Genomic DNA, 106,645 nt, shown 5'->3' with positions numbered 1-106,645 from the left:
GTGTGAGTCACATGACTGAAAACTATGAACTATGAATTGTCACTGTCTGAGAAATTACTCTTACTATGTTCAACAACTCCAAATTTCCTGTGTCACTGTGAGGAACGTTCAGAGTTTATTTGCCTGCATTTATCTAGCAAGCTGTCATTTGCACAAGGCAGACTTTGAGCATGGAAGCTCATTTACTTCCCCCGTATACTGAGCTGAAATGGTGGAAACCTCTCCTGATGTGACAAGGGGAAGAACAGATAACATAATGACATAATGGAAGGCGTGAACAACAGAAGCTGCTTCCTTGGAGAGTTTAAAACAGACCTCTTTAATGAAAGGAGGGGGTGCTGTAATGGTAAATTTATGCATCAGTGTAATCACAATAAGAGGAAGGAGATGCGGAGCAGAGCTGATGGCCTTCAGTGGAATATTTGTGGATGCTGATTAGAAACGCCATGTTAATGAGATTCATTGACAGTCTAATATGGAGAACAGCATGCCCCCTGCTGTGGCTGCCTGTGCCATCATGTCCTCTTACTCAACATTCTTGTCTTATACTTTGGTGTGTTCTCACCTTCTCCCTCTTTCCGTCTCATCCTCACAGAGGGAACTATGTTTACACTGGACTGAGACAGCAGGGTATCTGCCCTTTTCCACCAAACTCTGTGATGATTACAGTCGAGAAGTCATACCTTTAACATCTCTAACTCCTCAAAGCCCTCCTGTCTCCCCTTCCTGTGGGAAGTTAGGCAGGAGGATCAGCCAACCAAGACTGACTTGCAAATGTGCACACACAAACACACATAAAGCACCTTGGGATTTGGGTGGGGGGTGGCGCCACATGACAGGCAGGCAGCTGTGCTACATCAACAGGAGTAACGACAAACGGGCCGTTGCTGTTGGTTTTTTCACCTTTAAGTACTACAGCACAGGCTCTCAGGTACTGTCAGTCAAGAAATGCTTCTGTGTGTGTGTGTGTGTGTGTGTGTGTGTGTTGCCCACTTGCCAAATCCTGAAGGATCTATCTCTGTGCTCAGTAGAAAGCTGTGCAGAGAAAGTCAGGGGCCCAGATGTTTTAGCTCAATAAGCTTAGGGATGAGTTCATGGGAAGAACATCTGAGGCTTTCAGCACCGTTGACCCCAGAAAGAAAGCTTTAATCCAGCCAGTTTGAGGACGTACGTGTGCATATCCTCTTCATAAGGCAGAAAGCTGGGGATGTATTTTTTGCTCAAGTACTTTTATTCAGATAAACAGTGACCTAATTACTTTTTTGGCAACAAGACCACTTAAAGACAAAGACAGAAGAGTTTAAACATTGTCCAGATCCAGGAACAGAGAAGTGTGTTGGAGTGCCTGTGGGTGTGTTTGCAAAAGGTTGTACGTTGGTGAGTGGGAGGTGGAGGGGCGGGGGACTTGGGGGAAGGTTCATGAGGAAGTGGCTCAGACTGTGACTGTGGAGGCTGGAGGTGTTTGCAGGCCCAGTAAAGTTTCTCTTAATAAGCAAAGTGGTGGGTCTGTGTGTCAAGGCGATCCTGTTTCAGAACAAAACAAAGTCAGCTCGGTGCTAATGGCCTCCCCAAAGTAACACACTTCCTTATCCGGGATAGTTGAGTGACTTCAACCTCGGCGTCGTGACTGGGAGTGAAAGGTCATCAGGGGTCAACTGGATGGGGGAATCCCGCGGTGTTGTGTTTTCAATTTAGTCAAAACATCAAACCTCCCTCAGCTTAGGAAAAACAAAATGTCCAAACCACAAACTAACACTGGGGCAAAAGTCCAGCACGACACTGTGGAGCTTCTGTCCGGACTGTGCTGCTGATCTCTGACCACAAACAGACTGTTTCAAAAAAGCTGTCATGTACCATCGTTTGGGAAGACCACGAAAACACTATGATTTTATTATATTAACTTGTGTTCATTTCAGTCTATTTTAATTTTAGATATCAGCTCTCACTTTTCCTGCCCACTATCATTTGTGTCTGTTTGTATCATACTGCTTCACTTCATGTTGAGTTTGTCAAAGTTTTTTCTCACATGAAAGTTACTTCAGTGCCGTTTTCTTTCTTTTAAAATTTGAAGAGTTTCTAGTTTAAATGTGATCATCTTCATTTATCTCATGGTAGCAATTACACATCACCAAAAAAAGCAAACAAACAAAACAACATATCAGGCAGCTCATTTATTAATAACCGATTGTTTTCACCATAGTTTTATTTGTGTAGTAGCTTCAGGATATTGACAATATATCACACGCACAACGTTTTTGTGCGTGTGATATATTGTCAATATCCTTTGAAAAACGCTTTTCAAGCATCATTACCAGCAGAAGAGTCCTACCACGGAGGAAAGCTCCCCCTGCCATCAAATTGATCAGATAAAACTGGACGGGATGAGCTCATGTCTGAAGCAGTAAACCACTTTGTCCTTTTGTAGTCTGAAGCCATCTAGTCACGCCTGTTACTTTCTCGGGTTCAGCCAGTCACTGCTCTGGTGGACAGGGGCGGTCATGTGAGACTAGCTGGGTTTTTATGGGGCCAGACTGAGTGGAATGGGACAGATGAACACTGTCTTTTATGGACTATTGGGGATAGGGCACTTCCATCTCACAGCTATTAAAGGTCTCCCCAGTATGGTGGGACATGTTGCACCTGGGCACTGGTGAGAGAAACAGGCTCATCCCTTCTGTCCTCTCTCCTGCCCTTCCTGTTGTTTGTGTTTCCAGCTCACACATCATTATTCCCAGTTACTTATCACCCTGCGCAGAGGCACTTGTATTTTTTGTATTCATGAGTGAGTCTTCTACATGTCATCCTGCATCCTGCCACTAAAGGACATAATTTTCTTTGATTTCTATTGTGAAAAACTGTTCACTAATCAGAAACTACAAAAAAAAAAAAAGACGGGTTTGCTACTCTGTCTTGATGCAAATAAGTACTGCTAAGTAAATTAATGTAGACAAAAAAAAACGAAAAACAAATATGAAATAGGTAACCCACTGAAGGGCTGCATAAGACTTCCCATTTACATCCATTCTCTGGTTAGTTTTACTCTCAGCCGGAAGCTGCAAGGATTAATGAGCTCACTTTAACTTAGCTTTCTGGTCTCTGCTGATGCACATGTGCACCAACAAAAACTGAAAGGCTGTATCACAAGGAAGAATACTAGTCCCGTAAACCAGAGTGTGATTAACTCCACCGCGGGGAAGAAGAGGCAGGCTTGTAGAGGCTTTTCACCTAAATGAATTTTACTTTTTGAATCTAACTCACGATTTCCCCAGCCTGTGCTCCCATATCCAACCACCCAGAGAGCTGAGCAGTTTACAGCCAGCAAGAGAGAATTTGTCACTAGATTGGCTTTGTCATTTTGATTCATGTGGTGCTAAGAACCAAGTGTGTTATTTTGCAATCTGTAGCCTGTTCTCCTGCTGCACTATTCTCTCCTCCTGGTGTTATTACCTCGCTATCAAAGATTTGCCCTATAAGAGATGAGTAGTCGCAGGGGGATCGTGGAAAATGATGAATTGTTGGAGGAAAGTTTCTTCTCCCTCACTTCTAAACCTTGCTGCTGATTGAAATCTCACTATCTTCACTTATTGTACCCTCTGCTCTGAGCCAAAGATGGGAGGATGGAGGGGATAACACGAGGAGGGAGGTGAGGGAAAGAGTCTGAGTTTGAAACCACAAAGGGCAGCTGGATTTGGTGGAAGATTTCACCTCTCATAGCTCAGCTCTGCCTTCAGCCTCCTGCACCACTGTGATATTTTTTGTCACAAATCACGAAAGAGGACCCTGATGCAGAAACAGATCAGGTAAAACAAGTCTTTATTTACAACTAACAAAGTCCAACATAAATAGTCTATGAGGATACACAAAGTACAGCCAAAAGAGGAAACGGAGACTGAGCTTGACGTTCTAAAAAAACTAACAAAGTAACATCAGAAGGAGAGAACAAAAGTGAGGCTGAACAAACAAGTCTGAATCAAAAATCGACGACGAGGAAGAGGCGAGGCTGACTGAGGCACACCACATAACCTAAACAAAAACAGAGAAAAAAAACACGATCAAAACCCAAAAAAACTGTCACGAGAAACTTGGAAATAATAGGAATGTACGCAAGAGCTCGCCGAACAGGCAGAATACTGAATACACTGAAGAGAGGTCCAATGAGGGTATATATAGTGGGCTGATTCCCGTTAATTGCAGGGCAGGTGTGCCTCGTGCCACAGGGGGAGGAGAGCAGAAACACCCACTGGGAAGAAAACGCAGGGAGGAGGAGCAGGGGAAGCAGGAACGCAGAGAACAGCAGGACAGGCAAACAAAACAGCAAGCAAAAATATGAACCATGACAGTTTTTCTCCCCAAAATACTCGCTAAAGATTATCAGGTCTGTAAAGATCTAGTTCATGCTGAACGTGGGAGAAAAGGCAACGATAAGGAGCCCATGATTGTGGATGTAAGTCTCCTTTTTCCTTTTTCTTTTCCTGACGTTAGATGAATAACTGTCAGAAGATTTGTCTAGTGAGAGTGAGTGATGGATCAGGTTTTTGGAGGAGTTTTGTTGAGGAGTTGTTGGCAACTTTACTATCGGAGCAACCAGCAAGTTTAGCCTCAAAGTTCAAGGTGAGGTTATTAAATTTATGGAGGAAAGCCTGATAAAGTGTCCGGTAAAGTCGTTCAATGTGTCATTGAAGCAGATAGAGGACTATTTTAAGAAGATCAGCAGGTCAGCACTGCCTAGCAAATTCAAAATGTGGCTGCACCAGCGCCGCCTTCTGCCCAGGCTTACCTGGCTCCTCGCAGTCTACGGATTCCCCATGTCAGCTGTGGAAAGCATCGAGAGGGAGCCCAACAAACACCTGCGAATATGGTTGGGGATTCCCCCAAGCTTCTCTTCAGCAGGCCTCCACATCCGTTCCGGACAGCTGCGGCTCCCTTTGCCACTGATCGTGGAGGAATTCAAGATTGCAAAGTTCAAAGCCCGAGAGACTCCAAAGATGACTGGGTAAACCTGAGAGCCGCGCCGCATCTCTTTCCTCCTGCGTTCTGTGTACGACGCCCACCCTACGTCATCACGTCAACACACATGGGGACTGAGGGAGGACGGTGGCAAAAAGGGAACACTGCCGTTGTCACTGTGGCAGTTGCTGTCAACTCTGGCCATCAAATTGTTGGATTTGGAGCAAGAAAGAGGAGAAAAGCTGGAAGCCAGGAGCAAATGGGCAATGATCTGGCCACCGCTGCCGAACCACCAACCGGAGGGTGGTATGAATGGGGTCAAAACACTCCCACACTCCCACTTGTTGACATCCGCTCCTGGCAGAGAGCTACAGTTACCTATGATGATTAGTGTTGAAAGCGCCTGTGAGATGTATGGGGTACGTGTGTGTCTGTGTGTGTGTGTGTGTGTGTCTGTGTGTGTGTATAAAGAGAGAGAGAGAGATTTTTATTTATTTGTTTGTTTTGTTTTGTTTTTTTTTTCATTTAATTGCAAATGCAAATATCCCCCAAAATCCCAGAGAAATGTGGAGTAGAAATGCTGGCATTGCATCACATATTTGAACGATTGTTTGTCTTTATGTGTCAGCCCTGCGGTAGACTGGTACCTGTGTAGGATGTACACAGCTGGGATTGCTCCCCCACCACCACCATGCATCGATGGATGGCTGGAAATCTCCTTTAATCTACTGCCCATATGGCTCAGGACATCTTTTCCTCCTTTTCTCTCTCTCTGCTTCACTGCAGTCATGTGCTTCATGGCCTGTGGACACCGGAGTGAAAGTGACAGTGGAGGACTGCAACTGTTCCCAGAGGGACATGATGTCCTTCTGCCTCAGCGGCGAGCCACAGTCACGCTGTCCTACATGAGAGCCTCAGTCCAAACTCAACCCTGATGGCAATCCCGGACACTGAGTCTGGTCTGAGAAGGAGCCACAATCACATCCTCCTATATTCTGATAGAAGTAACTTCAGGATCCCAAACATGCTGGAATTTCAAATCCATCCACAAAAAAAGAACATTATGTCAAAAAGGTTGGACGTTGCAATTTTCTCAACAGGTGCCATGAATCTGGTATAGAGCCGCTGCCCAACAGTCTGTGGTGAGGAGCTGGAAAGCAGCATCAGCAGTATAGTCATCATAAATCACTCATAGAAAAGTTTTACTGGCTTGTCTGCTTTAGTGCATATGCAACCGTTCTAGTAAACCTCAGAAGTCTGCCCTGTGATCGCAGCGAGAAATGATGGGCCTCATGGTTAATGGGGAAAGCAAGCGGCAGAGGAAGCCTGTGTTTTTCTACCTCATCTGGCTTAGATTAGAGCGCGGCTGCACTCGACTGTCACAGTGAGAGTGAAGAGGAGATAGAGGCATTAAGAGCTGAAGAGAGCAGAGAGTGGGGAGGGAGGGGGGCCATGGGAAGGGAGGGGACCGGGTGGGGGGGGGGGGGGGGACTGAAAAACAATAATATAGACAGAGAGCGGCATGGAAGGAGAAAAAGCATTTGCAGAGGGTTTGGGGATTTGTGATGAGCTCTGGCTCTGTCAGTCCAAGTGCTTAGCACAAGTCAGCGGCATAAACCCTTTAGATAGGCTGGTGTAACAATGGAGGAGGAAAAAGCTCTCAAGACAAAACCATGAATGAAAGCACAGCGTTGCCATGCAGGGAGGAGAGCCAAATGTGAGCGCTCGCCCCTGGCACGTCCTTGCCCACAAACAGAGAGTACATGTCTGGCACAGGAGGAAAACTTTCACCCTCTTCACCTTCAGAACACCCCCCCCCCCCCTCTGCTATGGTGCTCACTGTTCCTCCATAACACAGTGACTGCTGCATCATGCACTGCACAGAGACAAAAAGCCGAGGATGTCCGTATCTCCCGCTGCAGGTTAGAGTTGTTTACATGGTTTGCCAGCTCTCTGAGAAACATGATGTACCTGCACACTGACAGAAACAAGTTACAGACTTGCTGGAACTAATTGTCTCATCTGTTGACAGCTCCACAGACAGCCATTTCTAAAGCTCTAAATTAGTTTCCTAATTTCAGTATTGGCACGCGCCACACATCTGTTTTTTTTTTTTTTTTGTGTGTTTTTTCTTTTATCCAGGCAATCTTCACGTACCTTTCTGGATATTATTGGATCTGTAAATCCTGCAGTACCTGACTTGTTTAGTCTTTCCTTGTATTTTTCTGTCTTAAACTTTCTGTTTAGCACTAGAACATCAAAGTAAATTTCTGATATAAAAACCTACTTGGTAATAAACCTGAGCCTGATTGTGATTCTGATTCTTGCGGTTGAAAAGATGTTGACGTTTTCGTGTGTTTTTCGTTTTAAGTGGCATTTTCTGAATGCATGTATTTTGTCTAATAAACGTTTGTGTGTGAGTTAATCCAGGCTTTCAGACATGGATCCTTCTGAGGGGATTTGGAGTGTTTTGAGCTTGTCTGTTTCAGTTTGTTGTGTGGCTTCCGTGCAGACAGGCTTTCTAGGTCAGGCCTAATTGATGACCTGTGCTAATAGCAGTGTGTGTGTGTGTCCATGTCCTGGATTTTGCTGTCTCACTGTCCTCACTGTCCCCTAACTCCCTGGGGTTTGATATCAGTGGGGGGTGTGTGTGTGTGTGCGTTGGTGAGGGAGCGAGAGAGATTTTGTGCGTGTGTGTGTGTGTGTGTGTGTGAGAACATGGGGCCTCTCTGTCTTACTCCTGCCCACACAAGACTGGGCAACGCTGGGGGTTACAGTCTGAACAAGTAATCACAACAAGACAGAGCAGTGTTACACACCAGGCAAATCCTCCAATAGATACACATTATAAATAAATCATGAAATAGAAATGATGCTCCATTTAAGAATTACAGGTCTAACGGAAGAATCACAGACTCTCATTCATCTCCATCAGGACATAACACAGTTATAAGCTGAACCAGAACTGAGGCCATTCTTCTTATTTTTTCCTATTGGATAATGTAGCCTGGTGTTAAGGTTGGAAGTGGGCTGTTGGTGGTTGACAGGATAACTCTAGGTGTGCAAAATTACCACTGCCCCACCCTGCCCTTGAGCAAGGCTCCACAAAGTTGGCAAGTCGATCAGACTGGTAGGAATGCGCTAGGTGTGAATAAGATCAACGTGCAGGATGTGTTTCTAAAATAGAGAAGGCAGAGTTGAAACCCTGTGCAGACTGCAAAAATAAAACTCAGGGGTTATAATAAACTGGAATCGTGCTCTCAATCCTTACACTGTCTTCCATGCAGCTGATAGAAAAGGTTTAAAGAACTGCTGCTAGCTTGTAAATCCCTTTACTGGTCTGAGGCCAAAATACATTTCTTGTTAATTGTGCGGTGTGTAAAATAAGGAGATCACACTCAGCTGAATGAGTCATCTCTGAACTGCTGTTTTGAAACGATAAAGCTGCAGCACCTACACATTTTAGAATGATATTCAATATACGCTAACTTCAGTTCATATCCACAAGTTTTTCTCTGCCTGGAACAGATTGCATTTCTCTCCAACGGATATATTTGCTCTATTGAATTTGTCAACAAATTAAGCACAAAGTAGAATGGTTTTTCCTTTATTTTAAGGGGGATCTGCTTTTATGTAATTCAATTTGGTTTTATTTTGATTGGTTTTCTTTTTCTGTACATGTTTTTAAACCTTATCTTCTTTGTGCCATGTAAGGCATGCTGACTCATCTCTGGACGCTGCATCTTTCACGGGGTCATCTTCTGGTTGGAAGGTGAACGTTTTTGAAAGACTCTGGTCATTTCAGAGGAACTGTGTTATCATGGGGAAAGTGACTAACTGCATGATGTAATCGCTCAACTCAACACGACTTTTCCAGCTCCATCCTCTGGTGGAAGATTTTATGCCTTTTCTTCACACAAAGAGGAAACTTCCTAGTTAATCTTGCAGGAGGTACTTTGAGCCTGGGCATGCACACATGCTGAGTCTGGAAGTGAAAGCTGTGTTACCTTGAAAGCACAAAGTCAGTAAGCTGTTCCCTCTTGAGCAAGTCACTCCTGCTTCTCAGCCTTCTAATCCCCCATGAGCTGCTGTGTTCAACGCACACTCTAATAACACTTCATTTCTGTTTTCTGACACGTGTCTCAGCATTATCTGTGCTTCCTGTCTTTCATTTGTTTCTCATCCACCAGATGTAGCAGGAGAACCTCGCCTTCGTTCTACATCTATCTTGTATCCCAGACGTGTCAGTGCCAAATCATGGCCATGTTCACAAAGCGTCGAGTTTTCTGACAGAATCCAGCCCAGCATACCAGCAATATCACGAGAGATGGCGGAAACCGGAGTAAGCGTGAAACTATTTGTTTGTTTATGGTGATGGAAAGTCTTCAATAATTCTTTTAAAATTCTCACATCAACTAACATCTGAAAGCAGGAGGACAATAACTCTCTGGCTCCCTTTTAATACAATGTTTTGGACTGAGGCACACATTGGTCTGTGGAATGTGAATGTGATAGCTTGTAATTCCTCACATCTGCTTTTCCCATAAGCAGCCACATCTTTATATGGTCAAAGTATTCTGTGTGGCTCCTGCTATTTGGTAACAATGTCTAGAAATGGCCTGAGATCATCTAATTGCGTCCATATCCACGTTTTGACATCTGCGGTGTTGCTTATTCTCAGAGGTAACGATGAAGTGTGATGTGCGCGCCGTCTCCTTCACTGACGTGTGTCCTTGTGATGTTTAAGTAGCTACAAGTTAACATTAACATGCATGCAGCTGCTGGAGCACGCTTACCGCGCACACCCTTTCCCCTCTCTTATCAGGTCCATGCCACTTTTGTCTGTGCAGACTGACGATGCCAAGTGTTGCTTGGCTCGCTCAGCCAACTCTGTTGTCATGGCGACAGAGACGTTGTGGCAGTTGGAGTGCATCTCCTTCGAAAATAAGACCAGCACAGAGCATTCTGCTTCCACTCGTGCTGCCTCTTTACTATTAATGGGCATAAATATTTATACGTTTTGTGGGGCATTTTCACGGTGGAGAGCCAGTGGCCTGTGGTGAGCCAAGACTTGACCTGATGAAGTGGATGGTGTCAGAGATTTGTGACTGTGCACTCGTGTGAACGCGCAAACGCATTTTCTCAGCAGCCTTTAATCTCACACCAAGCAATAATGACGTTAAATTTGAAGGTAACATATAAATGGGGCTTTCATTATGTTTCACAAGCATAAATCTCCCTCTGATCTCCAGTGGAGCCTCAAATTTGAGTCATTAATCTCTGTTGCTTAGCCCTGATAAAACAATTTGTTCATGATATTCTTTTACCCCAGTGATGTGTAAGGTAGTTGATTAAAAATATTACTCAGCAACCAAAAAGACATGATATCATAAGTAAATATGTAATGATTAGTGGATGTGAAAAAAAAAATAGCAAACGCCTTATAATACCTTATGACATGTGAAGATTTTCTGGTTTTCTTTGTTTTCTGTCACTGTGAATGGACTTTATTTGGTTTTAGGGTTGAGAGCCAAACAAATCCAGAGGGTGATGACATCTGTGATGGAAGTTTTCTTTTGTGTTTAAGGGGAAATTGATTAATATGAAGATAACATAATGATAATGGATTCACAATTACATAATAATTTGGAAAATGAATGAAGTCAGTTGATGCATGAAATATAAATGAAATTGGGATGAGGAGCTTGATACCGAAAAAAAGCTGTGTAGTAAAACTATGCATGAAATGAAGGATTATTACCATGAAGGCAGGAGGAAGGGGGCCTCACTAATCTCAGGAAAATATACTGGAAATCTGGCACGTTTCACCGCACGCCAAAACATCCCTTATCCAACATGCTACAGACTGAGGGTGTGCCAAAAAATTGATTCATATAAGCATTGCGATTTTCATTTACTGTGATTCAGAATCAATTCAAAAAAATATTTTTTAAATCGATTCAAAAATGGCTGTCTGTCTGCACTTTGTATGCGGGATGTCCTGACGTCACCACGGAGCCGGTTCTGGAACATACACCCCAAAACACGGAGGAAAGACAGATTCAACCGGCCCCGTCCTCATTTAAGCAAAAAAGGTCTCTGTGGAGGTCCCACCTCTGGTTTAGTCTGGTTTGGTCTGGTCTGGTCACTGGAGGGGAGGTCCGGTGTCTCGTCTAGTCCATTACTTGTCACCAATTAACCAATTAACCTAGACATGTTCAGGTGCCCCTACCGGGAATTGGACCACGCTCACTATGCTCAACTCACCACATTCATTCATTCATTCATTTATTCATTCATGGGTAGGGGGCTTGCATTATCAGTGACTCCCTCTGAACATGTTTTATGTAAAATGTCAGCCAGTTCCGTGTTATTCTGTTTTTAATGTCTAATTCTGTGATTCTGTGATCGCAGATTTTATAGAGTCCTATTTACTGCATGCCAAATACTACTGCTAAATGAGGAACCCATGTTTAACTGCACTATGTTTTTTTTTTTTTGTTTTTTTTTTTTTTTTATAAAGAGGCACTTTTATTTTTGTTACTTAAGCAATATGTGATATTGCTTTGATGCAACAATTCCATTGAAGCATGGATAAATGTTTGAAACTAAATGTGAAAAAGACACTTAAATGTCTCCATTAGTCATTCTGTCTTGCAAAGCAAACTGGAGTAGATCATGAGGATCCTTTGCACAGCCATAGATTGAAGCAGAAATCATTAGGAATCAAATCGTTTTGAATTGAAAATCGATTTTGAATGGAATTGTAGCCACATAAAATTGGAAACAAATCAAATCATGAGATAGTCAAAGATTTCCACCCCTCTTACAGACCCATGTTGCACAAGTCTGAATTAGAAGATGGCACAAACTGCAACTAATTTATAAACCTGGCAGGACAGTGGCAGTGCTTTCATTGTGACAAGGATTTCACTGGCTGGCTACTGTCCAGCCAACTTGCAAATGCTTTGACCAAACAATGTTGAGAAGGAAAGGAAAATCAGGCTTACAGCCCAGCCTGACTGCTTTTCATTTCTTAGCTTTAACGAACAGTACTCAATTGTTACAAGGTCACCCTGCTTCTTCATTGTGATGTTTGAGATCTATATTTCATTGTCTTTTTGTGTTTCCAGCACGTTCACGTTTCACGCTCGTCACCTCACGTCTCCATTTCTCTCTCCAGCTTTGTTTTCCAACGCACACATCCTCTTTTGTCTTTCTTTTTTTCTCCTATCATTCTTTTAAATCTGTAACATTATTTCTGGTGAAAGTGCCCGATAGAGGCTCCTCCCTAAGGGCTTCCACAGTGGGCTCAGCGTTATAGCAGATTAAATAATAAGTAGAGCCCGTGGAATCTACAGGGAAAGAAGAAAAATCATCCTTTTTATATTTCATTTGCATGCTTTCCTCATCTCTCCTCCAGGCCTTGTGGTGAACGTGACCCACCTCCCATGGCTGTCTCACAATCTATCCTCTCCATAATGACTAATTTAAATGGCTTTGATAATCCGTTAGTACTATGAATTAAATAGCTATTAGAAGAAGGTTCACAGGGAGCTGGCCTGAATCTCCTCTCCATCTCGCCTCATACTCTGCAGAAAAGTCTTTTTCATTTATTTAAAACAGTTACAAACAAAGAGAGAGGGCTGCTGTACTGTTGTAATTTAGTCTCCTCAGTCTTTTTCAAATGGAGTTAGTGTCCAGTTACTCCCCCAGTATTAATAACTACATGTATAATATTTGTTGATTTAATTAATTTTGTGATTATATTTTGTTTTTCGAACAGGAATGGACACAAACCTTTGAGGGCTGGGCCTTTTCTGGACAGGTACCTGGAAGACCAAACTTAAGAGTGTAAGAGATCACGTCTCATCATTTGAACATTATAACCTTCATGGAGGATTTATTGATGCATATACAGTATGTTGAAGACAACTCATTTAGACAGTGTCGCTCTACTTTATGAAATTAGAGAATGCAGGTAGTTTCTAATCTAACACGTTTTTGATTATCATTGGGGTTTCGTGTTTGATTGGACGGCCCAGGTACGGTGTTTAGAGTGGATGACCAGTTCCTTGAAAATGTCTTGCAGCGGATGACCTTATATCATTGTGGTGGCAGAGAGGTTTGTTTAGCCAATATATTGGATTTCACTTGTTTGTGTGAGCGAGTGATGCAGACAGATGTGCAGCTGCTACGCTGTCTGAATTGGTTTTGCCTGAAGAGAGCAGTGTGCTTGTTTTGCCGCAATTCCCACTCGTCATAAAGAACAGAGAGAAGTCAGTCAATGTAAATTATAGACAAAAACACACACTGCAGTCAAAATATCTCTCATCGCCGCTCTGTTGGACCTGTGGGTTATATATTTTTTGACTGAAAGAAAAAGAGGTGATTTGCTCCAGAGTATCAGTCGTGTTTTTCACATTGCCTCCAGGAGAAAGGAAAGTGCTTTAATTATTAAACAAAGCCCTTCGGCACTGAACATCTGTATTGTTAGCAGTAATTAATGCACCTTTTCTTCAGGATAAACAGTCTAGTCTCAGGATAAACAGAGGAACGGAAGCAGATGAGTTGGAAGTACCTTGACATGAGGTGAGTGGTTGGAGCAGATTTACAACAAGTCTTCCTGTAACACTTGAACAAGGGAAAATGATGGGTGAGCAGAAATCCCCGAATTCACATCTCACATTAAAATTTCATGTACCTGTCAGTTTCTGAGAGGTATTGTGGAGTTGAAGCAAATTGAACATTCATCCCAATAGAATATAAATATCACATCAAAGAATCAGATCCTTTTTATTAAGAGTATGTACGATGCCAGCTGACAAAGGCATCTTTCTCCCCGACGGACTCACAGATATTATGATTTACGAATGAGCTTTTATATGAAATTCACAGATTTGCGTTTACCCTTGAGTCACGCGTTCAGTTTTGACATGGAGAGACAAATGAGAGACATATTGTGTGTATTTGCTTTTTCCCCTCTTTGCTTTCTGCTTTTCATTAAGTCCATTTCATAGCCATTTACTCTTTGCCAGATGGACGCTACATATGACATTCATAAGACAGCATTCTCACAGTTGACAGTTTAAACTCATTGGCTGACCTCTGAATCTCCACTGCTGACGGTGCATCAAGGATAAATGTTCAATCTCACTCTCCACCTTAACCTTGTCTTGTCCTTGTCTGGAAATAATTACACTATGGTGCCCCGGTTCCATGATAGACCGCTCCAATCAATCACCTGGATTATCTTTGAACACCCATCACATCTTCAAATAATGAGGCCGAGCTCTTTCGGTAAATGAATGTGTCACATTGCGCAGATGTGATAGAGATTATCTTTACCGAGGTGGATCATTTTATTTTTCACTATCTTGGACAGATTTGTTGGTGTCATGACTTTTGCAGCCAAAGCAGGTGACCGAGCTCTAATTACAGTTAACAATCTTGAAGTGGTTGTTCATTTGACACTGTTATTATATTAGTAGTATGATATTGACATGGCTGCAGAGACAGGGTGGTGTTGTGAGTCCAAAAATAGGTTTTAATAGTGAGGATGAGCTAAAATGTTTTAAATATACTGCTTCTTGCTGATAGACCGAATTCTTTAACAAACTGTTGTCTGTTCAGCAGATATCAGGAAACACACACACACATTGGGAGTTTGAGTGTCAACATGACGAATGTCAGTCCAACAATCACCATCCTTTTATTTCTGCATTGGTCTCCACCACCTCCTCTGGGAAATACTGCATTGGTTTAGCTCTCTAGCAGCTAAATGCTTGTCAAGGAGTGTCAGTAACTGTGCGTGTTCACAGTTTGGCGATGGACAGTTGGTACAGAGTGTGTTTTTAGAGCTTTTACTGGAGGAAAAAAATCGCACGAGAACAGTGAGAGCGGAGATGTCGATGCTGAAAGCTGCTAAAACTCGGCTGATGGGAGGGTTCTTTTCCATTTCCATTTTCACTGGATCCACTTTTAATGTAAAAATAATGATTATTGTAGTTTAAAAAAGCATTTATAATACATAAAAAACCCCCAGCATCATTCTGTACAGCCTTTAAATCAGCCGGCACATGTTTCTAGTTTATATTTGAAAGCCTGTTATGGCACCATAGTATTCAGGGCTACTTAGCAATCCGTATGGCAGCAGGGGTTTTTAAGGAAATGAAAGCTTTGCTACTGGCCTTGTATGACCATTAGGGGCTGATGGTGGAGCCCACTTAGGCAGAAAGGTCTGTGTAGGGATGGTAAGGATCAATAAAAAATTCCTGTTTATATTCTTTTTTTCTGCTCCAACATTACCGCTCTGACGTTTTTAAACTGATATACATTCAAATCAAACATGACCTCACCTTTTGTCCATTCGTTTAGCCATAGAAACAGGGCCAAATGAAACTTCATTCCAGTGCAGCATGTTTTGTTTTGGCCAGTGGTTTTTGGATATTCACCATCTTTTGTGTCAAAGGAAGCATGCAGCTCGTGTTCATGTAGAAACAGGTTTGGCAGCACTGCACTCGTGGAAGGGGCACCAGACTCCTGTTATGATTTTCAAATGCAATTATGCTTGTGAGTTGCAGCACTTTGAATGTTTGAGCAATTTTTCTCTGGGAATTGTGTTTACATCCATATCTGATGACATCTGGAGCGTGATGAGACAGAAATCCTTTGTTTGTATGCGGAGATTACGGTTGAGACGATTGGACAGGTGTTTCCCAGGAGCAGGTCTCTTCTCCTTATTGGCCACACGGCGCACACACATGCGCGTATGTCCCTGATGGTTTCCCTCTGGCCTGCTGAATCTCACAGAGCGGACAGTAATGAGAAAAAGAATAACTGTGATCAACAGCTGAGCCCTGCAGCTCCTGTCAGCATTAGATACACATATATAGCCACTGGCCATGCAGTTGCTAAGGAAGTGTTGGTATCCAAGCAGGAGTTGGCAGGGAAACATCCCTGAAGTTGATTCAAGCGATTGGATGTTGCTGTAGTTGATTTCAGACTGCATCTATATTTCATTTATGTGTACAGGTTCTCTGAAGGCAAGGAAGAAAATTACCTGGGCATCTGTAAAAGGGCAGAAGTGTAACAGGTCCAAAATGAAATCTGGGAACATCATTATCTGCTCATAGGACATTAAAAAACAAGCATAGCAGTAGAATCAGAGAGCAGCACAAACTGTGGTCCTGATGTCCCCCAGCTGAGCTGGGCAGACCAGGGCAGAAGAAAATGATGACCACCATAACAGGGTTGCTTCCACGCCTGGTGACTGACCAGACAGCCAAGCCTCAACAGACATGCCACAGAACCACGCTGTAAAAGGCCATTCATGAGATTGGGGTACTTCCCAAATCTTTGATTAACAAGTTGATGTGAGGGCCAAATTTGATGTTAGAATGTTTCTTTTCTGGAGCACTGGCACTGGAGACTTCAGCAAGAAGAAGCGTTAGACTCGCTGATAAAGTTGTCCCCGTTACCTGAAGCAGGAGAAGTGTGCCACCAAGACAACAACAGTAAAACGAGGCTTATAGTTTGACCTGCAGTCATCTCAAATTCTCCCGCACTGTTTGTCATTGTAACAGCGCTCATCAGTCAGCCTGTGAAGCCACTGGCCGTGATGATCCCTCCTCACTCACATGTCTTTCTCAGGATGATTTCCTCTGACAGGTGAAATCTTTCAGACTTTGGGCCTGACAGCTGTAATACTTGGCAGCTTGACACATTTCCCCCCTGTTTTTCTGCCCTAGTAAAAACATTTGGAGATGCTCTAAACTTGTTTTCACTCCTCATGAATTTATTTCCTCTGCAGCAGAACATGTCAGACAAGCCTTCAGAATTTCTTGTGGGTTTAACAGGGTTAACTAAACACATTTAGAGCCGATTAGCTCTGAAAGACAGTCCAACACCATTTAGGCTACAACCACCCCATAATGCAACAGTCTGTAAAAGACTGTTGCATGACCTCAGTATTTGCTAAGATGTAATGATTTTCTAAAAACCCTTCAATGTATTCAAGGGCCATTTATCCTTAAATGTAGATGCCTATCTTTAAATGTAGATGACTACTCATTTTTGGTGTTGCACAAACACGTTGGTATTCACCCAAAGTCATGAAGTGCAAAACTGATCAGCAGATTAGCAAATTCCTAGCATGTGGTGTTTGGTATTAAAGCTTTGGATACAAACAAGCAGAGTGTTATTGAACCAAGGTGTAAATCAGATTTTTTTTTAACTCAGCTTAAGAGTGCACCTAAAGGTTCTTCCACAAGACCAACCATTTCTATTTCAATTCTTTCATTGTTTTCTCTTTGATTGCAAAACAAATTACATGTGCTTACACTTCAGCCTTCACTGATCATTTCTCTGTGTGGTTGGTCATTTGTATTTTGACGATACCTATCCTGGGATTTCTATTTCTGTGTCATATTGTGTATTGCCTTGTTTTCCATTTATTCTTGTGTGTGTTTAGGAATACCTTTGAAAATGAAATAATCCAAATCACTGAGTTCTTTCAACTTAAGGGAACGTGCACTACAAATATTTACAACATCAGTAGGTTGAGCTCTGAGGGCCATGATGTGTTGTGTCTCACGAGTGATAACGAGCGTGTGTGTTCTTGAATACAAAACAATATATAAACTATGTCTTTTCTTTTATAAAAGGAGCAGCTTATGGTAGCTCTGGTTCAACAGGAATAGCCAAAACTGTCAGACCTTGTGGTGAATGAAGAACTAAGCCTTCTACAATACTGTAATTTGTATGACAAAACAAATGTTGCTCTCATCTGATGACTTTAATCCTGAAATTAGTTGTTCTTGTGTAAAATGTAAAGGTAAAATAACTTTGCCTTGTCTATAACCTAAGATGTTGCACAGAATGACCTAAACTATCATCAGTAGAGGAGCCCCAGTTTATATCACTGTGGCTGCCAGCACAATGTCGAGCAGTGTCTATAATATGATTACGTCAGGCTTTACTGTTATTTTCCCGCTTATTCTCTGTGATCAGAACCGTTATGGCTTGGAAAAGAAACTTTTTCTTTGTCCCCCAAAACCTCCCCTGAAGAGCCAGGAGCGCAAAGAGATGGTGGGAGAGGGCAGTGGGTGTGTTCAAGCCCTTTTGGACACGCTCTCAAGTTACACACCCAAGATCCTTTCTCTAGTGTTCACTGCTCTGTGCAGAGACCTGCACTTTGAGACTTTGCAGGTCCCGTACCAAGCAGCGATATCGGTGTTATCACACACTGATCGCTTCTTTGGCTTTTCTTGCTTTTTGATTGGTTTTTATCCTAATGATCATGTGCTCTGCATCACTTAGCCAACAATTTTATTTTACCAGAGAAGGGAGCGCCTCTCCAAAAGTTGCTGTAAAAGTGATTTGGTATTGTCGTATATATAGTTTGAATTGAATTGATTATACGTTTCAGTTTAATCGGCTTGCAATGTTTTACAGTGTAATGCACCACACTGCCTCACTCCATAAATTATAATTCATTTAAAAAATCTTTTATATCCCACAGTTCCACCCTCCAAGTCTCCCAGACCAGAAAATGTGTCTGGACTTGACCAGTAACCACAGACCTTCATACTTGTGCTGCATGTGCAACCACAGCCATCTGACAGCAGAAGGGGTTCCGTTTTAGGCCTGTTTGAATTGAAATACAGACTCGCATCTTCTTAAAACACATAAAGAATGTAAAGCAACTTGGTGAATATGGTATATAAATCTACTCAGTTAAAAATGGAAGTTCAATCTGAGATAAACATAAATCCTGGCGTGTAGTGGAAGACAAACTCTCTCCCTCCCAAAGAATCTGAATTCTGCAGGAGGAGTGGATGCGCTGCCATGGCCTACTTTTCTCCATTCACCCACTGGTTTGTCCCCCTGGGACCACTGGAGGTACAGTACACTGAGGGAGTTCGTCCACGCTTGGTCTGTCACCACCAGACAGCAGAGAAATGGCTGCACTCAGGGTGGGGGTGGGGGGGTGGTTCTTAGGAGAGTTGGCACACTGACTACAGTAAAAGGGAGCAAGCACAAAAATAGTCCAATCATTCCATGTCTCCATCTTTACCCTCTCTCGTCCACAGCCTCAGTGCCTGCATGAGTGAGTGATTTTTTTATTTTTTATATTTTTTTGTGCTGTGTTAGGCTGAGGCCCGGCAGATGTTTCTGCGTGTGTGAATTCCTGAGGGAAGAGATGTATAAAATATCTGGGCAGACTGACATATATCTTCACACTCACCCCCAAATAACACACACACTCACACCCTGCCCCCGCATGTCTCTCTGTCCTCAGGCTTCTGACACTGACTGAGATACAGCAGGTAGACATTCGTAATTATGAAGGCAGAGGGAAAGCCTCACACACATTGCCCACAGGTGTCTTCGAAAGCTGAGGAATGCACACAGAGATGCATGCAGAGACAGTTAATATAAGACAGAGTGAAAGAATGCACGCGGCCACTTCTAAAAGCTTTCTTAATTCCACATTCCACATTAATTCTGTGTGGCTACCTATGGATTCATGCAATTATTCCAGTAAACAGCATCATGGGCTTGTTGCTAGGTTACAGCCAGGTACCACACACAAACACACGCTCATGTAAACGCACAGTTACCACAGGAGCTTTTAAGATGAAGGTGTTTCCAAATAAAGATGATTCATTACCTCCCAGTTTAAGAGTGAAATCATCATTTTTTTGTCACCTTTCCCCACTGCTTCTCCATCAGCTTGGCAGAGTGACAGATGCAGACAGGCTCAGTAAGCCAGATGGAGATGCATGATCTCACTGAAGACTTCCTGTGAGAGCACACTGATACTGAATGGTGTCTCGGGCAAATTCTTGCTCCCTCCTGGTTTCTGCTTAAATATCTATGATAAGAAGAATTATTTTCCACCTCAGGGCACCAACACGTTGAAGAACCAAATTATGACTCACACAACAAAGTAGAAAAAATTGAACACAGCACGCTTGTTCAGAAACTGTTTGTGCACATGTTTGTGTGTGGTTCGCCTACAGGGCATCTAGGATATGAGTTTAGCCCATCTACAGCCTTCTCACTTTTTGATCCTGGTCCTGGAGTCATATAAGGGGGCAGGAAGCTAAGCTCCATGGCACGTTTCCCCTGGGTGCTGGCTGATGCCCCCTGACAGATTGAGGCTGAAAGGATGTGCTCAACGTCTCTGCGAATGCATCTACGTCTATGTAGGCTATGTCTGTCTGTATCTACAGGATGTTACATTCATCAGAATAATGGGACGCACAGAGCACAGTTGGGGGACAAGGCCACTGAAGCATTGTTTGTTTGTTTAAGCAAATAAAATCAAAACTCAAAAGTAAATTAGTCCTTAAAGCAATCATCGGTGCTCTGCAGCTGATCTTCCTACTGCGATTTGGGTTCTCTTTGTTTTTCTAATTGACTTCCTTTGTTAAAGCAGGTTCGCGTACCAGAGCAATTTTTTGTTGAATAGCAACTTGACAAAGTGGCTTCCCAAAGTCTTGTTGTCTATCCAACAAGGAGCTTTCAGCGGCAGGTCTCTATTTACATGTCACCTCATTGGTTGCTGCCTTACTTCATGCATAGATGTGAGCATTGGTACCAATTTTTTCATCTAAATTTCAACAAGGGAGCAATAAATGTTCCCCTCAAAATGCCAAATGTCTCTGACACAACAAACACTTGTCAGTGGCAGCAGGAAAGAAGCTGCGCAGGTGCAACAAAAGCTTTGATGTCATATTAAGCCTGCGCAACCACAACCACATTTCAACAAGGCAAAGAGATGCTCATATATCTGTGCGACATCCACGGAGCAATGAAATTACGCTGTGTTTACAGGAGCTCAATATCTACATAAAAAAAGCACGGAAGATGAAACAAAGCAGCTCCACGTTACCACAAAATGAAATATTAAATTACTCATCTAGTGTTCCCAGTGAAATTCCTCAAGATTATGTCCCCTGTGTATGCATATTTTTGTACAACAATAAGACCTACTTTGTGTGAGCTGGTGAAGCATGGCCATGGCCTGTTTAATGAGATAGCATGTGGTGTGATGTTATGTGTGTGAAATTGAAGCGCAGGCTGTGTAAATTGAATTAAATGCGTTTGCGAGTGATAAGAATGTGCATGTGAGGAACGGCTTTTAAGCGAGCATCGTCCATTTCAGTGCGTGTGTGTGTGCGTGCGTGTGTTATGTGATTAACACGAGTAAATTTCATTGCCAGCAGCCTGGATGGAGGAGGAACAAGTAGACTCTTCACCAAATCATTGCTGGAAAAAAAAAGGGGTGGTGATATCAAATGATCTTGGTACATGTAATGAACACAGTGTGCAGTTCAGACTCCATGATTTAACCTCCACATGGTTTAGCTGGAAGCTTTCACTGAATTGGTCCCTGCAGCAGCATAACGCTCCACCGTCTCTAAATGACCTCAAATGTCATTAATTAAAACTTGGAGAGCAGATCACATTACTTGTTATCTCTTGAGCCAGTCTCATGTTTTGTAATAAAACATTTTCTTGTCTGAATCCTGAAGCAGACATACATAGCAACGTATATATGAGACATATATCAGTATCAGCGTATGTGCATCAGAAACTGAATTCATTTTGGGGTTGTACATTGAGTGTTGTACTACATCCCAGCGGCCACAGGTCAGTGGCCATTTCTTGGTCAATCACTGATTAAGTTAGAAAAGAAAATAGTGGCTGATCTGAGCTGTGTCAGGGTCTGAAAAAACGACCAGTGATTCATTTCAGTGCCCTGAGAGTGTGGGGGAGGCGGCTGTTTAGTCAGTTATTCACCTCAGCCTTACTTTACTCACTGAGCCCCCCGAAAATACCCAAGGAGCCAAAAAGAAAATACCTCACAGCTGTTCATTCTGCAGCCAAGCCATTCCTGTGATGCTTCTCTTACACGGACACAGGCCCTGCGTCTGAGCCAAACTCCCAACGAGCCTTTCAATCTAACCTTTTTATAAAGTGATCTCTGCCTTGTTATGAACGTCGCTTTAAACCCATGTTGTTTATTTTTGACTTCAGAAATGCACTGAGTACTGCAGAGCGGTGCCATGGGGCGTTAAGAAAAGGATGAGGGCAGAGCTCAAGAAGACTGGGGGCTGGAAGTATCACGTATGCCACTGGGAATGTCAGTGTCACGACCTTAGAGAAGGCAAAAAGATCAGCCTCTGCAGTGCTTATCTTGCTCTCCATCTGTAGTAGATTTTGTGACACGAGGAGCACAGGGGGATAGAAAACACTCCAGACCCCCCCTTCACCGTCTCTAAAGCCCAAACAAAAGCACTCCTCTTGTTTTCTGCCTGTGAGAGAGGCACACAGCATGAATAACTAGAAAATTCCAAGAAATTTTGAAGTGCCACGGGTCGGCGTCCCCTCGCCCGTCGTCCCCTCGCCCGTCGTCCCCTCGCCCGTCGTCCCCTCGCCCGTCAAAGCAATCCTGCTGAAATTTCCGTTCGGAGAACCGATTGACCTTGATTCAGTCAGTGTGTCTGTATATCTGTCTCTTTGTGTGTCTGTGTATATGTGTGAGTGCATCTGTATATCTGTCTCTGTGTATGTCTGTGTAAATGTGTGAGTACGTCTGTATATACGACTCTATTTGTGTCTGTGTATATGTGTGAGCGCGTGTCTGTATCTGTCTCTGTGTGTATGTCTGTGTATATGTGTGAGCGTGTGTCTATATCTCTCTATTTCTGTCTGTGTATATGTGCGATTGTGTCTCTGTATATGTGCGAGTGCGTGTCTCTGTGTGTGTCTGTGTATACGTGTGAGCGCGTGTCTATACCTGTCTCTGTGTGTATGTCTCTGTATATGTGTGAGTGCGTGTCTCTGTGTGTGTCTGTGTGTGTCTGTGTAAATGTGTGAGTGCGTCTGTATATCTGTGTCTGTGTATGTCTGTGTACATGTGTGAGCGTGTGTCTATATCTCTCTATTTCTGTCTGTGTATATGTGTGATTGTGTGTCTGTATATGTGCGAGTGCGTGTCTCTGTGTGTGTCTGTGTATATGTGTGAGCGCGTGTCTATATCTGTCTCTGTGTGTATGTCTGTGTATATGTGTGAGCGTGTGTCTATATCTCTCTATTTCTGTCTGTGTATATGTGCGATTGTGTCTCTGTGTGTGTCTGTTTATATGTGTCTCTGTGTGTGTCTGTTTATATGTGTGAGTGCTCAAGGTCAGAGGTCAAGGTCTTCTGAGCCGTTTAAACTTTGAACAGCGTTTCTGTGACAAAGTATGACGAAGCAGCGAGGCTCCAAAGTGAGGTGGGTTTAATCCACAGCAACAGCTGCACACAGACCCGTGCTGAGGGACCTGCGGTTGCCACGGTGATTTGAGAATTCAGTCTGGTCAGAGCTGAGACTCCCTCCAAAACTCTCCCAAAATTGGCTTTTGACCACCTCCCGAACTGCTTCGAATTGCGAGCAAACCGTAGCTCCGTTCCCAAAAGCGAAAACACCGTGAGAGGCAGAAGAGTCTGGGGATTCCAGCAGTCTTTGTTTGATTTGAAAAGTCCTTAAAATGAGCGTGTAGGGACAGTGCGAAGTCAGAGTGAAATTGTTTTTAGTGAAACCTTGATTTGCATTGCAGTCAATTGGGGCAAAAGCAGGTGTTGCTGGCGCTCTGAGCGCAACTGTGTAAATTTGGTGAGGAGCAGAGCTGTCAAACTTAGATTTTCTGAATCCCAAGACCAGTGTCTACGTTTTCCCAAAAAATCATTTGCCTCCCTTTCACGGTTTGGCCGTGAGCTCGAGTTAAAAATGAAAATGTGGGTGAAATTTTCACAGTGCTCTCACTCTAGTTAACGACCCTCTCCACTCTAACTTGGAGGAAAAAGTGAATCGGACTGCTCCTTTGAGAGGTCATATTTCGAAAACCGTACAACTTAGAAGAAAAAGGTTTGGTGTTCTGGAAAGAGCACAAGATTTCCTCCGTTTTGACGTTTGAATGACATTTCTAGGCGCACGTATGACTGAGCTACGCGACTGAGAAAATAGGTGAAATTCGGAGGCGATTTTTCTCCAAACCCCATTCATTCCTATGGAGAATTTTTGCTGGTTTTTTGGGAATAACTTTGGGAAAAATGGGAATATCGACTACCCAGAACTTAGCACACTTGTCCCGATCGAGCCGCACGTTTTGATATATATATTGTAGGGCTACGTCAAGCGGTACGGCCCGCATTAGCTGCCGAAAATGTGACGGAATAATAAAAATAAGAATATTAATAAGTATGGAGAAGATTAAGTAGTGCCTCGTGCTATGCACAGAGGCCACTACGAAGTAGTGTCCTCTGTGCTTATAGCCCGTGGCACTAAATTAACAAGAGACGCACAATAACTATCGGCTGCCTATAGTTGTCACTTATCTGTTGCTGGAATCATAAAACTGGGGTTAGTCTTTTTATTTTGTGTAAACAGCAACAAAAAAAAGTGTTTTCATTACTAAACAGTCTTTATTTAGGAAGCAGCCATTTGGCATGTTGCAGAACTTCTTCATTATTTCCCTCACAGTAACGACAACTCTAAGTTTCATCCTAATAAATAGGATGTTGACTTTCACAATGTCTTTCTGTGCAAACGATTACTCTTTTGTGACAGAAATCCTTCGCTTCCAAACAAAACTTTGAAGGCATCTCCCTGCTGAGACAAACAAACTCTAGAGAAAAAGTTGGATGCATCTAGTCGTGTTTGTTATGGATTTATCTGCCACTTTGATGAATTGTTATGCTGTATTGTATTTCTTCTGTATGAACACCAACGCAGTCAGAAACAGCCTTTATAATTTCCCACACTCAGAAGGGACAAGTTCAAATATCTTGCCTTATTCAAACAAGAGTTGAAAACCCCAAAATATTTGGTTTGCTGTCATTTCAGATTGCAAAAATCAGGAAACTTGATTTAATCATGGACATCAGCAGTCAATCTCTTGTCAGCTCTGCAGTTGCTGATCAGGTCCAATCGTTGCAGCTCTGAGATTAGTGTCAGAAATGAATCAAAGCACAGTCTGAGTGCAACAAGAATGACAGCTAAAACTGCTTTTCTTCTGCAACTGAAGTAAGATTTTGATTATTAATATTAACAATTTTTCCAAGGACTTTACAATTTCAAAATATTTCCCTCTTGCTCAAAGTGAGATGACAAATATCAGTAAAATCTGAAGCTACAGGCAGCAGCTCTGAGCTTTGAGACTGGAGGCTCTAATGAAAGGAGCTGGCAGGCCAATTTAGCTGTACTCACGCAGAGATAGACTAGCGGCTTCCCTAATTTCTGTTCATGTTGGTTTAGTTTTATGATAAGGTAATGTTCATGTTGTGGTAACAAGACATAGCTGATGCTTAAAAATTAAGATTGCACAGAAGCTCTTGAAAAAAAAAACAAACTGCTGAAATAAATAAACATGTTTACAGCCTTGTAAAAACGGGTTTGATTTCTACAGTTAATTTCCTCCTTCATGACATCTCTATGTTGCCTAAATCTTTATGAGTCATTTGTTTGAATCTCATCGGGGCTTACAGTTCTGGCTAATTAGATACATACTGATTGAGCCTGCCTGCTCTTTGCACATTTTCTACTGCACTGGTGACCACGATGGTGCTTCAGTACTATTCATCAGTAAATTTTGGGTGACGTCACTAAAGCAACAGTGTATGATTTACTTACATGAATGTGGCATCCGTAAAGTGCCACCAAGAAAGCAAAGACGTTTTTCCCGCTTTATGTGATAGTCCATGAAAATAGTAGAAATTCAGCGGCACCTAGTATACAGTATATCCATATCCACCTTTACATCCAAGCCAGCAGGAGAACCCACAGTGGTGTAAAGCTTTTACACTAATTAAAACCTAATTATGAACATTACACTAATCTGAAACCCCACTTAACATGGTGTTATGAAGAAATGACTAATCATTCTTTTTCTGCAAAAAACAACTTCAGACTTAAATTAGGGGATTACGCCTTTTGGTTTAACTGTTTTAAGGCATAATTTGCGTTTGTGCAGGTTGATTGTTTTGTTATGTGTGTGTAACTTTATCTAACACTGTCACATGCTGACATTGATTTGAGGAATATTATTCAGCCTATGGAAAAGGTTGTTTTTTTTTAAATACTTAAAGGCACAAACAGACGGTGCAGACTTATAGAAAGGTGAGAGTGTAAATAAACAGCTGTGAAGTTTGTTAAATTGATGAGTGCCCTGGGGTGTGTGTGTGTGTGTGTGTGTGTGTGTCGGGGGGGGGGGGTTACTGTCGTGGAGGTGAAGGGGGCGGGGCCTTCCCGCCGACAGCCCCGCCCCTTGGAGCAGACGGACTGCGGGATGAGCAGCTCAGCTCCAACGAGTTCAGCAAAGTGTTTACGCTCCGGTCAGCCTTCAGCCTTCAGTCCTGGGACCGCACATCTCCGGCCGGTGGATTTTATTAGGCACACGCTGCGGAGCATAAATCACCAGCTCCGGCTGCATTTGTTTTAGTTTGATTTGAACACTTCCATCCAGCAGTCCCAGGTCTGTCTCCAACAGGCTGAGCAGGGAGGCAGCCAAAGGTTCCGACTCTGAGCTGCGTTCGGAGGTAAGAAAATGTCACTGCATGTTTCCAACTTCAAATGTCAATAGAAGTGGAAGAAGGAGCGGCCGCAGTTTCAATGAAAGTGTCGCTTGTTTTGGAAGAGAGATCTCGTGATTTGCAGTGTCGCGTCTAATGCGCTGTTTCATTCTCGGCTCACTTTGTTGCTGCAAGTTAGATTTGCTGCTCAGCTGAGATGCGGAGACACTGACATTATGATGGAGGAATGAAATGTTGGAAAAGAAGTTAAAGCACGGCCAAGTTGGTGAAGTCGGACTGTTGTGTTAACCTCGGGTCAGGTCAGCATTTGTCCCTGAGGGAACACAGAAGACTCCCACAGCTAAATATCCAATGATGCTTTTAATACAGAGGCTTTAGTGTAAGACTAGATCACACCATGAGAAACCTGACAGCAGGAGGATGTGTGTCAGTCTCCAGGCTGGCATCCTTCCCACGGGGTCCAGCCTCGGAGGAGGAGGAGGAGGAGGAGGAGGAGGCAGCAGAGATGTATGGGGGTCACCAGATGGGTGTCTCTGGGCACTGCATTCGATGTAGGGCAGGAGTTCACTGTCAGTTTGCATTAATCAGAGGGATGCATCATCCAAAAACGCACTCCTCCTCTGTCTGCTCTCCCAATGTGAACCCTCCAGAAGCTCCTAAAAGGAAAGCTAGATACTGGTTTGATACAGTGAGCGTGTGACTCTGCAAGTATCCCGGCAAATTTAGGCCGATTTTTATCTGTGAGAAATGATGCCGATGCCAGACCAGGAGCATCCAGGAGCTGGAGGAGTGTAGGTTCACTCTAAAAAGCCAAAACTGAGACGTTTGCCTGGTCACAGTAACACCTGGAGATCAGGTTGTAATCAGATTTAGCCAGAGGGGATTGGCTCCCTGGGACCCATTAACTCACACCAGAGTCCAGGTGAAAGTCATAACCAGTCACTGCGGCTTTCCATCTCCCCGAGGTTGGTGCGGCGTATCAGGAAAGAGGAGAGGAGAATCATATCATGCCCCAGCACCTGGGAGAGACTGAAAAATCAGCTTATTTCATGATTAACGACTTCAGCCCCTATAATGCTGTATCATGCAAAGACATCTCTCTCTCTCTCTCTCTCTCTCTTTCTTTGTCTTCCTCTTTGTTTTATCCTATTCAATTTTCCCCTTAACCAAGATGAGTGGAAAATTTGTAAAGAGTGCAAAAAAAAAAACAAAAAAAAAACCACCAACCAACCAAACAAACAAACAAACAAACAAAAAAAAAAACCACCCAGTTGCATTGATGCTTTTGGAAAAGCTGCCAATAAGAATGACTAAACTTTGCCCAAAGCTTTTTTTCTCCTCAGCTTGATTCACATGTGAGCGTTGGGAAATAGTTTAGTTGCTCAGACACCGAAGTGATGTCTGCAGGATATGAGTACAAATGCAAACAACAGGGTTCGGAAACCTACAGTGTAATTTATACGGGGAATAAAGGTCAGCAACGATGCATTTGGTTTCCTCAGTGGGGTTTGGAGGATAGCAATTAGGAGGGAACATGTTTGAGTGGATTCAAATCTCCATCGAGCCAAGCTGGTATTTATTCCACCTACAGACACAGAACACCTGGTGTGAGACTTGCCACTGGTGATCATTGCGTTCATTTTAATAGGGCCTCTGATAATGTGTTGCTCTTAATCACACATTCACTGTGCCAGTGAAGATGCGAACGGCAAAAACAAATGAATAGGCAAGGAAGTGTGAGACGGAGAGAAAGTGGTTTTGTGTATCTGTGTGGATCCGAATGTGTGTGTACGGCGAGCGCTCTGCTCCTCCTTGGCAGGAATGGAAAAGTGTGAATTGTAGTGTATGGCAGCTCCTGCTGAGAGGGACGGGGTGACTGACTTGATGCCGCCTGGCCTGGCAAAGCGCAGCTCATTAAAGGCCTGAGACTAATCAATCTGCAGTTCCACATGGGTGCCTCCGATTTCTGCCTTCTCCTCTCTGCTCTCATTTTTTCCCTTCCTCTTTATTTTTTGGCCTTTCAGACGCTGATTTTTTTCATCTCTGATTCATCCTGCCTCACCACAATCTCCCTCCCTCCCCCCTCCCCCTCCTCTAACCATCTCCTTCTCTGTTTAATTGTATCTGTTATTCTTTCTTCCTCTTGTCCCCACGTTTCCTCTTCCTCATTTTCTTCCTTCTGCCTGCAGAGTATGTAGGCACCTATATCGATGAGTTCAGAGCGGCAAGGCAGAGGCAAAACGAGGCTGGGTCATTGCCCTACACTCTCTTTCCCCTGTATCAGCCCCTGTGTGGCAGCAATGGTCCACAGAGAGCTCGGAACTAAATGGAGTATCTATTGGCTCAATGAGAAAATTGCTTTTTTCAATTGCTAGAGGACCCTTCATTTAATGTGTGTGGTACAGAGGCCTCAACCAGTAATGGGTTCAGCATCTTTGTTGTCAGGAGACACGAGAAAATGAAATTTACCTTTCAGCAGGCAGAAATAATTTACTCTGGTAAAGGTACATTTTTCCTCAGCTGTTTAAAAGACACAAAGGTGCATGTTGTTATATTTGTCCTCTCTAGGTTTTTATAAAAGCACCGCATGTCCATACAGTGCGGCTAGATTGTCAGCTCAAGACACTTTCCTAGCTGGGGGCCATAAAATATCGAAACTCTCTTAATGTACAAACCAACCTGGTCAGGAGTGAATGCAGAAAACTGGATTTTTAGTTGTTTGGAAAGCTGATGTGGAAAAGTTGGTTGATAAAAGGAAAAAGCATCTGATGGAAAGAGAATCAACAAATTAAACATGACGCACATGATTAATGCCAACTGATGCTTCTGCTCCATTGAAGAGATGAAAAAAATTGCAGCAGAGAAAAAGCATCAGATCTGTGTGGAATATTGAGGAGTGTGCAGCATTTCTCACATTAATACATGAAACAAATATAATATGTATTTCCTTCTCGTTTTCCTCATTTGTTTGGGATTTGACTGGTGCTCTTTTAATCACGTCTTTTTGTGCGCTCTTTTTCTGCAGCGGTGTCATGGCACCTAAATAAGGAATGTTATGGACACTTTGTTATTTATAATTACAAGGAAACATGCATTTAATGAAAAAGCAGATGTTCTGGAAAAGCTCTGCTAAATTTTGAAACTTGATGTGTTTGGCAGGATTCGGCTAATTACATCCTCTACTGCTAAAATCCGATCAAAACAGTATAACATCTGTGGGCTATCCTGATTGTCAGGCAGCTCATAGTTTTCTGAGGCAGACTGTCAATCACACGATAGCCACGTCCTCATGCATCCCCTGCTAAATGGCATCATAATTTGAGTAATGAAAATCATGTTGTATTGAAGAAAACATGCACTAAAGACTGAGACAATGCAGTTCTTAGAAAAACGTACAGAATGCGTAAATCAAGTCAGAAATATCTTCAATACTTCAATACAGTCTGATTTTGTTTGGCAAAGAGTAGCTAGTGGTTTGATGCATTGGCTTTATATTTCATACCCAGAGTTTAAAATCGCTTTTATAAAGGGTTTATGTCTTTATCCCATATCGCCTCATTTTTTTTAACACACAACTAGCGAGGCGACAGCAAACCTCCAGCTCTGCATCGCTTTCTGTTGCTCCCTGTCAGCGACTAAAAGAACAAAACAGGGATACAGCATGGCATTGTCTCATGTTCAGTAATGAGGCAAGCAGGACCTTCCCATCCCTGCTCCTGCTCTGTGATCCAACTGAAATTACTGTCAGGGCTGGAACTAAAGCACAACACAGCCAGAACATCAATTCATATAGAGACGCTATGAAGGAGTGAAATTCAGTAATGCGGTGGTAACATTTTACTTTCATGCCCCAATTGATCATTTATAGGTATATACATTTCTTCTTACAAATTATAATGGCCTGATTACGATGCATTATCAGTTTATGTAGCCTCCCAGTGTGAATTCTTCACAAGAAGTAAGGAGCTTAAATGTCCACACGTACATTGTTGTGCTCTAACCAGTATATTTAATGTTGATATATACTCTGTATGAGTGCTAAATGGTGGCATGAAAGTGCCATTTCAGAAACGTATAGTCGTATTTAATTATCGTGGAACCAAGTGTTAACCCGAAACAGAGGAAAAAATGCTGCATTATCACGTTATTTTCACACTTCATGCCTGCCTTTGTCCCTTGCGTGCCTTTAAATGGGCAGGAAGCAGTGAGTGACCTAAGCACAGAGCAGCTGGTGGCCTCAGAGTTCACCAAGAGCAGGAAGCCGAGGGGCCTCAGTATGCTGATGCTTCCTTTTTATCAGGAGGAAGCAGGCTGCTTGTTTGTGCTCAGCCCAAGAATACTTTGTGGTTATCTTGCATTCACTCCATTTCCCTCAATAAAAGCAGCGCTGGGCAGGTAATTGGGTAAAAAGTATGTATTTGACAAGCTGAACGCAGCCGATAGCAGACTCTCAGGCGGCCTCACAGCTAGGTTGGCGTTAAGCCGAAGGCACACTGTGACCCATCTAAGGATGTTTAAATCACATCTATCTTGAAATCCCTCCGCCCCCCCCGGCCATCTTTTGCTCCACATAATGTTTTTCAGAAGTAATAAACTGTGCCATACAGGTGTCCATTAGAGGCTGCTGGTGAGGACCCTCCAGTCATTACACAGAGGGAGCACACTCAGTAAATCCCTCTGCTTTTGCTGGGAGGTTTCTTCATCACCTTGTGCTCTTTTTATCCCCCAGATTTAGTCAGAGCTCAGAGAGGGGTTTAGGCTGGACAGGAATCTGGGCCTGATAGGTGTGTGATGTGGGGCTAATGTGTGGGGAGATTACCTGCCCGGCTTCAGAGAGGCTGGAGCGCGACGATGATCCGCTGAATGATGTTAAAGTTTAAGCACGTTGCTGCCTCAGAGAACATTGGACCAAAGACACGGAAGACAGCCACATAGCTTTACCCTTTTTTTCCCATAAAATGGAAACATTTGTTTGCTGAACAAACAACCCGTTCTTTGGGTAAATTCTTACAATAGCCCTGAGTTAACTCACATCAGGTTGCATATTGTTGGCACACCGGCCAGGAAAAGGCTGGGTGCTAATCGAATAGCTCCTGGGTGATTGTTTGCCCACCACTGTAGCTTCTCACTGTAGATAATATTTGGGGAAAATGTGAACATTTTTATAAATAAATACGTCTTGTGAGATTCGCCTGCTGCCCTGTTTTCCTTGCTTAAATGACTTGGTTCCTGTCATGGATTTCGATAAAGACTCAGTGTTCAGATTGTTAATCGACACAAGAGCAGGATTGTACTCTCAGTATGAGGAGAGGACTTGTGGCGGATAAAGAGTATCACAGTTAGACTCCACATTAGGGATGGTACACGCTTCTCCATCTGCACAGAAGCCAACATGCTCGGGTGTCAGATTTAGGATATTTTCTGGTCTAGCTCTGAACGTACTTTATCTGATTAATCGAGATTTGTTGGGTTTTTTTTTTTTTTTTTTTTCTTTAATTACTTCGTCAGATATTACCAAGTTTCAACTTCCCAGCTTTAAAGTTTTGGTGCTTTTAACCGTGAGTCAAATGACTTCTAGGCTGTTTTGGCACACAGAGTAAGTAATCTTGGGCTGGAAATAGTTATTCATTGAGGAAATAAATGGTGGAATAATAAGAAGAATAATAGTGTAATAATAACTTTTAGTCACATCCCTTGCATGCATCAGCTTGTCCGAAACCTGTTGTTACACAAAACTATTTTTGAACGTAAACACAACAGACACACAGTCTTGATGTGGATCTATAACATTTTGCACATGCATACATCAGTCTTAACTGAGGAGGAGACACACTTGGCCATAAAACCATTTCACCTCATTGTGTGCTGCCGTTCTGCTGATCCAATGGCCATTTTTCAAGCTTGGTACTGTGAGCCAAGCTCAGGCCAGATCTGTTTTTACAGCCTCTCCGTTTGACTCATTGGGACTAATGGTTCTTCCGTCTCCTGACTCAGGCATTTTTCTGATGAAATGAGACTCTCTGCCTGCTTCTGGTCTTTCTTTTTTCTTTTGCCCCAGCCAGGTCTGTGTCAGAGCGCTCCTCTACTCCACCCCTCTCTCCTCTCTCTCCTTCTTGCAAGTCCCAGGTTCTCCTCCATGGGTGCTCCTGCTCTTTGCATCCGAGTTTCTGGAATAACAGCATATAGCCTTGCTAGAATACCCTAATTAGTCATCTGAGCTTTTTATAGTGTGCCCTATTTTATTACATACTCAGCTCTGCATTTTTTTTATTGTCCTTGCCTGAAGGGGATCTGAGCCCCTGTAAATATTCTGTTTATTTTTAATCACTAGTGATGGACTGAACATTGTAATGGGACTGGATAATTGTTACAAAACAAACACTTGCTCCTATACCGCAAATTGATTTCGTCATTTAGAGGGCACAAATTACTGTAGAGATGGACAGGAGGTTGTTAATGGTGACCTACATAATTGGGCCATTATGATTTTTTACAAATGAAATGGGTGTTGAGTGTGGAAGCTCGCTCATTAAAATTGCTTTTTTGCGTGTAGATGATGCTTGGAAAACTAAAATGAAGCTGAGATGGTGCAGTTACATCAGATTTGTAGACGCGAGCAGGACTGGTGGTTGGTAAAGATGACGTACTTCTGTTTGCTGTCTCTGCTTTTCCAGCGTGGCTGAATTATAGAGTACCTCAAAGAGATTTATTTTGAGCATGTTTTGGGTTTGCATCTGAATTTGCTGTCTGCAGTCAGTGATAACTGTACAAACCTCAAATACACAAACACAAAATATACATGATGCTCTGCCACACACACACACACGCGCAGCCCTGCGGCCCGAGCACTGGTAGGAAAACTCAACAAGAGCGGTGGTTGTTTTATATCTACTGTATATCGACCTAAATCCAGACAAAATGTTTTGCATTCGTCTAGTAAACATGGTACAGAAAGTCCTGAGCGAAGCAGAGATTTCTTTAGTTTAACTTGGATGTGACTGTTGGATCATAGACGTAACTGGGCTAATGTGATTCTCCTTCTCCCTGTTTTCAATCTGATAATGTACACATTTATTCAAAGATAATGCCGGTATGAGGGGTAAGTACTTTTAAAGAGCCCCGGTATTTCTGCTCGTCTTTCTGCTCGGCTGGTTGCTGTCTGCCTCCTTTGAAGCCCACACACCTTGTCCACAGGGCTGTTCCCCAGAGCTCCTGCAGGATATCGGCAGTGTTACATTCCCTCCCACAGGATGAGAGTCTCCACACGTCTATTAGGCATACAGGTTCCTTGTCAGCCTCTGCAGTATCAGGGGAACGGATCAGTGTTTGATTAAAAAAAATCCACAGGGGGGTCCACCCTCTACCTGGGAAAACTTGGGGGAAGGGCTGGCTAATGATCACTCTCCTGCCAGGGCCACAAGTCCTGAGACAGAAGCCTGTTTCGCTCCAGCTTGGTATAAAGCAGAAACTGAACATGTTTGGGACCTCTAATCTAGAAGCAGAGTAGGTGAGGCTCATCTGTGTGTTTGTGTTTCCGATAGGGTCGTCACGCTGTCTTACCTGAGATTGAGCCACAGGAAGTTTAATTCAGGCGTCCTTCTGAAGGAACTGCTGGCGTTCATTCTCTGTCGTTGCATTTATTGTCCTCAACCACACCAATGCATCACACATGGTTGAGGACTGCAGGCGCTGAACTGGAGCTTACAGCAGAGCAATAAAGCCAACTGCGGTCATTCAAGCGACCCAGACCTGTTTATGTGTCTTCAGCGAAGGCTGTAGGACTGCATGTTGCTTGAAATGATGAATTCACTTGTCTGAACAGCCTCTGCATGACTGAATGAATAATTGGCTTTTAACGGCAGGTTGGTGTACATGTTGTAGACAGTTATTTTTATTCCTCAATGGGGAAAACAATTAGACAGCAAAGACTGAGAGCCTCACTGCCTCATGTTTTTTTGATGGTGCTTTATGAAAATTTTAGCCCACCACCACTTTAAAAGCACGCTACCCGAGACAGAATTCATGGGTCACTGCACTAAAACACGGCCGCTGTCCTTTGGGCAAACAGTCGGTCAATGCCAGCCTGTTGTTGCAGCCGCAAGCGAACCACGCTGCTCTTACTGTGAAGGGGATGCGCTGCATTTAATGAACTCAGAGGATCAACCTCCACATGAGACTCTTGAGTCTCCTTCTAGAATATGGTTTCTAGGAGGGGAGGAATAAAAATAGACATAATTTCAATTTAAATAGCTACTTTATTCCCTGTAAAATTGTTCTGCAAAAAGTTATGATGATAAACAAATACACACCATGAAACATAATTCCCCTTTTTCTTAATCTGCACCTTGCTGCAGCTTCTGTTCTTTGAAGCTTAGTGGCGAAAGCAAAATCTGCTGCACAGGAGAACCAGCCACTGTATAACCATTTGAAATATATTAAAGGAATTTGATATTTCCGTAAAAAAATGATTTCTGTCCCTACATTTCTGACTTAAGAATCCAGGGATCACCTTCACATGTGTTTGTCAGAGATAGCACAGGCCGGGCAGGGATTCCAGTTTATGGAAATAAATTGGCTGCAGTGTTCTTTGATTTAAGTGTTAAAAAAAGAAAAGAACTGAGGCTGTGAGGTGGGTTTTTTCTTTTTTTCAATGCTGATTTTGGATGGGTTTTCACTGATTTGTCACCTGTCCCACATCTGGATGATCCGACAGCAGCAAAGTCATCCAACCTTATATTGACCACCTGGGTGTGATGCTCAAAACTGTAAAGTGTTTGTGGACAAAGCAGACAGCTCAGGCATTTCTCTAGGAGTTTTCTCCCCAGAGACACAGGCCCAGATCGTCTTTCCAGATAATACTTGGCAGGAGCTCAATCCCATGTGAAAAGCCTCAGTGCCAATTCTGAAGCCAAAATCATTTTGTGGGTGTCTCTGAAATCCCCTGGATGTGTAGACGTTCTTTTGACTTGAACTGTCAACAATGTCCACCTCTTTAACTGGTGGCTTCAAACAGCTGCCTTAACTAGACTCATGAAAACGAAGAAATGAATGCTCTTTGATGCTCAAATAAAATTTGTCTCAGTCAATAACGAGACATGATCTCATTTGATCTCAGGACATTAAAGTAATGCATGAAACAAAAAAACAATGAAAGAGAGGAAAGCCAATGTTGTGAGCAATTACCAAAACCACTTTTGCTTATCTCTGCAGGCAGCTTGGAATTGGACAAGCTGCTTTCTTTCTTTCTTTTTTCATTTAATAGGCAACAGATGTCCAAACTTTTCTTACTCAAAGCATCTCTGAGTAAGCTTTCCATACATATGCCACATCTAGAGAAACAGCAAATCCCCCCACGCCTCACTTCACCCGCTAACCCACCCCTGATAACCCAGTCTATACTGTGAGCTTTCAAAACACCCTCTTTAAATATTTGGCCAGTGCTTCATGTGTGTATATTTGTTCTGTTGCTTTTGGCCTGAACTTACGGTCTGTTGTGTTTCCAGGAGGCTTGAGAATTCGCAGACAGCTGGAGGTTTTGAAAAGTTAAACAAGACCAGGTCAAAACCAAGTCCTACATGCCTGGACTGTGTATGATCAATGAGCCAAAATTGAGGGTTAGGTTGAAAACTTCTATTTGCTAGTTATAGATGGTCTGTGAACACCTTCTGGTGAACCCTCTTGAAGGAGTAATGTCCAATGGGAAACATCCAACACTCAATGCGTGGGACTGATCACTTTCTGTAAGTCCACTGCTCTGGTGGCTGCTATCAACACAACTCTCGTGCTGTGAAAAATAATGAGTTACATTTTTCCTTTCTTGCTTAGGCTCACATTCTGTTGGTGGTTTAGTCTGTATTCTTTACAGACTAGCACGGAATAGAGTCTGGCTTTTCAATAAACCCTTTAACAATCAGATATGTTCTTCCACTGCAATTTTATGAAAGCTTATTTCCCCTCTCACAATTAGCTTTTCAGTCACATCAGTCACACAGTCATTCTGCTTCAGCTCACAGGAAGGCTGTATGTGCATCTCCAAGTCAAGTGGAAGTTTTTTTTTTTTATTTTTTTTTAGGGTATTATATTTTAAGCTAAATATTCCAGCTGTGGTCCCTCCAGGGGTCCTCTTACAGAAGTGGAGCTCACTGAATGGGCTGTTTATTTGCCCTGCTGTGGTGGATTGACCAAGATATGCTACCCCACTATCGCTGCAGTGCACGCTTGGGTGCCTTTCTCTCAATGTCATCACTATAACCCAATTAATACTCCAGACAGCATCAGCAGCATTTGCTCAGGCAAGACGGTTGTCATTGCTTCCCCGAAGTTCAGGGAACTGAAAGCAATCTCAGCAATTGTGTCATTGCGCTTCTGAACTGCTTATCTGAATTTGATCTGTGAGCAGGTTCATTGATTCCAATTATGGCGTCTTTTATTATTTACCTTTTGAGTCATAAATGAAAACCAATAATTTTAGATCCGCTAGACCTCACCATGTCACCTGACCACATTCATCCCCCACACAATTGTCTCAGATCCATCATGTTTTGTGGTATAAACCTATTGACTTGACTCTTTGGGGACCTAATTTTGGACCTCCTCCAAACAGCTCAGTTTCCATCCTCTCCCAATTTCTCCTCTGTCTGCCATAAATCAATGTGATGTAATTGCATAAACTCCCTTTCCCACAGCTCGGGGCTGAAGGCAGAGTACTCTCAGAGAGAAAGTGTTTCAGTGTGGCCAGTTAACCTTAACTGCCTGATTCCCACAGCTGCAGTGTCCCTGGCTTGTGAAAGTATCATTTTGGCCTTTAAATGTCTGTGTTTCTGTCATTTGTGATGTTTTATTTATGCATTGTTTTTCCAAGCATGCAAGCTGTGGAAGTTAACTTTCTCACAGCTGGTATACTGAGTGTTTACATTTAGGTAATACTCTAAGCTCAGCAGATTAAATCTCATTTCTCTGAGTGCTTTTAGTGTTGAGCCAAGCATGATTTCTCCTGACATCTCCTCGCTTGTGGCTCCGCCAGTCGATCGCAGGAATGTTTCTTCAAGCAATACTGCATTTTCACGAGACTGGAAAATGTCCAACCCCCTTTTTCCACATTTCAGTTCCTCCTGGCTTCCTCCTGGGACTCGCTCAGAGGCAGGATATCTCCTCAAAGGATATCTTTCAACTCCTTGTCCAGGTAGAATTGAGTTTTGAGTGAATCAGTGTGGAAAAAGAATGCACCCAAAGATTTTTCGAGTGGACAGCATTCTTGCAAAGAGCAGAGAATTCTTCTTTATCCTGGTTTCATTCTCCACTGCTCCAGTAATCCTGCAGCCATCAGTCAGTCATAGCCAGCCCTGCCGAAGAATACGAGTGATAAAACCATTTCTTTGCGCCTCATGAACAAACACATTTTCAGGCTATGTGGCCATTAGTGTGAGCACATTTGACAGTGTGAGAGACGAAAAGCAGAGCCATTTTCACCACCTCTACTCTCTGTGATGTTGTGAGTCTGTCACAGCTTGTTACCTGCTATCACCACATTCACCACATGCAGGCTGATATACATTTAGATAAAGGATTCAGAGGGATGTTGGGTTCTCTGGCACATACGCAGCTTTATGAGGACGTCTCAGTGAGGAGGCCCTGTGGGCTGAGGAAATGATCCAGATGCAATGCTTCTGGCTCTCGTAACCCAGTGGGACACCTGCCCTGCTGCTCCTGGGCAGACTTCTGCCAAATCCACAAACACAGAGATTAGCATGTCCGTTTGGAGGAACTCACCAGAACATGCTGTTGCATTCTCAATTTATTTATTTTTTTGCCTTGGGATTTGTGTCTTGGCTTTTTTTCTTTAATGGAGTTACATGTTGTGTCTCCATGGAGCACAATTATTGTAGTTAAAGTTAAGTCAACAATATGTGCTCTCCGATAGTCTGCAGACACAGTCCAACGTTTGGCATCGCTATAGTTTGTTGATGGGTGGCTATCAAGGTGGAGGGCTTTATGAAACTTACTATAAACTGCTCTTGTTCTTTGTCTGTTTATCCTCCGATAGTTTCTTGCAGATAGCAGTACACATTGATTTATTCCTGTGTTTGTAGGTAGCACCAAGGTAGATTTTAATACCAACAGCTTATTTCATTTAAGTTAGATAACATGCCTTTTACGTTTACATCTTGGGTTAAATAATCGTACTCATACAAGTAATTGACTTTAGAATGCACAGTGCAATCTGCATAACATCAAAACATTATTGACTATTTCATTTAAAAGTCTCACACTTTAAAAGTAAAATGTGAAATTGGGTTTCTGCTATTCGTCGAACACCACTCTGAAACACTGTTGGAAACTCTAAAGTGTTTTAGAGTCTTGTCCAGATAAAACTTGTTCTTCCACACCAAGTTTTAGTGGATCGTTATTTTGGCGATGTAATGGCAACAGTTGATATACCCATGACAGAGTTGTGAAATATAATAGTTTCAGAGTTCGGAAATAAACTGCGCAGCAACTCTACCATCTTTGTCCATGTTTGTTTATACGTTTGTTGAGTAATGTAACCCACATGTTTATGCTCATAAACAAAGGAAGTAAATGTGTCATTTCAAACTAGCCTTTCCACTGCTGCTGCGTTACCATGTTTGAACATCGTTGAGAACAACAATTCTTTGTTTTAAAAATGAAAAATGATAATATTTTGTTCTGGAATCGATCAATCACCATCATCGTCTGATTTCATTGCTCTGTGAGGATATAGTCATTTTCTTTTTAGGGTGTAGTCACTGAGGTATGCATTGAAAACCATCAGCGATTGGAACCAGACAGCCTGGGCCTCAGAGTTCTGGCTGAACCGATGTCGTAACTTCCAGGCGCAGATCCAACTGTCACTCAACCCAATTTAGGATTATGTTTCTTTGTTTGGGTTCATATTTTGCACTCACACAAACTATGTCAGAGTTCTTGATTTTCAGCTGCATTACAATGTAAAGTGAAGACAATTGATCAGTCGCCACGAAGTAAGGATGAAGTTAACAAAAAACCAATAATCTGTGATTTAGCAAATGTGCTTATGATCAAAAACGCTGTTTTTCGAGGAGGTGTTTAACTTGTGGAGGAGTCCAAACTGAAATGCCTTCCACTGGTTTTAATTTTGAAAATAAGCTGCATCTGCTCTCATTCAACAAAGAATCTGTTTCCACTTCTGGTGCATCTACTGCATTGGGGTGCTCACCGCATTGTTTATCTGCAGAGCGAGCAGCTTCGTGAGTCCTAAACAGGCATGAGGGCCAAGGTGTGGCCGTATTAAGGACAGATCGCCCCAGTTGCAGCTAATGTTCTCGGTAAAGCCCTTGTGGAGGTGATCATTTCTACAGAATTTGATTTCCACAAATATATAGAACAAAACTACTGCTCTGTGGTATTTTAAGCAAATTTGAAATGAGGCCTAGAAATTGTTAGCAGATGTTCTCAACACATGTTTAAGTGGTTGGTTTGACTTATAGTCACTTACAGTGGCTACATATTTCTGGTTTCAGTGTATTGTGTAGAATATAATGGAATATAATGCAGGGCACCATATGTTCAAGTACACAACTGATCCCCAAAGTGTTTCAGGTGTAATGAAATAAAAACATCAGCTGCACAGATCATTTGTTACGATGTAACCGCAAAGTTTTGCTTAACATGCCATGAGATCTTTTGTTTGTTTTTTGAGAGAACAGGTCTATGTCCACCTTTCCATGTGCAAAGGAACGATTTTCAAACATATAATAAATAAGTAACCTTTTGACCAGCAGATTAGTGTTGCTTAATGCCAGTAATTGAAGCAATCATTTGTTGCAGCTTCGGTACGACTTTTTCACGAAACATTTCACTGCTCTGTCACCAGCAAATCTGGTGTGTTGTCTTTTGAGCGCTCACGATGTTCAAACGGAGGGCAGCATCTTTGGGAAAGACTATGCAAACTTCCTCTTTGTGCAGGCAGCTGGGATCTTCATCTCAATGCCTCTCTTAGTTCGATTGTCTGTGAGCCGTAAGCTGCACGATTCTCAAGCTTTACTGGGCTTTAGGATTTAGCTGGGATGGAGATGCTTATCATGTGGCTGTTCGTCAGTTCCAAGGGCCCGTGGGTGGGGGAGTTGGTGAACAAACTGGTGAGAGTTTAACAGCCCCAGCCTCATGTGAGCGTGTAGTAATGAACTCTTACCTTGGCTTGGGAGGCTGCAGTGCTGGTATCCTCAGTGTGTTTTTGTAACCCTATCTCAAACAGCCTTGCTCCTAATTGTGTCCCACAGGGCTGTGAGCTCTCAGTATTCACAGCCTAGCCTGTCCCTCACGCTGATCCTCCCCCTCTCCCAACCTTAGCCCCATCATCCCAATTTGACAGGTCTTTCCTCTTTCTCCGCTCAACTTCAAAGCAGTATTGTGTGCCCACCCCCCCAGGCCTCTGGCTCCTCAGAGAGATGGGGCTAGTCTTCAGGGCTTGGGAAGTAGGGTGAAAGTGTGGCGTTGCATGAGGTAATTAAATTAGACAGGCACGGGTTAAAGAAAAGAACAACAAGTCATTTAGGTGCTGTGCTTCATCTGGGTGTCACCAGAGGGTCATTTGTGTGGTGTAATTAGCAAAAAGAAAGTTGCAGATGTTTGCAAAGGTCTGGATGAGACACTAATCACTGTACTTTGAAGAGAGCATCTTTGCAGAGGTGAGTGAGACGCCTGAGGAGCCTGCGACAAAGAAAAGAGGCCTGGATAATATTTGCCTCTCATTTACTAAGTAGGTGGACAGTGTCTCTTTTCATCAGCATCAAAATAGCATCCTCGACCATATTTCCAAGGGCTGAATTCCTATCAGGTTTCCATTTATCCCAAAACGATTAACACTGAGAAGACAGAGGCCTGTGTAATGAGTTCAATCTTCATCTTTCAGCTGGAATAATTTTCTTCCAGATGAGTAAATACACTCTTGCTTGGTGCCTAACCCCAGAGATCGCCGACTGCACTGCAGAGAACAAAGAAGACGGGGTGAGCTTTGGCCAGAGAGATAAGAGTGAGTGATTGGTTGTGCGTTGCCCTCTGTTCAGAGTAGGGATTGTTTCTCAACAGTGGTAGTTTATCTCTCGTGGTTAGCTCACACTGTTCGATCGATAAATCCAGATGAGCTAAGGCAATAGTTCTGCGTCAGCATTGCCCTCATTAAAACAGACGTTCAGGAGATATATGGTGGCTGACAATTGCCCTGTTCTTTATGCCGATAATATTAGAGCACAATGTATATGGACTCCGTCATCTGGCTGAATATCTCCAGGGAGAGTGGACTTCCAGAGCTGTAAATTTTCCTTTTATTAAGTGTATTTTTTTTAAATTTTGACTCCGGATATACAAGGCCCCAAAGGCTATTTTCCACTAAATTTGATGTTGACGCTGAAACTCAGAGGTTTGCTCTTGTTTCAGGTCAAACCCAGCTGCTTATTACAGGATTGTTAGTTCCTCCCTCAGTTTCCTGTCCACTTCCTTTCCTTAAAGGAAGTGTTGCTGTGTGCCTGCTGTTGTCTAACCTCTGACCTTACAGCCAAGGTTGTCCATACAATGATGAGAGGCAGGATGAGAAGACTTCTGGAAGCAAAGAAAAAACCCAAATGACAAGTCCCTAGCCAGTATTGCATATTTACCATATAAAGACTTGGCTATGCTCCAAACTAGCATGTTCTTTAAACAAAAAGCAAAAAAGTTTATTACACTCTTATCAAGGAAAACAAAGACAGCTTTGATTTTGATTTTGATTTTGGATGCACAAGGTCATCAGATGCTTGAAATGTTACAGCAATAGTTTGTGTAGAACAACACTTTTGCATCCATGGCTAATTGTAAATGATGTTGGAGGGCTTCAGTGAATGTCTGTTACAAGAAGTTACAATCCTTGAATACATCCCCATCAATATCAAGGTGGCCAGATGCAGACTGATAAATTGACAAACACATCATTTTGGCGATGGTAGTAAAGAACTGGTTTGTACTGCTGCGACGTCTGAACATTTTGTACCTCTTGTTTCCTGGTTAGGGTTAGTTTTCCTCTGCTCTTTCTGCTGTGAATTGAACTGCAAGGGATAACTACAGTCTAATGTAAGTAGAATGTGCTACTGAATTCCACACAGGATAGATGCTGGTGATGCAACAATCATGTCAGAGCCTGAAATATCTGCAGAGGCTAATCAATTAGTGGCTGCCTTGATGTTTGAATTGCTCACAGAACTCGTGAGCTTAAATGTCAATGACAAGTTGGCAAGAGATTTATTTAAAAGGAAGGCCGTTGAGAAGATGTAGATGAAACCTTTTCTCTAGTGCTGAGTCGTTTCCCGATTTGTTGGACCCTCGGTAGCCTGGCCTTTCGAGTCTCCCTCGAGGGTTTGTTCTATTGTTGTGCCTTCCCAGCCGTCTGTGCTGATCTCTCTTCTCACCCCCATAACAGATTCAATGAGGCTCTGCAATCCTATTGGTGCTCCACTTTCCCGTGAATAGGGTACCATGGAAACCAAAATTAAAAAAAAAAAAAAAAAAAAACAGACCCTCAACACTGTTGATCATCACCAGCTAATAGCTCTTTAAACAGAAGTTCAGATGAGACTATCTCTGCAGGCTTCAGGATAAAATTTGACCACTCTGCTGCTCAGGACTGGATTACAGAAATCATGCTGATCATTACGTACTTATCTGCTGCTGCTGCTGTTGTAGTAGGCTGACACAAAATGAAAAGGGATTACATTGTTGTATTGCTTGGGGATATGCTTGCCAAGCCATATGGTGAATATTTTGTAAATGACTCTTTCAACGAGCTGCACATCCTTTGGCTCCCCACGAATGTGTGGCCACAGTGGAGATGTTATTAATTCCCTGAGCTTGTGCTTTGTAGCATCTGAATTCAAGACTCTGATAAGGAAGAATATCGTTCCAGTGCATCTCTTCACTTCTCAATATTTCCCGTTTTCATTCGCAACTTTTGATTGCCTTTTTTGCAGTCAGGGCTGTGTGTTCTGCCTGGGGGAGGAGCTTGTGGCTGCCACTGTCAGTTGGTTTTTGCGTCCTGGTGAATCTGATGTCTGCTGGCAATATGGTGTGTTGGCGGGATGATGTGGCTGGCTCTATCATCCAGAATACTCCTGGGAAATTCTCCATCCACAGCTCCTGTCACAAGGAGAATACCCTGCCTGTATTCCACCATCTAATGCAGCAGGAGCTGCATGCTGCTCATGCCTCCGTAGGCAGCTCTCGCCATTTTTGATGCTGTAGTTGTCAGTGCCAGTCCTTTGAAACCAGCTCCAAAGTATTGTCAGTCAAAACTGTGCTGCAGACTATTTTTGCACATGGAGGCTGGAATATCAGCAGTTTAATAGGCTCTCATTGCTATATCGTTATTTTCAGCTCGGCGACACTGCAGAACAGTTTAAAAACGAGAAAAAGTTTAAGGGCATTTATGCTCATCAGACAAACTTGGTTAGAGACGTACAATGCAAGCCAGCAATGTGGATGGAAAGGTGTTTTACTTCCAGTGAATAATACTTAAGCTCATACACTGCACAAGGTCACGTCAGCAGTGTATGATGAATGCGAATGTGTTGGGTCTTCTAATGAAACATAATTAACTGCGTGCGAATATGCATACACTACCAGTCAAAAGTTTTCTATTCATTTGAATGAGAAAGTGTGTCCAAACTTCTGACTGGTAGTGTACATTCTCAGGCCTTGTTACAATTAAAGTCGTAACCAACCCAGAACACAAGCCTTAACTTCTACTATTAAAGGCAGTAATTTTTTTTCTGTCCTTGTTAATTTTGCCTTCCAGCTGAGAAGTGAAATGTTCAGGCAGATAAAGCAATGTTGCAGTCTTAGATTAGCTCACTGCTCGGAGCGGGGTGCTTCATACATAATGGATGCAAACTATGTAATTTTACGTGTCCTACAATTTTATTTTCTGTGCTTTTCAAGCTCGTAGTCTTATTCTGCTTAAACGAATTATACATGCCAAGACAAATGTGCCAATTTTCTTTTCTCCTTGCCAGTGCCTCGATGTTTTTTCATCTCATTAGCTCAGCCCTGACCTCTTGCTTCTTTCCCTGTGCTTCTGTCCAACAGCCCATGAAAACAGGAGAGGGGAGAAAACAAAGAGAAGTTGCCAGCTTCATCGAATAAAGACGGGGCACAAGCAGATACACATGGTACGTTATGTGCGTGTGAAACATACTCCTATGTAGTTTTCTTCCCACAGCATCGATGCATTGAAGAGCTGAAATCCAGCAGTGATTCCACTCCGGCAGACACATGTTAAATCAGCGAGAGAAATAACCACAGTGCTAGTTGACAGACTCTTTTCAGGAAGGTGCTGACAGCACAGGCGCTAAGCCATTGTCACTGTCAACAGGAGGCACGGTGCTGGCGAGAGCCGGTGCATAAAGCTGGTCTTGCGAACGCAGAAAAGTTCTTTTGTTCCTTAACCATCAAAGCAGCCCAGCACTGGGCTTTGTTAGCCTCTGATTTGCATTGGCATTTGTAACATTAGTATTCTAGGCACGGCTGAGCAGCAGACACATATAGATTGAGAGGTTAAAGGGGAATTTAGACCCAGACACATCAGCTGTGATCACTCATAAGCACATAACGGTAAATGTACCCAGCCAGACAAAAAAATTAGCGCGTCGCATGTGACGTGTAAGTTGAAGTGAAATGAAGGTTTGAAAATTGCTCAAATTCACATGTATAGTCACCCAAAGCAAATTGACGGCAAACTTTGTGGAACACTTGCTGCTCTCTTGAGAATGAAGTGGTTAGTCTGCATGTGTTTGTTTCTCAATCAAACCTGAAAATGAAGTTCATTCTTTACTGAAGAAACATTAGGCGAGCTGAACACAATCTCATCAGAAGGAAATGGCAGTCTTACACCATTCACAAATGTGTCTGGGTAAATCCCATTTGATGATGAAGGTTTGAAAATTGCTCAGATTTACATGTGTAGTCATCCAAAGCCAATTGACAGCAAACTTTGTGGAACACTTGCTGCTCTCTTGAGAATGAAGTGGTTAGTCTGCATGTGTTTGTTTCTCAATCAAACCTGAAAATGAAGTTCATTCTTTATTGCAGAAACAGCAGGCAGGTGGAACACAATCTCATCAGAAGGAAGTGGCAATCTTACCATTCACAAATGTGTCTGGGTAAATCCCATTTGATGAACAAGAAGTGTGATTCAATTGAAAGCTCCGAAAAGCGTCAAAACAAATTTTGTGGTCAGATTGTTGCGATAAATATAAATGATAGTGCAACGCAAGTTGTAGGGAACAAAAACTGGCCTTGATCAAGTGCTCCAGTATTGTGCTGGCTGCTAATCACAGAGTGTGTTAATAACCACATGCAGTACGAGGTGCTTCCGCTGCAGCAAATTACAAGGTACCATAAAAGAATCATGAATTTTGTGCTGCACTGCTCATGCAAAGGCATTAACACACTTTTGGTTTATTTCCATGATGTTTTTGTTTGCAGTGAGGCCTATATATGTGGGTATCTCTTTCATCTGAAGCTCCCACAACAACACAAACATTCACAAGCTTTACCCCCAAGGCTTTGTTTTGATCTCTGAATTGCGTTTGAATCCTCGGCCTGTAACACAAAGTAGGTTACACAGTCGCTTTTCTTTTTCCTTTCGTTGAACTTTGGCTGGGAGTAAGAAGGTTCAAATCAGTGTGTGTGTGTGTGTGTGTGTGTGTGTTTGAGTGCTGCACTGAGTGATAAAGCAGCTTTTTGGTCCTCTACGTGGGGAGCTTGCTGTATTCAAACTAACATATGGCCTTGCAACAGGGTGTGAGTGATCATTCATTAGACAAATGGCTGGCCAAGCCCCCCCCGCCCCTCCCCGTCGCAAAGTGTTGGCTCCTCTTCCCCTTTGTTTTCCAAAAGGAACTGGTGCTAAGTGGACACACCAAACATGGCTCTTCAGACAAAGGGCACTCTCACCTCACATCTGGGTTGCTGTGGAGACCCACCTCCTTATTTGAGTGCTGGAAAGAGTCCAACATGTACTAAGGAGAACAGTTTGTGTTTGAGCGATAAAAAAGTCACAACTTCATCATTTGTTTTGTTCAAATACACACTCAAGTGTGTAAGAGCAGTCATGTGTGCGAGTCTGCGTGTACTTTATCTTTCCTTTGTGTTTCGTCCCCTGAGGCTAAAAGTGTTGTCTTTCCTTGAATCTCTGTTTACTTTTTGCCGAGGCCATCTGTGATGTTAACTTTCTTTGTATGGAGATTTGCCAAAGATAGAAACCTCGATTTGAACAGTATTTAAAACAAGGTCCAGGGAGAACTTCAGCATTTTAATTGTGTCTTGCCTGAGGGTCATCACTGGTGAAATGCATGGTTGGTGGGATTATTGATCAGGTTTTATAAACCTTTTTATCAAGAAAAGATCAGATATTGCTTCCACTCCTCAAGAATCTGACATAGCAAGAGGATTTTGGCAAAGATTATCACAATTTTGTGGAAATATAAATATTAAGAGGGCAGAATCGGGAGTAGAGGTGTAGTGAATAATTCCTTCCTGTTGTTGTCACAGTAATTGTTGAGCATGTGGTTTTGAATTGAGTTGTAACTCATTTTTGTGGAAAGCCCCAAAGGCAATGGTTCATCCTCCAAAGCGTCCAGTGGGAAAAGCCCAGGCGGAGTCGGACCAGGCAGCAGCAGCAGTGAAGAAGTGTTTATGTGTTCATTGTGTGCTGCTACCACATTCACTCACTACCAGACATACAGCGCACTAAGAGCTGGAGCTCCAGGGGATCAATGCATCATTGACCATGTGCCTGGGCCTGGTATTGATCCAGCAACGCGCAGGCAGTTTGTACCGTCACTCAGCCAGATAGAGGTGCCGACACAATTAAGTGAGAATCTCTTCTTTGAGTGAGCGAGGATCACACACACAGTGGTGCTTAATAGAAGCCAAAAAAAAACAAAAACAAAACAAAACAGAAGAAGAAGAAGCTTGAATTAACCAAGAAGCTATCAATGCCCTTTCCCCTTTCAGTGTTTCTTATCTAAGGAGGTAGAGAATTGATTTCACTGTGTGGGAGTATGAGCAACTGTTAGTCCTGAACCAACAGCTGGCTGTGTGCCCAGCTGGGATGTCAAGAATGTGGCCCGCAGTGCTGTTGACAACAAATGGTCAGTGTGTTTCTGACTGTGCATGTGTTCATTCTTGGAGTCTTCTCCAGTTAATCAGCCTGTTGTTCAAGAGTGTGTCAGCTGCCTGGTCAGAGGACTTCTGCCCTCAGGGAGTCACACAATCTCATTTCGTTTCCAAGCTGAATAGGTCAGGAGAGCGCCACTCGCAGGCTTAGTTGTGCAGATTTGCAGCACATACCAAAACAATGGAATTAATAATAAATCGCTTTGCAGGCCAGAGCTAATTCATCTGCTTTTTTGGCTCTAATATGCGAATGTTGATAATGCTCACCAATCTTGTATGTTTACTGTGGAAACTCATTAAGGTAGCCTTGCCTGAGGGCTGGAGATTTACCATTGTATGTAATCCTCCTGAACACTGAACCAGCGCTGGGACCTTTCCAACGAACGGTGCAGCTTCCTGAACTTCCTAACCCAGCTGAGTTCAGATGCTCTGCTCTCTGTGTGAGTCACACCCACACAATGTGAGCTGCGTTGCCTTTGACTTAGTTTGGTACATTTTCTCTCTGTGGTTGTTCCTTATTGTCTGTGAGCTGTATACCCTCAAAAGCAGCATACAGTGCTTCTGAATGTGCAACAGCTATAACTGTTTAGCATTCAGCGCACTTCAAAGCTCCTCAGTGTGACAGCACAGCCCAGGGCTCATTCTCTTCTAATTGGAGGTTCATTAAGGGACATGGTGTGCCTCAGGGGAGCCCTGCTCACTGCCAGAGGAGCCTCTCTTTATTCGGATTTTTGGGCTGTTTACTTGGTGTGGCTGGTTTAGGAAGTCATGGAGAAATATGAAAATGGGTTTTTAATTGAGATAAAGGGTGATGCAGCATGCGTGTGGCCCCTTAGTGTCATTGTCAGATGGCATTAACACACTGTTGAGAGAGCTTTGAGTAGTATACAGTAAATGGAAAAACACACCTGCTCCATCTGCATCAGTGAGTCAGAGGATGATTTGCGGTGTCCCCGGGGTTCAATTACAGGTGATCATTTAGAGGGTAAATGACATTTAAAAGGGTCAAGCTCCAACCCTTAAAATCTGAGCAGGGTTTCCGAATTAATGATTATTTGATATGCAGGCTCATGCTCAAGTTGAAGTGGAGTGGCTGTTTATTAGGCTGGCGACAGTTTGGTGAGGAGCAGACTAAATGTCCTTGTCGTGCTGTTCGATTTGTCTTGGTGGGGGCTAGTGGAGCAGGCAATATGGACTCACTTCATTAATCGCGCCGAAAGCATCAACCTCAAGGAGAACCACCTAAAATAGTGCTGTTTCTATGTGGAGAATCTTCAATTGGTAGTTCTGTGTCTTGTCTTTTAATTACAGTGAGATGACATGACCGACATAGTTGATCGTCCAGATGCCGTCCAGACAGACCTCTGGTTTTCCAAGTAAGGCATGAAAAAAAGGCCAATAGCAGCATTTCAGAAATCCTTAGCCTTGCACTGAGAATGTAGGTCAGATGTGTTTGCCCTCATTACAGGACTCTGGCTTCTGTCAGCACTATGAAGTTGATTTAGGATCAGTTTTCATTAATTCCCTATCAAACTCCACCATGTTGGGTTCACAGCCAAAGCTGGCTGTTGATTAGTCCTCACCAGGAGTAAACAGAAGGATCACATGACGCTGCATGTTAGTAATGGGCAATGCAGCAGATGTAAATGAAACTGGCATTTACTGGATACCTCAGGGCAAAGCCTGCCACTTAGATTGTCAGATTTAGGACACGCACGGTATTTCCTGCTAACAAACACATTGTCCGCAGTGATAGTGGTGCGGTATTCCTTGGGCTTGTTTGTAATGAGTGCTTGCTGTTCCGAACAAAAAAAGCATTGCCACACAACTCTTTGTGCTGGCGCATTCTAGTTTAGCAGAGCAGTAAACCTGATGATGCACTGTCTTGAGTCTTGTGGTAATTTGTTGATGTTGTAAGGCTGCAGCTCCTCAGGTGTGAGCCCTGTTTCCCTTGTCTGCATAATGTATTCTGCTGAATATTTAGAGAGACTTATTGGTTTGATCTTTGCAATCGGGGTGTGATCAATGAGGACCTGCAATCCCATGGGAGTTATGGGAAAAAATGTTTGTTTACTCTGCATTTTCTCTGGGGTCTCTGTGGCAGGTTGATTTATATGATGCCGGTTTGCACTATAGGCTTGTTATTTGGGGGTTGGTTGGTCCACCTCATTCGTAAGCATCCAATGCATATTAATGCATGAAAGAAAATTGGCTCCAGATCTGGTTGTTGGTTTGACCCTGAGATGCGAGCAAAGAGCAAAAGAGCAAAGCTGGAAGAGAAATCAGACGTTTTGTTTGGAGAATGAGATGTGAGCTGAGCCCTGAGAGTTTTTCCAGCCGACCCCTTCCCTCCCCCTCCCGGTTCCACCTTTTCATCCCCTGGTCCAATAAATACAGTTTGCGCTCTTCACAGGGGCCCAGAACTAACAATGGAAAGCAGGAGTGATGAGAAAGGGCCCTTTCTGATGCTTTTTTTCTGAGGCTGTAATGTATGCAAATCTCAATTAAGACCTCCTGTGCCCTCATTAGGCCTTTCAGTGGGCTTAGGAAAGGGAGGGGTTAATTAAAACCCATCTTAGGCAATGAGGCTTTTGGTTGCTCTCAGAGTACCACTAGGACTGTGATCAATACCTAAGCATATCATTATGATTTAGAGGAGGCGTTTAACCGTAGCTCTAAATCAATTGTCCTGGGTCTGGGGAGGAAAGGAGGAGATGAAAAAAAAAAAAAAAGCCTTCAGGCTTGTGAGGGAAGGAAATGTTCTCATTCTATGTTAACTCGCTCCCACAGCAGAGAAAGACTGCCTTCACATCTTTAGCATTGTTCAGTTTTATTGTCTCTGCAACTTACAAATGCCTACAGTGAGCCAAAAAAAAAAAGGAAAAGGAAAATAAAAACACTGAAATTAAAAGCAGAACAAAAAAACCAACCACTGCAAAAAAAAAAAAAAAAAAAAAAAACCACAAACAAAAATAGAACTGACTAGTAAAAGATAAGGGCTATGCCTTTCTTACTGGCACAGTTACCATATTTCTCAATAAAATATGCAATGGCCCAGTGGACGGTGCTTGTTTAAGCCAGTGGTTTGGCAAGGTTAAGGTTTATTTCTCCTGAAAGTGTGAATTGCTCAGTCAGCTGTGTGCGCTTTGGGTGGAAGGGTCAAGGCCGAATCCAATTTGAGTGACAGCAGAGCTCCTTCAAAGACAGACAGGAATCAAAGCTGGCGTCGATCATAACCTGGGTTTCACCCCTGCCTCGGAGAAGCAGAGCTCACCCAGAGGAGTCCTCTGACAGCACATCAGTCCTGGGAAAGAGTCCTGGGAAAAGCTTATGAGATAAAATCTGATGGACATGCTGCAAAGTACAGACAAAAGAAGTGAAAAGCCGTCATTTAAAATGTTTTCCCTTTAATTTGTGCCCAGCTGTGTAAACCTATTCATGATTAATCAGAGAAATCACTTTTAAATCAGCTTGTTACCAATCCTCAATCCTGACTATCACTTTAGGTGATCAAATTAATAATCATAACTACAAAGCAAAGAGTGCTTTTTTTTTTTCAAAAAATTATTTTCTTCTTTCACAGAGACTACAATTATAGCTGTGCCACAGATTGTTTCCACTTCAGTTTTTGCAGAATGTGTAGAGATGGGTCCTTAGACTATCCCTGTTGTTCCTGAGGGGGAAATTTGGTTCAGTTTGAGCTCGGTAGGTTAAACAAATGCTTCAATGAAGGCTTTGTGGTGCTCCTCAGATATATATCGCTGTCCAGGGGTCGGGATACTGAGATACTCATGTTGTCTTCTATGAGGCATTCCTCATTAACCAGGAGTGCTTCCAGGGTAGGCCTTCATCAAGGAAAGTGTGTTTATATCAGGTAGAGGGCTGCCTGATGGGAGCACAGGACTCCTGCTTCTCATTACATTAAGAAAAAGGTCTATTGTAAAGGCCATGCGTTGCCAGTTAATGCTCATGGAGCTCTAGACAGCACTCATATCCTTAGAATGCTCCCAGATAGACACCCACCTCAGCACCTCTGAACTCAGGGACCCCATCTGCTCAGAAACAGGAAATGCTAACAAGGAATCTGACTATCTCACTGTGAAAGTGCATTTTAAAATGATATAAGTTGTCACCACGTGTGACCAGATAACTTGTGTCAGGTTTGTAGCCTAGGCTTGTAGTTACTTGGACGTGAAGGTGTGGGTCGTACAGTGCGCCTGAGGAGATAAGACAGGAATCTTTTTTTGCTGGAATAAGACCAATCGAGATGAAACCACAGTAAGTCTGTGTGTATGTTGAGTGGCAGAACTCATTAACAATGTGAGCAGGTTTTTAGAGTTTTATGTTCTTGGCTGTTTCATCTAAGTGCCTATCCAGAGTGCAGGAGAATGGGAATGCTGTGAGCATTTTGCAGGAGTCATTAAGTGGCACGCTTTATGCTGTTTTCTCCCAGGGGCAGGGAGAGGCTTCAGCACGGGGGACAACCATGGAGGGGGACTGTCTCAGCTGCATCAAGTACCTCATGTTTGTCTTCAATTTCCTCATCTTTGTAAGTATTTTTCATCTCTCTCTCAAATACACTTAATTTATCTCTCTCGGAAGTTAGTGTCAATCTAACGATTTCAGATGGTCTTCTGGCTGCCCTCTCTGTGCGACTGACTAATGGAGCCACATTTGCATTTCATTAGACGGAGGCAATCTTGATTCTATCAAATTCTCTGTTGATTAGATTTTAGTCTGCTGACACACATCTGAGGCGCACTGTGCCATGTGGAGTTTGTGACTGGCACCTGACTTTATCAGTCTTGATCAGACAATCAAGGGTAATCCTGTTAGTCTGAGCCTTTAAAGTGGGGGAGGGTCAGAGCAAGAAGGTTTGTCTCTTTTCCTGCTTTATTAAGCACAACCAAACCATTTAGACTCTACTCACACGGGGTGTTCAGGGCTGAGGTAATAATGCAACCAGCAAAGCAAAGCGCAAACTTGGCTGTTAGCTTTCCTTGATTACAACCAATGCTTTTCTCCTCCGTTCTCATTTTGCCTTTCTAAGGCAATTTCTTGTTCGTGTAGCACAACAGTACGCTTTCAAAATGGCTACCCCCCTCTCCTCTTCCCACAACCTCTGTCTGAGCTTGTGTGGTGCTCATTTGCAAAAGCTCAGGTCTCTCACTATGAATGGAAGTAGGGGATTGTGTGTGCCCCCCCCCCCATACCTCACTACCTTCTTTTCTTAATCACATGAGTCACCTCAAAGTGGCTGCAGATAGGGGTTTTAGTGGAAGGGAGGATGGGGACTGCAGTGCTGTGCATTTTTTAAGCAGGTGGAGGGTTAGTTGAGACAGAGTAGATATCTCCACCCACCCACCCCCACCAAGGCATTGTGGCTCTGTAGATAACCTAGCCTTTTATCTCTCACTCAGCTCTCACCCAAACCACTCAGAGATTCACATTACCGGCATACTGTCCTTAAAAAAAGCACAAATTTATTTTCCATTATATGACTTTGGCGTTGAATGTTTCATGTGCCAATAGGGACGCTCAGCTCGCCTCTGAGTTCTAATTAATTTTTAAAAATTCTGCCCATTTCTGTTTTTGTCTAACTAGTGTCTTTTTCTCCCTTTTCTTCATCAGCTAGGGGGCTCTTTCCTCTTGGGAGTTGGGGTGTGGGTACTGGTGGACCCCACAGGGTTCAGGGAAATCGTAGCAGCCAACCCCTTGTTGTTCACTGGTGTCTATATCATCCTGGGCATGGGAGGGATGCTCTTTCTTCTGGGCTTCCTTGGCTGCTGTGGAGCTATCCGTGAAAACAAGTGTCTGCTCCTCTTTGTGAGTTAGATGACATTTAAAATCTAGTACTGTTACTGTTCTTGTTTGTGTGTAAACATGTTAATTATTCTGTCTTTGGGTTTGTTTGGACTGTCAGACTTGAAACAGAAAACCTAAAGAGCAAAATGTCCCTGTATTTGACTCTGTGCCTTGAGCCTCATGCATAGTTAATGCTGAGTAAAGCGGGGACTTGCAAAATGTGATTTTCAGTGACTAGCATGCAGTTTTTCTACCTACTTTCCTCCCTCTCTCACTCTGAACTTTTTTCCCCCTCTCTTTCATTTCATTGCAGTTCTTCATGCTCATCCTCCTCATCTTCTTGGCAGAGTTGGCTGCTGCCATCCTGGCCTTCATATTCCGGGAACATGTAAGTGGCCTCAGTGTTTTCTGCACCTTTGATCTCCAGCGGTCAGCAGGGACGAAAGTCGAAAACTGAATGTTAAAATGTGTGAAAATACTGAAATCCATTTACTGCCTGCTTTGATTCATCCAACTTATTCTTTCACCAGACACTTTGTGGTAACAATCATTATCTCGTCCAATCAGGCATCAATATTGTGTGTCTATTTCCTGCTCTGCAGATTGATCATTTTATACTGATAACATAGTCAGATTCATGATGAGCAGGAATCAAAATTCTTGCAGCAGAAGCAGAAATTTCGTTTTTTTAATTCCCTTCCCAAAATTTAATTCCCCAAAACTGGCATTGACATAATCCATCAATTTAACACATCCTCCATATATGCTGTAATACTTTCCAAGACCTTGCAAATACGCATTGCTGTGGAAACGATCCTTGTGTCCAAAGAGGAAACAGATACAATCACTGTGGCGACTCTAACCTGTGCTCTTTCTGATCGCTGCTTCAGCTGACCAGAGAGTACTTCACGAAGGAGCTGAAGAGACACTACCAAGGCTACAACAACACGGACGTCTTCACCTCAACATGGAATGCTGTCATGACTACAGTAAGGCCACGGCACACATGCCAAAAGGCTTGCATAGCTTTTACCAACTCATCAACTCAGTTCGCAGCCTGGCATCAGGGGAATATATTTTATAGATAAAATCCCAGACATTTAGGTCAATTTTCATGCTGGATTATTGTGCCCAAGCAGTTAAACACAGACCAGTGCACAAATAGGCACTCAGCAATAATGGTTTCTTCTGCTATTCTCTCCTCCCTTGAGTTTGACTGCTGTGGGGTGAACAGCCCAGAGGATTTTAAGGACAGCCTGTTCAGGCTGATCAACCAAAATCATATGGTGCCAGAAGCTTGCTGCCAGCGTGCCAGTCAGACTGGGGAGCTGGCCCATATCAGCCAGGAGCAGTGTCTATCAGGCAGCATGATGTTCCGCAATAACAAGGTAACTTCTGACATCTACTCACTCTCTCGCTCTGCCTCTCTCTCTCTCCATCCATTTTTTCCTCCCTCTTTCCAAACCACTTCCAGGCTTAATTAGAGCAGGAGACAGTTGAGCAATGGCATCCAGGGACTTGCTGACTCCTCCATGGCTGATTAGTACTTTTCCATGTTTTGTGTGTCATCGGAGACCATCCTACAATGTGATATAGTGCAGAGAAACCAGTGTGTGAATGTATCTGAGGATGCCTTGCATATAGATGGATAAACTTCCATTTTTGTGGATGATACATCAGTGGAAAAATAGGGGAAAATAAGTATTTGGATATGTGGAAATTAGGAGTACTTCCCACTCACCCACATGCACAGCCACATCCCTGCTTCCATGATTGTAAAGAAAGCCTTGGAATGAAATGTAATTACAGTGAAAGCTGATTGGACAATGCACTCTCCACCTGTTGTTTTCCAAGCCACTAGAACAATATGAGATATCCACAATGTGAGTCTCTGTCTGTTCATTCACACAAAGAACCCTCATTAAAAGGCTGTGCGGTTGGAGGCCCTGTTTCCCACTCATTCAGCCAGGCCTTTGTTCAAAGCCTCACTCAATTAAAGCTATGATGTTACTTTAATTGTCCCTGTAATTCTGCAAGTTTATAGCCTACTGATTCTCTGCTGAGCACCATGTTTTTGTGTGTCCACAGGGCTGTTACTCCGCTGTAGTTGACTACTTTGAGCTGTATATCTATGTGGCTGGAGCACTCGCCATTGTGGTGTTAACCATCGAGGTATGTAGGCTTGTCATCTTAGTGACATCACCATGCATGCTGATCTATATTTGCCTCTCCAGGGATGGTAATTTTCATTTAAGAAGTTCTTAATCAAGCGGAAGTATGTGGAAGATAGTGTGCAATTGAAATTTTCTTTGTATGGCAAGATCTCCATCTAGTGGAGAGACGTGGTTTTACAGGACGGGATATTTTTCAGCTTCATAAATTATTTACATGAACTGAATGTCTCTATACTGTGGCTTTTCTCAACTTTTCGCACAGTTCTCCTTATCAAAACCCAGCAAAGCTGTTGATGTCACATTAAAGATGCAGTAATGCAAACCCTATAATGTCCTAAAATGCTGTACCATGTATCATTATTTTGAGGTAGTTTTTATATGCTTTTTTAATATATATATATATATATATATATATTGTACATAAACAAATATAATGTTAAAGAAACTCTATGGATCATTACAGCATGCATCTATGCCATATACCATAATCTTATATTTGCAGTCTGTCTCTTTTTCTCAGTGCTAATTGTTATTTGTTTCCTCTTTTTCAATCAGCTCTTTGCCATGGTCTTCGCAATGTGTCTCTTCAGGGGAATCCAGTAGAGCTGCTCCATCTGTGAACTTCTTTTTTTAAAAAAGGGATTTCAGGAGATATGACTAAAATGGACACTTGTAAAATTGTTGATCTTTTTTTTCTATTGGCTAATAGCTAGTAAAAATAAACTCTTGTACTTCTCAGCTGGACTTTTGAGGTACTGGGTTGCAAAAACAGGAAAAAAAAAAACAAAAAAACACATACACACTTATACAAACCATACAAAATGTGGAGATCAGAGACCAAACTGATGTAAAAAAAGAGCTGTATAGAAAGCGGGAACAGCCATTTGTGGACCAGGTCTAGTAAAGACTGGGTGTAAAGTGGACCGGGCATGAGGACCAGGTGAAGCCTGAGCAGAAGGCACTGCACTGACTTTTGGATGAAGAATATTTATATTGAGTAAAGTGGGCTTAACTGTAAAAATGTGTTTTATGTACACTTTGGCTGTTACCCTTTTTCCTGTTACTTACTGTATACTGTAACACACTCCCTCCTTTCACATGCCTTTTTTACAGCCACCCTTCTTTAATGCTGTATTATAAAAGCTGTGTGTATGTGTGTGTGTGTGTGTGTGTGTGTGTGTGTGTGTGTGTGTGTGTGTGTGTGTTTGTGTGTGGGTGGGTGGGTGCGTGCGTGGGAACTGAAGGCTCTTTTTGAATGTGTTTAACTAGTTTGTGAGCATGTGAGCTTGGTTCCTCATGACCCCTCCTAAGCTTGAAAACCAACTTCTGATACTTTTTCTAATTGTACGGTGGTGTTTATTGCAGTAGTGGTTACATGTGGTCATAGGTGGTGAAATGTATGTGTATGCATTTGTATTAGATTCTTGAAAAGTCAGTGACATAAATGGCATTCTGAATGACTGCCCTTGTGTTTTTCTTCAGTTGCTTTCACATTTACAGAACATTTCAACAATCAATTTTTTCATTTGAGATTTACAATTTGATATGAGCCAATACCCTTGTTATGCTCTGACGATGTTTGTTTTTTCCCTCCGGCTTGGTGATAAATATCAATTTTCTGGTTAAAAAATAACACTAAGACATTTGTCAGTCATAATACATCCGAGGAATGGGTTCTTGGTTTCTTTCACTATCAAATTATTCCTTTAGACCTTCTTTTTTTGACGGGTATTGAAAAATGAAGATCGGTTTCATTCAATGATGAGCCAAATAAGAATAAAATGCTTTACATTTCATACTTAGAGGCTTTGTGGTGGTGAGATTGATTTCACCATGAATGCATGAGATGGTTGATTCATTTGCTGCAAGAAGTAAATAAATAAATAATACTAATAATAAATAAACAATTGGTTGTGGAAAAAATAGAATATAGAAAAGTTAAGGTTATAGATAAACACATTGTTTCTAAATTGCATGTAGAAATCTAGTAATTGGGACTTCTGCAACAAAAGGTGATTGGACAATGAATGGAAGTGGGTCGATAAGAAACATTAAATATAACAGGTACCGTTTGCAATACACAAAACTCTTTATTAGGTCTTGTTGATAACAGATATTTATTAAAACATGTGCTTATATCTATCGTGCCTGATTATAATTTGATCATTTATCCTGAGAGGATCATGCTCCTCTACAATTACATTTATTAAAATGGACAAGTAGATCTTCTCACATTAATCTGATATTTGGACAAAAACGTCTATCCAAACAGTTCCTGCCTGAGTAGGCCTCAGAGATCTCATGATCATTTATAAGGAAATGATTGAATGAAAATAATGAACGCACCACAAAAATAACCTCTAGGGAAACGCAAACAGGAGTTTCTGGAGGTGAATCTCTATGACATAAAGTGAAACATCGTGTCGCAAATACCTCCAATATGCGCTTGTTGATCCTTTTACATCAACCGTTTTGTCCGTCGTGGATTACAACTGGGTATATTTATTTTTGTATCAACCTATAGTCTGCAGACTGACACAGATATATCTTTATTATATATATAGATATTGATGTGTCCGCCTGCAGACACGCATCAGGCCTGTTTTCGTCAAAATGACGAATCTGCGGCTCGTTAGCACAGGAAGTGGAGCACGTAAATAAATATCCCAATCAGCATCAAACTACCGGACAATCATCCAAAAACAGAAAAAGAAAAAGTTTAAGGTAAAACCCTCCGGATTCCGTTAATCTGTGGACGTCAGCGGATTAAAGAAGTGGCAATAATCCAGGTCAACGTTAATCTGATTTGAAGGTAAACTGTAATTTTTCCATCCTAAAACTGGACTGATTCTGCTTTTACACATGGCTCGTGTAAAATGAAGTGGACAGTTGTATTGCAGAGAACAAATGATGCGAAGCATGTGAACACAACAAAATCTCCGGCTGAAACACAACAGGCCAAGGCCATCAACATCATAATCATCCCCAGTGACTTCCACATTTGTTCACACGAGTCTGTGTTTTACAGCACAAGTTACCAAAATACGGTAACTGCTTAAAATGCATTTTCCTCCTCAAAGGTTCATCTAGTAGAAATGCAGTATAAAAGTATCTCAATGATTGAGCCCTGAATCACAAATTTTTCTAATAGACAATTTCATTTGAGAAACATATGCGTTAACAAGAAATTGCATAGAAATTGTAAGAAGTATAATTTTCAGTTCACCAACTGACATCTAGTTTTACTGAATTTAATGGATAGTATTTGTGCGTTATAGTAAAAATATCCCCACTCCCTACATGAAGTATCTAATTCCATATCATATTTAACTTTCCCTTTTATTTACATAACTCTGCAATGTTAAACAAACCGGATTATTGCACTTAATACACTATATCATTGACAGGTTAGTGCATCACTTCTGCTCTCATGTTGAGCTCATCAGGGTGTCTGTGCTTTGGCAAAGAGCTCCCTCATGAGGGCAACGAACAAGTTTAAGATGTGATGGGCAGGATGTGGATGATATTTAACACTGAAATGGTGGCAGTGTGCAGTGTAGTGGACATGTGGATGTCAGGACTCAGGTTGCACAGTCAAGATAACAGGTGTTACTCATTGCCTCTCTCCTGGTTGCCCTCCATCATTTGCCCTGTCTCCTAATAGGCTGGCATTTTTGCCATCTTTCCCCACATCTCCCTCCCTCTCACTGTTCTGTTGAGGTTTGTTTCCATTGTTCTCTTTGTAATTGTTCTTTCCATCTCTAATTTTACTCCGCTCCCACTGGGGCTAGGTTTCTCAAAGGCACATGTTGGGTCTGTCTTCGATCTGACAAATGGTATATCTTTAGTTAGACAACTTAAGTTCACCAGTTGCACAAAGCGATGTAGTTTTTGGCTCATTTACTCTGCACTCTGCTAAACTGGGACTCATGTCAAACAAAAAGCAAAGCAGACAGAGCCGAAGCTTGCTTCTGCTCAGAGTGAAGAAACAGTTACAATTACTCTGTCTCTTGTCATTGGTCTACCCGCAACATTGACAGCAAACCACATATTGAGCTATATGTTTTTATGCATTAAGTACCAGCTGATTAACTGCTTGCCACTGTGGTGACAAATATTTTAGACCTATCTTTATATTTAAACTGACATAAAAAGGATAAAGGCTCTAAAATAATTTTCACACAACACAAGACTAGGTTTTCCTATCGAGCTCATGAAACACATTTTGGACATCAGAGATGTATGTACTCTTTAATCTCACGGTGACCTCTCATTGTTTCCTTGCCTTGTTACCATGTACTGAAGCTCATTACAGTCATCTCAAATAAAAAGAGCAATATGCAGTTCTGTTTTTTGTGCCATATATGCCACGAACAATCAAGACTAGTCACAAAACAGTTCCAGGAGATTTTAAGTGGACTATAATTGAACTGAAACATGAACATAAAAACAGGAATCCAACAGCATCTAGAATATTTTCTCCCTCAGAAAGAAACATCAAGTTTTTTATGGGCTTTCTCTCCAATTCTTACTTATTACCTCGATGTAGAAAATGACCTGCGTTATTTTTCCATTGAGGATTAAACATCTTTATGTCTGACAACAAGCTGCTTGAAATCTTCTCATTCACTTGCCAATACTGACTCAACAGCTTGTATTTATGTCTTTCAGCACATGAGGGCAGTAGCATTCCTACACCCTGCTCTGGCTCCCCCTGCTTATAAATGTACGTTTTCTTCTCAAGCTTCACAAGAAGGGACCTGTGCATATGAGGCTGTTTGTGGCCTAAACATGAGGAGTTCAACAAATGTTTATACATAATTATTTTAAATGAAGGCAGTCATTTATGAAGGAATTTAAAATGACATACATTCCCGCTTTGATAGAAAAATGAGAAATTAATTTAGTTTCTTCTCACACTAATAAAACACAACACCATATGTACACTTATCTTACACAGTGCCCTTTCTATGACTCTGTCAACAGTAGCTCTGATGCAATAACTCTCGAGGGGCCTGGCATTTTTATCCTGCAAACGCTGAGTGTTGACTAAAGCAAATTTGACATGACTCTGAGGCCGAGCCTTCAAATTAAAACAGTGTGTCTTTGGTATTTAAAGTGCGTTTTGTGTTTGACCTACTGATCAGAAAGTAAGCACCAGTAGCAGTCGGCCTGTCATTGCCCCCACCTCTCCTTCCCATTTGAAGTGTCTGTGTTGGTGCAGGTCAGGATCACACTGAGTATTTAACAGCTGCTAAATGTTACTGATGGCCACCACGAGCAGCTCCTCATCCCAGTGGTTTACTCTCTCCAGCATGCTCATGTCACATCTCAGGAAGTTTGAAGAGCAACTCTCCTGGTGCCGTTATAGCAGACAGGCATTTTTCTAACCCTAACCCTAACCCTACCTGTGGGACGATGACACTTCAATAATATTAGGAGTGATGAAATCAAACTGAAAGCAGCTGAGCTTCAACGTCTGGAGATCTAATGCAAAGATTGTGTCTTGACATACAGTAGGGTTTTTTTTTTTTCTCTCTTTTTTCCATTTGTTCTATCACACACATCGACGATGATCCTTATTTTATGAACAGAACCAAAAAATAGAAGATATATTTTTGCTCTTTTGGAGTTGAATAAATAGTTTTTATGGTGAGACTTCTTTCACAGCATCTCTGATCATGTCAGTATTTTCCATCTTATAGTGGCCACCAGAAAAATACCCGGAGAAGCTTTTGGACCCTCTTTGTACTAACAGATCTTAACGGAAGCTCAAACACAGAACAACTTACTTTTGAGAGCACTCCTCGGTTCTCTATAAGTCACCAGTTACAATGATGCTCATTCAGCTGCTGTTGGGGGAACTTTTGTAAAAGCCCTTAAAATAATGTTTGTTTGGTTTTTGTAGTTTGGGGTCACTGTGAAGGATTGATGTAGTATTTACCTCTTTACTCTAGAGTAGCCTTACACTGCTACATCTCTTCTTTCCTCATAAAAATTCCTCCCAGTAAAAAAGGGAGAAGAGAGTGAAGGATTGGGGCGGGGAGGAGGTGGGGCAGCTGGGCTCCGTGCTCAGTTTGTTTTAGCCCCCCTGTTTGGAAAAGAAACTTTCATTGCTTGATGATTTATGAGTGCATAGCTGCCCAGGGGAATTAGAGAGTCCCCTTTTCCTGTGTGTAATAACCCACACTCTAACACAAATCCTGCGTTTCTCCCTTGCGTTGTGTTTATCCAGTGTGAAAGGTGTTAGGTCCGGCGGGGAGTTAAAAGGCCTGGAGAAACCCCTCAGGACCATTCAACAGAAACCATACCATGGATAGATGATTCACATCTGGTGAGATGAGACTGCAAAATCTGTTGTGAAAATGTGAGACTCTAAAGTACACTCAACAACAGTTTGAGATGTAGGACGTGGAGCGGGCCGAATGCTGCAGTGCACTGTAACAGCCGAACAACTCAATCGGCCAACTGCTTCCAAGCCCCACATCATGAGTGGCTTTGGACTTGACCAGTCAGCTGTTATGATGCAGTGTGGTGCTCACGACCCAGTGTGAAGCAGGAAGAAAGCTGGAAAGGCAAAGAAATGAATCTGCAGGGATGGATCGTTTCTCAGGCCGAGCATCGCCACTGTCTTGAGAGATCTCTTGCGCTCTGTGACTCACTTGTAGAGCATGTGTTTTCAGTCTGCAGGACTTGGATTTAACTGATGACTACAAATAGATGGCCTGAGCTGTCCCGTGTGAGAAACAAAGTGCTCTATGCTTACAGAAGGGAAAAAAGAAGGAAAAAAAAAATATATATATATATGTGTGTGTGTATGTATGAAAAAAAAAACAAAACAAGGCAGAACGATGTTCAGCCAAATGATAGTTGCTGTGTGAGGCCACTGCATTGTTCGTCATCCGTTATCTCTTTGTTTTTTTTCCCCGCGTGTTCTTTGTTCCTCATGTTTCTGGGTTGCAGAGTGTCCTCACAGCTGGAGACTAATGCAGTTTTTAGTTCCTCGTTGCACACCAGATTTTCTCACCCTGTGGCCTTCCCTTCGTGCTGTCATCTCTGCCTGTCAGTCAGGTCTGGGGTGATCCAGTGCACATGAGTCCATGAGAGGTCAACTGTTGTGTGTGTCTGACCTTTGAGCTCTGCAGCAGGAGGGCTTCTTGAGCAAATGCACAGAACAAGGCCGGACTTGAGTGTTCAATAAATCAGGAGGATGCTTCGCCGCCCCCATATTGACTAGATTCATAATAAGAAGCATATTGTGGAGAAGAGAGACAAAATGCTGTTCTGGAGCGAAGAGGTTGATGGGGTTAGAAGCACAGGCTGATAACAAACTTGAAGAGGGTTAGGGGTGAATCAGCGGAAAGGCTGCTGGTTTCAGTATGTTCACTCTTAAACTTTAAAAGGCTGCACATGGACACAGCATTAACTAGAGGCATTAACATGGTGAGTGTTTCCATTGCCACAGCATACCCATTCGCAGCTGATGCCTGTTTTATCCGTAATATTTTTATGCTCCACCATATGCGTCTAGTAAATACAAAAAGAAAAGCTGCTTTTATAAACTGAACCAATCTAGTTGTATGTAATGCTTCTGGGAATATGCACTTTTATATTGCCTGTTACTTTAACAACTGTGCTGTTCTGTGGCAGCGTGTGGATGCTGATTTAACCCAGTAACCCAGTAGTTACATCCACACCGTTCACCTCTCGCTGCCCAAATCTACTCTGCTGTGTCACTACCACTTTAAATCCTTTCCCTCTCTGTTTATGTTAGCATGTCAAAAAGCCACACTAGACATTTCCACACGCCAATAAACTGAAGTTTTATTAGTGGGAGTCAGCGAATGATGTGCGCCGTCGTGAGGCTGTTTCCATGGTGATAGACCGCAGAGATGCCTGTCAGGCAGCTGGCAGGCCATCAGCTGTTTGGTGGCTGCTGTCAGCCGATGGGAAAATGGAGGGAGACTGTAGACTGACCACAGATTCGGCATGGGAAGATGCTCGCTCTGACGGATTCACTGGGGGCTTGATCTAAGTTTCGATCGCAGCCTTGCACAAAGCCTGCTGCCGCTTGGGGTTGCTAACCTGATTTAAACTGCCCGCTTTTTACACTGGCAACTTCATGTTTTTTGCTCTGGATTTCATTGTGGTCACTTACTTAATCAAAAAATATAGAAAAGACAAATAAGAGAGTGGACTCGGGAACAATTTCATGCACTGCTGAAAGGTGATGACAGGCTGGTTACTTAAGAATTCCTTCTGCTGTATAAATCTGTTCAGGAGATGCTGGCAGAAAAAATACAGGCCGTGCCAAGTTCAAGGTAATATTCAATAATGGTTCATCTAATAATTTATTCGGCTAAATCATATTGTTTCCTTATGGTCTGGTATAGTAGGGAATGATTTGGAGTTCTAGGGCTGGTCTGTCACAATAATGTGGAGAAGGAGAGGACCACTTATCCTGCAAAGTTTAATAAATGTCCCACATATTCTTACTTGCAATGAAGCCATCTTATAACTCCCAAACAGGTTTTGGCCGAGGCCCAGATGGAGGCTCCATTAGAGGGCACTTAGAGAAGTGAGGTACCCATGTTCCTCTCTCAGTAAACCTCCTCTCTGATCTTAACCTCATGTCAAGTCCTCCACTTTCTGTAACTCACACAATGGCCTGTTGGATCCTGAGCACGGGCAAACTAACATACCCATCCAGTCCAACAAGTACTACTTGAATAACATCTTTATCCCAGACAGCCCCATCTTGTGTCTTATTCATGCTTTTATCTGTTTTCTGGCCTGACTTTGTTGGCAAAACTTGCTAAAAACAGATGTCACTACTTTTAGATCAGTGGTGCATTCATGCTGTTTAGGATTGGTTTCTTATGTGTGTCAAAAGCTGCACTGTTTACTGGCATAGAGAACTTGTAATGAGGGACGTTTTACTGGATAAAGTGATGTATGTTGTGTTCTTTCCTCCTCAGCCGCCTGCTCCTCTCCACAAAGCTGTGCTGAGGAGATGTGGTGCTGACTTATGGCGCGCTGCAGGAGGCTGCTCTGCCTTTAATGCCCCTTAGGACAGCATCAATATATCAAGCTTCTGCTGGCCCTTTTGATTTACAACAGCATGTTGCTTGTAGGTTTCTGAATGAGGTAGACTTTGGTTTCACAGCAGCAAACATGGCCTCTGTGAATTTACATATCTGAGTAAAAACTCACTCCTTTTTTTTTTTTTTTTTTTACTGGTCAGTGTGCGCCTCATTTTCCTTTGGCTACAGTCTTATGTAGTTCATGGGAATCTTTCATTGGTCCAAAAGAGAGTTGAGAAATTTCGTTTACAGTGTAAAAGCTGCAGGTTTTATTTTTAAACCAATGGGATCATTTAACACTGTAAGCTAAAGTGTCACCACTAAAAGGTAAGAACCCAGAAGATTTTTTTTTCTTTTTCTTTTGCTGAAAGTTGATATAAGCGCTGATTTACAGCCTTGGCCTTGCTAATGATGTCCTTAATGAGCTGCTCAAGCATCCACTTGTTTATGGAGCAGTCTGATTGACAAGTCAACTGATGGAAAAATAAAATAGTGAGTGAGGAATTGGATCTGTCCCCTTTTTGCCATATCAGCAAGGCCCTAATGTACTGGAGTGAACTTTGAAGTGCCCTAATGGTCTTCATGGTCCCTTAACCATGCAGGCTTCTATTAAGGGTGTCAGTGGAGCCTGGCTGGACCAGCGTAACCTATTAGGTTTAATGAGTGCTGTTCGGGGCACAGTGGGCTGCTCTTCTTTCTCCTCGGAAGTGTTTATTTATCTCATATACCTGTGTTCGAGACAGATGGGAAGTGCAGCGACTCTTTGCCACTTTAACTAGCGCTCTATTTTATCAATTAGGTTTTTGATTTTCATCGCTGTACTTTAGGAAGATGGTCTCAGAGAGGTCATAAGTGGCGTGCTCAAGTTGTTACGTCATCACAATTATGAACTGCGCTGTATTTTCACTGAACCCCCCCACATGTCACTGTCCTGCTGCATTAAATATTCACCAGGATATTTCCTCCTGAATCTGAAGTGTCCATCGACCTCAACAGATGCATATTATTTCCTGTTAGATTAACAACCACGAAAAACTACAGAGGCCGAGCTATTTTAAGGAAATGATTTAACCTTTTCAAAAAAGTAAAAGGTTGTGTTTGTGACGCTGACAGATGTGACTGTTACTGTACTTCTTTCAGAGGAACCAGTTGAAAACCACAGACAAACCACAGAAATCAGAAAGCATTGGCAGAGCAAACTACTGTTGTTTGCCGTTAATAAAATAAAAGAACACTGCATTGTAAGAGGATTGTAAAACTTATATATAAGTTTATTGTTTGTACCGTGATTACCAAGTAAAGGCCAAAGGCCGCTATAAAAGATGAGATGGCTGTTCCATGTTAAGTGTTTCATCTGACATATACAGGCCTGTGTGAAAGCAGGTCCTCCTCTGCCCTTCCACTGCAGCAGCATTGATGATCTCCAGTTTCTCAAGTGGAGCTGGAAGCTTTAGTGGGTGACAGCAGGCTTCTCTTTGGTTTTCACATTCTCGTGCGATCAGAGCACTCCACTTAAACTCTTGCACAACTGTGGAAAAGACAGCAGTTGTTGCTGGGAGCTAGCAGAGATGGGAGCGCTCCAACATTCTTTGCAGGGCAAAGACCACAGCAATGCCAAGATGTGAACTGGCATACGGTATCTTTTTTTTTTCTCTCTCTCCTGAACATGCTTTCCCTTTGTCTTACGTGAGAGACTTGTCCTGAGTGATTGGGCCTTCTGTAGATGATATTCCGCACAAAGTTTGAAATAAAGGCTGGACTGATTACTGGCAGTTATTGCTGTGTAGGAAAGAGTTTTTTGATGCACTTATGATAATGTTTTTCTGAAGACTGTTTTGGTTCATGATTGACCTCATATTGTTAAAAACAAAGAACATCTGTGTAAAATGATGTTGCATACTGTATTGCATGACAGCTTTCTCTCACCCCGACCATAGCGACACTGTCAGCCAAAGACCACCTGGAGGTATTTAAGGCCCATTGAGACTATTAGGCTTAACTTTGGGCCTAATGGCTCGGGCACAGCATCCCATCTGGAAGCTGCTGATGCGAAAAAAGAATAGGATCACATATCATCCATGTTTAACTCCTCAAAACCCACACACACACACACACACACACACTCATTGATCTTGCGTTAGTGATGCATAAAATAGTTCTTGTAATTTGGCCGTTCATTTTTTTGCATGAAGGCAAAGACCTTCATGCAAAAAAAAAGCTTCGTGTGTGGGCGGATCTTATTCTGGTAATTTATTTTATGTGAAGTTTTGTGTACATCACTAACCATGCAATACACAGTATAGCATTTTCTTTTTTCAGGTCTCACTTGGTAGAAAGTGAGATTTTCCTTACTTATCCTATTTTAAAGCAGCTCTTGGTACTTTATAAACACAGTGAACGGCTCAGGCCACTCAATCCATGCAGTCATAGTCAGAAAGTCTTAAAGCCTTAAAACAAGCCACTTGGAATAGGGTCATTTTATGATGTCACAATATTACAGTCCCCAACATCAGCCTATGCCAACACAGGCTCCACCTGTCCTGGCCTTCTTCACTGCTGGTGTTTTAACTTTTTTAGCAACACAATACCACCACGCAACCATTGTGTTACCGACCTGTGGCAAGCTTATGATAGAAAAATGTCACACCAGGGAAGTGTAAAACATGACTTTGGAGAGTCCATCATTTGTTATTATTCATTCAAAGAAAACTTTAGCGTTCACCGAACATGCTTATTAGTAAATTGATACCATTCTCACATCTGTCCATTAAATACGAAGCTACAGCCTGCAGCCGTTAACTTGACTTAACACAAAGACTGAATAAAGGGGAAACGGCGAGACCGGTTCTATCCAAAGATAATAAAAAGTGCCTACGTTTCCTCTAGAGCTCACTGTTTAACACATTATATCTTGTTTGCTCATTCAGGTCAAATGCTGAAGTGCTAAAACTACACATATTGGTTTCACAGTGGCTTATGAGTTGCTAACTGTTTTTTGAACTGGAGCAGCAGTACATTGTGTGCTGTGTCTAAAAACCATTTCAGTATGTAGCATACGAGATTTACCGTCCACTGTTTATTTTGAGTGTCAAATGTGAGTGTGAATTTTTTTAAAGCATGTAATGGAACAAAGAAACTAGTGTACATGGCATGCATATGTTTTCTCTGCGCAATCACTGAATGAAATGTAACGCTTTGTACAACTGTGAAAAATTAGGTGGTGTTGCAATACACTTTTTAGTAATGGTGTGTCCAAATGTCAGAAAATATCAAATATCTATTACTCACTGCATAGGAAATATTTTATATTGGAAGTATAATATAGGTGTGCTTCAGAATTTGTGTGGGTGTTTAATCTGATTTAATCCGAGACAAACAACCTAATAATCCTGAAATATAAATAACATAAAATCTCCTTTTTTCCAATTCAGCCCAAAATGAACAGATAAAGAAACCTTTGAGGAGCGATGATAACTAACCGAGTTATCAACGTCGTGTTGGAATTTATCGGTTAAATAAAGAGAATAAAGAGAAAGAACCGTCTGTATTCAAATTCATTTAACCATTGGAGGGTCATTTATTTCAAAGTCAATTATAAACCATCATAAACAAAAACAGCAAGGCACTTCTGTACAAACAAATGTCCCCGCACCTTAAACAGGTTTCGTTGGTGCTGTTCAAGGTGTTAATTATGGATGGGGACTCCTCTGGATTTAGTGAAGACACTACTGTCCCCCTGGATGATTTGAAACAACAAATCCCCAAAAAAAAAAAAAAAAAAAAAAAAAAACCAAAGCAAACAAAAAAAGAAAACCTTCTCCAACACTATAAGCGCAATAACTTATTGCAAAGGCACATTATGTAAAGTCACAATCAGAAGTAGAAATACATGATTAATATAGAAAAAGCTGCTTGAAACAACAAGAAAATTACAAAGCAATTTTAACCTCAGTGAAAGTCCAGATCAATTCTTCGGAATAACATAACATAATTTTACACTTCTCTGCAATATTACCGTAATACTTCATTGGTTTATCTCTTTATTTGACAAATAAGCAAAAACAAATGTACAAGCAGAAGAACAACACTGTTTACGTTGTTCGCATTCACACAATACGACATTATAACCATGGATTTCAATCGCTTTATTTCAGTAGTATCAACATGGACGGAGCTGCAGAGGAGTGGAGCACTCGGGGAGGACCAGTGAGGAGGAAAAGACACAATCATCTCAACAAAGTAAGAATTCAGTCACATGCTGCTGCGCATAAATTTGTTTAAAACCGCATCTTGTTTTTATCTTGACGGTTTGATGACGTTTTTGTTTTTGGTGTTCACTTCCAACAAAATCTACGTTAATTCAAACTGATCCTCCATAACTGAGGCGTCAGGGATTCATTTTTAAAAGTTTTTGTGTTTTTTGATCACTGCCATTTGTTTGGTTACAGCCAAAACGCTCTGTGTGAAACTGAGTATCAGCAGGAGCACAAATCCAAGTATTGCCATATTGTCACTTGTTTTCTGGTTGCCTGGAGGAGTTTTTAGACGTTTTTATCTCTACATTTAAAAATGAAAATCCTTCGGTTTCATTTTGAGTTTATGAAACTGTCATTATGAGAATTCGTGATTTTTCTCTATTTACTGGCATTTAAGGATTAATCATCTTGAATAATCATGAAAATATATAAATCAATCAATACTATAAATAACTGTTAATTGTAGCGCTACTGTCAAGTAGGAGGGCTGTAATGGGCACTCATATGTTGCAATGATCAAACAGCTATGAAGAGCAGGGCTAGATTTTATTGCCGTTATGTACACAGGAAAGAAAACGGATATGCAGCCCAGCGGGTGTCGAAGAGGGATCAGCCAAAAAATGAATGAAACCTGCCTCTAACCTCCGCCTGTAGCCATCTCTGGTGACAAGCTTATTCCAGCGGAGTAGCACACACAGACACCCTTGCAATCACTGGACATACTCAGAACATTCCTGTGGTCCAGCTATAATGTCATCACATTACCTAAACATTACCGAATACTGCTCAGGGTGATTAAGGCCACTGACTCGGCCTACATTCCGGCATGTGACCGATTCTGCGAGCAAGCTGCAAACCCAAGAGTCGTTGCTGCTGAGTCCATGTCCGAGTGACAAATTCATTATTGCAGCTTGCGTGCGGTGTGTCCTCACCATGTACGCTCCGATGTACTGTGGTGCTTGTAGCCAGGACTTTCACGCTAATTCAGTGTGTCATTCCTGTTGGTGGATGATTGAAGCTGGCATGCTTAGTTGGTGTTGATGGCTACTGCTGTGCATCGTTGCGCCTCGTCTGCCAGTGGACACACTGTTTCCTGTAACCTGAGGCCTGAGCCTAGCAGGCGAACCTGCAAAGGCAGCCCTGTGGGAGGAAATTACAAGTTGCCTTGACATTGCTGCCAATCCAATGCCTGTCCTGCTCCCAGACTAAACTGGCACAGACCATGTCTGCTTTTGCTCAATTAGACTGTTCACCTTTTGCGTTCAACCTCTGTTTCTGCAGGAACATAAACTGCACTCTGCAGGCTGGGACAAAATTAATTATGCTTTTTGTTTTAAAGGATATTGTGCACTGGGAAATGACTGAAAAGACACCGTATGGTCTGCATCTCTATATGGTCTTCAAGTAGCCTTGCAAATGTAAATATTGAACTTACAAAAGTGAGTAGTTAAGTGGCTGTTGCGAAAAAATAGGAGTTGGGCTGAAATTACTAAGGCAAGTAAATAATGTCACTCAAGCTTAATTCTCCAAGGGAAAGTACTGGATGATATGGTTGGCGTTGGCAATGAATTCCTGTTTTCTATGAAGGTATTTTGTGAATTACGATATTGCTTATTTTACTGAAATCGATCACCAATGTGAATGATTCCCAGTTTATCAGAGAATAAACTCCCTAGTTTAATGAGACCTGAGAGATCGAGGAATCAAAAATGAGCACAACGCCTAAATCACACCTCTCTTTTTCTCTCAATTTCAGCATCTGCTGATTGTCACAGTCACAGTTGTTATCTTGGTTGCTTTAGTCGCTGTAATGGCCTGTTATCTCCACAGTCTCTCTCTGTTCATTTGACCTGTGTTATCATTAGTGCTCTCAGGAAAAGTCCCTCCTCCCCCACAACGTTCACTGATGGCTGCTTCAGAGAAGGGGGCCCTTTGGGGGCAGGGTGAAACTGGGCTGGGACATCATGTAGCCCAAGAGATGGCTGCGCTGTGTTCCTTGGCCTTCATACGCAGCGCAGCTATGCTGGAGGACTTGCGGTCTGGATCAACATTAAGATCATAGCCATTGATTCCCCCGCCCATCCCGGGACCCCCAAACAGGCTGCCCATATGTGTCTGTCCCATGTGGCTGCTCCCTGGACTGGGAACACCCAGGAAGTCAGAGACGCCTCCGGGACCATGAGGGTGAGGGGGCATGCATGATGGGACAGAGTCACAGGGCACCACACAGCCCGGCACTGGGGACGCACCGCTGCTGCTCCCGATCCATGAAGGGTTCTGGATCTGGAAAATAAGAGCAGCATTATGACTATAATGTAGTTCAGGATGAACATGACATAGAACCACATGTACCTGTGAACAATAACATTCAAGTTCAAGTCCCAAATCCATCTTATAGACTAATTCTATGCAGTATCTAAGTGTCCCAGTGTATTAGTGTATTCTAGCTGTTATTAAGGGGAAAAAAAATAACTACAACTACAACTACAGGGAGCAGGATATAGTATATGTATATATGAGTATATGTGATATTGGATGTGAATCAAAATTGGTCTTTTTAAAGCTACTGCCAATTAAGCTTCACAAAAATACATCAAAATGTTTTTCCTAAGAGTGAATGTTTTTGTTTTTTGTTTTTTTTTTTCTTTTTTTGTTTGTTTTCCAAGACTTTTCCTGGAGCATTCTCCCAACCATTTCCTTTGACCAGTGCATTGTGGGATAATGGTGTCCATGTACAGAAAACTTGGAAAAATTGGCTGCATTTCATCTGCAGTCTGTTTTGTTTCATATCTAGTGTGAACACACTGAACGCTAAAAAGCCACATAGAATCAGTATTCAGAATGGATTTGGCTTTTGGTGGAGTGTTTTTACCTGTGCGTAGTTCTCAGGTCGAGTCAGCAGAGGCAGCTCGTAAGCAGTGGAGAAGTGAGTCCGGACCTGTTGCATCTGGCCAAAGCGCTCCCTCTTCCTCCACTTAGCTCTGCGATTCTGAAACCACACCTGTAGCAAAAACAGTCAATCAGAAAAATAACTCAAAATGTAAAATACCAACTACCAAATTAAACTCATCTGTCATTTTATCACAAATATGCCTTATAGCTCCCAAAGCGCATACTGTAGAGCCCCCAGTACTTTTTTTTTTTTTTAAGAAACTGAGTAAGAAACCGAACCACATAAAGTGAAGATAGTGAAGCAAATAAATTCTGCAGCACATGAAAGTGCAGACCCAGATTTTAAGACCTGACGTGTCTTTAAAGTGCTGTCCACACAGAGCTATTGATGTAAAAATGGTGAGTCTCCCCTGGTGCTACACGTTTCAGCTCCTCCCTTTGATACACAGGCGTCTGCCTCCCTTCAGGCTGCCAGCGTCGACAGATCCACATCTGGGCCTGTAGCCATTCATAAATCACTCTGGGAAAGGTGTGCTCTCCCTCACATGTCAGCGAGCTAGGTTACAGTGGGGAATCCCTCTGTATAATCCGTGAAACAAAAGTTAAACTTCTGACCAAGAATATGCTTTTTTGGCTCCGTCTTCGGGCTTATTAAATATTGTACGTGCCATATGAAGTAGGATTTTCTGGGTAATTTGTTCTCTTGAGATTAAGTGACATGCTACTTTGCAGAAAGGGTGTGTTTTCAGGGCCTGCTGACAGATCAAGCGCAGGCTACTTTTGCTGCTTCTCCTTAACGGTGGAAGGCACAGGAGGAGAGCAGGACTGATGGATGACAGACAGTTATGAGAGTGTGCTTTCAGTTTATTTTTACAGCATGATTGAAATGCATAGGAATAGTTTTTAATGAACCCCTTTTTTATTAACTGTCACTGCGTTGCCCGCAGTAATCCAAGATACCCTCCAAACTACTGTTATTTCTGCTCTGCACACAAAACAACTACATCCTGCAAGTGAGAACCGAGCTCTGCTCTCTCTCAGGGTTTTTTTTTTTTTTTTTGGGGGGGGGGGCTCCTCTCATGTGTATCAACGGACAGAGGGTGCTGTGTGCTGTACCTGCTGTTACTGATTAGACTTATAAAAATGAGCAGTAGTGAAAAATGACCAGTTTCACGTCACCACAATATTGTCGCCACTTTGCAGCTTTGAAACGTTATAAGTGTGCAGTTGTCGTTCAATTCCTTCAATTCTACGTTAACTTTCACATCTTCATATGACAGTTGGTCAAATATGAACAAGTCCTATCAGCTATGAAAATGTACTTACATGCCATCGTGTTCTTGTTTTATGTAGATTATAGTTGGAAAAAATTGCAGAACGTGAACACACTGTTACACTGTTAAACTTTTTTTAGGGATGAAAAATGTTGCCAAACCTCATTAGTCATACGCCCCTGCTGGTCCCAGATAAGAATTTTTGTTGATTGATTTAGTCTTTTATCAAAGTCATTTCAATCTCTTTGGCGTTTGGACTGTCAGGTAGACATAAAGAGACAGTTGAACTTATCACCTCCTGACGTTGTGATGGTGATTTTCACTGTGATTTTCACTTTCATTTGACAGTTTAAATATATTAACTGGAAAATAAGTTTCAAATGAATGGTAAATAGATTTTTAGCTCTTGCTTTGCTCGTGCAAAGATCCTTTTAGAGCCAGCGTCACTAAATGCAACATGTGGTATATTGAAAAATCATTGCAAATACCACTGCTGTTTAACACCTGGATACTGATTTTGGAGATGGGGTGGGGGGGCAGTAGTTAATATCAATTACGCTTTTATTTTTCTGCAAGAGCATTTCTTTTCTCCTTTTCTAACTAGGAGTCTGTGTTCCCGTCAGTGTAATCAGTGTTAACTTGAGTTGATTTGTTTTTTTTCTAAGAGCATTTTCTCACATCTCCTTGCAAGAGAATAGACGAGCAGAGGGGGGTACTGGGACTCTCCACATGTTTATCTGTATCTATTTGTTGGTTGTCTGAATTTTATCCTCCCAAGAGGCAAGAGGGAAACTTCTTCAAAGAGAAGCGAGCGATCCAGGGGTTTGAACTTGGATTGTGGGTTGATTCCCAGCCCAATCAGCTTGTGGTTTTCACAGTCCTTGACATGCAATTTCCCCTCAGTCAACCTCTTCAAATCCCCCTTCACATCTGTGTCCCTCTGACCATTTCTCCCTGTCAACTTAACGACAATAGTCTGGTGACAAACGTGAGCCGTGTCACACCAAGATGTAAAAGCCACAAAGTCACTATGTAAATGATTATCATGTTCAAATTCCTATTTTCTTCAAATGTTTTTATCGCATGAGGTAAAGCTTTCCACTTTCCACACAAGGCAAAACAACCTGTTAGTGTAATTTCAAGGAGAGGACCATGTATGGCCTCTTTTGGTACATGTAACTGTCACCTTTGTTTTTGCATGAAGCTGACGCAAAGTAATGTCGTCTGACTCTTGACATTCCTCAGGTCAGCTGGCGAGATTAGAGTACAGCTCATTCTCGCAAAGCAGTAAAACGATATCTTTGCTTGTGGCTGAACCCCAATGTCAAGGTGAAGGGTTGTTGCCCTTTGAATTATATCATGTGTTTGCAGGAGGGAGTGCAGTCTGTGTCATATTTCCCTGAGGACTCTGCGTTTATTATTGCCTAAGGATTGTCATGTCTTTATTTCAGTGGGGTTTTTTGCTCCGTGAGTTCAGAACATCACAGGTTTGCAGATATAATCCTCAACACAAAAGATAAGCATGAAACACGCTCACAGGTCGAGTTTCACTTTCTTGAACGTTATGAAAATTTTTGGCCTTGGTTTGCACGAATAATACATTGAGAGCATTTTCCTGAAAATTTCATTTTTCATCGTTTTCCCAATTAAATCTTGTGAACAAAATTAAACATTTTTTAAAGTTGTTGCCGCACAGAGCAGTCCCCTAAATTGTGATAGATAAGGATGATTCCACTTTCCTCCTCTACTCATCTTAATCTCTTCCGTCTGCTGAAATCAGCCTCTCCTCTCCCCGCCGTCAACCCCTCTCTCCATGTCTCTCTCCTCCCTCTTTCCTTTTAAGTCCGTGAGGGGAAGTGGGGATATTGGAAAGTGAGATGGGAGAATGTTCAAACTGGAGCTTGTTTTCATTTCATGTTTAATTTCCTGACGCCTAAGCCCTTGGCTTTCCGCAGCTAACCCCTCTGACCTTTCATAGGCGTGCAGACAAGAACAGGCACACACACACACACACACACACACACACACACACACACACACACACAGGATACACACAGAAAACATACACATTTACATATGATGTTATATACAAGATTAAAGGCCTGTCAATAACAAATGGCTTTTAACATCAGCTCTCAAAAACTTGCTAGAATTTTTTAAAACATGAGTAAATAATAAAAACATATCTGCCCCTCGTCATGGTTTCTGGGTACTGAGTGTGTCATGTTTCACAGACGGTTTTCTGTAGCTCTGCTTTTGAGCGGCAGTCAGAATGAGACCCAAGCCAAATAGTTTGGCAGAGAGATCATTCAGGGAACATTATGAAGTCACATGTGTCCTTTGCTGCTCCAGGTCTAAGATTCCCCATCTTATAAGCTTCTAGGTTTGTTGGACAGGAAGGTCTGCAGTGTCCTCGCACAAACAGAATCACAATTAACTGGAATGTTTATTCAAAAATAATTTTTCAAGATGAATAACAATAACTCATTCTACACAGTGATTGTGACACCCAAGAGTATATTTACCAACTGCAAACACTTTCTAGTCTTGTTTATTTTATCAAGCAGACATCTGCAAAGAAGGTGGTTCAGTGCTCTTGGAGCTCAAAGTGCTTGGCGGTGATACAGTAATTGCTAAAGACGTTGACAGCAAAAGGCAGCTTACAGAGCCATTAAAGAGCTTTATTTATGCTCCAGAGCCAGCAGGCAGAGAGAGAGGAAGAGGGAGAGAGGGAGGGCAGAGTGCACAACTCCAAAAGCTGCTTTGAAGTCCCGCCGTCTCACCTCATCTCTGTCATCCAGGACCACAGCAATTGATAGACTGCCTGAGCAGTCACTCACACACAGCCGCCTCCTCCATAAAAAGCGGGCAGCATGGTGAAGTTCAAGTCTGAAGCCGGGACCTAATTGTGCTAAATAAAATAGCGGCAGCCGAAGTCGCAGATGTGATTATGGAAGACTGCAGCTGAGTTTATGAAGACGTTCATCATCAAACTGTGGATGAAACTTTGGAACTTTGGCATTGGCATTTTGGCAGAAAACATCTGTACTCTGGATTTTTTGGAGATGAAAAGGATTCTCTAGTTGCTTGCCAAGCTTTGTGCCCCTTGGTATTCAACAATTGGATATCCCTGGACTTTGTCTTGATAGACCTTCAGTTGAAATTGTGGGGTTTAGTCTTGATTGCATGCATTTTTAGGGTCTGATTTTAGAAGTATGGGTCAAACCTCATAGTGACTCTGCTATGTGCCTGTCAGATGAGTTAATTATATTCATCTGGGCAAAAGATGGGTCTGTGTGAACACAACATGAATGTACTTATTTTACTGTACTACCACAAGGACCAGGCCAGGTTCTCTGTCCCTGACTATGTCTTGGACAACGTGTGGAAATTGAAACTGGCATCTCAAAGTGTTTTTATATCCTTGCCAAATAGCTTTGATGACTTCTTTTTTTTTTTTTTTTTTTTTTTTCCATGTGTTTTCCCTTCCTGCCTCCAGAGTTGTGTGGCGAAGCAGTCTGAACATTGATAGTGCTGGGGAGAAACCCTTGGCCTCTGACCTTAATGCAGAGCCTGCAGCATGTAAGAGCTAAGTGCAGTGTATTCCCTTAGTCCCACCCATCCCACTCCAAACTAAAACTGGCAAGCATAAAGAGAGATGGAGAACAATAGGCCTTGCTGTCTGCTGTTCTGAACAATCTTTGTCAACATGCCAGTCTTAACTCTCCCAGCCCTCTCTCTCAGCTCCCTGAGTGATTTGTAGCATGCAAACATAGACGAGGGTTGTATGACTGCAGTCATACAGCATGGCTCACAGCTCATGGGTTCTGTCCTCCAAAGAAGGAACGACAACATCAGCCATTTCAGAAAGTGCCTGAACATAAGTTACAAAGCCCTCTGGAGGCTATAGTCATTTCAATGGGAGCAAAACAGAGTTTCGATTTGTGTAGAGAGGAGGTCAGAGTGGATGCATCTGTTGACAAAACGTCAAACTTCAACAAAGTTTGTTTCCTGTTTCAAACCAGTTGTGCGTGTTTTTTAATTACTTTGATTGTTTCCGATTCTCCACCATTTTTATTCTTGTAAACGTGATGACAAAGTTCCCCAAACCTTGTCCTTCGCACATTTACTTCTGTCATGTTCTTTCACAAAATTTTACCAAGTAGGGTTTGTGCCAAACCATATCCATAGCATTGTTACGTCATAGATCAGATTTGTTTTTCAACAGTGGTTTTTAACTATCTTTGAAATGAGACCATCCAGCTCAGAGGGCTTAGAGGGCCTGGTTCTCGAGGGTTTGAATAAACAAAGAAAGTTTTCATTTCATTTGACGGACTTGTTGGCTTATGTCTGTGTTTTCTGTTTGGTGTTATTTTCCCCTCCTCACCTGTACACGGGCCTCTGTCAAGTCTGTCCTCAGTGCCAGCTGCTCACGAGCATAAACATCTGGGTAGTGTGTCTTCTGGAAAACTTTTTCCAGCTCCTCGAGCTGGTAGCTGGTGAATGTGGTGCGATTACGCCTCTTCTTGCCTTTGTTGCTCTCGGCTTCACTTTTGTCGAGAGGGCTGGAAAGGTCAGAGCCTGGCCGATCGCTCGGTCCCTTCACGCCGGCCTCCTTTAGGTTCAAATAGCTGCCTTCCATCCCAGGAGGGTCGACACTCGGGGGCAACTCAGACTCTGTCAGGCTGCTATTGTCCTTTCCTGTTTATGTGAAATGAAGAGATTTAATTAAAAGATAAGCATGAAATATGATGATCAATCATGTTTTGCTCTTTTAGAGAAGCACTCCACAAGTTTTTTTACATGTGGTTTACTTTTCTCATCAGAAAGACCCTTCTAGTCCACGTATGACCCTTTCAGCCTCTCTTGAGGGACTTTAAGCTTGTTCTTAAATCTTCACATTTTTTAACATGCTGTAAAGGCTGTATGTGTGAGCTTTGCAAGGAGCATTGTTCTCTAGTTGTGCCACGAGAAATGAAGCCTGACTTTGGTTTAAACATAATGGAGATTTTATAGTTGTTTTTGCTGAAGTGCACCATTCATGCAAAAGAATATCCTTTTTGTCACTGCATGGAACACAAATCAGTGTCTTATTGTAATAATGTCATATTCGTATAATATATAAATTGGTTATTGGTCTGCAGTTTGAATGAAAAGCTCTATAAAATGTAGCTGAGTAAAACATTGGTGTTTGTGTCTGCTCATAATTGCTTAATATCAACCTGAAGAAACTACGTTTACTTACAAGCTACCTCTGTAAAGTTTAACTTTAAGGTTCAAAGGCCTGCTCTGCGTGCAGCAAGCCAAAGCGTTTCCGAGAAGAAATGTCTTGTCTGTCTGTTTGAAAGGTGTGTCACTACCCATTGGCGTGACCTCTGACACAACCATCGCAGCCCTGCCCCCTTGCATCTCAATCAGGCCACTTGAAACCTGAGCCGCGCAAAACCTGCTCCATCTCGTCGGCTTATATGGCGTACCTTGTGTACGGGGGCGACCGCACTTACGCCACAACCTTCCCCCTCAGATGTAAACAACATTGTGTTTGTCACTTTCAATTTCGTGGGCGTCCATTTTGTGACAGGCCTCGCTCTGTTCCTGTCGACGCACGCCAGCTTTTTTGTTTCCTTTTCGGAGATGAAGAAAGCTGTCCCTTCTCCTTCAATAAACAAACAGCCGTGTGAATAAATAAGCTAAAGGGCTCTGGTTATGGGCCAGAGGGAACAGTGTGCTCTGTCAGGCTCTCTGTTTGCCTTTCCTGTGTATGGGCACGGGGAGGACTCTGTCCCAAACATAATTGTCCTAAAGCAGGACATAATGGTGTCCCCCACATAAACAGATTTGCGCATTACTTCAGTCCAACAATGTTTATCGCTGAGGGAAATCAAGTTGAGGATGGTGAACTTAATTTTTATGTGTTAATGTGAAGGCATTTTAGCGTTATGTGGCATTTTTGTAATGAGTGTTGTCAGCAGTGGTTGGATGGTGGAGTGGTTTTAGAGTGATGAAGCTAGGTGTTGGTTATCAACAGCAAGCATGTTTGTTTTCATGGATTACTACGCCTTTGGCAAGAGTGTCTCAATGAGATGTCTCTCAAAACAGCAACAGCCCTCCCCTGTTCCCTGGCTCAGATCTGCCCCGACCGAGATGCTAATGGAACAACACAGCTCGCCCAGCTGGAGTTCGTGACCTCATATTGCTGTGGCCCACCTGTCAGACCCTCTTACAGTCTCCACGCTGGCAGATGTTCTGACATCACTAACCCCTGCAACGGCCTCCTGAACTCAAGCACTGTGCATTATTTTCATTCTGCCCCTGAGCAGGAGCGTGGGTGCAATGTTAAGTAAGATGGGTCAACTCTGGGTTCCTGTTTGCCATTTTGCATCTGTTAGAGAAAATGCTAGTATGCCCTTCAGCAAGGCACATATCCTGTTGGGCAAATGGTGCAGCTGGGCGAACAGATGAGGGGATGGTGGGAGGAATTGTTTGAGGCTTTCAGATGCACAGAGTTGTGTCGCCAACATTTACATTGGCAGTTGGAATTTGTTGACATTTTGGGGAACACACTTATTTCCTCTCTTACCTAGAGTTTGATGAATTTTCACATGTGTGCAGTAAATATAAACCCACCACAAGCAGCCAATTAGCTTAGCTTAGCGTAAAAGCAGTTCTCAGTATTTGCACTGGAATATGCACTGATTGGAACAGCCCTGCCACCAAAGACATTTTTTCGCTGTGTGCTGCATGCTTATCCCCACATGCTGAGCTGTCTCTTCTGCACACTGTTCTGGAGAACACAGCCATCACACAATGCTTTCTTTTGGGAGCCAAGATTCCACTGCATTGGCTCGATTTTTTTTTTTTTTTTTTTTTTTTGAGCATTCAGGGGAATGTGTTTTTGACTTATTAGTCTCGTTTCCCTGTGCGTCAACCTATACAGTAAGTGGCTGGTCCAAAAATCGCCAGCTGATCCAGCAATTTGCCAGAGTTACTATGTGACAAGCCGCAGGCCTCTTCAGTTAGCTGGGGTCAGATGTTTACTAGGGTCAGCAATTTAATCACTGCTGAAAACAGAGAGAAAACATCAAAGTGTAATTTAACTGGTTGTAAAGCAACAGGGCACCCTCTCAGTTTTTATGGAATGGGACGGGGAGGGTCAAGTGAAGCCAAATAAAAGAAACACTATAAATTAGTAACCTGGGGAAGGGTTAATGACCAAACACTAAATAGGGAAGGGAATGCTTTTAAACAGAGTGCTCCAAAAATGTTCTCTGAAAACGCTCAAAGCTGATCGCAGTCTGCCACAATGGCTCACCACTTATCACACCATTATGGGCCAAATAAAGTCAAATATTCCACTGGCTGTGGCAGTCCACAGGTGACTATTCATTTTGGCTTGATTGTTGGTTCTCAGACATGCTTTGGACTGGATTATTCTTTCCCGCAGCCCAGTCTGAGACCTGATGTCGGCTGTTGTTTCCTCAGTGGAAGGGAGGCTCCCAGATGTTCCTGAGCATAGATCTATGTCAGCGGCTCACGCAGGAATGTAGATTCCCTGGGAAACCAAAAAATGTCTCTGCTCAGCCTCAGCTCCTGATGAACTGACATGATCGTGACCTCACTACTGTCATAATACCTTGGGCCGTGGCTGTCACTGTCTCATATCAAAAGTCCAAAGAAATAGTTGAGATTTTTCAGTCATTATTTTAATGTTGGTTCTCTTTTTTTTTTTTTTTTTTTTTTTGAGGGAGCGCACAGGTTTTCTCCTTATTAAAAACACTCATAGAACATCTTGATAAAATAGTAAAGCTTTTTTACAGTTGTGCATAACCACAACATTATGTTGTCATATATCAAGAAATAGCTTTAACCTCATGAAGTCAAGATGAAGTTAAGTTGTGATTTTAATAGCTTTAATGATGCAGTTATTTTTTGTCTCATAAGTTCGGGTTTGTTAAAAAACAACAGTTTTTCACATGATAATTAAATTGGTGATTATAGCTGATGTAATAAATGCACTGTCAAATTTTTATTTTATGGATTACACTGAAATCACATTTTCACTTCTTCATAACCACATAAAGGCATGTTGTGGTGCAGGCAGTGTTACTCAATGATGATTTGGGCCATGCTCCACCCCTGGCTTTTATTCAAATACTATATATTTGATATGAACTATATAGTAATAGAATCGGTTGTGTTTCTCTGTTGAAAGCAAGCTGAGAAACTGAAAAAGAACCTCTGCTTTGCACAGTGGTTTCCATCATTAGTCATAACGTAGTTTGCTTTATTGGCTTTATTTTTTGTGAGTTTTGAGGTAAAAAGGAGTGATCCCTTTCTTGGCCATACTGTAATCCTCTGTGGTCACATTTGCATTATTCCAGACGCCTGACAGAGGTTTAGATTTAGCTGATAGTGTGGTGATACGAATGAAGGAAGTAAAGGCAAGTGGGTCGAAGTTTCCAAATCATGTCTTTAATCTGGCCTGCATGCAGCTCTCAGGTGGGGAGTTACCTTCCTGTGTAACTAAGGAGGAGGATGGTGAAGGCCAAAGCATGCCGGAGTAGCTGCCAGCAGAAATGAGAAGGAGTTTAATCCAACTCTGGAAAAAAGAAACAACACCTCATGAAGGAAAGCAAATTCTCAGACTTAAATGTGTCTCTACTTGCTTTTCCTTTCAGGGCAGGTAAATAGTTGCTGCTCTACCTCCCGAGTCACACATTTATATGAGCCATTACATTTTTACAAGTCAAGAATTCATCCTTCCAAGCATTCCCTCATTCTACTTTATTCTAATTTATTCTTCTTCACAGACACATGCCTGCACGATCACAGGTGTCACTCTGGCATTTGCTTATTGTTAACATCGACACAATGTGTTAGTCATCAGCACATGCATATCTTGTGACATCACTTCCCTGATCCTTTTAATGTGTACTTAGAGTACTATATTTTGACAGGATGCCTTTAAAATGCTGCCAGGACTTTTTTGGGGTTGTTTTGGTTTTCATATGCTGAGAAAAATGTTTTATATCTCACAGGATGCTTCAAAATCCCACTGAGGGGAGGAGGGGTTGTTTCAAAATACAAAAATTGACAAAACTGTATTTTATAAATGCATAATTGGCTTTAAAGGGTTATTTTGACACAGACCAAGATGATGAGACACAAACAGCTTTTAGCCAGTACTATTATTCCCTCAAACACTTCCACTGCGTATCAGGAATACCGACGCCAACCTCGGCATGAACCACAAGCCTATAAACACCATGATTTCTCAGATTTAGCTTTAGCTCCACTTCCAGTCTCTCAAACTGATAAAGAGAGCTGTGCAATTGATTTTGTTCGTCAATATGAAGTAAAAATAAAAGCAAGAAAATTTGTTGAAATTATCAGAAAAGAAATGCATTCACGAAGTGAATCTCAACGCTGCACAGTTCACAGCGTAAACAGTTATTCCCACATGTGTGCAGCTTTCCCAGAAACCTTCTCATTTCTCCCAAGTCTCTCAAATCATTACCCAGTCTCAATGTCCATTGCTGACTCGTTGCTTATTTGTACAAGGTATTGTTGAGACAGGGTTATGTAAACCAGTTCCACTTTGTCATCTCAGGGACTCTCCATAGCTTTGGAGATCTGATGTTAGGGAAGTATGAATAATAACTATAGGAGCCAGTAATGCACATCTGCCTTAGATTAATGTGGACCTCTCCTGCAGTGCTGACCTGCATTCCTTAGCTCTCGATCAGCTCCAGGGGTTTTATTTCATTCATGGCTGTGTGAGCAGGTAGACGACTGCATCCCTGTCCTCACAGTGGGACAGTCTCACTGATTAGCACGATCTTAAATGAGCAAATGTTCCACCATGAAGTACGACTGTGCAAAAATATGTTTGCTCTGTCAGAGATAATGCTGCATTTTAATAGCATATGATATTTAAGAAACTGCTTTGGATTAGGTATGATTTCAGTCCAGGCAAAACAACCCAAACCTTAAAAAACGCTACTGTAAGAGTTTGTGGATTAACCATTAAAAATGTCAAAGAACATCTATGTGCAAATTTAAGAATCGCACTCAAGCTCCTAAAATGTAATCATCTTTTACCACAATTGGATCATATTTAGAGGCACTGGAATAATGAGATTTTAACAGAATAACTTGCCAAAATGGTTGAAAGTGCCCTGAATTGAAAGTGTGAATGTCATTTTCATTAGTTTCATTAGTTCATAGTTTCCAGTTTTTTTTACGGAATCTGCGGTAAATCTACGCCTTTATCTAACTTTAATAGTAACATTGCTTCAGTTTTAGAATGCACCTTCACACAATGATTGTATTTATATATTTTGTGTACCCCTGCTCTGCACTTAATGCCCTCCGAATGACCCAGATGCAAAATGTCCCCTAGCTATGTAAACAGTATTACATTTGTAGCAGAAGTTGCCACACACAAAACTCCCTTTGGGTAAGAGAAAACTTTTGTCATCATGACTGAGATAAAGCGTCAGCATTGAGCAATATATCTCCCTTTGAGGACCACACATAAGAGCACAAGCCTGTTGACGCCTGAGGCTTTGGCAAAATCCCAAAGTATCCTCCCCAGAGCCATGGTTCCTTCATCTGGCTGCAACGTTTTCAATAATAACATTGCAGAGCTCTCCTCACGGGAGGCATGTTGCATTTAATAGTGGTGTTTAAATGGGTCTGTCAATGCACTTGCCAAATCAATTCACTCCAATGCAGGGGTGCTCCAGTCTGTTGGAGGCATTGCTCTCAAACGCAAAGTTTAACAAACAAAAAAAAAAAAATAAAAAAAAAAAAAAAAAAAAGCCACAGCCTTAAAGCCCCCAAGAGCGAGTCCAGTTGTTTCTCAGAAAAGCAGATCACTTTGCATTGTGTGGATATATTCTGGCAAAGTGCGGCGCTGGCTCCTGCGCAGAAAAATGAGTTGTACTGCAGGCCTGGACGTAAGTGCCCCCCCCCCCAGCAGAATCAGGGCCGCTCAGTTTTATTCGATACACCCAGCACTTGAGTTTAAGCAACTTACACGATTGAGTCTATTTGAATTTATGTTTCCCAGTGTTGACTCTCGGTTTGTGAGCGGCACTAAAGAGGCTGCTGCCGCACAGCCCGGCACAAGGACTGAAACCTATTTCTAAAAGTTGTGTTGCTGCGCAGTTGCGTTCAACGCGCATCAAAGTTCAGCCATAATCATAACAGATGTTTTCTTCTGTAACATCATAACAAACATCTGGATTGGCAAAAAGGGCCGTATAGGCGCCAACGTGTCTATAGCCTCTAAGGGCCAAAACCAAAGAATAATTTTAAATATAGTTTATGAAAAAAATATTCTGCAATACACAAGTACAAACAACAAATTCACACACCCGTATTATATTATTATAATCTTTTTAATGGATCCCATTGAAGTCCTTTCGACTTGTTGTTACACGCGTTTTATTTTCATTTCAAAGTCCTCGCACCTCATAAAAGGGACAGTAAAATGGATAGATTATCCTAAACGGCCTTAATATACATCTGTAGAGCAAGAAAATGTCTGAGGGCATCGTAAAGCTGTGGGCCCTGAATATTTCTGTTCAATGAATTATATTTGTCAGGATGTCAAGGTTTCTGAAATGTAAAACGTCTTGTCGAATTGATGTTTTCATTTCTGCTCTGCGTATTGTTTGGAGTTTGGACAAACTGGGTCCGTCCACTTCAATATGTTTCTGTAACTGCTGAAGCAGCTGTGAGTGTCACTTATTGTATTCATCGGTAAAGAATGGAAAGCTGAAAATATTTTAGGAAAGAAAAAAAAAAAAAGAAATGAAAATAACTGAGGTTATGTTCGAAGACGTTTTAAAACAACCCATCAGACTTTCTTCGTTTTTTTAACCACCGACAGCCTTGTGCGTGTGTGAGCTGCCTCGATGCCACCGTGACCTGCGGTTGATATTTGAGCATTAAAATTCAAAATTGCTGACAAGCCTGTATTTGTGAGCGACGGAGAGATTTTTTTATGTCGAAAAATAGGAAAAGACCGCAGCTGCAGCTCCGCGGGATGTGTGACAGTGCGGTTTCACCAGGGCTGGATGGAAAAGTAAATTTAGTGATGTGGTGGTTTAAAAAAAAAAAAAAAAAAAAAAAAAAAAGACTGAAAACTTACAATTTTGCAGCTTGTTAATGTCGTTAAATCAACAGGTTAAACACAAAAATGCCAATTTTCAAACTGTAGCGCACCTATTTAAAAAAAATGACACCTGAGAAATATTTTAAACTGGCTCGGGTTTTGCCTTTTTGGTTAAATATTCAGTTCGGAAGAATAATTATTATTATTTATACACTTGATCGGATATTTTAAAGGTTCAGTCAATCTAAGGGATCGCGGTCCTTTACACAGTCAGTGGAATATATTTTCTGAAAATGGCTTGTTTTCTTCCCGAGTATCGAGTTAATGAACGCCAACTCCACAAAGTTGAATGAAACGTGGATGGATGTTGAAATGTGATGGAAGGAGGCTGAGTGATGCAGCTTCCTCCCTCTCCTCTGCTCTTTCCGCTCACATTTATGACTCTCAGATGATGCATTTGACTTTTCTTCGTGGATTTCCATCATTGCTTGCGGATCCCCCCCTCCTCTCTCTCTTTCTCTCTCTCTCTCTCTCTCTCTCTCTCTCTCTCTCCCTCTCTCTCTCTTTCTGTGTCTAACCGGCGGGCCGTCGGTGCCTCAGCCGTGCGCACTCACCATAGCAGGGGATGAGCGTCCCGTTGTGTCCGCTGTCCTGGTGCAGCTTGCTGCCTTCGGGCGGAGTTTTGCAGGTCGGTCTCTGCATGAAGAGCTGGTATTTGCTGAAGGTGCCCTCCTCAGCGCCATCCAACGACTGGCACTCCGACTGGAAAGGGCTCCGGGACTTCTCTCCGTAAGGCTGCCCTTTACCCGGGATGAACGTGGGGCTGTATTTGGTTTCAGTGGTCTGGAAAGTCCTGAACGGGTTCGCCTGGTGATCCCTACCTTGCGCAGTGGACGTGCTATAATATGAATCCATCGATGTCATATCGCAGTATGAGACGCACGTATCTGCGTTCATACTTGAAAAGTTATATAAAAAAAATCCACACGGTTCTTCTCTCCCTCCCCTTCTCTAGACAGCAGATATTCTCCACAAATTCTCATGCACTGACAAACGCACAGTGACGCGCTCCTGCACACACACACTCTCACACTGGCGCATCTGGGACTGGTTAAAAAATGAATCAGATGTTTTCCAGAGTCTGCAGACTGAACAAATGCTAAAAGCCCCCTGAAGGTTTGTCGGGGTAAAGAGAAAAATGCCTTGCTCAAACTGATGCCGCCTCAGTAGCCTTCAGTGTATCTGACACACACACACACACACACACACACCCTCTCACACACACACACACCCTCTCACACACACATACACGAACACAGCCAGCAGTCCGACCTTCAGGCTCCACATCCATCTGAAGTACAGGCCCACACCGAGCTCCAGCCTGCGCTATTATGCAGCCAGTAGAAATGGGAGGTCAAGCTCAGAGGGGGGACGCTTTTTTGGTAAACACGCGGGAGACACAACACATGACATTAATGCAATTAGAGGATGAATTTCACTTTGATTCCCGCTTTCACTTTTTTTTTCCACCCTAAGAAGCAATCCTTTATGTCAACCTCCTTGGTTTCTCTGAACCCCATTTGCTTATTGACTTATATTTGTGGAAAATCTGCGATTTCTACGCACAGGGAACGGGGACCTTAAAATGTAAAGTGTAAAGAAAAGGGTCACTTCAGGATTTTAGAGCAATAACAGCACATACAGTTAGCCGACGCTAAGCTTCGTTATTATGTAAACATTTTTCTTTTTGTATTTATTTTACAGGCCTTTATTAAACTAAACAATCTTAACCGTCTGATCTGATGTGAGAAATCAGACTCACCATGATGCAGAAATAGAGCCTTAAAACTTCAGCTTCTCTGTTCGAAAATTGGCAATTTATTAATTTCAAATTAATTATAAAGCATCAAAGCTTTGATGCTCACTGAAATACTTGGCTTCTCCGTCCGTTAAAAATTTAGCAAGAAAGACGACACGCCAGCAATTTGCCCTTTCTTTGCCATAAACTCTGAATTAAAGCAGTTAAAGCGCGCTTTAAAGAACAAGATTGGCCTTTGTGTCGGTTCGCACTCAAATTGGATCAGTATGAATAACTTTTGTCTCAATAGCCTAAATGAGGAGAATATATTTGACTATTATGCCATAGATATACTTTATAGGTGTACCCGAATATTATCACGATTATTATTGCTGTTGTTGTTGTTAATATTATCATTATTTTTTATTATTACCATTGCAGGTGATGGTTGAGTGCCCCACGCATTAATTTTATTTTAAATGAATGAAACGAAATATTTCCTCAGTGTGTAATACCAGGCTAAAATGGACATTTATCTCGTCATATTTCTTTCTTTCTAATTACCGGATTCATTATGACTCGACACGTGACCCCTTGTCGCTCACACACGATGATAGAGCTCCAGCTCGGTTAGCAGGAACATGACATTTTTTCGTTGACATTTAATAAACAGAAAAAAAACATAAGAAACCATTACAATAAAATAAAATAATTAGATATATGTATATATTTAGTTTTTTGATTCCCAAAGGTGATAGTTGGGAATCTGTTAGGTTACTTGCTGTGTGGAGGTCAAAAATTTTAAATTAAATTACACTGTTAAAAAAAAAAAACCGCAACAACAAACACACACAAAGTAAACATGTGTGCACCCTTGGGTGCTGCGTGTTTGACCACCACTCTAGCTGTGCAGGTATTCCTTAACGAGACTTTTGACTTCTTGGTTATTCAGTGTCTGCTGTAAAAAAAAAAAAAAAAAAATCCTCCAAACCGGCGTAATGAGTTCAGCTTTGGCTGCACATCGCACCAACCCAACCCTTCTGTAGCCCTTTATTTATTTTTTTTATGGTGCGGCTTTTAACCTGACGATAAATGAAACCTGTCCTCGGGTTATTCCGGCTGTTTTCGCTTCCACTGCCGCAGTTTACTTCAGTGGATTTTTTTGTTTTCGCCTCCCGAGAGGAGCTCTCAACATCAACACGCTTCACTCCATCTATCTGCCCATCTGTATCAATATCAGCTTTATATGCTTGACACAAACAGGGAAACATGTCAGTGTCATAATTTGACAAGTGATTTCTTTAACAGTCTTTGCTTCATTTGTACATTTGTACAAGTGCTTTGGTGAAACATTTATATTTCTTTGCTTATACAGCAAGTTGCTGTTGCCCTTGACTTCTAAATAATCTCTTCGTGTTGAAAAGTCAAATCAGAATTTTTGCAGTTTTAAAATGCAAACAGCTTTCCTAACTTTGCCATAAAACGTCTAGTTTCAAGATAAAGTGATATTTTTGTTTGTCAGTTGTGTATCCCTCGCTGCACAGAGGAATATGAGCATGGAGACAAATATTTGTGCATTTATGCACATTTCTTTGTGCTCGTGAAAATTTTGGCTTGAAATATTTACAAAATATTACAAAATAAAGAGCAGCGTATGAAATGGAAATTGTATGTTTGGTTGTGTCTCTCCATTTTTCCACTTCTGTTTGTTTCGCTGAAGCAGAACTTTAAGAGTGAAGTGTCACAGTAAAGGAACTATAAATGAGAAATCCACAAAACAGACAGGAGGAGTCTCCTAGTCAGAGTGGAGCGTACACGCAAGCCTCCCTTAATGTAGACCATTCCACTGCCACAGGCTAAAGTCTCAGCTGTCACGGATATACATCACTCGAACATGGCGTTCTCTCTAAAAGGTTTCCAATAAATGGTGACTTGTCTGTTTAACTTTCAGCAGGAACCACGTCCAGCTATTTGCTGCTGAGGGGATGGGTCTCTCCACTGATGCAGCAGCTCAGAGCCTCTGGGGTTTATATTGGCACCGGCCCTCTGTGTATCAGCAGGAGGGTCCCTCAAATCTCCTCTGGCTATCGGTTTCTTGTATGAGAGGCGTGGCGATGCGAGTAATGGGCTGGAGAAATGTGCTCTAGGTCAGACTTTATGTCTCAGCACTGCCATGTTCGGTTTGCCTGTGGGAAAGGCCAGGCATTGGAGATGGGAAATATGTCTGCGATTTACTCTTGTGTTTTACGAGAAGACTTTTGTGTGTGTGTGTTTGTGTGTGTTAGTGTGTGTCTGACTGAGCTATTCTGTACTGATGGCAATCAAAGTCTGTAGTTGGCTGTGTACCGTTTTAATTTGCTTGTGTAAATGCTCATGGTTTTCAGCAACAACACACTAGGGAGTGGAGATGGACTTGAACCTGTTTCCTCTGAGCTCCTGCTCGCTCATAGAGACGAATTTTAAGTAGTTATGTTGGGAATTCAGCAGCCTCCACAGCCGGGCCCGTCGCATCAAACACAGTGTCCTGCAGTTTATTTTCGTGGTGATGCTCCTTCTTGCACTGTCTGTTTTAAACATGGCTGCAATCATCCCTGCAGCAGCAAAGCCCTTTGTCTTCCGTTGACTGCAGGCTATTTGAAAGTGTTTTGTTTCCCGTTGCTGACTCTTGTTAACTGCGCAGACGGATGTGAGAAGTTTAGCTACTAAAAGTGTAGCTGGGATATTTTCCCAAACAAGTGTAATAAGTAGCTTTTAAATCAGTTCAGTCAAACGAAAAATCTCTATCCAATAATACAAGTGTGATCATGTTCTGCCTTTAACACAATATTCTTGGCTGATCCAGGTATCTTAGAGAAATTGTCCCTCTGTGGATTCTTCATGTGATCGCACTCTGATCTATAATGTGAAGGCCAGGGCTCTGTGGAGACCAGACCATCTGTTACACTCCTCCTTCTTCCTCGTGCCTCTGAAGATCGGTCAGCTGGGGTTTTCTCCGGAGTTGCTGTCATGTTACAAGATGAATCTGTTATCAGTCCCCGATGATCTATATATCTGATGTACAGAGATTGAATTTTTCTTCTTATTATTGTTATTTTTGTGCACGTGTAAAACTTTAGTCAAAAGTGTGTTTGCACAAGATGCTCAAGATTAATGTCAGTGCAGTTTGTTAAGAAGCCAATCAGCGTCCAAACTTCAATGCTCCATAGATCCTGAATAGACTCAGTGAGGTAGGAGCTGTCTTATTTCCACAGTTTAAACTTCTGAACTCGTGAAAAAAAAAATGGTACAGTCTTTGGCAGAAGATGTTTCAGTGAGTTTTTTTCATTTTAAGATTTTTTTTTTTTACCCAAGGTGCAATCATCAGAGGAAACACAAACGATCGAAACTGGGTAATGTGCAAACTTAACGCACAAAGGTGTGACTGCTGTAGGAGGCTGAAAACTGACACAATATTTGTCTGTGTTTCGCAAACTGAAAAGTGTCAGAATTGTGAGATGCATAACTTTGCAGGTGGATAGAAGCAGAGGAAGAGTCACCTTGAGTTTTCGGGGAGATTAGCACACTCCTCTTCTTTTCTCCCGTCGCAGCTTGAGAACGGCCTGCTGCAGCCACAGATGCGTTGCCATGGCAACAAAATAATATGCCACAGCAATGTTTGCCACAGTATTTGTATGCATGTGGTATGAATACGCAATCTGTCGCAACCATATACGCACTGTAAACATGGCTCTACTCAACAATCATGACCCCACCGTTCTTCTGCGGTGTTCAGGAAACGCCTCGGTCTCACCTGTGCTCAGGTCATCAGTCGCTGCTCCCTGCTGAGGGCCTTGCCGTCTCTGACAAACACCTCACGCCACACCCACTGTATGTGTGTCTGTGTTTCTGTGTGTGTGTGTGTGTGTGTGTGTAAGAGAGACACCAGATTTTTATGTGTAGCTTTAAATTGGTTTCACATGAGCCGGGCACACACTGCATCAGCAGATTCTCTGATCAAATTAAGCAGAGACGAGGGGAGAGAAAAAAGAGGCAGCGGTTGTACTGATGTATAATTCAATAAACAGGACCAAGTAGGGGCAGACAGAGGGAATGCTGTGCTCCCTTCATCTCTCTGCTCTATATCTGGTTTAGCTATGGATAGTTAACCCATGAATGAGAGACACACTGGGATGTACCTCCATCCATCATAACTGCAACAGCCATCCTGGGATATGGATGCATGAGCGACCATGAAGGGCTAAATCACCCTCTTAATCTCAGCGTGCATGTGTTTTTGTGTAACATATATGTTTTATATAGGCTGTAATCACTGGATGAGTCATCGATTAGCTGATGAACGATTGTAAAGCAGAGATTCCAAATTTTGAGGCTTCAGAGTTTTACCTAAAGTGATGAAGAACTGAATATCTCAGTGTTTTGGATTGTTGAATTGAAGATAACCGCAGAAACTGGAAGATTGGTTTGTGATATGATTGTTGGGAGTTCCTCGAAACTTTTGGACATTTCGTCAATCAAATGGCTGAATGATCAGTAAAGATACTACACTGCACTGTGGTAACTGAAGTGTCTGGCAGCTGTGACTTTTTTATTTAGAAAATAAGAAATGAATGCATTTTGCAAAGGGTTTATCTTTGTGTAGTCTTGGCTTATCATCTTTTTTTTTTTTTTCACTTACTAATGCTTCTGTGCCTGGTTCATTGCGGCTAAGTTTAGGATTATTTATTGCATCTGCTATCCATTCTCTATTGAGACCTTAAATTGATACTGCTCCAGTGAAATAATTTGCTGCACTTTTTTGTCATATATGACAGTAAACTGAATATTTAAAGGCTTTATATTGTTGGCAAGACAAAAAAAAAAAAGCTATTTGATGACGGCACTACAGGCTGTCAGGCCGTCAGGCCATCATCTGACATTTTATTGGCAAAATGCTACAACTCTCCATCCAGAAAGTAAGCCTCAGTTGCAGCCTTGTGCTTCGGATTCAACATTTGAAGAAAGCCTTCAGTATATCTGGGAAAGATTGTTTTTATTTTGAATTTTTTATTTATTTAATTATTTATTGGTAGTGTTTAGTCATGTATTTGTGGACATTTTGACTTAATTACATGTTGTGTGGATTACTGGAAGTTTTGGGATAATTCATATTTAAAAATGAAACAATTTGAAGAGCTATACAGTAACTTAATGAAATGTCAGACGATAAGGCAGATAAGAAAAGATAAAAAGATAAAATAAGCTTTTATTGGAAAATCATGGGGACATTTTCCTTCAATTGTTCAGACTCTCAAAGAAAATATGTTCCCTTTTTCTTTTCTTTTCTTTTTTTTTTTTTACATTTGCAAATTTATCAGGCGCTTTTATCCAAAGGGGTTAGAAGAGACAGATGACAGTGCAGTAAATACAAAGGACTACATCTGGTGACTGAAAAACAATTCTTACTTTCAGGCTCATTGTTATTAGAATTATTGCTATTTATTACATAACAGAACCAAACACCAGAAGTACAACACACATTTATGAGATTTGCCAGATTCTCTCCCCTCCTGAGCTTTAATGTGCATGCAACAGAGAAAAAAGATGACAGTGCAGCAATAAGGCCACCAATTCCAGGCCTAAGTGCAACAAGGGAGTTAATGCATTTTACAAAGACACTGTGCTAATAATAGATTGGCCGTTCAGATGTGGAATATATTTGCTACTCCAAAGTGTTAATATATTCACGGTGGTGCTTCGGTCTAACAGTGCAGAAACTGCAGCAGCTCTCATGATTGTTCTAACACGGGACATATGGAAGACTTCAGAGGATGAACAGTTGTGGACATGTGTTGTGTATGTCTCTAGAGATCACACACGTACACACAATGCTAATGTATTCCACAAGAAAACACAATCTCTGTACTGGTGTTAAATGTCCTGATATTGAGCACCATTTGTCGACGGCTGGAGGGCATCTTTGGCACGAGCTCGTAAAAGTTCAGTCGTTGCAAACGAACACGGGAGATAATGAAGATAATGAGTCTCTCGGTTAATGCCGTGCAAATGGATTGCAGACAGAAATTGTGCCGTGTGCCAAGCATTCTGAAAAGATTACACTAATATCCTGTAATTTTACTGTTAGCTTCGATATTCCTGGAAAACGCCAGACGTGTGTTGTTCCGAAATCATTGTGAAAAGCAACAAAGAAATTCCTTTGCACCGCAGTTTTATAACTCTACTACTGAAATGGTTGCATTCTAATATCTTCCTGATCTCGCTCTTCTTCAGAAGTGTCTCGAAAGTATGTCTGGACCCCAATTTCACAGTGATTTCCAGCTGCTGCAGTGGGCACCTCCTGAGAAATGCCATACAAATACCCGAATTCGAGCTCAATGCAAATTGAATGCTTTCAGCCTGAAAATACAATTTCTATGTGTTTATGTTTATTGTTTACCCTCGCTTTAATTTACAATAAGTGCTCTTGAGGTCTGTTTGTCTTTTTTCAACAGGCCAAAATTACCTGGAGGACTGATTACGCTTCAAACCTTTGACTAAGCTGCTGACGATGGCAAAACTTTCAGTGGGTATTTGAGAACTGAAGCCTAAATTATTATAATTGAGCCTAACAACCGAATCTGTTTGGTTTACATGCTGGTGCTGTATTTCTGCAAGAAGAAGAGAATAATTTATTTAATTAGACGTAACACAGCTTGCATTATATCTAAACAGTGTAATTGCCCAGATACATTTGTGGAGGCTTAGGACTAAATAAATAATTACACTAGGAATTACACTCCAACCTGAGCTTTAGTCTCTCCTACTCACTATATGCTTGTGGGCAGGATATGTTACTCATCTTTGTTCACAATACTTCATAATAGATGTTTAAATTATGGCATTTGAATCTACAAAGATTAGCCACCGTTGTCCTCTTAAGGCCATGCAAGGTGATAGCCAAAAATACTGCAATGTTATTGTCTTACCCAGGTCTCCTCTGTCTGCCCGTTTGATACAGTTTTAGTACGTGTTTGGATTGTAACAAAACACCATGTGTGCACTGACCTAGCCTGATCTTCTCACAGCAGTGTCTGGACCAGGCAAAGCGGTGTGCGCGGAGACGCAGCACCAAATCAAAACAAACGGGTATGAGGGGAACATGTCTGTCGATCCAGAGTTCAGCGCAGCCACGTAGGGCTCAAGGAGGGCTCCTATCTAGATGGGGAAAGAACCGCATTCCCTTGAAATGAGCTTCTCTGGGATGAAAGCTTTGTGTGAGCTCCCCAGATGACCCACGACCCCGTCTGTATTTGTGCAGGGGTCAGCCCTGATCCTGGGTTCTCTGCCTCCCTGCCAGAATCCTGGGGAGTCAGGTTGGGGTGGCCAGACAAGCTCACCATTCTGCCCTCGGGTGTTTTGCTTTTAGGGTAAAGAGAGACCCTTCAGATGAGCCAGCACTGTCACAGCAGTAACCTTTCACCCTTGGAGCTTCAGAGGTGGGCCATAGGAGGTTGTTCCTGGAGCGCTCTGCTATCCCATGTCTGAGTTTGCCACACAGTAAACCTTCAGCAAATCTCGATATCTACTGTCAGTGTTTTGCTTCAAAACACAGTTGATGTTTTAATATTGGCTGAAAATGATGTGTATCTGAATTCACGCTGCAGTATTTTGATTTTTAGCATTCTGCTCAGGGAGGGTGAGAAGAGCCCAGCTTTGGAAGATCAGACCACTGTGAGGAGGTGAGGACAGAAGCTGTCATCAGAAACCTTTTTGCTCCAATTATCACAGCCAGAAACGCTGTGCTGACATGATTCCACCAAACGGGCTCTGATAACTCACTCAAGGGAGGAGAAGAGGACAGGAGTGCGGCTTCACATGTCAGCATTTTTTTTATTTATTTTTTTTTTTGTACGCAAACCTAAGGATGGTACGTTTGAAAAGTAAGAATGCTCAAAGCTGAACAACAGCAGCATGTGCTGTTTAGTTTTAAAGTGTGAGCCCCATACATATGCAGCCACAATAACTAACCTCTGCCCTGCCCCTTAGGCTTAGCAGGATGTCGGCATCAGCCCCAAACACACCCAATTACAAACAAACACAGATGCCCCAAATTCCACTTTCACTTGAAACAGTTGGCTGACCCCCCTTTCCCCTCTCTTCAGGTTACCCCTCTCACCCCCGGGCCAACTGAAATCCAATAGAGAGTTGGCTTTAAAGGAGGTTGACCGGGAAGACACTGTGAGTGACTGGTTGACTAACACAGCTTCCTTTTCATCCCCCCACTAACCTGTATATGTTCGGGCAGGGACATGAGGCATTGACCTGATCACTATCGTCACCCGGGCCATGCCTCCCACTCTCCCTACAGTCTCTGCTACGTTTCTCCTTCATAACATCTCCCATATTTTTTTCGTGACTCTTTCTCAGCAGTGTTTCCTAAGCTCACAACCATAAAATGAGTCACCGTAGAGAAAATTTAAAATTAATGTTTTAATTTCCATCTTTGAACATATCGTTATCCATATTTTCCATTATGTAAAGTGCCTAAAATAGCCAAATATTTTTGACACTGAAACAAAAGTAATGGTGTCATGGAATAAAGAGCGGACTGTTACTGATTAAGACAAAGAACAAAGCATCTGCAGCCACAATAGCAGCTCTCCAAGACTGTACTTGAAAATACTATTTGTTTTACAGGTACCATTTAGTCACTGACAATTCAAATTTTTCATGATGGCATTAGAAGATCTGCAACTCACCAAAGTTCTTAGAATTAATTTGACAAATTACTGTCCCAAATGGAAATGGATTTGGAAATTTGTTGAGGAATCTCAGACTACATCACAATTGTGGACAGACAACTGAACAGGGAACGTGGGACTTGTTTGCTAAAGAAAATTCTATGACTTGCTGAGCATCTGCTTTTTTCAGTTGGATGAACTGTCTGCACATTCTTCTATAAAGTAGAGATGACGCTAAAAGGTCACTCTGTAATCATTATTCTTTAATGTTGCACTTGAAACGATTCTGCTCCCATCCTCTTTTACACACCAGAGCTTTGAATCCACAACATTTTTGGATGTGTGTGTGTCGGACAGCAAACTTTTTATATGGTCGTTTCCCTTGTTTTCGCCATGTTTGCGTGAACTCCCTTTTTCTCTTCCTCTCTTTCCACTTTTATTCTTTATGTTTCCATTTGTCACTTCGTTGCTGACATTCTTCCTCTCACTTCTGGTTCCAGTTTGGCATTTTTGAATGCTTGACGTCCCAGGAGGCAATATCCGCATTTGGTTTTGTGGTTGCACCATAAAATCTCCTGTCCCAAGTGATATTCCTGTTTATGTGCTTGGTTAGCACTGCAGCTCAGCTTAAAGCCCCTCATTTCCACCCATATTAGAGGCAACATTCTCCTGTTTAACGTGTCTGCCATGCAAAGGCAAAAGATAGGACGCCACTAAGTTTGTCTTTGTAAATCATGTTTCTAAACTATAACTAATATGAACAATAAAAGATAAGCTTTCCTGCTATTTTAACCCTCTTTGATTAGTAATTCTGCTAACCAGAGAATGATTATTCACCTGTACTTCTCATTGCTGCCTCTGCAGAGCTGCATGCAGTCATGTCACATGATTCATTTCCATTGCAGAGTCCCAGGTAGTCTGGCCCAACAGACAAGGTCACATCCAAGAGACAAACAGAGCTGTACTCATCTCCTTAATTTTTAGGAATGCCCTTATTTAGACAAGAAAGAAGCTCATTCACATGGCACTTAATCAGAGTCATGCTAGTGCTCGTAATTTTTCGGAGAACACTTGCTGAACAACTGCCTTGTCCCACACACCCGAGTGGAAAGACCACGGGACAATGTTAGTTCACAGCCTTGGCCATGTAACCACTTCTCCAATGCCACAGCCATTCACTGGCACTTTAAAAAAAATGTGTCTCCTTTCGTTCTTGTCTTGTGTTGCCTGAATGATCCTGTTTGTTCAGGGTTTGGACTTCAGGAAAAACAAAGGAATTCAGCAATCTACCACGATCAGAGTTATGTTGGTGTTGAAATCAAGGGCACATGTTGGCAAACAGATTCAAACAGCTTATGACTGGTTTGAAGGCCAGAGCCATGTATATGACAACAGGTCTCTGTGTAAGTGCAACCCCCGAAGTGGACTCTTTATCACCAAAGCCTTCGGTATATTTCTCCTGAGGGACATAGTCATTGTACTGAAACTACCAAAACCTGCACATTTTGTTACTTTTTGCTGATTTGGTGGCAGCACAGTAAAACACAACATCTGAAGCATTTTATGAATGCATGAAGCTGTTTTTGCATCTTAAATCAAATTTGTACGCTTTTTTTCACCTCCGATTTTGGTCTCCACCAAACTCCTGAAGGAAGTCCCTGGCTCTTGATAAAATGCTAACGTGGGATTATGCAAAGTGTTTTTTGCTGAAAACAGCTGCCAGCTCCTCCTTAAAGTGGCACTGAGAACAGTCACGCTTAACCAGCAAAACCAACACAATGACTCAATGGGTGATGCTGACATCCCCTCTAAAAGTGAGGGCAACTGCAGAGTTTCATTGATTTCAAAGTCATTATCACCTGTGTGTTCATCGCTTACAAGAAGCCCCTTTCTTATTGTGGATTGTCGTTTTGTTAAATGTTCCCATAATAATCCCAATTCTTTCACTTTAACCTATGCTTTCTGCAAGATTTACATTATTGCTTTTCTCATCATTTTTACAGAAAATTTCATAAAATTACTTTAGATTTTGTGTTTTTGATTGTTGTAACCTGATCATTTTTGGTGTGCTTTTTATATTTATTGCAAAGAACACATAGTTGCGTTGCTGAAATACAACCTTTTGTGAACAATTTCAACGCACAGATCTTTAAATGTACAACTTCATTTTGAGCGCTAAATGGTTCGCAGCGAGCGCAGTGAGTCACAGGTAGGATGTTGACATCTGAGCGTTGATCACAGACACGCTCTTTGCTGATACAAAAAAGTTGCATGTGACGCAGACTTAGCTATGATTTGTGGGTTCAGATGTGATCTGAGTCAGCTGCAGTAGCCGTCGCTGCATCCAGGAGTCTGTAACAATTATAGAAACAAAGCTTTACAACATATTACTTTAACATAGGGCCTCTGGCTGCCCTGCAGGCCTCTGCTCTTACCATTGTGCAGCAGGGTATTACTGTAAATCTGTGAGCCTTCTTGGCACATGCCAGGAGGGTGTAGTCTATCTTTAACAATATGACAGTTGGCAAGTGAGCTGATCAAACATTAAAGACACATGTTGGATAATACACTTGTCTGCATACACATTTGCTAAGATTGCTTCCACACGTCAGCTCCGCAAATGGTGGCGAGAATTTTCTGACATTTCTACTATCCTGGATTTCAAATTAACGTTTTCTTTCATTTTTTAGAACCAGCCTGACTTTCTAATCCCACTGACAGTTCAAGTCCCTTTGGTTTTGTAATGAGCCATATTTTACAGACTTCAGCTCCTCTGGGAACTTTGATTTACTCTGAGAATTAGCAGACTTGAAGTAATTTATGGAACTATTTCACTGCATCATAGTAGAGCTATGGAGTGAGCCATTTTCGTTCTCTTTATTATAATGCCAGCCATTTCCTGCCAAATTTGCATGAGGCTCCGCAGATTGACAGTAAACAGCTGTGTGAATGTGAGGCTAATGGGTCCACACGCAGGAGTAATATTTCATGATGGGATAAATTGTGTCAACTCTGAATAGTTTCACAACCTTTTTGCGTTGATTTTCTCTTTTTTTTTTTCCCCTAATTTGAAGCTTTGTTCTGTCATTTGTTGAAAACAGTCAAGTTCACGTGCTTGGTGAAATGGACTGGAACTATCAGAGTTAGGCGACTGCAAGTATTATTGAAACTTGATATGTAACAGCAAAAGGATTTGTATAAATTCTGCTCACAGACAAGAATAATTGGGATGTTTTCATGTGGTTGATCCTAGTCTAAAGATAGTGACTCACATGGCAAACACAAGACATGGCAAGCCCCAGCACTAAACCTGTAAACTGTGTGGTTCCTGAAATTGGTGGCCGAGACAATTAGAGTGAAGGGGTCCACACAGGGGTGCTGGCAAGGAGCCAATCATTCCGCGTGATTTAGCCTGAAAGGTACAAGCAATGATGGAGGGTCACAGACAAAGGCTCCACTCACTACTGCTCTTTTGCTTTACGCCTCAAACTCACGCGCATTGCGCTACGATTGCTTATTGAATTACATCTAATCATTCAATTAAAGTCACATGGAGCGGCAGCATACAAGGGTCCCAGCCGAACCGCCGGATTCTGCATAACAGCTTCTGTGTTCTTGTTTGTGGGAAGTTTCAAAACAACATGTCTGAAACGTCAGTGCAATGACAGGTGTCTTACTCACTGGCTGCGATTAGTTGTGTTTGACGACACTTTGGGAACAGACCAAGACTGAACGGCCATTTTCCTCAAGCTACATCCCACTCCTGTAAAAACGACCTGAACAAGTGGACAGCAGCTCACCATCATTCAAAAATGGAAAAGCTAGCACGTAAATCAGACGTTTGCATGAAGAGTAGGCTTGTGTCTGTGGATGCCTCCAGGTCTCAGCAGTGTAGCCTATTAATTTTCATTGATGTGGATGCAATCCAAATTGAAGGTGCTTTTTTTCGTTTTGCGAAACCTTGAAAATACAAAACAGCCTTGGTCTGTTCTCCTGGACACAACTATTTAAACTCAGATTTGCATTACTGAATGTAACATTTGGCCAGCATGGTAACTCATTGTGAACCATGTGAAATAGCATAAAGGCCTTATGCAGGGTCGTGTCCAAGGTTTTGACAATCTCTACGAGTTCCACGTGGAGATCTACTGTGGCTGCAGCCGGTCTGGTGTTGAGAGGATGCAGTGAGTGAGGAGGAAATGGGGTCTGGCATGTTGACTCAGGAGTAAATCCCACCGGACTCCTCAAAAGGTTGCTATTAGCGTTTAATCACTCTGCGATGCTGGACGCACTCTGAAGCTGAGAGGGATAACTGCTGAGCAAACAGCATACAAACTTTAGACATTTTTCGGCATCGGCTCATCCAGAGGGTGCAATCAGCGCTTTAGACGGATGAGTGCACTGTAATGATGAAGAAACAGAATATGCTTTTAAAAAGTAATGTTACACTCGTCTTTCCAGTTTTCTCGCCCCCGTTTTCCTAAGAACTGTCTCTCGCTTGCTTTTGAACAACTGGTTTGTGAAACCACACAATTATGCTGGTAAATGATACTTGAATGGTCAGTGAAAGTTCTTTGTCATCCTACTTATATTTTATTGCCTTGAATTTCTCAAGGTGACAGTGTTCTCAATTTCTACACAAGTGAGGCTCTTAGTTTTCATTATGAACAGCTTATTTTTAGACAAAGGGTCCATTTTGTTGTCTGTAAAAGAGCAGCAGTGAATAGTTTCAAAGACATTTGCATAATGCTTAGTGACCTAGGCTCTATTTTAAGTAGAATTTTTTCCAGACCAGTTGAGCTACCAGAGAATGGAGAAAAGAACAAGTGTGGAGAGAAATGGACTATCAAAGGAAGAAACAGAGCTTTCATGTTAGGACACTTTGATTGTGTTACAGATTGTTTCCAGGTGAGGAAACTCTGAAGGAGAGGAAATCCAAGGCAAGAGAGAAATCCTTAACCAACGATGGCATTGCCAGGATTATAGTGTTAAGAGAAGCTTTAGACTAGCAGGTGTAGAGAATCGACAAAGCTCAAATATTCTGTATTGTGGTAGGTTGTACCACCATACGATAGTCCATCAGTTTTGGAAAGTGGCTCTGTTTACTTAAAGACAATGGACAACTGATGAAACTTGACAAAATTTTAGTACAACGTAATCACATATTTGAATACTTGTAAGTAAAGGAGTTTTTTGTTTTTGTATTTTTTTCCCCTCCACCATCCAAAAAAAAAAAACAAAACAGCACAAAGTCCATAAATGTGCAATTTAAAAGCCCTGCCCAGTCAATTTTCTGTCCTGAAGTTCTTCACAGTCTGTCCAACTGTGGTCCACCATCCTGCCAGTGAGTCTGCCTTTGCTGGCTCTCTGTAATGATTGGAAGCAGGCATTGCGTGGGATGTCCAATTAAAGACGGAAATTGCACCCAGCTCTGTGCTGTGCAGCCAAGGTTTGCCGCATGGCCACTTACCTGCACATCTGCACTGATTTTTTAAAAGCAGTAGCCACCTTTTTCCACCACCTTAATTAGACTTTCCATTGCTGATTGCTTGAAAGCGAAATACACTGCCACGGTCTGCTTCCTGGTAACGCTCTGACTTTTCACTGATGTCTGATGAGAAGGAGGTGGGAGTCGGGTTTAGATTTATACCAGGAGGTGCTTTTTTTATGCTCATCTAAACAGAGCAGGTCTAAACTTATGAGGTCCCCATGACGTGGGGGGCAAAGGGTCAGCTACTGTCACTGGAATAATGTGTCTCCATAATATATGACACAGTTGCTGGTGTTGTGCTATAATGAGAAAATCGAGATAGTTTGGCTGAATGAAAGGCCGCTGAAATCTGTCACAAAATTGTTAATGCCTCTGAAATTGAAGTGTTCACGTGTAGAAAAAAAATCAAATAATAAGCATTATATAAGACTCTGGGTTGGGAAAACAACATTCTACTTTCACAGACATAATTATTCCTCATAAAATGCAGTTTGCATTTATTGCAGCATCGACAAAAGCCGTCACCATACCCTCTCACTCACGGTGACAATGAAACCTCAAGGATGTTTTCAAGTGTTACGTTGGTTAATTCTCTCAACTATTCAGCCATGAAAAGTGCAAAAGGTTAGTGGTTTTAGGAGTTAAAAGCGGATAATTCCCACAATTGCGCTTTCTGATCCAAAATATGCGTTCTTAACATTTATTACGCTACAATATTGCTTTTTACCTCTGTCAGTCTAAGAGCAGGAATGGTACATATCATACTGCACCCATTCCACACAGGCAGGACCTTCACCCCAGCATGTCTGATGCAGGTCTTTGGATGGAGACTCCGGTTCAATGCGTACTCGGTTCTTCAGAAGCCAGTAACACTGCTCAACATATGGGGATCATTTAATGCAGAAAGGATTGCTCAGTCAAATCAGTATGACGATTTGCAATATTCGAAAAGGAATTGTGCAATGCAAGTGCATCAGTGAAAATGATTTAAAAGAATTGTTTCATTAAGTTAAGCAGTAGAGAAAAGCGAAGTGTGCCTCTGTGCATACTTAACAAATTAAGCACGATTATTAATAAATAGCGATATAAACAGTGTTTTCTCTTTCAAATAGAAAATTAAAATGCAGCTTGGGGATAATAATTAACATATTAACTCGTCCATTTTTCTACATTGAGTGCTTTTATTTTCAGTACGTTGAATATATTTTGCCAATTATACTTGTGGTATTGTTGCTTTTTCATAAAATAAGGATCTGAATATTTCTTGCACCACTGAGACCCAATCTGTCAGCCCCAGTCTGGCAGAAAGGCCCACAGGTATCCAAGCCAAGGCAATAAACATCATAATAATCACAGAATCCATCACATGACACATCTATACACATGGCTGAGAGGACGATGAAAGGGAGGGAATCTTGAAAGACTAAAACATAGCATAGAAAAAAACAACATAGCAAGACTAAAATATCGATTGTGATGGTAGGCAAAAATAGGTGAGGTAGGTAGAGAGAGAATATAAGGTGATAGAAAAATAGAAGTGAAGGCAGCTTATCTCTGGGGTTTTGCTGGGGCCTCAAAGATCTTCTACCTAATAAATCCTCAGCACATATTTAATCCAGTCAGAGCGGCATGCCCAGAAAGAGTTAAAGGATGCACGCTTATTATTCACCCATCCACCACTGGCTGTAACCTTGCTCACTGCTAATACTTACAAATGCACATTTAGAGGTGTCAGGCCTTAGTCCCTCTTTACACTCACATGTTTTGCTTGTTTCTATTGTATTCCAACCCCTCCCGTCTTTCCCTTCTATCTCTATCTATCTCTCTCGCTCTCTTTCTCTCTCTCTCAACCCCATCCGGTCAATGCAGATGGCCGCCCACCCTGATCCTGGTTCTGCCTTAGTTTGGCGCCTCTTAAAGTTTGTCCTTGCCACTGTCGCGAAGTGCTTGCACGTGGACGGATTTCTCGGTTCTCTTTCAATAATTCTGTGAAAGAGTTTGGTCTGCGCTTGCTCGATTTGTAAAGTGCCTTGATGTAACTCTGTTGTGATTTGGCGCTATATATATAAATTTGATTTGATTTGATCTGTACCCCAGTCTCCCAGCTCCCAAGCTCTACTCCCACAGCCTGTCCTCAATCCAGACTGCAGGCACTACAGGCTATCAGGGAATCGAAGCAGGAATGTGACTCCTGACAGACACATCTCTCAGAACCACAGACTGAGTATGTTCCCAATTAGCTCCATCTGATAAAGTGTGAGTGCAAGTGAAACGCAAGGCGGGCATGATCAATAGCACTCGACTCATTTTGTCAGATGGGCTTGACATTGACAGACCACACCATGATTAATCACAGTGGCACTGCAGATAATTGTCTTACCGCATCTTTCTTCGTAGGTGTAGTTGAACTCATGTCTTTAATGCTTTGAGTATGGTTCATTGCTACAATTCACTAATAATTCATCATTATATGAACCAGCATCTTTGGAAAAATAGTGATTGGCCTGTCAGTTTTTTCACACAGATGAACACCTAGACACACACACACTCAGCCCCCCCACCCTCGCCTTTTTTTTTTTTTTTTTTAACTTAAGATCTGGTACAGAACTGCCATCTGCTGTCCACACTGCACACTGCGTCAGAGCGAGGTCCCCGTGTGTTGGTTGTTTCAGTGGGGTAAGCTGTTTGATAAAAACAAGCTGTAGCCGTCGCGGTTTCATCCTCAGAAAGTCTCCTTGGTTTCGATGCACACAGCTGGATGTTTTTACCCGCTCAGGACTGCTGTGACATGGGCACCGGAGATGAAACAGGCCTCCCTCGGCAAACAAACACAGCTCTACACTCCCGGCCTTGTGTACAGCTGGTAGGGATGACACAAGAGGCACAGGGCTTTATTGAGTCCTTCTGAGGCTGCTGTGGAAGTCAGAGCAAGCTCTGGTAAAGCTCAGCCTGCAAGGCAACAGAGTAGAGCGGGTCGATGGAACACAGGCCCTTGGCCGAGGCTGAGGGTCTCTGTGGGCCAGTGTGCTGTGTGCGAATGTCGTGAGATGAGACCTGTTCACCTCTCAGCGCCTGTCTTATTAAACCCAGTGAACTCTCTGCAGGACGACAGCATCAGATAAAGAGAGCGAAAAACCGTCTGTCACTCCAACCGCAACGTCCTCCATCCACACCTACTCCCCCCCCCTCCTGTGATGTGCTCCGCAGAACGACTGACTTTTAGGCAGCTAGCAGCATAGCGACATTTATAAAGGAAACTGCAAGTTAGAGCCATGGAGGAGAATAAAATCAGTTATCAGCCAAGTTGGAGCCCTTTAGCAGCTTCCAGGGTTCTCCTCGCTGTAAAGTCAAACCAGTACTCACTCCTTTTTCAGACTAGGGGTATAATTTCAGGTTTATTTGCTGTGACATATTGTGTAAACGACATTGACACTAAGTGAGTCTGTAAAAGCATTTTAAAGTGGTCCATTCAGCCAGGATTCGAGTTGGTTGTCCCAGTGATCAGTTTACCTGTGCTCAAATATCTGTTGGCCTTATTTGGCTGAATAAGAAAAGGTTTCTTGAGTGGAGGGAAAACTGAAAGGTCGAAATCACCTAAACGCTGCGTATCACCTGTGGACAGTGTCTGCGTGTGAACCAGACCGAGGCCTTAACAGGAGGAACAGGAGGAACTCACATCCACTGATACCGTCGTATCAGTATCTGATATCTGGCATCTCGCAGAAGGCAGCCTAAGCCTTTGTGAGGCTTTAGCGAGACGGTGCTTTGAATTAAATACAAACACATCTCAGTTTGCATGCTAACTAGCAGTCAACGCCAGCTTACCTTCAGTTCAGACTGATGGGAAATTTAGTTCTGACTTGAAGTATTAAATCCATTATTTAAGATGTTTTGGAGTAAATGAAAACTTATCACAGTTCATCCCCAAGAGACGTAAACGTCTGTAACAAATTTCAGGGTAATTTATATCTTCATAGTGTAATAGCCGAAAACATCAACCTGTTGGTAGCAGAGGCTGCAGTGGTTAAAGTCACTCTGAGATTATGAATGGTTCAAATTTCATCTCAAATTGCAAAAACAATGATGAATGAAAGTTAATCTAGCATGATGTTTATCTCCTTACACGGCGCATAGAGAGGCCATTTTAGGTCCTTTCCAGTTTGAAGAATCAAAGAGATTTGTATTATTACACTTATTTGTATTATACATCGCATTATTTTTACACACACACTTGAGGTTTGTGAGACTCAACAAAACCCAGGGGTTGACTATCCTGTGTCACCACTGAGCCGCAGCCAAATTCTATTCGTTTATGTAGTTGGCATGCGATTTATCCAACATATATTATGCCTGGTGTTCAATATGGAACTGATTTGTTGTTGAGACCTCCGCGTAGTAGATTTTTTTTTTTTTTTTCTATGCAGTCACTCCTCAAGCATTGCCTATTGCCACACTGATGATTCTTCAGTCTGCAAACCTCCAAATGAGCACAAGCCCAGTATCCCTCTGCGTGCCTGTGCAATGATATTCCCATCTCTATTGTGGGAAAACTTATTTCACCAACTCTTTCAGCATGAGCGTCATCTCAGCCTGGGTGGGTTCTTAATTCTGCCTGTTACTTCATTCCTCCCTCGTCTATGAATAAACTATTGTCAGAGTCAGCCAAAGACGAAGTCCTGGTGCTTCTGTGCTCTACCCTCTTCTCCTACTTTCTTTTTCTTTCTTTCTTAAATGGAAATAGTTACCTGATTACTTTTTTCAAGTGCACCTTTCTTCTGCTTTTTCTATGCCCTCTGAAATGTTCAGGCACTTTGTTCCTGACCTCAGAGGTGAGATCAGTTCATGGGTATAATGATTGATGTTATGCCTGTAGAGATAACTGGGGATGGCAGGAAGTTGTGGAATGCCAGGAGCGTGAAATAAATAAAAGAAGAGAAAGATTGTAATGGGCAGCAGTTTCAGAGGCAGCCCCAAGTAACATGACTGCATTACATCAGTTTCTTGAGTTTGTCTTTTTAGTCTTTTCCAGTTAGCTTTCCTTGTGTTTGTTGTGTGAGCTGGCAGAAGACCCAATAGACTGGGCTCTAACCCAATTCAATGTTTTAGTGACCTCTTGTGGTTAAAACCAGTCTAAAGCACATGAGCTATTTTTACTGAACTGCTAAAACTCTTTGGACTCACAAGTTGAAGCATGAAATCTGTTTAGTAGGCCGGAGATGACAGACCACATTCATTCATGATGAGAATTAATAAGTTAGCGGAATTACAAAATTCCAAGTGAGGTCATTTTTACCC

General features: G+C 42.2%; 2 protein-coding genes across 2 annotated transcripts; one reads left to right on the top strand and one right to left on the bottom strand.

Moving 5' to 3' along the window:
- Positions 1–26,297: 26,297 nt before the first annotated feature.
- Positions 26,298–57,176, top strand: tspan18b (tetraspanin 18b). The gene is made up of 9 exons (XM_029523350.1): positions 26,298–26,538; positions 44,644–44,726; positions 52,190–52,285; positions 53,368–53,562; positions 53,855–53,929; positions 54,432–54,530; positions 54,753–54,929; positions 55,630–55,713; positions 56,271–57,176. The coding sequence occupies exons 2-9, from the start codon at positions 44,724–44,726 to the stop codon at positions 56,316–56,318; spliced, it is 777 nt and encodes a 258-aa protein (XP_029379210.1). The 5' UTR covers positions 26,298–26,538; positions 44,644–44,723; the 3' UTR covers positions 56,319–57,176.
- Positions 57,177–71,016: 13,840 nt separating this feature from the next.
- Positions 71,017–86,301, bottom strand: alx4b (ALX homeobox 4b). Its single transcript, XM_029523666.1, has 4 exons — positions 85,955–86,301; positions 77,891–77,905; positions 71,927–72,035; positions 71,017–71,337 (listed from the first exon to the last, which is right to left on the bottom strand). The coding sequence occupies exons 1-4, from the start codon at positions 86,299–86,301 to the stop codon at positions 71,017–71,019; spliced, it is 792 nt and encodes a 263-aa protein (XP_029379526.1).
- Positions 86,302–106,645: the final 20,344 nt, after the last annotated feature.

The sequence above is a fragment of the Echeneis naucrates genome, chromosome 16, assembly GCF_900963305.1.
Source record: "Echeneis naucrates chromosome 16, fEcheNa1.1, whole genome shotgun sequence".
In the NCBI taxonomy this organism is placed as follows: domain Eukaryota; kingdom Metazoa; phylum Chordata; class Actinopteri; order Carangiformes; family Echeneidae; genus Echeneis; species Echeneis naucrates.
This window is presented reverse-complemented; position numbering and strand designations above follow the sequence as displayed.

Bases quoted from the DNA above. Each gene is read 5' to 3' on its own strand.
- alx4b (XM_029523666.1), bottom strand. From the start codon at position 86,301: ATGAACGCAGATACGTGCGTCTCATACTGCGATATGACATCGATGGAT. The intron at 71,338-71,926 runs GTAAAAACACTC...CTTATTTTCCAG, and splicing joins GACCTGAGAACTACGCACAG to ATCCAGAACCCTTCATGGAT.
- tspan18b (XM_029523350.1), top strand. The intron at 52,286-53,367 runs GTAAGTATTTTT...TTTCTTCATCAG, and splicing joins TCTTCAATTTCCTCATCTTT to CTAGGGGGCTCTTTCCTCTT. The intron at 55,714-56,270 runs GTATGTAGGCTT...TTTTTCAATCAG, and splicing joins TTGTGGTGTTAACCATCGAG to CTCTTTGCCATGGTCTTCGC.